Below are 134,326 nucleotides of genomic sequence, written 5' to 3' on the forward strand. Positions count from 1 at the left end.
AATTTGAGGTGACTCTGGGAGCAGGAGAAACTGGCCCATGTTTTTATGGGCAGTTCATTTATAAGATACTTCAGTGACCCCAGTGCTCCAATCAAAGCAAAATTTAGCCAGTTCAGATCTTGCCTTTAATCCTCTTTTATTTTCTGCAAAATAAAGTTCCCTTAGGAGAACAAACTCTGTGAGTTTTCAGGGCTGTTTTATCAGAGCTCCCTGCCACAGGCTGACACTTCTGGAATTTCCCTTCCCCATGGGGAAAATTAGGATAAAAAGGACTTTGGTTGTGGTCTGGTGCAGCATCACTGGTTGGAGACAACCAACTTGTGAGACAACTGGGGTCACACCAGTTTCTCACCAGCCCCAAAAATGGGCTTGAGTGCTTCACTGCCCTTCCCCTAAGAAAAAGTGCTCCTGATGTTTAATCCAAACTCCCTGGCTGCTGTTTAAAGCCTTCATTGCTTTTCATGTCCCTGATGAGAAATAACAGAGAAACATTATCACATAATATAAAATATTAAACACCTGTTGTAAATATTAAATTATATACAAATACAACCTGGCACAGATAACACTCGATGCATTGTTTACATTGCTGCTGATTAATATTGGAGATTAAAATTAATACTCGCATAACATAAACATCAACATGCTTTTAGCATGCAATTAAGCTGAACAATTTCATCAGCACAAAATGTTCTCGTCCTTTCAAAATGAGACACAATAAAAACAAAGCAGCCCTGAAAATATCACTGAAATCAAACTCCAAATGCAAAACATTTAGATCATTAAAGATTATTTTTTTTTCCACTTCGGAACTGCTGTTTTCCAGACTAGAAGGCCATGGTTGCAAGCAGACAGAAATTAAGGAGAGTGGGTTTAGATTAGATATCAGGAAGAAATTCTTCCCTGTGAGGGTGGTGAGGCCCTGCCACAGGTTGCCCAGAGAAGCTGTGGCTGCCCCAGCCCTGGGAGTGTTCAAGGCCAGATTGGACAGGGCTTGGAGCAACCTGGGATAGTGGAAGGTGTCCCTGCCCATGGCAGGGGGGTGGACTAGATGATCTTTAAGGTCCCTTCCAACTCAAACCACTCTGTGATTCTATGATGAGGTGGATCCTCTTGTCTTCTCCACCACAGTCAGAGTCTGTCCCCCTCTTCACTGCTACGACGGGGTCATGAGAGCCACTGATATTTTGTTTCCTGAAAAAGCCATTAAAAATGAGATGAATTAACGCAACTGTTGAATTTAAGGCATATGGAGTCCTCCTTTGGCATGGCTTACCACTGGGGAGGTCTCAGGTGGGAGACCATCACAAGAGGATGCAAACAAACTGGGCAAACAGAGGAGTGAGACAAAGGAGATCAGGGGCCAAGAGGACTCAAAGCCTGAAGGAAATAGGGAAAAAAGACTGAGGGAAGAGCTCCCAACAGTCCTCAGAGTTACAAAAGTCCTTCTGAGACTGTTCTCCATGTCCACTGCAGGCAGGACAAGAAGGGGTGAATTAAAGTGCAGCACATTCTGGGAAGATTCAAGGAAATCTTTCCGATTACAAGGTTAATTAAGCAGAGGTATAGATTAGCTGGGGGAGCACAGGAGCCCACATCACTGGAAATCTTTAGGAACAAGTTAGACAGGCATGTAGGAATGATGTGGAACGGAGTGTCACCTTGGAACCGGCGACGTGTCAAACAGACATCCATTTCCCCTGATTGCTCTTATCCTCTGAGTTTTATCTCCCCAGGAGTCTGTCCAGCTGGATTTTAGCCACATGGGAGCTAAGAGGTGCATTAGCTCTTCAGCAAGCTCTCAGACATCCACCAGAACGAGCGGAGACTAAACCCAGGAGATGCCTGCAGGGAAACCTCTCCCCGCTGTCCTCGCCCGGGACGTCCCGCCGCTCAGTGCTCCATCTGAAAATCCCAGGGCTGCAGGGAACAAGGCAGGCTGTAAAGCAGAGGAGACAAAATGTGGGTGTGCAATTAGGTGACAGCACATGTCCTGGCAGATGATTGCAGTGATAAAGCATTCCATATGCTCCGGCTCCTATGTAAATCCTCCTCGGCTGACATCATTCTGGAGCATTTGAGAACATACGCCGGCCCCTTATGTTTTCCCTGTCCTTCATAAGTGTTGCCAAGCACGAAATACCTAAACACAATTAACCTCTGACATCGTGCTGAGAGGCTCTGCTACATCCTCAGGGAGCTTCTCCCAAATATCCTTGGAGGCAGGGACATTGCCCTTCAGGGTTGGAGCAAATCCGTAGGGGCTGCAGCAGCCTGCACGGGGAGCAGACAACTCTTGTCCCATCCACCAAAGAACTGGTGAACCAAAGGTGCCCAACTGGGGCCAGTCTGGGATTAGAAATGCAAGGCTCAAACGAGGTGGTGCATCCTGGCAGTGCCCAGGGCATCCCAGCCCAGATCCACGACCCGGATCTCGGCATCCGGAAATCCACCGGTACGAATTGCTAAGCAATTTAGCAGTATTAGATCAGAGGGAAAGCAGGCGAAGAGAAATTGCCAACAGGGACTTCTCCAGAGCAAATTCCTGTCAATCTTTCCCACTCTTTGACAAGAAAACCAGCCCGGCTGAAGGAGGGAAGACGGAGCTGTGACAGATCCTCACCCCGGGGAGGCTCCTGGTGCCCTCTCTGCCGACAGTTTTGCAAACAAACAAGGGGAACCTGATCCAGGTGAGGTTACAAAGGGGGGGCACAACACAGGGGAGGAAACCTGCACTCAGCAAGCTGTTATCAGGCACTCGAGGCACCCAGTCCCCATATATTCCAAATTTCCATGAGGAACCCGGATGATAAACTCAGGAAGGTGTTGGAAAGAAAGTGTGTGGATAACTCTGGGCTGTGAGGGCTACCAGGTTTCTGGAAGGCAGATAATTAGAAACAATCTTAATAAATTCATGGCATTTATTTCAAGGGAGTTGCGCACAGAATTCAGTGGGAAGGGAGAAGCAAAGGGCTGTGTTTCAAATGGATAACTAACATCCAAATCCAGGTTGGGGAATAGCATCTGGAGAGGTCTAAAACACGACAAAATCAGCTGAGGAGGTGGTGATGGGATCCAGCTTGGGATGATACTCAGGAGGGAAAGGGCAGGCACAAGGGCCACCCTTGGGTGCATCGATGGGAGGTGACACCTCTCCCTGGGCACAACGTGGTGCTCCACAGCTTAAGGATAATGCAGATGAGCTGGAGCTGGTCCAGGAAAGAGCAACCTGACACGGTCTGGAAACAACAGCCAACGCAGAAAGGATTAAAGAATTGGGGGCTGCAGACTTTTTCACCATCTGCTGTTAAAAAAAAAAAAAAAGAAAAAAGAAAAAAAAAAAAAGAAAACAAGCTCAGGTTTTGTCTGCTTTACCCAGAGACAGAGTGATAATTGGATACATTCAGCTGCATGTTTCACAATAAGCAGCTTCACATCAGTGGTTGGATCCCCAAAGCAGGTTCTCTGCCCTGCAACGGCTCCTGGGATGAGGTTTGCCAGGCAGCACCTTCCCTTTGCAGCAGTGCAACACAGCACACAAAGCTTGGGCATGATTTTCCTCTGCTGTGCTGGTCACCCTTGGCTGCTTCTCAACTCCTGCAGCTCACAGTGATGAGATGCTTTCATTCCTATTAATTTTATGGGAGTTGCACTATGGATACCTGTGTGTGTTTTACTGGACCTGTCCTGGAACAGCCACAGACATTGCTCTTTAAATTTCTGCTTTCCACCATTTTTTTTTTTTTTTGCAAAGCTGGTCTCCAAACCACTCCTTTGGAGTATCACTGATTTTTTTGTTCCCCTCAAGTGGATTGTCTGAATTTTTTCATTCCCAGAGGAGGCCTGGGCATCCTAAGGAAGCAGGATAACAGTCCCTGTGGGTCCCACGGGGTGGGCAGAGCAGGCAGGGTACCTATTGTTCTCTGCATCCGCTGCGGCTACAGGAGGAGGAAATCAGCTTTATCTGAAGCAAAGAAAGACACCAATTAGGAAAATTATAAGGAAAAACTTCCTGGCAATAGCGTAGCAGTGCATGGGAACAGACACCTCAGGCAACTGTGGAAAGATAAATAAAAAATAAATATTTTTAAGAAACTGCCCTATGGGAGATGCTTTTCCATACACAGAGAGAGGATGTTGTCACCTCATCCTCTGTGGTCGACACCTGATCCTCTCCCACACTAATTTACAGGGTTCCCCTCTCTCCCTATCCCATCACATCACTCTTCCAGGTCCCTGGATCACTCTTCCACTGACAGCAGCACGCTCCAGGGCCCCACCCTCACCCTGGACACCCACCACACTGAGCATCTCTTTAAAGGTTAAGAAGATTCCATACCTTTCCAAAGGACTGGGAGAAGGGAAAAGGTTTTTACAAGGCACCGAGGTGGATGGAGGATGAGGGTGGGTGTTTTACCTCTCCTCACAAGCATCTGACAGGGTATCCACTGCAAAGCCCCTGCCACTGGCACTGTAGAGGAATGTGCTGCAGGGTCTGCTCTGGAGCCCACCAAGCATCATCCACATGCAGGGGGTCCCATCTAATGGGAAAGCCACCTGTTATTCCCTTAAAAGGGCAAAAATAAATAAATAAAAAAATCTATTTATCTTCTGCTAACCATAGCAAAGCAACCAAAACCCCCAAAAATCTCTAAGCTCCCTTTTCACTAAGTTATTCCCTATGAACAATATTCTAGGGAAGAAAATAAAGCAGAGCCAGCCCAAATATCCAAAGGCAACTCCCAACAAGGGGATTGCAGAAGGGCCACCGTGGCTTGGCACGTAGCAGCAGCCAACAAGAAGAGCAGGGCAAGCTGCTGGCACATGGGTGGCTCATAAATCCCACGTCTAGTGGTCTTTGTTTGCCTTTTTATCTGTTGGGGGAGAGCAGAAAGATCACACAACGAAATACTTTGTTCCCTTGGCACTTCTCAGGTGTCTCTCTGCCTCGTGTTGCCCCTAACCAGGGACAAAACCGTGGTGCTGAGCTGCAAGGACACATCTGGGCGTGGAAATGCACATTGGGATGGGCGTCTCAGGAGGTTCTGCCTCTCACCATCCTGCCTGCGATGGACACGAATTTCCTAAAAAGCCGGAGAACAGCAAAAAAAAAAAAAAACCCACAAAAAAAGCCCTTCCCTTCCACCTGTGTCCTTGCTAATCATCTCAGCGGATCTCTGAGCCCATCAGGCAGGAGGGAGGGAACCCCTCCTCGTCCCAGCAGGTCACCAAGCCTCGTGCCGTGCGGCAAAGCCATCCGGATGCCCATGGCATGGCACGGAGCCGGAGGGATCCGAGCCAGAGACCAGCCTGGCAGACCTGCAGGCAGGAGGGGGCCACCAGACTCTGCCAACAAGCTGCTCCTGGCGTCCCTGCCCTCCCCTTTCTCCCTCAATATATCCAACTATTTGGTAGCAAACACGTAGCTGCGCTTTGCTATCACAAATGCAATGTTTAGGTTCGGATCTCTCCCTTGAGTTAATCCCTGTTGGTGCCTGATATTCCCAACTTTCCCTCCGCCTCTCTCCGTTTCCAGATAACAAAATTACAACTGCTCGATTGCAACCGGCAAAAAGACATTCCAGCCCCGGGCTGAGGCTCCCTGGGGTCTGGCAGGGCTGGAGCTGCTCGTGTCAGGGAGAAGTCACGACCCACAGGGGGAAGGAAGCTCCAGTTCAGACGTGTATTTTTTTGTGGCTGTGCTTGAAGTTTCTATAGCTACCAAAAATGAGTTGTCAGGAAATGCTGCTGCACCCTTCTCCACGGGCTGCTTTGGAGTGGGAAAGCAGGAAATGGGGCCCTTTGGAAGTGGGTTTAACTTCCCATATTTTAGTGTCTCTCCTCCCCTTGTCTCCATACCCCCTTTCAGGGATGGAAGAGCACATTTGGCCCTGTGCTGGCAATGCTTCACCAAGCTCAGTGGTCAGATTGCAAGGCCAGATGCAGCACAGTTTTCCTGCAGAGCTGGAAGTGACAGTGGCCAAGGACCCCAAAATCAGCTGGGAAGCAGCATGCCAGGACGAGCAGGGGCTGCTGCAGGAGGGGTTGGTTCCCAGCCCTGGGGTCTCCAGGTCCTGGGCACTGATGTTTGTGCTGCTGAGCCCTGCAAGGATCCTGCAGAAATGCAAACCCATCTCCATTTTCCCTCCCTTTCCCTGTTTCCATCAATCCTTTGTCTTCTGCATACGCATATAAATGCACACAGCATGCAACAGATAACCTTTAAATAATCTGTAATGCTGCTTTCTGATTTCTTTAGGGAGTCACAACCTCTCAAAAGCCAGAATCAACCCTTGGAGACCACGCTGAACCCCGAGGCCACCTTTTCATTCCGGTGCTTGCATCCACTGCTACAGTGATAAAATCCACCTTCCCTCTTCAGTGAGCCAGACTTCCACATGCTTTTGGGAATAATGCACATGCTGTTACACACAGTGCCTAGATTGCTCCAGGGGGACACAGGGGTACTCAGACACAGGACAATAAATAGGGTGTAAAGACCATTTCCTCAAAGGGGTTGAGGTATTTGAGTCCTAGAAGTAACAAACCTCACTTTGTTCGGGGATGAAGATGTTTCTGGAGGCATTATCTAGATCCAAGGTGTTTCTCCTCCTTCTGCCAAGTGTTGGGACACAACAGTGCAGGGAAATGCACTCACATCTCTGATAGTTTATGTTCTCCAGCAATTTGAGTGTCTTTCCACAACACACACATACATAGATGGGGTGGTCCCTCTGGACTTATGAATTAGTAAGATGTGAGGCTTGGGAGGTCAGAGGTTGGGTTCACACAAACATCCTGAAACTCAAATGTTTTCCCAAAGCTTGTCTCAACTTTAGGTGACCTTCTTCAGTCTGGAAACGTGAGGCAGCCGGTGCTCCCCGTGAGGTTACCAACACATCATGAATCCAGCAAAGTCTGCAGCATCAACAGCAAAAAAAACCACTTTTCCTGGAGTATTCATTTGATTCTTGCCTTAAACTGCTGGCCAGGGCCAGGAGGGCTCTTGCTCATAATGATGACCTTGGTCAAACACGATATAATGCTTTGGACAGCATCCAGGTGCTCTCCAATGGTGTGGACGTGGCCTTCAGGTGTTCCTCCCTCTATCCTTCGTGAAACCCTCTAGACCCAACACCCAGAAATTGGTCAAAGAGATTTCCTTATTAAGCAAAAGCTTAATGAGCTCTGATTCCCCAACATCAGGGCAGGGGTGGCCATCACCCAGACACTGCAGGGAGGCCCGAAGATGACAGATGCACACCATTACCTGTAACACTGTTATTCCTCAATCCCTGTGATGTCCTGCCCTGATTTAGGGCCCAACTTGCTAAATGCTGGGCACACATCTAGCAAAGGACAGCAGCACATCCTTATCCTCACTCTAAAATCTGCCTCCTTCCCACGCAGGGAGGTGACTTGGATGCTGAGCCTGGACACAGTATCCTGTAGATACTCGCAGAGTAACAAACTACCCAGAAGTGTTAATAAACCCCAGGATGCTGGTGGACATTTTGCTGCCTGCTCATCGAGACTACAAGACCTTTCACAACATTAAAATCACTGCTCTTTAGCAGAACTCACAAACAAAACAAAGCCACCCCAGGTCAGTGCTTTAGTTATGAGCTGCTTAACAACGAGCAATATTTCTGCCGTTTTTTCTAACACGGATTCTGCTACATTTTGCTGTTGTCTGAATTGCCAGGAGATGAACAACCTCTCTCCTGGGTCTGAAAAATCTCCTTTTACCACTGAAACTAATTATGCTGTTAACCACTAATGCTGCCCAAGAAGAGCTAATGAGTTTCTAGACAGTGGGTGTTTTATCTCCCATGCACAGAGAGCTACAGCCATACAAGATCCAGCACCAACACAAAACTTCTGTGGCAGCCACAGTCTGCCTGGTTAAGGGGAGAACCTTGGACACAACTGCTCCAAAACACCTGTCCCTGTCTCCACCACCTGCAATGCTCGGGAAACCAGTGGTGCAGATGTAAATGAAAGGATGCCCCCTTGCTTTTGCACCCCCAGGACGTTGTCAGCCTTAATGAGTTAATATTGTTAAACCCTCCTGTGCTCATCAGCTGGGAAACAGTGTAGGAAAGGCACTTTCCAAGGTGGCCCCTCCAAGACAGTGTTTGTACACTCCCATCTCCTCCCAAGACAATGTTTTTTATATTCCCATCTCCTCCAGCCATCTGCTGCCTTTCCATGTCCCCCCGGGAGACATGCCCTGTTGTTGTTGCAAGGTTTTATTGTTATCATCATCATTAGTTCTTAAGATTAATATCATAGAAGCAGCTTGGAGCACTAATCAGTCCCTTTTATGTTTCAAGAGGGTCTGTAAGAATAGGACAGGGGGCAAAAGTTTTAAAATAAAAAAGGTAAATTTGGGCCAGATATAAAGAAGACATTTTCCATGATGAGGGTGGTGGAACACTGGCACAGGTTGACCAAAGGGGTGGTGGATGCCCCATCTCTGAGAACATTCAAGGCCAGGTCAGATGGAACTCTGAGCAACCTGATGTGTTCGACAATGTCCCTGCTCATTGCAGAGGGTTGGACTAGGTGACCTTTAAAGGTCCCTTCAAGACCAAACCATTCTATGATTCATGTTGTACAAACACTGTTGGAGATATCCCACACTTGTCCTAGTCACCTTCCAGTGCAAACTAAGTAGATTAAGGGTTCCACTGGGCATTATCTTACCTAAAAAAACCTCTACATCCATCTCCAGCAGGCTCATGGGCTGCACAGCCACAGTCACAGCAGACCAGACCACAGGAAGAGTCTGGAAGGAGGTGAGTCACCTCCTCTGTGAAGCTGAGACAGTGGATGTCCAGGGAAAACACCTATGATTTGGTTCTTGAATGGGTACCCTTAGTAGGAGAGGTTATTTCCCCCCATCACATCATTAGACACCTCTGGTGGGATGGGAAGACTCCTACGTGGGCTGGAGTAGAACTGAGCAGCTCCCCAGAGCTTGTTTTTCCTGAATTGTGACATCTGATCCTTGATGTTACCTGGTGGGATGTGACCCAAAACTCCCAGCTTGCTTTCCTTCCCCCAGCACTAACCCACTGCTCAATAGCCTTATTCACCAGTTTGTCCATAGGGTTACCAATGCTTTCCATTGTCCCCAGGATACCACAGGAATTAAAGCAACACTGTACAGAGCTCGGAGGTGAGAAATGACCACAGATACTGCTGATACTACAAATTTTACCTTTGACCTTCCTCCTGAAGCAACCAGGCCAAATTCTTCCTTTTCCCCACAGCACAACATTTGGACTCAATGACCTTGGAGGTCCTTTCCAGCCTTAGTGATTCCTTGATTGTATGACCAGCACTTGTGAGGAGGCACTCTTGGGAGCAGACCCAGAGCTGGGGTGCCTCTCCAAGGCACCCAGCCCAAATACTGGCAGTGGTGGACACCCAAAACTCTGCAACCCACTCTGTGTTCCCTGCAGACATCGATGCCTATTGCTGGTCATGCCATGGATCCTGTTTGAATCCAATAAAAACAAATTCTCCTTGACCTCAGCGAAGGTCCTGGGAGCAGAAGGAGACACACTACTTGCTGACCTCATGGTGGGCAGCCCCCAGGCTAGGAGTGGGAGACTGGGATGCCCAAATGTGCCTGCAAGATTTCCAGCTCTCTTTCCAGCTCTCTTTCCATCCTCAACCTTGCTAAATCTGCATCCACAACTAACACTTCATCGAGCATCTCACCTCTCCACACAGCAGGTGATTTCCCTGCATGTCACCAGTGTTTGACCTGCGTATTCATGGTGTTAATTATGCTCAGCAGAAGCAGCAGCATCGCTGTCTCCACGTTTCTCTGCCTTCCTTCCCGACTCACAGAGCTCCTCCGAGTCCTCCGTGACCAACTTTCTATGCTGTGCAGCCTTTCCCAGCTCCCCCGGTTTTAAGCATAAGAGTATTTTTATATTGCATTCTTTGATGGATCATTCAAAGGCTTCAATAACCACATCTCAGGTTTTGTAGCCTTCCCTGAGCGCTGCCTACTGCTGTTGTTTACATCTGGGACTTCCAACTGCACAACGGTTCCTTCATGAAAACCTCACTTCCTCGCACTTGGGTTGAACTTGTGGCTTGAAATTGTCTCTTTCTGTGTGTTTGTGTACATTTTCTGCGTCTGCTATGGCCAGACAGCAGCTGTCTGCTTCCTGAGAAGAAATTGCTGCTGCAAAAACATCCCCTGCATAGATAGGATGAGTTCTGAAGGAAGAGAATAAAGTATACGGTGCCATCAAGGTAGGAAAAGGGAGGTCAAAGAGCCTCAGGGACTCTGGCAAGCCTGGGAAACTTCTGGAAGTGGAGCTGAGAGTGAGGAGAACTTGCAAGGAGGGGGAAAGCTGCTTTCTCTTATTTTTGCCTTTTCCATTGCCTTCCCTGTGCTCACCATGGAACTACAGGGTGTTTCTACCCAGGAAAGGGGACTGGTCCCATCACAGGGAGTTGAAGGTCAGGGAATGCAGAGCCCTGGAGGGCTGGAGCCCAGAGGTGAACTCGAGTTACACATTTGGGAGCCACTTTCATGCACAAGGCAAATCCATCATTTTGGGGAGTTCAGGAATAAGGAGCATTACCAGTGTAGACCAACCCACCCACAGACACATCCTTGCGGTTTCACACCAGCAAGCTGGGGCTCTGGCTTGTGTCCTCTACCACTGCAAGGGCCTCTTGGGGATCCTCAGCTTTCAAGGTGCTTCATCCCATCCAGGGCAGCCATCCCATAGGAGGTGATCTGGAATCTCTGGAGTTTCTTCTTCTCCACAGCGTGGGTGGACAGTGAGGGACTTTCCCTCACTCGGGGCTCAACATCTGGTGGAATCACCATCCCTTCAAAAAGCTTGTGGATGTGGCACTTGGGAATATGGTTTGGTGGTGAGCACACTGGTGCTGGGTTAGTGGTTGGACTCATGATGTTTTGACTCTTGGACTGGGTTCCTCCTTCCTTTCAGGGAGCTCCTCTCTGTTGAGTTTCCCATCATGTGTCTCCTTCAGTATATTCTCCTTCAGTATATTCATCCCAACTCCAGTGGCAGCCTCGCCTGCAAGATGTTGTATTTTTCATATTTCAGCCATTACAGTGAACACTGAGTGGCCACACAACTCCTCTGACCCGGCCAAAGAGCACCAAGTTCCCTGGGTCTGGATAAATCATGGGGGAGGGAGTTGTGTTTTATTTTCCTTGGAATTTATTTAACCAAACAAAACCCGCCCTGGGGTCGGCAGGGACCCGAGTGCCTCCCCGGGAGAGCCCCCCTGCAGCTGAATGAGGCCTCTGTTGCAGCTCACACTGGCATCTCTGTGTGAGAGGCCCCAGGGTCTCTATTGTACAGGCATTCCTGGCCCGGGGTGGCACGGCCATCCCACCCTGTCCTTCTGAATCCCCTTTGGATGCACAGAGCCCCCGGAGCAGACGTGCACTGCTGTGTGCAAGCCAGCAGGGTTGAAGCTCCCGTGGGGTTGGGAGGGCAGTAATGCCTGATTTCTGCAAAGTCTGGGGTCAAAACAGTGAACCAGGGAAGTCATGGACACTGAAACTGCCTATTTAAGAAATAATTCAGGTCATCAGTCGCTGGTCCTGCCTGGTTCTTCTCCCAAATCAACACCACAGGGCTTGTAGCTGGATATTGATGAGTAGCTCAGCTGATTTAGCATGGTGCTTATAACACCAAGGTTGTGAGTTTGATCTCTGTGTGGGCCATTCATTTAAGAGTCGGACTCAATGATCCTTGTGGGGCCCTTCCAACTCAGGGTATCCTGTGAAAATTCTGTGAAAAGTGGCTCTGCCTGTTAAGAAGACTGCCCTTTCTAATCCACATCCTAAAGCAGCAAAATATCCAATTTTCCCAGAACCCACCAATCTTTTTCCAGTCAATCAGTCAGTCTGGTTTTCAGGGGCACAGCACAGGGCACCCACAGTGCTGAGGAGAGGTGCAGGGCCCTGGGCAGGAGCACAGCACAGGGAAGCCCCACACTGGTGGGGGGCTTGAAATGGGCAATGAGATGTTTGGCCACCACCATCACAAGATCTCAGACTCCTCTGGAAACTCGTCCTGGAGCCACAGAGGAAGGCATTAGGGATGCTCCCCTGGATGGAGAGGCTCGTGGTGTCCTGGGCTATCAGACACAGGTGGACACGTCCTGATGGACAAAGAAATCAAACCCAGCACTGCAAGTGATGCAATCCCATGGCTTCTGCTGTGGACATTTTTAAACCAGCTGGTTTGTCGATGTGCTGGATAAACAAAGTGGGGAAAAGGCAATTACAGAGGAGACCAGCATCGTATTAGCAATCACTGCTGCTGCTGCCATTAGTGTTATTGCCCTCTTCCCTCCAAGCCTTATTAGGTTCTTATACAAGAGATGGACTTTCCTGAAATGTCAGTGAGCACCAAACACTCGAAACTCCAGCTCTGCAGTGCTCTGGAAAACTTTTTGATTACTTCAGATATTGTATGAACATGGGAAAACACAGCAAGCCTGCCCCCAGGTGAGTCCCAGCCACGTACATCAGTGAGAAACAGGGAGCAGAGGCAGGCAGGGTGGAGGGAAGACACTCTTTTCAGACCTCTCCCACTGAACCAGCCATGCTGGGAACATTGCACAGCAATCCTTGGTTTGCCAGTGGACAAATCCTGCCACTCACATTCATAGAATCAGAGAAAGGCTTGGATTGGAAGGGACTTTAAGGATTACCTAGGTTCAACCCCCTTCCATGGGCAGAGACACCTTCCACTATCCCAGGTTGCTCCAAGCACCATCCAACCTGGCCTTGAACACTTCCAGGGATGGGGCAGCCACAGCTTCTCTGGGCAACCTGTGCCAGGGCCTCACCACCCTCACAGACAAGAATTTCTTCCTAATATCTAATCTGTTCTCCATTGCAAGTGGGGGAAAGGGCCTCCATGCATCCTCACCCATATCCAGAGTTCTCCATCAACCTCATTAAAAATGAAAAAAGCGATGACCTGATTCCAAAGAAAACACAGATTTTACTCACTTTTCTACAAATGCCAAGTGGCTGCAACTGTTTATGGTTAATGATTCTTTTGAGCTTTCCCTCCTTGGTCATGGGTAGTTGTTGACTCCTCCCCTCGGCAGGACATCGGTGGGTTGAGTTTTACAGACATCCACGGCACAAGTCCTCGCTGAGGCAGGCACAGTGGGCTTGCTGTGTCCTGGGCAGTTATATTTGCTCTGCCTTTCCTTGCTGTTTTCTTTAACCTAAAATAAGATGTCCCAGACTGAAAGAGAAAAAAAAAAAAAAGTGAGAATGTTTTGCTCACAGTGTCTGGATAAACATATCACTTCCCAACCCTCAAACAGAGTTCATGGGATGAGCCATGGGGAGCCCACTGAGATGCAGCAGCTTCAGAGGCTGGAGAGAATTGTAGAGGTGATGGGGTCCTGTTCCCTTTCTTTATCTGCTGACAAGAGAGGTCTGCTTGGTCATACCCCACACAACAAGGCTTGAGAAATCAAACCCCTCCCTCCTTGAACTTGCTCTCCTGTGGTGCTTCTCATTAGGAGGACGTGTCTCTAATTAGCACAGCCCATGCCCTCCCAGAGCTACTCCTCAGGGACAGCTGCTGGCTGGAACCATCTATTTTTTCCCACCACAAAACAGCACTTGTGTGTGAACATGTTGTTTGCTGGGAGTTGAGCTCCATCACGACGAGAGGGCTCCGTGCTCCTCCTCCCCGGGAGCTGGAAAGGCATCCAGGAAGGCTGGGTTTGCCTCAGAGGAAAAGCAATGATCTTTTTCAGCCCTTTAACAGTGGAGGAGTGAGTATTTCTGTGCTTGGATGGGCTTTTTTGTACCTCAGACCACCTCTCCCTGAATTAAACGAAATGTTTAAATGTTATCAAGTGCAGATAGGGCTGAAATTACATCCTCCATCAGCTGCAGACAGGGCTGGCTGATTGGCCGTTCACATTTTGTATCAGTTTAAGAGCTAAAGGTAGTGAGACCAGGCTTGGTATCTGTCACAGACTCTTTCAGAAACACCCAGAGGATGAGCTCGGAGGAGATGAACTTCCCTCAGCTCTCAGAGGTGTGTCAGGCAGAGGAGCAGTCTCAGTATCCCAAAGAAGACCAAGAAGTACCTCAAGATGAGCCAACTGCACCATCCTCTGCTGGACACTCCTGGGGTGCAGGCAAACACCACACCCTGGATCCTCCTGTGCATCACCAGCCCTTTTCCCTGGTTTTGGGGAATACTAGGAAAAGCACATTTTTCTCTGTCAGGAGAACCTGGCACATAAAGAGTCTGCTGAAGTTTTGGCACGAGTCTTTCCTCAGCAGTGGGCATCTCTCAAGGTATCCGAGCATCAAGGGGGCCTGTGCTCATAACACTTGTTCTCATCTGAGGAGGGCAGGAAAGATGCCCTCTGTGGGTCATAGCCATGGCAGAAGATGGACCACCTGGTTTCTGTGTAAACCTGAGTCCAGGTTTGACACTCCTTTCTTCTCTCACCAACAAAAATGATCATGAAATAATTTAGGTTGGAAAAGACCTCTAAGATCATAGAGTCCAATCACTAACCCAGCACTGCCAAGCCCACCACTGACCCATGTCCCAAGTGCCACATCCACACGTCTTTTAAATCCCTCCAGGAATGGGGACTCCACCACTGCTCTTGTTCCAACGCCTGACCACCCTTTCTGTGAAGAATTCTTTCCTAATATCCAACTTAAAACTCCCCTGGTGCAACTTGAGGCCGTTTCCTCTCATCCTGTCACTTGTTACGTGGGAAATGACTCCTTGTCCTCCACTGCAATAGTCTGGATGTAGGGACTTGGCTTTACAATCTTGCTTCTGCCATTAAAGATTCCTATTAAGGAATCACAGATCCATCACCACAAGTGACACAGGGGCAGAGCAAAAGGAAACTCTCTTCTGAGCATCAGCATTCGGCCATTAAACCAGCCCTGCAACGTCTCTCTGCTCATTCTGGGTGACTTTATTTTGGTTGCCTTCTTACGTTTTTCTTGACTAATCACCTTCAAAACTGGCTCTGACAAAAATAACCTTGCCTCTGGAAAAAGAGCCCATCATCTTCTGCCCCTGTGAGCCTGACTTGCACCCTGCCTGGGAGGTCATCCCAGGCAGCTCCACGTCCAGGCTTCCCGCTGACCCTGAGCCAAATTCCTGGAGATGTTGCAGAGAAAAGCACGTTCAGCCCTTTGAAGCTCTCAGAAACCAGATGTCACCAGAGGCTGCCAGCCCAAAACACCTCGATTGACAACCAAAAGATGTTTATGCTGCTGATGGGAAACGACCCAGTGAGTGAAGGGAGCTTGGCAAGGGGAGGAGTTCAGCAAACACAACGTGAGTTCAGCGGCCAAAACGGGAAGTGACGGGAGAGGATGGTGGGCAGGGAGAGAGCTGGTGCATGGGGAGGCACGAACAGCTGATCAAGAACACCTCCAGACCAGAGAGCAGCTTCAGGGATGCAGGAGCCACTCCCAGAGCTGCTGCCCTGCTGTGCTCTGTCTGGCTGGAGAGGAGAGGATTTTCTCTCCAACACAATGATGGTAAAAAAAAAAAATGGTGTGGATGGAACGGGGCATGGGTTAAGCAGCCTACCACAGTGCTTCTGATTTACCATTTATTTACCACTGGGATTTAAATAACCTGCTCAGGGCTGAATGTAAAATATGACTGAATCAGACAGACTCAGCTCAGCGGGTGAAAGCCTGAGAAGAACAAGCATCATTTCCTACAGCTCCAGGGTAAGAGTTATTTAAGGACAAGGACTTATCCAAGGAGAGCCCCACAGTGATCTCCAAACTGTCCTCGCAGCCAGCTGGCTGGAAAAGAAACCATCTCATGCATTACTGAGGACTGGGAGCCTTTGGTCCCTGGTCTACTCTGTTTTTCAAGGCAGAAGCCCCAGTGTTATCTACCTCCATTCCCTCCCCTCCCTCCCATACATTTTTCTGCTGGTAGAGCTGAGAAAATTTGTGAAATTCAAAGCCCTCACTACATCCATTGCAAAAACATCTGCAGCACAACATCTGCAACATCTGCACTAGGTGCTAAACCAGGTATCTGAGCTGTTCCTTGCATGTTTTCACACCACACAAAAGTATCTGGAGGCCCAGAAATTGGTGTCCAGCCATGCTGGACAAGACTGGCCCCTGCACTGAAGACCTTGCTGCAGGCAAGGAGGAAAGAAGGGCTATAACCTTCAATTCCCAGAGGGAAATCAGAGGGACCACAAAAGATAGGTGACCTCAGTCACTTTATAGCAGAGCCCTCTTCATTTGGTAAAGTTTCATGATGTTGTCTTAAAATAAAGTGGTCTTTTATTAGACATTTTGTTAGTGCAGCAGCAGGCTGAAACTCCTGTCATTGCACAGTTTAAAAGCCAGGCTGTAAAAGCAAAATGATACAACCCTGATCATTAATGCATTTCCAAAAGGGGTTCTCACTTCTTTGCTTTGCCTTTCACAGCCCGGACGAGAAAAAGGCTTATGTGAGCAAATCTAAAATTAATCACCTGAATGTCTTACACATTCCCAGCTAACAAGGGCAATGGTGAATCATTGTCTTTGCAAGATGCACAGACCTGAAAGGCAGCACATCTCCTCTCTCCTTCTGCTTTTCCCCTGGATTTGTTGCTCCAGGAACTGAGCAAACCTCTCATCCTTACATGCAGGCGTTAGAGGTAGAAATTGGGCAGCCTCACGTGGGTGGGCAGAGACTTGCAAATAAATAGGATTCTACCTCTGAAGCAGGTTGTAGATGGCAGATCCCTTCCCATCACTCTGCCCCATCCTCATCCCTCCTTGTCTGCTGCATTTTCAGGAAGTAATGATCCTTCCTGAGCAGGCAGGATGCTACAGAAATGTTTCCAGACAAACAGGATCTGACAGCTTAGATTACCACCAGCACTACTAATATCATTTCTGCAGCCAAGTCAGATATTTAGACAAGGCAGGCCTTGGTTTTAAGTCAACAATTTCACCTATGGAAAAGCAACATCCCCGGTGAGATGTTTCCATGGTGGAAAATATTCTCGGTGAGAGAGACCTGCCTTAGATCCAGCTGAAAAAGAATTACCATCTACATACACTTCACCACTGATCACTTTGGGAATCAGTGAGGGATAAAAGGGTGTTTATTGTCTAAGCATGAGCATTGGGGGGGCTTGATCCACACCCATTGGAGTCCAGAGGATTTTCCATTTACTTCAAGTAGAACCCAGGCCAGCTACAGTCCTCAAAAATCCTTAGGGCTGTGGGGCAATCTCTGAGCTGAGAGTAAAGGCTTTCCAAGCAGGGATTAATTTGCAAGGAGAACTGAGAGCTGCAGTTGTCCCACAGGGCCCTGGCCCAGCGTGGCAGGTTTGTTTTGTTCAATATTTATTTGAGCAATGGCTGAGTTACACCCAGACATTGCCTTGAAAACCAGGGGAGAACTTGATCTACAGCTTGGCAAAGGGTGAGCCTGCTGCCTACCTGCACAAAGGCAGCCTCTGCCTGCCAAGAGCACAGCCTGCATTCCCTGGGATTCAGGCTGGAATTCACAATATCCTGCCTGCCAACCTGCCGAGCACATATCCAGCTTTTATCAAAGGGAGGGAGGAGATCCCTTAACCACATCCAATGTCTTTTGTTGCCCTGAGAACACCCTTTCTGGAGGGCTTGTCTCCCATTTTGTTCAGTCTCTTCATCTTGCTGCTGTCATTTTCCACCCCTCTGGTTTTCCCAGAGGTGTAAGCCTGTGCAGGGGGGGGGAGCAGATCTCCCAGATCCACTTTCTCCCTGGAAGTTCATCCTTTGCAGTCCATTCAAAGGAATCTTTGGAGGGTAAGGGTAACCACCTCACCACACCTGGAGCTTTTTCCACCCATCCTGGAGGCACTGCAGGGCGTTCAGCCCACTTTGCAAACTTTCCCTTGCCTTTCTTGTTCCCTTACCACAAAACAGGAAAGTCAGTGTTGCTCCAACCTCTCATAGCAACTCAACTTCAGGTTGAGAAAAACATCAGTCAAATCTGAGCCCAGAAATGAAGAGGCTGGTGGAGTTTTAAGCAAAAGGGGAGTATTTCTCCAAGGTTGGAGGTGTGCATTAGACCACACTCTGCATGGTGTGTGTGGTGCACAGGGGATTGGCTGCACCACAGCCATGAAGGAAGGCAGGAATAAAGATAATCCAAGTGGATGGGGAGAAGAAAGCCTGATTTCCTGAAAAGAGACTTTGTGGGCAACAAGGAGACAGGTTGGGAACAGCTTATCCTACAACAATTTGCAGCCTCTCTGGCCCTGGGACCACTCAGTGGATATCTCTGCTCTCCATCCACCAGCCTCTGGGAGTGGTGATGCTGGGTTTTAACACAAAATCCAGGGCTTCCTTGCACACAGAGTGCTGCAAACAGCATGGATTCAGGGCCAGAACGGGCAGCTATTCCTTGCATTTGGTGCATTTGCTGTTCCCCTTTTTGCAGAGCTGAACAGAGATCAACTTTCAATCAGTGCCTTGAGCATCTTCATTAGAGGCTACTTGAAGGCCCCAGGCTGGCACTGCACAGCCTGGCCAACTCCACGGGAGAGGTTTGCCAGGAAGAGCCCTCCAGGCTCCCTTTGTTTTGTCTGAACTGGTAAGTTTGGGAAGTCAGCTTAAAGCATTCCAGTTTGGAGACCCATTTCTCACAGACTCCTAAAGCCCCTTTTCTTCCAGCCCAACCCAATCCGACACATTTGTTTCTAGGCTAAGATCCAGCAAAGAGTTTTCTTTGCTGCCAACAGCAGGTTTTTACGACCACAAAATAAACCTTGAAATACAATATGTTTAGATAAGCGGTGGGAATGCTGAGAGGCTCTCAGTGATTTGAATCCAGAGGTGTGAACTGCTCTGCTTTAAAGGACACTCAAAAATAATGGCACTGGGGCTGTGCTGTTAACTTCCAGGAGGAATCGTGCTGGAGGCAACGCTCAGCAGATCATACTAATGCTGGTTTGAATTATGGCTCTGCAAAGACAAGCTGCACAGGAGCAAGAGAAGGCACATTATGATCAGCCCTGAAGCAACAGCGAGGACCCAGGAAGTTCAGACCCTGAAGACATGCCCCAAACCTGCCTCCCTAGAGCTTCTTTCACAGCTCCAGAGCAGCACAACTGGTTGCATCGTGCTCCTGTCAAGCAGGAAGAGAAATCTTCTCCCCCCACACACCCATGTCTAAGTGGTTTTACATGTCCCGGTGCATTTTTTCCCGAGCATTGTGCTGAAGGGATTCCCATGCTTCCAGAAATGCTCAACCTCCTCCAGTGCTTGCCCTGCTCACATCGCCACCACCAGGGCACCCAGTTTGGACAAGACCATCTCCTGTGTAAAGAACATTTGTCTGAAAGTGAAACTGAGGAGCAGAGATCGTTTCTACCACTCCCTGAAAGGAGGTTTTAGTCCAGTGGGGGTCAACTTGTTTTGCCAGGGGACAAGTGACAGGATGAGAGGAAATGGCCTCGAGCTGTGCCAGGGGAGGTTTAGATTGGATATTAGGCAAGATTTCTTAACTGAGAGGGTGGTCAGGCACTGGAACAGGCTGCCCAGGGCAGTGGTGGAATCTCCATGCCTTGAAGTGTTCAGAAGATGTGTGGATGTGGCGCGTGGGGACATGGTTTAGTGGTGAACATGGCAGTGCTGGGTTAAGGGTTTCAGAGCTAATGCAAAACTCCACAAACACTAAAGATTGTGGCTGAATATTAGAAATGCTCAGGATCTGCCCAGAAGGAAAGTCCTGGTGGAAATGGAAAACATTTGCACCCTGTAGCCCTAGATGGAGCAATTCCTGGGGATGAAGAGCCTGCAGCCTTTTGCACAGTCAGGATATCACGGGCTCCTGATTTCCCATCCACGATGAACTCAGCCACCCTGGCAGCACCCCGTGATGGTTCCCATCATCCCCATGAGCAACCACCCTGCCCAGGCAGCCAGACATTGTCAGACAATTCAGCTCAGGGCAGAACTGCAGCTGTGGCACAGAGCCAAGCCCAAGCCATCACCACTTTGGAAACCTCAGGGAGCCAGGGATGTTTGAACTCATGTCCTCAGTCCTGTCCTGTCCTCCCCTGGGGATAACTCTTTGAAGCACCCCGTGGTCGGGCTCCAGACCAGCTGAGCAAACCAGTAACAAACTAAATGGTGTTGCTGGGAGAAGGGCAGTGGTCAGCTGTGCATTAGTGGTGCTTTCCCAGGGGAATCGTAGGCGGCGCGGGTGAGCTCCCGCAGGAGCCATCACACGCCTCCCCATCGCGTGCAAAGAGCGTTTTGCTTAACTCAGCAAGGCACAACAACACAGCCTCAAATTAGCAGAGACAAAACAACACAAGTGGCTGCTCATCCCGCTCCCAGAGGAGGGGATAACACGACAAGCACTCAGCAGATGTCAGCCACCTGGCCCCGGGCGCCGCGCGGAGACACACCAGCCTGAGAAACAAAACCAACAAAACCTGGGCTCTGACAGCCCAGAGCTGGCCCTGAACGCTACCAGAGGTGGCGTGGGAACAAAACTCAGTGTTGCCCACCCTCAAACCGAGGTGCAAGTCTCGTCATAGTTAACGTTTTAATAAAAGGCCCATGTTCTGAGGTTGATGTGGTGGTGGAGGTGGCTCCACTCTTTATATTTCAGCCAAGTTTAGCCCCTTGATGTCTGCACTGGAGCTGGAGACACGGCTTCTTAAATATTTTAACAAATCCATATTTTGAAGACAGGCCCAAGGGCAAGCTGAAAGCCACCCTAATGAGCTGTACTTAATCACCCAGGCCCCATGGACACCTCCAAGACCTATCAGGTATCCTGCTCTGGCACTGAGACCCTGCCTGGGTTTCCTGAGCCTTTTGCTGTGAATTTTTCAGAAGAATGAACCCAAGTCCCGAAGTCCTCTCTATTTTTATCACGTTCCATCATTCCCTGCAAGAACCAGACAAACAACTCCAAGAAATGCCTTGGAAAGTCTAGAGGACAAAAATAAATGCCCAGACTGTGGTTAGAGGGGCTGAGCTTGGCTGAGCCAGCTTGGGCTGGAAAACAAGAAAGCTGTTTTCTTTTAAAATAACACTGGTGCCCAAAGAGCCAGAAATGCCATCCCACAAGGCCAGGACAACATGGGTCCACAAGGTGGGAAAGACGGACAGGTTTGGACAACCCTGGCCTCAACATGCCCAGAGAAGTGTAATCCCAGTGTTACATTAAACAGCTTCTTTCTCTCCCTTTCTGCCGCCTCCTTTCTCTCTGCCTCTCAGCCAACTCTACATCTGGATGCACCAAAAATAATCTTGGAAATCCTGTTTTCACCCAACTCCAGCCACCCACAGGCAGGGCTGGGGAGCAGATGTGGGGCACGGTGGCTTTACAGTAACGTAACCCAGAGAAGAACATGGGTTTAGTCTCCTGCAACCCTGGACAGGTGAGTGTGACACATCACCCCTTGGAGCATCTTTTCCCTCTCACAGAGATGGCAGCACCATCTCTTTGTTCCCCTTGTCACACCAGTTCCTGAAAATTTGGAGGTTGAAATAAATAAAATGGATACTCTGCTCCAGTGAGACCCCACCTGCAAGTGCTGCATCCAGCTCTGGGACTCCAAGCATCAGAAGGATATGGAGGTGCTGGAGTGAGTCCAGAGGAAGCCACAAAGATGCTCCGAGGGCTGGAGCCCCTCTGCTCTGGAGCCAGGCTGGGAGAGCTGGGGGTGTTCACCTGGAGAAGAGAAGGCTCCAGGGAGACCTCAGAGCCCCTTCCAGTGCCTAAAGGGGCTCCAAGAGAATGGGAGAGGGACTTTGGACAAGGGGCTGGAGTGACAGGACAAGGGGGAATGGCTTTAAACCATCAAAGAGCAGGGTTAGATGAAATATTGGGAAGAAATTCTTCCCTGTCAGGGTAGTGAGACACTGGCACAGGTTTCCCAGAGAAGCTGTGGCTGCCCCTGGATCCCTGGAAGTATCCAAGGCCAGGTTGGGCTCTGGGAAGGAGCAACACCTGTCAGGGCATTGGGAGCTTTCTGGAAATAGCTTGATCCTTTCAGGGTGAGAAACCCAGGTGTGTGGGTGTAATCCAACCCAGGAGCAAGTTTTCTGGAAACTGAGATCAAGAAACAGAGGAGAGAGGAGGCACCAATGTCTCTTTAGCAAGGAAAATAAGGCTGTCTAAGTTAATAGGTAGGATAAATTCCCTGCTAACTCCTCTGCTGAACACAGGTTTGATCTAGAGCTGTTCTTGTGAGCATGGAAAGTGTCTCGAGCAGGGATGGGGATGGATCTCCCAATTTTTTACCTATCCCTAAATATTATGTCCTCTAGAACTCTGCATCTTAGTGAAGAATCCAGGATGCTGCCTCTGGATCCAGGCTAAGCCTCTGGCTGGCCTTTCTGGCAGAGCAAAACCCTCCTCTTTATCTACTGTAAATAAAGATGAAGCATATCTCAGGTCTTCCATATTCTTGGTGACTCTTAAGAAATTCATGCAACCCTTAGTAGTCAAAATAATGAGATTGCCTCCTAATGTGAGATTTCCTTTGCAGGGTAAAGTACACCTAAGGGCTGCTGATGTAATTCTCTCATAGTAAGCTGATTAAATGCTGAGGAGTTAGAGCCTTTTATAATTTTATTACATTAGATTCCAGAGATGAAATGAATAGAAATGACCAGGCACTGAAGGAGGCAGAAATCTGTGCCCACAGATTTTAGAGACTATAAATTACATTCAGCCAATCTAGAGAGGTGTCTGCAAGAACAAATCTAATAATAGAGTGTTCGTCTGTTCGACAATATGGATAAACTTGGGCTACAGGGGTTGTACAACATTAAAAGGAGAATTACAAGCAGGATCATAGAGAACAAGGAAAGGTCGTCCCATCCCAAGGATCCACGCCATCCCTTTGAGGAAGAGCAGCAGCCATTAGCACTGCTCAGCAACTGACAGCAGGATGTTATTACCGCCACTAATTACTTGTAGTGAGACATGAAGGTTTGCTGGGCTGGACAGAGGACACGACAAATCCATTATCCCTACCCAAAAGGTCTGAGCTGGACCACATCTCTCTGTGGAACCTCGTAAAGCCGTAGACTCGGCTGAGAAATAAGGATTGAAGGCTCTCCTGAAGAAGCCTGGATAACTCTGAAAGTCCAGGCAGAAACAGCAAAAAGCTTCAAGGTGCAAATGTAAACGTGCCGTTGACTTTTGGTCAATTGGCTCTTTTCAGCCATCCTGGCCCAAAATTCTTAGATTCACCCTGGCTTAGACAAGTCAGCTGGGACAGAGATTACCAGCGAGGCATCTGCTTGCCGAGCTCCCTCCCGTTTTCCCTCACGAGGAAAAGCTGGATTTACAAGTAGCTTCCAGCCGGGGCCTTCGTGCAGGATCTTGGGGTCGTCTTGGCCACCCCGACCACGGGGCCTGGTGTTTGCAGTTGTCTGGCCGGGTGATTTATGCTGCTCATCAACAAAGCAGGCAGTGTGAGCCGGACGACCCCGGGCACGCCGTGAAATCCGAGGGATGTTCATGCACCGATGCTTTACATTTTTCCCCGGGGCGACGCCGTCAGCGAAACGCTCCCGTATTCAGATGAGGGTCCCGCGAAAGGTCAGACTGAAATTTGCTTGCATATCTGAGCAAATATTTGTGAACAGTTTTCCCCATTATTCTCCAGGCTTTTTACATATGGCCCGTTCAGCCCAGGAACGTGGTCCTTGTTAAAATATTTCTGGGGGACTGCAGTGATTCAAAAAAAAGCTGCCTGAAAGCGATTCCTAGGCTGACTGTTCAAATGTATTTTCTGCAAACAAAAGTTTATTTGCTATGTATAGATAAATGCTGTCTGTGGGCTAATTTGGAAGCACTGTTGATTACCCATTGTAATGAGGCCTATTACATAATTAAAAGTGTTTTCTCCTGACTGCATTTTGCTGCTAATTAACATTTTATGCCATCTACAATGGACACTTTGGGCTGCATCAAAGACATTATTATGCAATTTTATCCTAAGAGCGGACTATGAATTATTAATTAATATCAAATCTGTTGATTAAAGGGTAATTTGTAAGTAAGCCAGTCATAGCTGGGAACATGCTTTACCCATAAATATTCCCCTGAAACACGGTCCAAAATAATATGGAGTAAGGAAAAGGTAGAAGACTGGGAGTGTGAGACATGGGAAACTGGGATCCTTTATGAGAACCTCTGATGTTTTTCCAGAAATTCCTGTTGTTAGGGTATTAATTAAATAGCATCTTCTAAAACATGTCATGTCCCAGCAGGATTCACAAGGTGAAAAAGGTAGAACCCTTGTTCTTTGAGCAAGTCAAAAAACTACAGGAACTTACCGTACAAAGTCACCTCAACCTGGAAGTTCAGATCAAAATTTACCCAGGTTGGGGGTGGAAGCAGCAGATGTTGGCAGAGGTTGGAGAACATCTGCCAACATCTATGTTTTGCTGCAGCATCACATTAAAAAATGAGTTGTGGGCCAGAGCAAAGCTGCAGTGTGAACGTGGGGAGGGTTGCCTGCATGGTGGTCATTTATACAAGTGTATTTGTCCAAATATGAGCTAAATTGGTCAAACCAAGATGGATATGGAAAAAATTCTGACTTATTGGGGTCAGCAGTGGACTCCCTTCAACATGAGCCAATGCATCACCCGAATTGCCCACCATGGGTGATAACTGATGCACATCAGGCCCTGTAACATCCAGCCCAGCTGCACCTCCTGACCCTCACCTGGGAGGGTGAACTGGGAGCTCTGGAGGGCAGCATTACCTGCTGGGCTTGCCAAGCCACCAGCTGGGAGCCAGAGTCACCCTAAAAAGCCAACCTTGGGGTTTCATCAAAGACCAGGCACCCCCCAGGAGCAGACTGGGGGGTTGTGGAGGGTCCATCCCTCTCTGCTGTGTTGCCATGAAGTGAGGGCTCATTAATCACAAGCACCAGGACACAGCATCATCCTGCCTTTCAGAAATGAAGGTGCAGCCTGATGTGCCTTTCCCCAGCCCTGGTATCTGCTCCCCACTGAAGCAGCCTGTTTCTGTTCTGGGCTCAGCCTTGAACTGGCTGCTGCTCATCCTGAGGTCAGGAATGGTGGTATAATAATAGTAATAGTAATAATAGTTACTATTATTATTATCATTTAAATAATTCTAATAATTTCCAAAAGCCTAATATTTATTGTTGTTGCTAGCATAATTGCTATTATTATTATTATTATTATTATTATTATTATTATTATTATTATTAAACAGCCTGGTGATGTGCATGTTGTAGCATAGCTGGAGACACCTGAAATGCCCTCCACATGCTGCACAGATTGTGTCTGGGCAGGGAAAGGCAACCAGACTGCTTTTATCCAGCAGATGCCTGTTGGGAAAAACTACTTGTAGCAGCCTTGTTTACCAACACGAGCAGGCTGCAGGAGAGCTGTGTGTGTGTGTCAGCACCATGGGCACACTGCAATCAGGCTTTATGCTTAATTATGGCAAGGGAAAGGGAGAGGGAGGCACTGGGAGTGATGGTGGTGTCTGCAGTGTGGCGCAGTCCCTGCTGGGCCCACGCTGTTTCTCACACCCAGTGTGATCAGAATGGCACTGACCCAAGTGAGAAAAATAGCAAAATAGGTCATAAATAGAAAAATAGGTCAAGCAAATAACCACCACCTTCAGGTCTTGGATGTCCGCAGATGTCCTGGATGGAAAGGGCTTTTCTGAAGGCTAAGGGGGGATCCATGACATCTTTCCCTCAAAATCAGCTCCAGACTATTCCCCACCTGCAAAACAGTGAAAATCTCCCAGATTCCCAAGCACAAGCCCAGCCCCAAGAGGTGAAGTTTCTCTCCCTTCTCATCACAACAGCTGCCTGTGTGGACTCACCCTCTGCACATCTGTGCCCTCACACAGCCTGGCCATGGGCACCTCGTTAAGTCCAGGAGCACTAATGAAGCCCAGGACCAATTAGTCGTCGTCCTCCTCACAAGGAAAATACACAGAGAAAATAATTGTTGGAATTCATAAGGCCTTGGATACAGGACAATTAACGAGAGCAGCCAGCTACAGAGACCTGCAGGAAGGCACAGCTATGTTTGCACCAGCCCTTTCCATCATGTTTTTCTCGCTTTGACTTCTCCCATTATTTTTGGAGGGCGTAACGAAGAGCTCCTTCAGCCATGCAAAAGTGAGGCCAGACAGTAAGTAGGGAAGAACTGGAAGGTTTTTCTTCACAGGGCTGGGTGATTCTGACGGGCAGACTAAAGGAAAAGGGTGATCACAGCATTTGTTTTACCCTTTGTGTTGTCACCTCACCTTTAGCAAGGAGTTTTGCACTTTGGGTAAGCTGACAGGTCCTGTTTCAAGTGAAAACCCCAGCGCAGGAGATATCACTGGTAGCAGGTCTCCCAGTTGGGGCACCACAAAAACAAGGAGGTGCTCCCCAAAACTGAGGGGATGTTTGTCTGTACTCGCCAGCAGTTGTGGGTCTATGAGAAGAAGGGATCTTCTTCTCTAACGCATTTCTGGCCATCAGGACTGCAGGGGAAAGTATGAAAGCATTGAGTGGATGCAAAAAAAAAATGCTCAAACTGTAGAAAAGGATCCCCTTATTGCTATTTTTTTCAGGTTTTAAAAGCAGTGCCTCACCTGGCTAATTTCTGCTCTTCAGAGAAAGGTGGAGAGTACTGGGGGTCCCCCATTCACCACCCAGGACAACTCCAGCTTCAGCATTTTCCCCTCCTCGCTGATGGTTCTCACAGTGAAACCAACCCATTCATTTTTAGAGCCATGAAAACACAGACCACATCCACGTCTTCCACCCTGGAAAGCTCTCCAGGCACTTGAAGCCATGACATATTTGCTGCTCCTGCCACGCAAGGCTGTGGACTTTTTGACCCTGGCCGCTGGCAGAAAGCCAAACAATCCTATGGACTGCAATATATATATATTTTTTTTTTTTTAAATAAACATTTCACGTATGAGAGCCTATAAATATCCAAGCAATTTATGGCAGATTTACCACTCTCCATTTTTCTGATCTCAGCGCTGGGGCTCAAAGTTCAGCCCCAATCCAAATTAATACACAGCAGTAGCTTTGCATGTCAATTAGAGGGAGAAGGTTATTTTCTGGCTCGACCTCTGAGATCAAGTGCTAATGCACTGCAGAAAAACGCAGTGATCTATCATCCAAACTCCAGCCAGGACCACTTTTTCCTCCGAGCAGGGCTGGCAATAACTTACACCACACCATCAGTCATTTCTTGGACGTCCTCTCAGGGGCATTCCCAGCGTTACTCCAGGACCAGGAGTCTTCATCCTCAGACACTGATTGAACACAACACCTTATTATTCATTTTATGGCAGCAGCTTGGTACCCAGGTCATGGAGCAAGACCCAGCCATGGAGAACAGCAGCCCTCATGCCCAGAGACTTTGTGGTTTGAGGACACGCCGTGTCCTTGATGGTGATGCAATAAATGCTCCTCCCTGCGGAGGGGTTGCTGAAAAGGGCAGAGGTAAAGGAAGGAAAAGTGAACTGAGAGTGAATTATGTCTGAGAGCAGTCAAAAAGCAGTGCTTTTAAGCCATTACACTGCCCTGTGTCGTGGGGATCAGAAATCAGAGTCTAAGCTGTTCTCCCGCACAGACCAAGCGGGGAGGCAGCATGGAACCATCGCTGGGACCAGAGATGAAGCTGTGACCCCAAAGAATGAGCTACCCATAGGGATAGAAGAAGAAAGAAGGGGGTATCCATCACTGCCATGTCCTCCTCTTCCTCCCTAACCCCAAACCCTGCACTGGCCCCACAGCTCTCCTGCATCACTGCAGCCCCTTGTCTCGTTGGTGAGCCCAGGAGAGGCTGGGACAGGCAGCAGCCACCCAGATGCTGCCGTGAGCTTCCCCTGAGACAAAAAAGAATCCCAGTCCTCATCCCACACCAAGCTACCTGCACGTCCTGAGCTGCAAACCGGCAGGGATTTGTCCCTGCCTTCGTGGGTCAGGAGCTGGCTGCTGGAGAGCTGCTGGGGCTGGGATCACCAGAGGGCAGGACAAGCATCACTGGGCTGATGTCCTGTTGCTGCAAAGAAGGAGCTTCCAAAAGACATCCTGGGGCATGGTGCAGCTCAGGATATTCTTTCAAAGGGGATATTCCAGGGCTATAAGGAAATAAAAAACTAATAATTTTCGCCCAAAATGACCTTTGCTTTCCCACTCTTTTCCTCCCTCCTCCTTTTTCAGGGGCAATAATTTAGGCTGGGAAGAGGTGAAGAGCTATAAATCCTTCCCCCCAGCACGGAGAACTGATGGCAGCCTATCCCTCTGGGTAACACGAGCTGGGAAGGATGCCAAAAGCCAGGGAAGTATTTCCGAATACCTGCCACACAGTGTGGGCTGTGCATCCTCAGAGAAAAACAAATCTGCTCCCCACAGATGCTCCTGAGAAAGCAGAGGTGGGAGATGGTTTATGGGGGAGGAAGGACCTCTCTGGACAGAGAGGAAGGACAGCACATGCCTCTGCTTCCAGGAGCAAAGCGCCGTCCCAGGTGCCCTTCAGGGTGGCTCAGAGCCTGGTTTGCCTTTTTCCCCCAGTTGCATATTCATCTGCTTAATTTGTAAATCCCTGGAGCCTCGTTTGTCCAATTAGTGCTCTCTGAGTCTCTTGCTACTGGCAAATAATAGGCTCTTCCATGCACTATTGCATTACCCAAAAGGAAATTACTTGGCAGCTGAGAGCCAAGGCGTCTTAGTGCCATGAGGAATTGAAGGGAGGAGAGGCAGCTCCTGCACCTTAACTGGCCCTGACATAAGCCCTGGGTGCACAGGAGGGCTCAGCCCCATCCTTTGCAGGGATGTGAGGTTATTTCGGTGCTGTTTTGGTGTTCTGGGAGCTGGGATTTGAGAAAAACTTGCCTGATCCATCTGTACCCAACAGCTTTGCAAAAAAACCAGTTACCTTCACTCCTCTTAGCCTCCAGATTACAGGTGCTGTAGCATCCCAGATCTCCTTCACGGTATTCCTTGCTTTGCTCCACGTTTATTTGCCATTGGTGGAAGTTAGTCCAGAAACCTCCCCTCCAGTCAGACCTTTTGCAGAAGAGTAAATCACGTGAGTGGGTTAAAAAAGATTCCCAAGCACTTGAAGAATGAGAACGTATTTTTAGCAACCACAACAACAACAACAACAAAAAAAAAGCTCCTTTTTTTCCCTTTCCCTCCTCTCAGCTGGTGCAGCTGATCCCTCAGTGAGAGGGATGTTGACACCACCAACACCCAGACCCCTCCAGCCCACTGAACAGGTGGCTGCTGCCTCTCTGCTGAGTGTAATCTTAGCGTGAGACCACTGGAAATCAAATTAAACCCTAACAGATTTCCCTGTCTCACCTGCAGCAGATCATCCTACTTTACTTACTTAAATCTCTCCAAATCTGGTCCATGCATTTCTGGGTATCCTTTGGAGGCAGAACTGAAGGTACTGGCATGGATGCTGGAAAGGGGTGAAAATTAAGCAGCAGACCTTGATAATTTGGGGCACCTGACATAGAATCATAATATAGAATCAGAGAAAGGCTTGGGTTGGAGGGGACCTTAAAGATCATCTTATTCTACCCCCTGCCATGGGCAGGGACACCTTCCACTATCCCAGGTTGCTCCAAGCCCCATCCAACCTGGCCTGGAACACTTCCAGGAATGGGGCAGCCACAGCTTCTCTGGGCAACCTGTGCCAGGGCCTCACCACCCCCACAGCCAAGAATTTCCTCCTAAACTCTAATCTAAATCTCCCTTCTTCTAATTTAAATCCATTCCCCCTTGTCCTATCACTAGGACAGCAGAGCACCTTGCTGGAGACTCTTCACTTGGTTTATTTGGGTGGAAAAAGAAGGGGCAAACACCCAGCATCCAGACACAAGAGCAAAGAGGGATAACAACTAATGGAATCACCAATGTTGGGATGTAGCAGCACCACAGAGCCCAGGTTTTCCTTCCACCAGCCCGACAGTTAGGTTAGACATATATATTCCTTGACAGAGGTTTGTGGGCAATTTGACCTGTGCTAATTCTTCACCCCCAGCTGGGACAGAGCCACACACCAGAAATCAATCTGCCTTGCCTCCATTTCTTGTCTGGCTGCCTGCAGTTCCTTAGGAAGAGGCAAATGTGTCCTTCTCTGATTTATCATACATCTTTAATAAGTGCATTTTATAGTCTAGGTCATATCCTTTCCAGAGTGTCGTTATTTCAGGCTGGCCTTATACAACAAAAATGTGCTGTTAAAGTGTCTTCCTCCAGAGGATTCAACCAGCCCTTTGTTTGCAGCCTCCCTCGTGACTTGGAAAGCAGGAATTTCGTTTGTCACTGTTGAATAAGACACCAAGATGACAGTACAAGTGTCTAAAAAGGTGTGTAAAGTGATTGTGGCTGCAGCTGGAGTCTATGGAGTGTGGCTGGAACATCTTTTACTCTCTCCGGGGGGGGTTTGGATGTGTTGCCCATTTACAGCTTGCCAAATCCTGCCCCTAGAGAAGGCTCTTTGCCCACAGGAATGTTCTTCCCTTGGCTCAATTTTGGTTTTACAGTGGGATAAAGGAGAACAGAATTGAGTTTGGATCTGCTGTAAAACCCTCCATCCACAGGCCCGGCTGGTACTGAGTGAATTTAAAGTTCCATCAGATTTCAGTGGGCGTTGGGTCAGACCTTTAGTTGTTATCCAACTAAAACCAACACTAGACCTGGAAACAAGCCAAACCCAGAAGTATTTGACCAAATTTTAGAATAAGCTTAGCCTGAACCCAGTTACTAAAACCTGAAGTTAATTAAAGCAGGGATTGATCTGAGCATAAACTCTGGATCAAACCCACCAGGATTTTAGGGACAGCTTGGAACATAAGCCACTCCCACCATGTAGCCTCCTTGCCAGATAAAAACAAGACTGAGAGTCAAACCATCCTTTCTTGTCTTTTACTGAGGGCCAATGACTTCCTTTTCCCCACGTTGTTCCCTCAGCCATCCCTCTCCAAACAGACCAAGTACTTCAGATTAAAACCAAGACCACACTGAAATTCACTCCCTCACAGACCCAGGGGAGGAACCAGCACATCCTTGGCTGGTGGTGTTTGACAAAATCTGGATATTTGGACTCTGCCTTCCATCTTTGCTTACTTCTGCAAAAATCTGTGCATCCCCAGTCCTTCCCTACCTTTTGGCCATGCTTTGTGCTTTCCAGGCTCCACTGCTTCGCTTTAAATGAAGTTTAGGTCTGGACTTGCAAATCTGGGGGTTCTCATTAAAAGAGGGGGTTGATTTGGGACAGCAAAGTTTGGAAATGACAGAGGGATTCCCCACCAATTTTTCTTCTCCACTGAGGCAGGGGATGAGCCCTGACCACTGTTCAGCACCGATGAAAGAAGCACATCATTGCACATGAGATGTCTGACCCTAAGTCTCTCAAAATGGGAATAGAATGAAGGGAGGAAGGAAAAAAACACATACAACCTTAAATGGAGCTGGATTAGGAAGCTGCAGAGGGCTGGAGGACACAGAAAGGTGAGCCAAGGCCTCCAGAACAGCAAACCTGCAGGATGTGCATGGGTACAGCCCCCAGGCTTCTACCCCAGCACCAAGCCCCGTCCTCCTCCATCCAGGACACCACCACATCCCATCAGACATTTCAGGACACCTTCTGCCAATTAGTGAACCTGAACTGAGCCAGACTGAAGGATTAAATAAATTAAGACAAAGGCTGAGAGTGTCTGTTAACCTGCTCAGGGCAGAGTAAATATTTGCACGCTGGGTCTATTTTGCTCTTCCAGCACACATCCCCCTGTCAGCAGATAAGCCAGGAGATTTCTCCACTCAGACATGCTCAGGGGTCTGCCTTCACCAGGAGGATTTCACATGGATCCTGCTTCCCTCTTTTCTCTGCCTTACTCCAGAAAGGAACAGACACCCACGTGCAAAGGACACACTTCCACACGGAGGTGGGAACAGGATGAGCCACGGGCCATCCCAAGGGGAACTGTAGAGCAGAGGCTGGAGAGGAGTTAAGCAGGGATTTATGGACTGAATTTGCCTATTGAAGAGGCAGCTGGAGGAGTATCTGGCATTAATGCATTTTTCAATGCACGAGATGTTTTTATTTGGGAGTCTGCTCTGTTTTCTGGGAGCACCACCAGGAGTGCCAGGGCTTGACTGAGCTGGCACTGGTCCCATGAGGGAGGTCTCATTTGGCCATGCAGTGGACAACCTGGAATGACACAGGGAATGCAGCAAACAGGAGCAATCCCTGGCCCTAGGGAATGAAAACATACAGCTGGGTCATGGCTACGGTGCCTGGAGCTGGTTCTGGAGCTGGTTTTGCAGGTTCTGGGTGAAACATCATCCTTGGTCTGGCACAAATAAAGCTGTCAGAGATGGCCACTCATCTCTATTTGAAAGATGCTGCCTGTGACAACTGGTGTTTAAGGGTCCTTGCTCCAGAGTAGGATGAAGAGAACCTTTCCCAGGCAGTGGGAAATGCCCCAGTATTGCTTTAGTAGACAGAAAGAGATACTATATTTATTCCTACAGTCACATCATAGAGAAAACAGGCAGAATAAAATTTCCACATGAACTAACAGGGTATATATATATATATATAGACTCACTCCCAAATACTCTCCCTTCAGCTAAAAACAAGACATCTGCTGTTGCACTGCACACTCAGCATCACACAGAAATTATTCCTGATGAGCCTAAAGAGGAACCGAGTGAGTCACGGCTCCACCGTGGAGTCGGTTTTTCTCTATTTTGAAAATATTTGCTCTTGAGCAACACTGTTACTGTTGTCATGCCTGCAGACCTGTGTCCCTCTGTGTGCAAGGGCAGAAGTGTTAAACTGGGGGATGCAAAGGATCTCCATGTGCACAGCTACGGAGAAGGGTCCAGGTCGTGCTGCCCCGGCCACTCTGTGCCCACAAGTCAGGCACTGGATCCTGGCACGAAGCACCAAGGAGCAAAGCTCCCAAGAGCTACCACTCTCCCCCTGGAGATCTTCTCCCAGCTCAAGCTTTTAATCAGGTGGGTTAAACGCTGTTGTCTCCACAGCCGTCGTTGCCAACAGCCTTTGTTTTGGTCGTGGAAAAGGAGAAGAGGCCGAGTCCACCTGCATTGGATCTGATTGTTGATTGATGTCATGAGCCCACAATATATTCTAGATATCTAGATCTGAGCTCCCAGGAATCCCAAGGTTCCCTGCCCATGGCTGGGGGGTTGCAACTAAGCCATCTTCAAGGTCCACTCCAACCCAAACCATTCTGTGATTCTATGTCTGACACTGGTTTAGGCACCAAAGCACTTGGGAAAATAACTGTTCCATGAAATCATGGGTTTTCAGTCAGTGCATAATGGTAATTTTAGCCCTGTGCTCTCTGAGCTTCCAGGAGGATGAGCTGAAGCTGTGATTCATGGCTAGATCAGCCCTTGGCCCCATGGGAAAGGCTATGCCTTGGATGCTGTGCTTTCATGCCATAATGCCATATTATCCCCTTCACACACAGCCATACTCCTCCACACCCCAAAAATAATAGCTCCCCTTCCCTTCCCAGGTACATTCAGACCTGCAAAGTGCCCCAATCCAAAATATGAATACCAAGAAGCTGGGGAAGGACCCCCATGGACCCTCTGGCAGGCTTGGCCCAGGTCCACTGCACACCACCACATCCCCCATTCATGGCAAATTGTTTTAAGGAACTAAAAAAATCACCCAGTTTGTGCTAAGAACGGGGAGAGCCTGTTCCTGACACTGCATAAAAAAGCTTAGCTTAGTGTTACAACAGGTTTTTCCAACATTTCTGCCTCTGGCAAAACATTTTAATAACCCTGATAATATTTATCATGTGTTTAGGGGTTGTTTGGGCCAGAACAAGCCTTAACTCCAGCTGGCAGAAACCCCAGGAGCCAAGTAAGTCCTCTCTCTCGATTATGAGCTGATATCCCTCACTCTCACATTCCCTGAACTGTCCCCAGTGATGGGAAGCAGCACTAAGGCCTTTGGGAAAAGCTTTTTTAATGTCCTGAATGGCTTAGGCACATAATGCCACATAAAGCCAAGGAGGCTTAGGGCCAGATGTTTTTACAGCAATTCCAGCATGTAAACATGTTCCCACGAGGGTTTCAACAGAGCCCCAGGGAATTACCTGGCAGAAAGAGGTACAGCAGCTCCCGGAGAAGGCGCTGAATGGGATGGAGTTAAAGGATTCAGTTCACTGGATGGGAGGGTGCTGGGTTCAGGGAAGCCATTGTGGCCACTGGATGCCACCACCCCACTTGCCAAGGGTGGGTACCCCTGTTCTAGGGGCTGCAGTAGAATTTCCTAAGCCTCTTATCCAGCCAGGAGCTTGCCAAAAAGCCTTATATTAATCATTTCCTTATTGAGATGACTGTTTCAGCTCCCTAGGAGGTGTCAGTCAAATGGTAGCGATGCCTGCTGGAACGTGCAGCTTGTCAGTGGGAAACAGGGGTTCAGATAAACAGGATATTCCCTGTGGGCAGCTCTTGCATCCCCCAGCAAGCAGGAAAGAGGTGGATTCCCAGAGCAGAGTGTTTTCCACTCACTGACAGAAGTAGGTGGACAGAGCCTCAGGCTGTGCTCTTCCTGTTACGTGAGCAAAGTTTTAGGTGGGTTACTCTTCTATTTTTTTTCCATTTTTCTCAGACATTTCAGATTTATTTAATTGGTTTAGTTGAACATCTGAGTGTGCCACACCTATTTATTGGGGTTTTCACCCTGGCTTCAGGATATGTGGTGTGTGTATGCCCGCTGGTGCACGTGCATCAGCCCAGGATGGTTTTTTGCACTGCTTGAAAAGCATAAAAAAGGTCGGAAAGGGCTCCCAGCAAAAACATCAGCAGAGTTCCACGTGGTGGAGGAAATAACAACGGGGAGAAAACCATCAGCTGAAGCCCCAGGTCACAAAAACAACTATGCACACGTCTCCTGTTTTTTTCTCTCCCATTAGTTAGGGATTCACTCCCAGGCCGTGATCAGCACCAGGTAGCTGTGTGACAATCCATGCACTTGCCTTCTTCACTTGTATTTCTAATTTGTAATTTCTAACTGTTGACGAGATCTTGAACCTAAAACAAGAAAGCCTGATACAAGCCCAGAGCATCATCCAGGCTCCAGATGGAACCACCCCACCCTCCCCATCACCAGCTCTCGGGGGCAATCAGGGCTGGGGGTGCTGCTCCTGATCCTCATGGGATTGCAGGAGAAAAGCCAAGGGGAGGGATCAGGGCTGTGATCAGGTCTCTGGCAAGGTGCTGGAGCACCTTAACCACATTGCACTACTCAGGAGACTGCATGGTACAATTAAGCTGGAGGGCAATGAGGAGAACATGCTCACTGGGAGATGTTCACACTCCCAGGATGTCAGCGGTTGTGGGCTTGCCCAGGGGGACACAAGTCCCTCGGGAAGGAGATTAGCAGCTGATAAACACCCCAGCAGTGATTTACCTTTCCACATGGTAGAATCATGAAATCATAAAATGGTTGGAAGTGAGCTCAAAGCTTATCTTGTTTCAACCCCTCCTGCCCTGGGCAGGGACACCTTCCCCTAGACCAGGGTGCTCCAGCCTGGCCTTGGACACTTCCAGGGATGGGGCTTCCACAGCTTCTCTGGGCAACCTGTGCCAGGGCCTCCCCACCCTCACAGCCAAGAATTTCTTCCTAATCCTTAATTTGAGCCTGCCCTGTGACAGTTTGAAGCCATTCCTCCTTGTCCTGTCACTCCAGGCCCTTGTCCAATGTCCCTCTCCAGCTCTCTTGGAGCCCCTTTAGGCACTGGAAGGGGCTCTGAGGTCTCCCTGGAGGCTTCTCTTCTTCAGGCTGAACAACCCAACTGGTAACTGAGCCAGAAGGGGATGCTGGGGGGAATTTAAGGGCTGAGGGCAGAAGGAAACAGTATTTGCTATCCCATTTAGCCACATGTGTGGTGCACTTGAAACATCATCTCTGGGAGCAGCACATGGTGAAGCCTGGGCTAAGCCACTGACTTTTTTTTCCTCCCTATAAAAACAGGCACATTCCACAATGGATTACAGGACTTTCACAAACTCCTACCCTGTGGAGGGGATAAATTCAGCAGGAGGGGGAGGGACAGGCTGAGTACCAGGAGTCAGAGCATCGACTGGTGTAAAATTGGCTCTAGTGGAGCTGTGCTGATTTATTGCAGCTAAAAATCAGAGCTGAGGTGGGAAAGAGCAGCCAGCAGAGAGTCATGGAAAAACTTCTCTGCTTGAGGGTGGTGCAGCTTTGGAACAGGGGCCCAGGGTGGCATCTCTCTCTCTCCAGGGGTTTTCAGGGCTCATCTAGGCAACAGGAACCAGCAAAATCCCATTTCCAGGAGCAGGTTGGATCACAGACCCCCAGACCTACCTCCCCATCAGCACTGGTGTGATCAGAGAACATTTTGGGTTGGAAGGGTCCTTAAAGACCATCTCATTCCAATCCCTTGCCACAGGCAGGGACACCTTCCACTAGACCAAGTTGCTCAAAGCCCCCTCCAGCCTGGCCCTGAACACCTCCATGGATGGGGCAAGGATCTGTGATTTTCTGTGTGTGGTTTGCTCTTGAAGGACACAACACAGTGTCCCTGTTGGCTTGTCCCCAACCATCCCAGGATAGTGGGGGGGAACACCCAGCATGTTGGCACACCCAGACCAGCAACACAATTGGTCAAACCCAGCCAGGCCAACTGTCCCCTTGTCAAGGCAGAGACCCCCACGGTCCTTCAGCAAACCCTGCTGTGACCACTGAGCCCTGAATCTGCTGCCACACCAATTACCATCAATAACAAACCCTACAACGAGCTGATGGGTGGCCAAAGCACACCAAGGGACTTTCATGGGTGCAAGAGTGGGGCTGGGGTCCAGCACAGCCAGGGTTTGCAGGCACTCAGCCTTTGCAGCTGGGAAATAGCTCCAGGAAGGTTCATGGCTCTGGCTTTGGAGCTTTTTGGAAGGCACAGCTCCTCAGCCAGTGCCTGAGGCTGCAGTATGGAAAGGAATGTGAAGCAGCATTGGATTTCACTGGGACCTGAGCCCCATTCCCCTCAGGTCCTTCTCCAAACCCCCAGCCAGCAGAAGTAAACACAGCTCTGGGAAAGCAGCATCACTTTGTCAGCAGCAACACGTCCTACAGATCAGTGCTGGCCCTCCAGCTCCATGTACCCCAAAATACTGCTCCCAGGGCAGCCAGCTCCACCAGGACACCTTTCCACCACATGTCCGTGCACCAGCAGACCTGCTGCTACTAATTACCCTTGATATTAAGGCTGTCAAGGGCTCCTAAGCCCGTAATTAGAAGCAAAAAGAGGAGATGAATAGGTGGCAGGGGGAAGACTGGGAAGTGTGAGCTGCTCCAGGTCAGCAGGCAGGCTGGAGAACATGTGTAACAAGAGACCTTCGTGAGCATCATTAATCTGGATCCTTTAACTGGGAGTTTGGAAGGAGCCTTTTCCATCTGTCTTCAAAGAAGGAGGGCCAGAGCTGCCCCGAGGAGGCTGGAGCAGGACAACTGCTGTCCTTGTCAGGATGGCTTATGGAATGAGTTCCACCTTCCCTCACTGTGAGCAGCCTCCTGGACAAGGGACACACGTCACAATATGTCCCTTGCCCTTTCCCTCTCCTGGCTCAGCCCATCAGCCCCAGGGGAGGATGAATTTCCATTGCTTCTTTCAAGCCTTGCTGCTGGTTATTGCTTACCACTGTATCAGCCATCAGAGTTCCCATGAAAACACTGAATAGGACACAAATTGCAAATTAGGCTTTAATTAGAAGCTGGCACCTGCTTTCTGACCAAGAAATACAATGAAGATGTCTATATGTTGCTATGGCAGTCCAGAAACATAGATTTCTGTTTCAGGACCCTTTGAAGGCAAATTTACCCAGCACTATAAACTTGTATGCCAAAGTGATTAACACTTTAATGCTAATATCAAGCTGGACCAGTTACACACATTTTATTCATTAGAAGGCATCATTTTTCAACTGTGTCTTATCAGTATGCAAATGAGATTTTGACTCAGTCATTGTCTGCTCCCAAAAGCGCAGCCAAAGTGAATTCAATTAATGCGATTTACATCCCAATGTGACACGGGAGGCTGTGCAGGGCTTGATAAGGCAGCCAGATGGGAGCTGTGCTCCCTGCACAGCCCTGCCATCACCCTCCTCCTCCCCCCCAGCTCTCTGTCTTTGCAGGGCACCCCCAAAACAAAAAAACACCCGGCCAACCCCAAGCCAAACATGTTTTCCCCCCCTTGATGCTCCTGCTGGCAGGGGACACCACTGGAGCCACTGAAATGGCACTGAAGCCAATCAGGATCCCTTCAGGACAACTGAGGACAAACTCCAGCCTTTCTTCTCTGCTCAGTCAAACCCTACAGATGTGCAAACCAACTGGTAAAGCAGCTTCCACTGCAAGGACAGACCCTCACAAGATCCTGGCTTAAAAATCCGTCTAGTTTTTCCCTGATTTGGGCCAAAATCCTGATCCTGCTTGTGCCAGACTGAAGGATGTCTGATTTCAGTGCTGGCACTGCACAAGGTACAGATTTCAGTGTAAACACTGATGTAGGGTTGATGGACTAAAGGAGAGAAGGACACTTATTCTCCCCCCTCACCCTATGAAGCATCTTGTGGTTGTTTAACCACAAACCTGAGTTTCACCTCATGGCTCAGGATTTTTCTATGGGTCCCACAGCTCCTGACACCTATTTGGCCAGAGCTGGCTCAGAAGCAGAGAAAGCACAGACAATTCCCTCCTGGGAATGACCTCATGGACATCTCACCAGGGCCTGGGATGTGGTTGGGTCTGAGAGTCACCCCCGAAACAAGGCTCTTGAACGCAGTAACTTGCCCAAAAGTGCTACTAATATATATGGTAGATGTAAGAACATGTACCCAAGAGCCTGGGAGTTAACAAAAAGAGCCTTTTCCTTAAGTGACTGAGCTTCATCTGGAGTTTCAATAGGTGCTTCTGCCCTTGCTGAGCCAGGACACTGCCCAGACATTGTGTGGGGGCACCTCCTTGGCTGGAGGTTTGGAGGGCTGGGTGTGAGGCTGAAAGCCACCATTGCCAGGCCAGTTTGTTCACAGAGTAATAAATTTTCTGCTGAAGGAATGAGCCCTTGTTAAGATTCCCAAAGCAGGCAGTATTTATTGCTTTGTTTATCTAATGCTTCTCACATCCAGGTAAATCACTGACATCTCTCCTGATCCCAAGGTTACCCCTGACCCCGACCTGTGCTTTGCCCACCCCATGTGGATGTCCCTGTTTGGGCACAGGGTGGGTCCACAACACAAATGCATCACAGGGTTCTGAGCTTCCCACCCCAAGCTGGCAGCCCTGGCACGGCTGGGAACACGTGGGTCAAGCAAAGCCCACAAATCCATGACAGCTAATTAATCCAGGGAACGTGCAGCCCTGCTGTTGGGCTGCATGGGAAGAGCCAGGAGAGCAAAGCGGTGCTTGGCTGATGCTGTAACCAAGAACCCTCTGTTTGCAGTTCTGCAGGGAGCTGGATTTGTCCCCAGTGTCCCTGAGCTCACCCTGCCCGTTGTGCCCTCTGTCCCTCGGGAATACCTGCCCTGCCCCTCCTCTCTCACTTCCCAAAATGACTCTCATTTTTTGTGGTTGCACAGCTCATTTTCATGACTGCATAACACAGTGTGGGAAAGCTTTTCCAGGTGCATCCCTGTCCCGTTTGCTCCCCTTCACCTCCCACCCAGGCATGGATGCTCATGCCCTGCCTCCTAATGCTCCCTGGCCCATTTCCACCTCCTGCATCCCTATCCCCACCACCACCCTGATCTGACCATCTTGCCCACAGCACCAGCAGGGATCCATCCCAGCTCAATTTGATTTCCAGGCATGGATTTTGTTGGGCAGACCCCTTGTGCTGAGCTCTGAGGCAGAGAACCACCAGTAATTCATGTCGTGCCACTCCACAGCCAGCCAGCACTTTGTTATCCGTGAGCAAAGTTAACCTTTTTCCACAAATGAAACATTCCACGACAATTATTCACTTTAACAGAGCGATTGTGGCGGAAAGCAAAGAGGAAAAGGCATTTCTGGAGAGGCAAGTTCTGCCTGGGAGATGGAGCAGCCCCCATGACCCCAGACACAAAGTCAATTGTTGCTCAAAACCTCCCTTTTTAGGGTTCAAAGGACAGGCAATAAGCGAGCTCAAATTACCGCTGGGCCTTAATGAAGTTGCATTCAGCCCGAGCAGAATTGCCTGTTTATTCATGCAAATTCACTGTAACCAGCTTAGGCACATTATCCAGCGCCGGGACCTGCGGGAGATCCTGGTTGCCTGGGGGAGATTAGGAGAGGAAACTCAGGAGCGGGAGCAGCTAAGGTGCTCCCAAATATCCCGGTTAATTCCCAGATTGGCCTCGCATTAAGATAATATAATGGGCCCTTATTGTCTGAGTGTATATGAGTGTTAATGATGGGCAAAGTCCCCGAGGGCCTGGGACGGGCTCCAGCTGAGCACGTCCAGCCAGGGAAAACAGCACCGCATTGATCAGCCCCTTCCCGGCCTTAATCAATACCTGCTTCGACTATGTGAAAATGCTCATTTATCTCTTACGTGCAGATAATAATGAGATTGCCGAGGTGGCCGGCTGGAATAAATCGTGGAGGACGCTAACAAACCCCCCTGGAGCCGGCATCAGAGGGAACTCTCATTTCTCCTTTCCACACGGCTGCAAATTTTAGATACAGAACCCTGGTGGGGAAGGCAGGAATTCCCTCGTGCTGCCTGGGGAAGGCAACCACAAGCAGTTGCTTGCCAGAGCACACAGGGGTAGGGGCCAGACTGGCTCCCAGGGTTTGCTTTAGAGAAATTTGGGCACCCAGTGCCAATGACCCTCACCCAAGTACCCTCTCAAGCATCCTGCCTCCCGGGCAGGACAGCACAAGGGGAAACGGCCTCAAGTTGAGCCAGGGCAGGTTTGGGTTGGATATTAGGAAAAATTAGGTTGGATATTAGGAAAAATTTCTTTACCTAAAGGGTCGTCCAGCACTGGAACAGGCTGCCAAGGGCAGTGGTGAAGTCACCATTCCTGGAGGGATTTAAAAGATGTATGGATGTGGCACTTTGGGATATGGTTTAGTGGTGGGCTGGGTTAATGGTTGGACTCAATGATCTTAAAGGTCTTTTCCAACCTTAATAATTCCATGACTCTGTGAATCTCAGCAATCTCCTATCCATGAATCCAGAGCCCTCCCTGCAGTCCCCCATGTGGGACTGACCTCATCCAAGGTGGATTTCTGCACCAGTGTTGGCCACCAAGGCCATGCCTGACCTGCAAGAAAAGGGTGCTGGCAGGACACAGCTCAGCTTGTCCTGAGATAAAGGTGCAAAATGGGTCAGTGAGCCCATCCAGGATTCATCTCTATCAATGGGTATGAGCCAAACATGGAGATTTAAATGCAGGTACCCAGGGGAGCTACTCCTCTGGTGATTGGTGGCCCCACAAGTCCAGAGGCACCTGCAAGAGTGTCTTGGAGAGAAACTATTTAGGAGAGCATGTAAATAGGACAGGAGAAGGGGGAAAGGCTTCAAACTGAAAGAGAGTAGGTTTAGATGAGATATCAGGAAAAAATTCTTCCCCATGAGGGCGGTGAGACCCTGGCACAGGTTGCCCAGAGAAGCTGTGGCTGCCCCATCCCTGGAAGTATTCCAGACCAGGTTGGATAGGGATTGGAGCAACCTGGGACAGTGGAAGGTGTCCCTGCCCATGGCAGGGGGGAGAGAACAAGATAGCCTTTAAGCTTCCTTGCAATCCAAACCATTCTATGACTCTAAGATTTTAAGAGCTTCTCCAGCTTCTCCAGCTACAAGGGCCACAGTTTAGTATCAATTTTCAGCCACTGTGGGGTAAATCCAGAGTGATCCAAGTTCACACCATCCCTCATGGGCATCTCCAGTCTTACACGTGATGGCAGAGTTTGGCCTCACTGATGAAAGAAGAAGTAGCTGGAGGAGCTGCCCAGGGCTCAGGGGATGGAGGGAAGAGCAAACAACATTGGGCTGGGAAACCCATGAGTCTCATTAATGTTTACATCTGGCACCAAAAAAAGCCAACAGAAAAAAAGCAGATTTAAGTGCATTTAGATCGAGGCCAAGGTTTGAAGAATGAGAAGAGGCAGAGCAAAGGAAACCATGGGCAGAGCACAAAAGGCAACAACCAGCACAGATCAGTTGGTCCCCATTAAATCCATCCCACTACCAATTTTTAGAGTGGATAGCACCAGTCTCTGAGTGGTGCCGGGGTGTTCCCAGAGCACATGGTGAGCCTGTTCACCAGGAAAAAGGCATATCCCTACAAATCAGACGAGCAAGCCTTGCTCTTACATGGCAGGAGAGGCAGCCCAAGTGGTTATTTTGTAGGTTCAGGAAAGAGGGGTACCTTTGGAAGTGTGTTATTTTTCCATTTGTTATTTTCCTATTTAACAGGGCTGTCCCGGGGACACAAATATCCACTTCCTTTTCCTTATCAGCTGCAGGAGGGGGAAAAATAACAGGCTGCTGACCCTGGTTAACTCCTTCCCTCAGTCACCAGCAGCAGGGTGCTTCATGGATGTTAGCTGCATCCCCTCCAGGTCACTGGGTTACAGCTCTTCCCAAGGATATTTGTTTCAACCCTAAAAAAAAAAACAATCCCACACTGCCACAAACCAACAGCTGAAGGAGAAAAAGGGGGTTTGTTTTCAACTGAGCCTGTTAAAACTATTGGGTGCCATGAAAGCAAGAGCTCTGTGTTTCCAGGAGCAGCTTTGTGGCCCTAAGAACTCAAAATTGGCTCAGATTGAGGAGGCTGAAGTCTTCCTACAGGTGGTCTCCCAACCAGCACAGAGAGCAGGATGGGCAAGGAAAAGTCTTGTTAGTGCCTTGGAGGAGAAAGCTAAGGAAATGTGATTAATCACCCTGAGACTTCCCACCAGTTTTATCCTGTTATGCTGCCACAGCCCACCCAAAATCCACTCCCTTCCACTAGACACCTTCAAACACCCTGAGAAGTACAAGGGTTGAGTATCTAAAGAATAGAAGGACTAAGGGTGAAGGAGGGCCAGACACAGACCTTCCTTCACTACAGCACTGGTCCAGGTTGTCCAGAGGGTGGTGGGATCACCATCACTGGTGGCTTATGGTTTTCAAGGCTCTAAAATACTCCACTCCCATTGCATTCACCTTCTCCCCATGGAACAGCTTCACTCACAGGGTTTGTGCCTCCCCAACCAGCCCAGATCCACCAGCCAAGCCGAACGGTGCCACGACCCAAGCAGGTCCCACAAGGAGTTTCTTGCAGCCGGGGCTAAACCAGCTAATCCAACAGAAAGATCTGGCTGCAGAACACACACGTGTGGGTGTAACCCTAGAAAGCCAGAGTTAATTAAGCCTCTCACTGGCAAAAGCCTTTAATTGCATCGCAGCCGCCTGGCCGGAGGCCGGGCTGCCGGAGGCCTCCCGTGCTCCCGCTGCCGTGGCACGCGAGCACATCCCTGCTGGAGAGCCCATCCGTGCTGGAGAGCCCAAGGCAGCAGAGGAGACACTTTCCACACGGAGGCAGACCCAGAGCCAAGGGTTTGGCCCCTCTGCCCTCCAAACCATCTCCACCCCCCAGTCCTGGAAGGATTTGCAACCCCGACTTCTCCCACTGGTCTTGAGCATCCTCCCTCCAGCCTCACACATCGCTCTGGGGAGGGTAGGAGACCACCTCTGACCCTTCTCACCCCAAAATGCTGCTCTGGGGAGCACGCCTGCATGGTTGGCAGCAAACCCATTGCTGTTACCTCCTTGGGTATTTAGGACTGGACCCACAGAAAGGTTGAAGTTCACCCAGGATGGAAGTGCTGGGTGAGACAAAAGGTCCGTGTGGGTACAGAATCAACCTCTGTCGGTGCAAAAGAACTCAGTCCCAAAGGAAAACTGTGGCAGCAGCATTCCTGACAGTGCCATAAATCGCTGCCCCACACTCTGCTGTGCCCAAATTCCCCATCTGCCCCCACCCCAGAGCCAGGAGCTGCTCTTGCTCCACTCCCCAGCCACCACAATATCCCATGTGCAGGTTTGCACAAGCAAGATGCACTGAATCCTCACACCCTTATGCTACCAGGAAACACACAGTCCCTGTTCCTTTGCCCTCTCATTTGCAAGTTCTGGCTTGAAAATTAAGCCATGCTAACCCCCAGCCTTATCCGTCTGCCATGGCTGCTCCAGCTCATTCCCACTGTTTCTTCCTAATTGCCTCATGGTGCCTGGACCCGTTCAGCTCAGCCCTCCTGAGGGTTGTGGCTGTGAATACCTCTGGCCCTTTTAAATCCCTGCAAGGCTGCAAGGATGGTTCCTACCCAAGGAGAGGAAAGGGGAGCAGCTCCCAGAGCTGCGTCCAGCAAACACGACCTTTGGGTGGCTTAACGAGGGTTATAAAGAAATGAGATTCCAGAGCTCATCAGCTGGGAAGAGGAAATGTTCCAGCGATGGAGTTGAGGGAGAAGCAAGATGCTTCTGGGTGAGGTGAGGCTCTCAGAGACACCAGTCAAGGGCTACAGGCTCAGGTACCAGTTGAACTTGTGCCAGAAACTGTCCTGTGGCTGCTGAGTGCTGGATCCACGCTGCTGCCCCCGGGACACCAATGCTCCTGAAACCCAGATAACAGAGCAAACTCTGCTTTGCAGAGCCCATGCAGAGGAAGAGGAGGAGTTGGCTCATCTGGGTGCTCTCCTCCCCATGAGGAGGGATGGAAAAGACAGAGACATGAAGATACATCTCCAGGAGAGTGGGAGCATTGGCTGCACGCAGGACCCCTCGCTGGGTACCAGCAGAGTCATCCCGGGACCATCCCTTTTTCCCAGCCAGGCAAGGGGCACGGAGACCCCAACCTGTTCATCCAAAAGTAGCCCACCAGCACCCCATCCCCACATCTTTTGCCACACGGTTTGGAGCCCCTTCCCCCAGCCCTGAGGTTGAAATTCAGTCCATGCCTTCCTCCGAGCTCCGGGAAGGTTTCCAAGCGGCTCAGTGTCACGCTGGGAGCCAGCTCTGATGTGCAGCTGCCTCTCCCCGAGATGCTGCTCACTGCCCAGCTCCTCCAGGATGACGGGAACAGCCTCCACCCCCGAAACAAATGCAGTTGCATCCAGTGCCTGCTGCCCTCTCCACCCTCTAATAACCAGTGGGGACAGGGCTGTTCCCCTCGGGATGTCACCACCTCCCTGCAACACCCAGCGACATCACACGTGGGCCAAAAAGGGGCAACACAAATTTAGCATCAGCCTGCAGTATTGAAACCTTCCCAGGGAAAGACTGGGAGAAGATTACATGTTGAGGAAGATCAGAGGTTGCCCAAAGAAGTTGTGGCTGCCCCATCCCTGGAAGTGTTCCAGGCCAAGTTGGACGGGGCTTGGAGTGACTTGGGATAGTGGAAGGTGTCCCTGCCCATGACAGGGGGGGCTTGGACTAACTGGCCTTTAAAGGTGCCTTCCAACCAAACTATTTCACAATTCTATGATTATTCAGGGAAATCTTGTGGCAGTTTCATGCAGGGACAGCTGGACAGAGCAGGATGCCCACCCCTAGTGACACACACCCCAGCACTGCCTCCACACAACCAGCTGAAAAATCATCAGGGTTTCCCCTCTAAAGGCAAAATAAGCCACAAATATTCCTTAATCAAACAATAACATTAACCAAAAACACTATTGGCATGGGATAATGCCACCCCTGACTCCCCATAAATGCGGGGAGGAGCAAGGTATTTATTTCCAAAGGCAGAAGAAATGAATCCTCCAACACTTCCATCACTGTGACATAATTTACATTATACCCTGGAACCAGTGGAGATGTAATCATGTCACTTGATGGATGGCTGTGCATGAGGGTGCAAATTGCATTATTGACCCGCTGAGCCCAGGCTGCTTCACTTGCCTTGGCCAAGGAGGGATGTGAATGGGGGTGTTTCATCCACCCAAGAATATTTTGAAGGTGTAGAGGCTCTTTCAAGACTGTCTCTTTTTGCCCTGCCGGCCAAGCCCCATCTATATTAACCCTTGCCACTGAAAGGACATGTGGCAGGCACGGAAATTGCAAATGAGGCCGTTGCCACCTGCTCCTGCACAATGCAAATCGTAATTATTCAGGACAAGGGGGCCCTCCATCCGGCCCGAGCTGCCTTTCCCGCCTGCGTGCACCGAGCAGAAAGCGCACGCTGGTGCTTCCCACCAAGACACTCACGGGCACGGCGGGTAAGAGCAGCTGTGCCCCATGCGACATCGTTAGGTTCATCTGCTGGTCCCTGTGCTATGACGGGAGTCTACCCGCAGGTGAGGTTCCACTGCCCTGGGACTTTGTACGTAGAGTTCCTCTCCTCTTTCCTGGATTGAAAAAACTCAAACATTTAACTGCGCGAAGTCAAAACAAAAACACAATACTAAACATAAACCCCCACCATAACACAAAAAAAGCAAAAAAAAACACCCACTGACAAAAAAGCCCCAATCCAAAAAAAAAACCAAACTCACACACATCGCACGACAAAGAAAGTTAATTTCTCGTTTTTCTCATTGCTCTTCCAGGCATTAAGTAGCACAGTCAGCACCCGGCTGTCCTCCACCAAGCCCTACAATCAGGCAGAATATCAGGATCCACTTCAAACCCCTCGTCTGTGGCTCCCGCGCGGGTCGAGGAAACGTGGCCGGGGAGGGGTTTGGGTGTTTCCAGGGGATGAAAAAGTCCCACCCATTCCACAGAGATCGCCTCCGAGCAGGGCTCAGCCTCTCCCCCTGCAAACCATCCATCCCTCGGCGCCTGGGGCCGCTGCCCAAATGTTTCGGGGCGGCCCAAAATCCGTCACCCACTTCCCTCATCCGCCTCCTACGGGAGGAGAAGGAGCCGCGTCCCGGGATTGCGCCGGTCACGTGCGGGGGCAGAAAAATGCAAGGCACAGTAATTATCTGTTGCAGAGCCCTGCTAATGATTAAGTTTGGGAGACGCCAACAATCAAGCCTATTGAAAAGACTACAAGGGTTTCAAAGTGTTTCCTCCGAGCCATGTGACGGCAAATTGTTCCGAGTAGACGGCTCTTAATTCAAATGCTCGTTGTCATGGGGACGGGATAACACCCCTCCTATTCAGGGATGCCACACAAGAAGCCTACTATTTGCCACAATAGGCTTTTTAGTTCGAGCTACACTTCATAAATAGCACCCCCCCCTCCAAAAAAAAAAATAATCTAGAGATTAATATCGGCACAGCAAAGCCAAAAGGCCAGAGGGTACTGGGGCTGGAGGAAGAGCTGCAAGCACATGGATGGATGGATGGATGGATGGATGGATGGGTGGATGGATGGATGGATGGATGGGTGGATGCAGGAAGATCACTGTGGCCCGTGCTCTCATGGTGTTGGTGGGGCTCCTCCACGTGTGGATGGGCTGGAGTTTCTCTTTAATCCCAAACCTCTGGCAAGGTCACGTCTTCCTGGAGCTAAAAAGCAGCCTGGATGCTGCCAAGGCATTGGCAGACACTGGCTCCTGTAGGCCTTGAGCCATTGGTGGCACTGGCCAGGAAACCCAGTTGTCATTGAGGACCCTGGATTTGGAGCAACTTTCCAGGAGGGTGTTGGTACCAGCACAGCCCATTCCACACATGGAAGTGGGATTGGTCCTGCTGATAAAACATCTACTCTCACCAGTGTCCTGCATGGGAGCAGGGGCCTGAAGGTGGGAGAAGGCAGCTCCACATTGCAGGAGGACAAGGAAGAGAAGGAAGGAGAGGAGGAGGAAGACTGGATGTGCCCAGCATCACCCACTTTGATGTACAAAAGCAGATCTCCGCTCCAGACATTGCTCCAGCCCCTCTGGGCACACCACACAGCAGCAGGACCAAGCCCCCCACGCCCAACACAATCCCCTGGCCCCACAAAACTGCCACAGACTCATCAGCTCCTGCCCATCACAAGCAGAGCCCCAGGAGGCCTCAGCAGCATCTGCAGGACCCCTCTGAAAACAAGGTGGGGAGGGCAAAGTGGGAGGCACCAGCTTGTGTCTTGAATTCTGGGGCTAAGCTGAAGGAGAGAGGCCATCACTGGGGGTAGAAATATTATATTCACGTGGAGCTGGGGTCACACCAAAGAAATTCCTGAGAAAATCAAAGGAAAGCAAAAGCCAAGAGCACCTCTCACAGTACCCTGAGCGAGAAGGTACTGGGCATCACTGGAGTTGAGCAGGGCTCAAGTTTCCATCAAGCCACCTTGTAGCCCCAGTCCCCCCACAGAGACCACCACACCCCTCCTGTCTCATCTGCCATGGGTCACAGCACAATGTGCTGCCAAATTCCAGGACGAGGACAAGGAAAACCACTGCTGGTCAGCATTTGAAGGAAAGACCCCCTTACTCCCCTTCCCTGAGTCCAAACCAGACAATTGCACCACCTGACACTGCCACAAGCCTCCCCTTCTAGCCCCTGCCCTCTCCCACACTCCTCCAAAATCAGAGACACTTCTTTACCCAAAACCCTCGTGGGAAAACCACCTGTCCTAAAGATGTGGAGGAACATGAAGAAACAGGCTCAGCTTCTCCCAAAGCCAAGCATCTCTGGACCAGCTGTGGCATCACCCATCCTGTTGCATCTCTTCCCACACGTGGACCTTTGGAAGGCTCTCAATAGCTTATGAAAAGCATCCAAAGCTGCTTCACCCAGCACCTGTAATCACTGGGACACTTCACTGGAGCAGCACACGTGAGCCCTGAGGAGATGCCGAGGATGATTTCCTGGTGTCTGCAAAAGACAACCTGCTTCCGACTCCTGGGACACATTCCGGTGCCTGAACCCAAGGAAAAATCAAACCCTGCTGCTGGGAGGGATGGTGCAGCTGAAACCTTTGGGCAGGCTCTGCTCATTCGCTTAGAGCTGCCAAATTTGGGGCTAAAATCAGCTGTGACACCAACAGCTGCTGCACGAGCCGCTCGCTCGCCTTCTGCTCACAGGGGCCGGGGGAACATTTGTACAAAATATGAAATCGGTTCCCAGGAGCTGCGGAAACACGCCAGGAATTCCTGGAACAAATCTTGCAGGCTTTAAGGGCTTTGCTCACGTTTGGGAGTTGCAAACACAAGGCCAGAAGGATTTGAAGATGGATCCCTGCGAGTGCGTGTGTTAAATCAGTGGATCTCTTTGCCTCGGGACACGCCACAGTTAAGTGAGCTCCAGGGGGGACTGGATAAGCCCATGGATGGTTATGAAATACATGGAAAGCACATATGGTTCAGGACATCCTGTGTTGCAGATCTCCAGCAGCTGGGAGAGCATCACTACACCCTGCCCAGCCCCTGGGCTGCTGGAGAGGGACAAGGGGGTTGCAGGGCACTGTTCCTCACCTTTCCCAAAAAACCCTTTTATTTTCCCTTAGGTGAAGCACAAAAGCACAAACCCCCCAGGGCTGGGAGTTGTGTGATGGCACTGAAAGGCCACAGTGCCCCCAGTGAAGGGTTCCAACCTGAAGGCTTCTCTGAAAACCAACAGGGCTTCCTGCTGCCAGAGGGAACAGGCCAGGACAGCCTTATTGTTTCCCCTGACTAGGGAGGGGGGAGGAGAACCACCACCTTCCCGCGTGGGAGCAGCGCTGAAGGGGAGAAGGGACCTGCTAGACAGATGAGTCATTTCCATTGCCACCTCCTCCTCCAGTGCTAAGCGTCCCCAGAAAAGAACAGGAGGCAATCCTTCCCCTGCAGGCTCCCTCCTTGACTGGGAGAGGAATGAAAAAAAAAAAAAAACACCAGAGAGCAGCCAAAATCCCACCCCTGCAGCCACAAAGGATTTGTGCTGCCCCCCCAGATGCAGCAGCGATGGAGTGAAAGCTCTCAGAGCATCACCAACACCCAGCAGCATCACCTTTGGGTGCACACACAGACCACATCAGCAGCCACCCCCAAACATGGTTTTCCAGCCCAAGGTTCCCCCCACAACAGCATCCCAAGCCGAGAGGATGAGGGGGACCACCCTACTCGTGAGTGGCAGCATGTCCCAGCCCCCCAAAATAAGCTCTGTGGAGGCAGGTGTTGTAGCATCCCCTGGGTACAATGTATCTCCAGCTGCTGATGAGGAAAGTCTCCACCCTCATCATTAAAACAACTGGAAAAGGCCAAAGAGAGCAACACCCACCTCTGGAGAGTGGTGAGGGACAACTCACACGTCCCCAGATTCCCTTCCAGGCTGCTGCAGATGACCAGGCTGATGTTTGTCTCACCTTGCAGCTCCAAGCCACTGAGAGCAGACCTGACCCTGCAGGCAGAAAACTCCTGCAAAGCCACAGCTGCCTTCACCACTTGCTCCCACATCTGGCAGCCAAGGAGCTTAAAGCTGGATAGGAAGAGATTGGAACCATCCAAACCTGCAGAGAACTGGTGGCACACACACCCCAGACCTGTACCATTGCTCTGTGCAATGTGTAAATATTTCAGGATATTAATTAAGATGCTCTTGGTTAAGTGTCCACACTCTGGCTGGGGGGAGACAGAGGTAAGAAATTGTGCAGTCGTGGTGCTGACGTGGGATTCATCCAGAGCCACCACAGAAAGGAAAACCACATGCACAGAGTCAGGAATGTTTTATTCCACCAAGTACCAACCTGATTTAAAAGTCTTCCTACCTCCAGGATGCCTCGTTCTCCCAAGTCAGCAGTAACAAGAAAAGACTCGGAGGTTTCACATGAAAGAAGAGGTGGTTTTTTTTTTCATGGGAGAAAAACGACGAAAATAGGAAAAACATTTAAGTGAGTGGAAAACATGGAGTAAAATCAGGATGCAGCGGTTCAAAGCCTGTGTGGTTGCTGGTCTATGTAAGCTTAGCTGCTTTAATCTCAGCCTTTCCTGAGATGCCCCTCGCTCACAGTGTACACAGAGCCTTTTTTATGCGGCCGCTGAGCAAATGGTAACGGAATATTTTAGTCGGATTTTAACAAAACTAAAGTCCATGCGACCCAGGTGGGAGAGAGCAAGGTAAACAGCAGACAGGAGGGTTTAATGTGCCTTTCCATCCCACTAATTCCAGGTTTGCTCCAGCTTAGGATGTGGCCCCATGTCCTCCCTGCTACACCCGCCCCGACACAGAGCGATGCCCTCGCTGGAAGGGTTTCTGCCAAGGACAAGTCTTTGCTGCCATCACCTCCCTCCCACTGCTGCAGCTTGCCCCCAACACTTAATCCCCATTTCTCTCCCTATTATTGCACCCTAATGAAAGATGGACAGGGATAAACACCAGTGGAGCCTCCCCTTTCCAGAGGGACTGATTAACGGAAGGTTTTCCTATTATCGGGTTATCGCTCCCCGTTTTCCTTAATTGAGGCGCTGCACCTCCATCCTCTAAACTTCAAGGATGACAATAATTAGCACAGCCAGCCTTTATTACCCTCATCATCTCTCCCCTTCAGGAAGTACAAGATCTAACGCAGCCAGAGATGAATGTGAAACCCAGCTTTGCCAGGCCGGCCTCGCGAGCCGCCCTGCAATCTTGTAATGAGAGGATTAGCCCAGAATACATGTGGCCCTTAAAAGGAGAGTGTTTATTAAAAATACATCAATATCTCACTGCTGGGGCGCACACGCAGCTTATTAACAAGAGACCCCCCTCCTGAGCGGGCTTTTGTCAGCAGCAAACAGGGCTGGGGAGATAAACAGCAGCTCCTGTAATTAAGAGTAGCCCTTGTGTTAATGCTGGTTGCTGTTACAGCAGAGTATTGCTGGCTACAGGGCCTGGAGAACCAAGAGGATGGCAAAGGCTCATGCTGAAATGTGGATTTAGTTAGTAAAAGATGAGCCTGTAACATGGATTTTGAGCAAAAGGCGAGGGAAAAAAAAAATTGTGCTTGGATTTTGGCATCATCGGGCAAGATTAACTGCAATTTAGGAACTAGCACTCATAGGATCGTGGAATGGTTTGGGTTGGAAGGGACCTTAAAGATCATCCAGTTCCAAACCCCTGCCATGGACAGGGACACCTTCCACCAGACCAGGCTGCCCTTCCAACCCAAACCATGTTGTGATTCTGTGATATTTAAAAGTTTCTGTTCTCCGAGAGTCCCGTTTTCAGGCTTTTTCCCTGCAAACACTTACTAAAGAAAGGAGATGGGTTCCCTCCCCCCAAACCAACAACAGGTTGCTCTTACTGGTTTTCCTCATCGAGTTTCTAAAGCACTTTGAAAGGAGAGAGGTATCAGTTTCTCCTTATTTCAGCTGGGGAAACATGATGCTGAAGGCAAGAAATGCCTCGCTGGACAGATCCTACTGCTGTCAGTGCAGCCAGCAGGTTGCAGAGCCTCCTTAATCCAAGACTGTCACCCCATCACAGGAGCCCAAAAGCTGGATATTTAGCACAGATATCCTAGAAAGGACAACTGACCGTTTGGGAATCAAACTCCTGCTGTACACAGCTTTATAAAAGCAGGGACTGAGGACACAGAATGAGACATTTGCAAAAGCAGCTATTTTTTGCCATATTTAACACCTGGGTGAAGCCTGGGCATCTCATTTGGACTTGCTGAGGATCCAGCAAAACATCTCAGCAATGTGGGGGCGGGGGGAAGCAGCACTTAAAATTTGGGCTGTTGTGCTTCCTCAGCCAATTCAAAACTGCATCCATTGAATTAATAATGACCAGCCAGGACCAGCATTGCTGATACAGACCCACTCCCCTCTGTTCCTGCAATATTTATTGATTTTAAAGAATTATATCCCAAACCTGATGCAGCTCAGGTTGTTTTCAATGGGGTTGGATTAGGAGGAGCCTATTTGCTTAAGCAAGAGATCAGGTCTTCAAGGAATGGCCCCAGGCAGCATTAATGTGCTGCAGAAACACGTTGGCTCTGAATATGAGCTCTGAAATGGGCTCTGGGTCTTTCTTTTCTGTGCTTTAAGGCTGGTTGAGGTGGTGATGGGTGTTTTTACCCAAAGGGGTCCTGTGAGAACACCACAAGGGTAAAAGCCCATGAATTTTCCTGGGCATCCATCCACCTCATGGCTTTCAGTCCCACAGCAACACAAACAGGACCCGTGGCCACATCTGACAGTGGTTTTGTTAATATGAAGAATTGCTGATGGCCAGGCTGGAGATCCAAACCCAGTGGGACCCCATTTGGCACATCTGAGTTGGATATTAACCCTAAATCTCTAGAAAGGAATAGGATGAAATTTATTTAGCCCAAGCTGTTTGCCCAGCCCCCATCCCTTGTCCATCGAGGGGGCTGTGGCCAGTGCTGCTCAGGGGGCCTTGCGATGGTCACAGTGGGGCTGAAGCTGAACTTTGGGGTTTGAGGGGGGACACAGCTGCACAAAAACAGGCATTAATGCCCAAACTCCTGGGATGTGAGCCTGCCCTTCCCTCAGAGAAAGGGTAAATGTCCAGTCCTTGCCCACGGGGTGCAAGAAGAACGTGGATCACTGCAAAAAGAAAGAAAAAAAAAACAACCTAAAAACCATTTTCAGTGACACGGAACAAGCCCTGCTCGAGGGCCTGCGTTTCCCCCAGTTTAATTAGCTCCTCAGTGATGCAGAGCCAGCTTTCCCAGGAGCCTGAAGATGTATTTTTAGGTGCAACCGCTCCAAAAATAGAAGCGTCCCCGCAGGAAGCCGCGAAGAGCCACCGAGGAGCCACGTGCAGGTTGTGCTGGGGATGCATGGGCCGAAAGCACAACCAGCCCCCATCCCAAACACAGGGGAGATCAAAGCAGGGTCACCTGCAGCAGCAGCCTCAGCAACCCTCCCAGACTTATGCTTGGAGAAACAGAAACCTGGAAATTTAAAACACGGAAACCGAACCGGTCTTTCGTACAGACCTGGGTCACACCACACTCGATCCACCCTGGGGGGACCATGGTTTCTCCTGGACACCTCCTGAAGCAGAGGTGAAGTGTCCCAGTGCTGCACACCAGCATGGACACACAGCAGCAGATCATCCCTCCTCTCCGTGAAGGGTGGAGATGGGCTCAGAGAGGAAAATGTTCAGGGCTGCTGAGGAGACAGAGGGTTTGGGGAAGGAAAAGAAAAAACAATAAACCAAACCACTCCATCAGGCTGGCATGATTCTTTTCCCAGCTGCCAAGACCAAGGATGCCTGTGGTACCAACCCCTCACCAAAGTTTTGTCACTGGTTTGGTGACAGGCACTTGGTTCAGGGAATGAATGAGGAGAGGTAGGTTTTGGAAGAGGCCACACCACAGGCAACCTCCCCCACTGATCACCCAAGCAAGTCTTGGCATTCCCATGGGTTGTCCCTGTACTCCTGGCCTCTCACATAAACTTGGGAAACTCCACAAGGCTTTTACTGACTGGTTTGCTTTGGCAGTCTCACAGAGGACAACATCCAGATGAAGGTCTGACCAGCTAAGTCCTCTTCTCTGACTCTAATCCTGCCCCTGTGACAGGCAAAGCTCTCAACAAAAACCAGCATCATTTGTGCCTTCAGGAGCTAGTCCAGCCTTACTTTCAGCAAGTTTGAGAGAGAAAATATCCCCCATAAAGACACTTGGTTAAACTTGTTCCCAAGGAGCAACCCTTGCCCATCGCTCCCCCACAGCCACTGCCCAGGCAGAGCTGACAGGGGATCCACAGGGATTTGTCAGAGCAAGCTATATCTCCCAAAAGGAGGTGAAAGAAAATTTGAATGCTGGAAAAGCAGTAGTCTTCTCCATTTCCCTTTAAAACTTTTGAAGACTTCTCATCCCATAGCATCACCAGAGACTTTCTTCCCAAGACCTTTGCTCTCCAGCCAGGGCACAAGCACAGACTGGCCCCACAGAGAAGAGTTTGCTTGAAGATGATGTTTAACCTTGAGGTCTGCCAGAAACATGGTGTCTCTCACCTTCTGGATGTTCCATAAGGAAATTCCAGCAGCTGTTCCCATTCACAGCTTCCACCAAGATCTGCAGAAGAGCCCCCCAAGTCTGAGGCAAAAGGCAGAGCCTTGCCAAAATCAGCCTGACAAGATCCTCAGTGACCACCAAGTGATTCAAGGAAACCCACAGCTGACTGCAAACATCGCTGAGAGTGCAAAAAGCCAGGATCACATGGAACAAAGGGGACATGGGGGGACACGGGGACCCCCAAGAGCCCTGGGGAGAACACACAGCTCTGTCCTTGCAAAGGGGTTTTTTTGGCAAAATCACTTGAATTATTTGGCCTTGAATTAAAGTTGCACGAGCTTTCTTTTTTTAATCACAATAATAAATAGCTGGGTGAGTCACTGCCTGAGAAACCCCAACGGCAGCCACTGGATAAACAACCTGCTGCTCCCGTCTGCTGGATACAGCCGGGAAAGGGTGGGAGGGCTGTGCTGGGGGACGCAGAAGAGGCAGCACAACTTCAGTGAGAGCAGCCAGACAGCTCAGAGCCTTCCCCTGCACTTCTCATTTCCATTTGGAAGGGGTTGCTAACGAACAGAAAGCCAGAGGAGCCAGTTTTGTACAGGAAAAAGGCTCGATCAGGAAGCGCCCAGCACCGCATCGCTCGGGTGACGGCGCAGATTCTCCTGGCGCAAGTCACCTCTAAAAAAACAAATAATAATAACAAAAATCCGTTGCCAGCAGCTGAACATCCCACTTTGGGCTTTTTCCAAGAAAAGCATCCCTGTATCCATTAGCTATTGTCTCCCTCTAGCGCGGGCAGAGACCAACCTGCCTCCTGCCACGGCTCCCGGCCTGGCTGGGAACCAAGGGCCGGAGCTCTGCGGAGAACCAGGAGCTCACAGCACTGGGAACACGCCAAGCACCAGCTCTACCTTTGCACTGATGAATCAGCTCCACACACGTTTTTGCTTTTTTTTTTTCTCCATTCCATTTTCTCTCAGCAGATGCTCAGAGCAGGAGGGATTTCTCAGTGACCAAACTGGTGCAGCAAAGCCTTCCAAATCTGAGAGGCGACTGCCAGCAGCCGCATTTCATCGAGGGCTGGAGAGGACACAGAGGTGAAACAGCATCCATCCCTCTTCCTGCTGCTCCTGGGGAACCAGCCTAACCCTTCCTCACCCTTCTGGGAGGGGATTAGGGTTTGCTCAGCTGGGCTTTTCAGGGGATCTTTTCACAGCTGCCTTTAACACCTCTGTACATCTCCCAAAGCAAAATAAAACCCTGCACTTAGATTTCAAAACGAAAGGTCTCCCGTCCTCTCCAGGGAGAATTCCTGCCAAGAGAGAAAGGGAATGACACTGCAAATCTCTCCCCTTTTTAAAGTGAGCACTGCAGCAGCACCTTCACCCCCTGCTCTGCAGCTTAATCCACAGAAAATCAAGAGCCTGGAGATACAGCCAGGTTTCCATCTCCACACTCACACTGTCTTTGCTCCTCCAAAGGCGGCACCCAGAGCATCTCCAGGCACTGCTGTCCCTTCCAGGAGCATTTCTTCCTTGAGCAAGGAATCACCAGCATATAAAAACCCACCTTTTCAAGGAAAAAAAGACATTGCTTTACAGGTAGATCCCAGTTCTCACTGGGACATTACCTGTGCCAAGCTCCTGGAGAGGGAGGCACAGGAATAACACAGCAGCTCCTCAACCTGCTCTGCCTTCACAGCACCACAGGGAGGACAGACACAGGTGAATCACAGAATGATTTGGGTTGGAAGGGATCTCATTCCAACCCCCTGCCATGGGCAGGGACACCTTCCACTAGACCAGGTTGCTCCAAGCCCTGTCCAACATGGCCTTGAACACTTCCAGGGATAAGGCATCCACAATCAACCTGCTCTGCTTGGTACCTGGACAATCTGTGTCTTACCACCAGCTTTCCCAGGGCCTTGGAGAGCAACTGCACACAGGGAAAGAGGCTCACAATGAAGGGGATTCCCTGGTGCCTATTTCTGCACGTTCTCCAAGTGGGAATGCCCAAGTCAGGAAGGCTCTGAGCACCCCTAGTTATCCAAATACACTGGGATAATTGTTAACTGGTGAGCCCAAGGAGGATGGGAAACAGCTCCTTGTGAAGATTCCCAGTGCCCTTATCCATAAGGGGAAGGGAGAGGAGCAAAACCCACAGCTGAGATCCAGACACACAGAGGAGCCAGAGGAGAGTGTCTGATCCAGAGGAAGGCTGAGTTTCCACCCAAGCACACACCAGGACACAGACACAGGAGCATAGACTCAGGTCTGCTTCCCCCAGCAAGACCCTGCCTCCATGGCCATGCATTTTACCAAGTGACAGCTTCAGAGGAGCTGGGACTCTCCAGAGGGGTAGGAATGCAACCAGAGTATCACCACAACACCCCCTGCCCAAACCACCATCACTGAAGCTCCTGGGTTACACTCCTAAATTGTTTTAAAACAGTCAGACCTGCAAGGATCCATCAAACTCTAATTACCCCCCCCAAAATAGGTGTCTGGACACCTGCCAAAGGACCAGCCTCTGTCCACAACCTGAGCAAGTGCAGAGACTCTCCAGGGTTCAGGTTTTCCTTTGGATCTAGTTGCAGAGGGTGCCCCTGGCACTAGAAATGCTTTCTGCATCAAGCCACCTGTAAAAGTTAGACTAATAGCATTTAATTCCATGAAATAACATCTCCATGACAGCTTAATGGCCACAGCTGGAACCCAAGGGTAGCTGCTTTTGTGAAGAAACCAGGTTTTTCAGTTTTCTCTCCCTTTTCTGAGCTACTTCACAGCTCTCAGCAGGACTTGCATCATCCAGGAAACCACTGGGTCCATGTAAGGAAGACATTTCTTCATCTCCTGTCTGGTCAAAGGGGGTGGGTGACAAAGGGCCAAAACAGTAACCAAAACAAAAAAAGGCACAGAGTGTGAACAGCTCAGGGTGAGCAGTTTGAATTGTTTTACCTCTACAATTAACTCATTTTGACCCCTATTTTATTGCCTTCTCACAGAAAATCATGTCCTCAAGTGTTCTCAAGAACCAAGCAACCACCTCTCACCTTGCCCATTGAAGTAAAAATCCCAAAGCAGGAGGGCCCCTGATCTCCCCACACTCCCAGGAGAATCCCTGTCCTATCAAACTCTCTCCCCAGATTTGTTCCCAACAAACAACAAGGCAACAAAGCACCCAATCCCCCCTCCCAAAACTCCTTCCACCACAGACTCCCATCCAGGAGGCAGATTCAGGGCAAATGGAGACACTCTGCACATGGATTTGCCACAAAATCCAGTGTTTCTGACTATTTCTCTCCCTTGTACTCCCTGATTTTTCCCAAAGATAACACAACAGAACCACACTTTGCATGATGTCTTGCTGGGGATTTCTTGCATTTTTCAAAACCTCAGTACCTTTTCTTTAAAGCAAAAACTTGCTCTGCAGTTGGCAAGCTCCCCAGTTTGCCTCTTCTCAAGCTGGTGGCTCCTCCTCTGCCCAAAAACAAAGTACATTGGGTGCAGCCTGATGCTCATTTCGGGGAGGGGAGAGGTGGAAACCTCACCTGAGTCATCCACATTCACTTAAAAGAAGAGAGCAGGAACACCTTGAATAATAGCATCCCTTTATTTGCTGACACCATTACAAAAACTGATTACATTAGCAACCAAAAAAAAAAAAAAAAAAAAAAAAGGAGTGTTTACTTGAGGTTGAAGTCAGAGGCAGCTAATCCCAAAAATGTAATTAAGTAAAACAGTGTACAACATCAGTATTAAAATGTCATATCCCACTGGTGACTTTACCACGTTGGAGTTTTCTGAACAAGTTTTATTGAGCAAAATAAGACAAAAGATTATGTGTTTACTGTCTCTCCAGGAATGTAAAGGTCTAATTATCCAAACAGGTTTGTTTTTATTATAAAACTAAACTCTGGAGGTGTCTACAGAGTTGGGTTTTTTTCTTTAAATCAGTAGTCTAACAAGGATTAGAAAAGACAAAACTCTGTTCAGTGTTTCTGACGAAGTAGAAAGGGTGAAAACATAAATAAGGCTTTAATTTGGCAAAATATAATACAATGCCTTCTGCTATCCTCAAATTAACGATTCCCCCGTGACTTCACTCTGCAAGAGAAACAAAAACACCACATCAGAGGAGCAGTTTCCAAACAAACCCACACCTTGACAGCATTTTGTTGGCGTTGGCCAACACGAATCTCAGAGGAACAAGCCAGGATGGTGGAGGCTGAGCAAGAACAGGCTCCCAGAGCAGAGTCAAGGTGCAGGAAGCCCCTTCCTCCCACCTGCACCAAGCCCATCCTATAAGGAGTCCTGTAAGACTAGGCTCATCCCACCCTGAACCCCATCACCCTCAAGACCAGCTCTGCTGTCAGTGCTGTGTCACAGCAGTAGGAGCATAAAAAAAACCTAAATCAGGAATAAAACAAGTCCCCATCCTCAGCAGGTGAGAGGGAGCTGTGACACTCCTTGTAGCAGCTCATTCAGCACCAAGGCCTTGCTCCCTCTCAACCCAAACACTTCACATTAAGACCTGGACCACAACCTGCATGAGCTGCCTGAGGAAGGTTAATGTAGAGTTTATCCAGACTTGACATTTAAGAAGTTTACCAGCATGATGCAGCCAACCACAAAGGCCTATGTTTCCAAACTGGCTGTATTTGAAAATAAAAGCCTTGTCCATGTGTCTGTCATTGGATGAAGAGTTCATGCCAGACTGATGCTCCAGGATACTCATATCCCCCTGACCACTGCGAGCCAGTGCTGGTAGCTCAGGGAAAGCCCAGTGGGTTACTTTAATATCCTCCATCCCAAAGCAATCAGAGCATGGAAGTGCAGACAGTTTGCTGGGATGAGGGAAAAAAGGCACAGACTCTGGGAGCACAAAACTTCAGGTGACTTGCTGCATGAAGCAGCAGGTAGCAAAAGGGAGGGGGATACAAGATTAGTCTCAGCTAACTGATGTGTGGATCCGTGGAGGAACAAATCCAGGGCCTACCAGAAGCTTTTTATGATTTGCACACAGAATTTAAATTAGATATGAGGAAAAAATTTTTCACTGAAAGCGTTGTCAGGGTCAGGCTTTGGAACAGCAAGGCAGTGCTGGAATCACCATTCCTGGAGGGATTTAAAAGATGTGTGGATGTGGCACTTGGTATGATATGGTTTAGTGGTGGCCTTGGCAGTGCTGGTTTAGAGGTTGGACTCGATGGTCTTACAGGGCTTTTCCAACCTCAATAATTCAACGATTCCGTGATATTATTCCGAAAAGCCTCATATTTTGACACCAGACTTGTTAAATTTGAACAAGGTCCCACCACCACAGACCAGTGGCCTTCCCAACAGCCACCCACCAGCTCAGCTGGCTGCACCCACCTGCTCTCTGGTAGTGTTCTCATCCCTTTGCCAGCATTTGGCTTATTGACACGAGCAGCTTCTTGAGATGACCTACATCCTGGTTAAGATTCACCGCCACATTTAGTCTTTTATCAGTCAATTCCTGGAAGAAGGGGAAAAAAAGAAATCATTAAAAACTCATTTACAATCTAATTACCACAAAAGCCTAGAATTAGATCCTCTGTATAAAATTACAAACTCGTTGTGCAGATGGGAACAATTCTTGTAAGTCAGAGGGTTATGGCCACGTTTAATGACAACATGGTTCAAAGTCAAGAAGCCCTTTCCTGTTCCAGGGAATTACCTGCATGCAGAGAATGCCAGTGAGAGCATTGCTGACCTCCAGCTCCCATCCCGCTGCTTCCAGGAATTGTGCTTGTATCCACAGCTGACCCAGCCTCAGAGGTTATTACCCCACATCCCCACAAGCCTGGCTGAATCCCCCCACAGATGGGAGCACATGGTTTGTAACACAGGCTGGGGTGCACCCAGGGGGAGGGATGATTTCTGACTCCACAGCTGGAACAACAAGGCTCCTGGACCACCAAGGAGGGGGTCTGATTGAGGATCTGTGGGATGGTGTCCTCAGCAGTATGTAATACCCAAGCACAGGGCAGCTCCAGCTGTGGAACACCATGTGGAGCAGCTGGAGACACACACCCTTCCCCACCCACACAGCTCCTGCTCAGGCTCAGGACATGGGCTGCTGCCCACCAGCTATCCCATGGATTCACCCCCTGCTCTGAGCCCCTGGGAAATGCCCACTTGCCAGTGACTTGGATGAAGGCTTAACAAAGCAGTCTAGGCACCAGTCAAAACAGAAAAGGAAAAAGGAAAGCTACCACGAGCCGAAAAGCTGGTTTCCTGTGCTGAAATGAAAGTGCTGAGCGTGCGTTTTTCAACAAAAATAAATCCCTTTTTTATTTTTCCAGGAGTTCAACAGTTTATTAATCAGGAAGTGTCACAACTCAAGATGGACTCTTCCCCTCCTGCCTCCCTGACTGTCAGCCTTGCTGGAGCCAACAGTGCTGTGTAATCCCTGTTTTATTGCCTTTATTGATTAACTCCTCCAGAGACGCACCGAGCACTCCACATCCAAAACACACCTTGCTTGCTCCTCACTCAGCTCAGAACACAGACATGCAGATAACCTGCAGGAGAGCTTTTCCTGGAAATTTAACAGCTCAAAATAAGCAGCTCTGCCTTGGTGTCAGCAATGCAGAGGTACCCAGTTCCCAACAGGAGCACGGAGGCGTTTCCAGGCGCTCAGCGTCGGCCAACCCCGCTCTGACTGAACCAGTGCTACCACCAGAATGAGACTGATGCATTATGTGGTTGCAAATCTCTCCCCAGAGTTCCAGGGAAATTAGAGGGAGTTCAGAGAGAGCCATTTTCCCTGCTCCCATTTGGCTGGAAATGCAGAGTGAGCAGTAAATCAAACTCAAGCACCTGCACTGTTACAGAAATGACTCCGGGCTCAGACACAGGAACAAAACAAAGCTCTTACTGAATACAACTGGTGAACATCTCCTACTGTAAAAAATCATTGGGATCTGTGTTAGGGTAGCCTTAGCCTGTTTTACCCCTGTTGAAGATCAGGTCTGCCGAGGCTGAGACTTGGCTTAGTGATCTCATCCAGACAGGAGCAGAAAGGCAAAGGCAATTAGCAGCCCAGCAGACAAATGAATCCAGCACTGACCAACATTGCCAGGGATGAGGGTGCCTGTGCATTAGCACTGGAACCACAGGCAACGAAGGAGCCTCTCAGTCCACTCTCAGCCCCATCTCTGGGAAGAGCTTTTCCCTCCCTTACTCCCTCTCGCTTCTTTTGTGATCTCACTAATCTCAGGCAGTGTTTACTCATAAATTATAGACACATCCCCAACCCTCCTGGGGCCAATCCTGAGTAGCTCCCAGTGGAGCAGCCACTGCTGTGCCCCAGGCCCCTGCTTGCCATGACTCAAGGGAAAGAGGAGAAATTTAGGTTAAATATATGGAAGAAATCATTCCCTGTGAGGGTAGCGAGACACTGGCACAGGTTGCCCAGAGAAGCGTGGATGTTCCTTCCCTGGAAGTGTTCAAGGTCAGTTTGGATGGGGCTTGAAACAACCTTGGATAGTGGAAGGTGTCCCTGCCTGTGACAGGGGGTTTGGAACTAGATGAGCTTTATGGTCCCTTCCAACCCAAACCATTCTGGGGTTCTATGATTCCATCTTTTTGGGATATGGAGATGAAGAGAGAAAAAGGATAGCAGTGGGGAAGGCCCTGTGATCACAGACTCAGTAGCCAAGACAAGTGCTGAACCGTCTGGACAGATTCCCCTCCACTGTTCCACACATATGGCATTTCCAGTTTCCAATGATGGAATGTTTTACACTGAGATTTGGGGAGGAGAAGCATGTTAGAATTCATATAAGCCTCAAAATAAGCTCAGTGCCTAAGCAAGCTGCTGAATTTAAATGACTTCCTTAAAGCACACTAAAAGGCCCCCTTTAGTCATCAGCTGGTCCCATAAGTGACAAAGCAGCTGATTAGAAAACCCAAATGGTCTATTTTTAAATTGAAAGAAAAGGAGTCTAAAGAAAACACTCTGAGTGTGTTTGAGGGTTTATGCAAGTATCATTTCTCAATTTTGTGGGCTGGTTCCAGTACCCAGAAGGAACAAATATGCTCATTTTCGAGCACGTGTTTTCAGGTCCTTCATAAAAAAAGAGGCACTGTTGCTAGGTGGAAGTGGCTGGAAGACTTTCTTTTTTGATCTCAGAGCTATTTTCAGCTGGGTTTTTAGGCTTCTGGGGAGACAGTTTCCTTTTCTCCCCCCCTCAAAAAAAAAAAAAATCAAAACCAAAAAGGCAGCATAAAAGGCTTGGAGAAAAGATAAAGTAAATGTTCTAATTCCAGCCTCTGCCAATGGCTACCTGTCAAGAGCGCTGCTTAGACAATTAATGTATTTTTACTAATGAAGGCTTAATTACAGGTTTGTTAGGACTGTTTTTCCACACTCCTCTTCAGAATAAAGCCATGGATATTCTGGCAGAAAACCTGCCAGAAAATCCACAACGTGCCCACAAGAGCTGAAGAGAAGGAAGAGAAGCAGTGCAAGAGCCAGAGGGGTTACGTGAGTTAAGGCTAAAGCAATTAAGTCAAACGAGCACATCTGGGGCACCACAGGGCACATGTAATGACACCTGGCCCAGGAGGGCTCACCAGAGTCACCAGCCACACGTGCCATGGCTGATGGCATCGCTGTTCCCATGTACCACACGGATAAGCCATAAAGGCACAGCAGAGCTGGGATTGGTTTGAGGGATTCTCTCCAGCCTGCTGGACACAGAGCACCTGATTGTCACCAAAATCCCCTCATCTTCTGCTGAAGGGCTCAGCAGACCTACTATCCTCCTGGGAATGAGCTCACAGGGTTGGGACATCCAAGGCCTCACAGCTGCAACCCTGGCTTGAACACAGTGAGCCGACACAAAAGTCCATCAGCATCAACTGATTACTCTGGAAAAGCCATTTCATTCCTGCTAATGACTACAAAGGCTTTCCCACAGTACTCCTCAGAGGACCCAGAGCTTCCTCCTGCAGCTGATGAAGCCACTTACTTTCAGCAGCTAAAAGGAGTCGATATAAATTATTTGTCCTATCAGCAAACGCTCCTCTCCCCCTCAGACGACAGCGTTTCCTTCCACTCTATCCATCAGAAGGAAACGGGTAATGAGTTCCACTGACACCACTTAGCTGTGTAAAACGTGCTGGGAGAGCATCTGCTTTAGCCTTCCCCTTCCCAAGTGCCTCCTGGAAAGCTGTTTCGAAGCTATTTTGAAGCTGGTGTAAAAGCTCTTGTTTTCAGAGATGGAGAACGCCAGTGAAAAAGCCACAGCTCCATCACCTCTACAGGTGGTGCCTTTTTAGGATCAATATACTAATCATCCAAGCATGAAAAAAGGCCACCCCAGAGAGAATCCACCAAATTCCACACCCTAAAACTGCACTGCCACTGCTGGAGGATATAGGAGCAACAGCAGTCTGGAGAGTCACCCACCCACAGCACAAGGCAGAGTTCAGGTCTGTTCCTTCCTGAAGCTCAGGAAAGTAAAATTTTACTGCTGGACCACATCAAGGCCAACACGAATTCCCAGGAGCCAGGACCAGCTGAAGTTGAATTCTGGTCAGAAGGAACCACGTTCTAGCAAGAGACAACCTCTGTCTTGGTGTTATGGGTCATGCAGAACTGCCTCTCTCTGGTGTTACAGATGTCAGCAAGGGCCAACCCAGCAGTGAGTATTTTAAGCCATCAGCAGATTTATTTTTAGCTTCCCCTTTCCCTTCTTGGAGGGACAAGTCTGGGGATCTTCCCACTGTTGCCCACACCAAATCAAGAACCCATCAAAAGCCCAGACTTTATGTAGAGAATCTCTCCTCTTCCTCCTCGCAGATTTGAGCCACAGGAAAGGGGTCACAATCCAGATGAGAGCAGAACTCCCAATGCATCCTTAGGATACAGCTCTAGGACACCACCCTGGCAAGGACTGGAAGCTTCATTAAGCCCTAATTTCCCCACCAGCAGCACACAACCTGTTCCTTTGCTGGACCTCACTTCCCAAAGTTCCCTCTTTGCATGGGATTTGTGTTGCCCCTGAGCTCAAAGAAACACTCACCGACTCTGTGCAAACGTCGCTGTTTTCAATAACATTGGCATCCCCAAAAACTTTTCCAATTTCTCTCTCAAGAGCTGCCAAAGACTCCTGGGCCTGTAAAGGAAAAAAAAAAAAAAAGGAAGTTAAAAAAGAAAAGAAGAAAGGAAAAAAACGGGGAAGGCACAACAATTAGCAAAGCCTGAAAAGCAACCCCCCCAGTCTCCCCGAGAGCACCAGAGACACAGGAAATCACTGTTCAGGAGGAAATCTGTTTTATGCCAGATTTGCTCAAGGGACCAACACATTTGCCAAGACTGACATGTCTCCTTACAATCAGCATGTTGCATGTCAGCCTGCCTGCATCTGAGAGCAATTCTACAGGGAAGCTTTAAGAGTCTCATGTCAAGTTATTAGGTAAAAATTGTGCAGCAACATTTTTTTTGCAAGAGTAGGAGTGCAGGCAGGTCTCAAAAATCCTAATCATAGATGTGTACTTATGTAGAATATACCATGAACACCAGCACAGCTCACTTCACATGTCAACACCCAACGTAATTTGTCCTGAGCAAAATTTTAAATTCCTTATTAGAGCAGGTTTCCTGTAGCTTCTCACCTCCTGGCACTGCTTTTGTGATCACCTATCCCTGCCCCAGGACAAGGCATGCCCCACCAACAGCATTCCCCACTCCAGTCTTGCAAGAACTCATCCCAATTTCCATACTATGCTGAAGGAAACAAGGTGTTCCAGAGTCTGGAGCCAGAGCCCAGCCACTCCACAGGCTGTTCTTGTCTCCATTTATCAACTTTCCATGAGAGCTTTGTTTCTGGGGTGACAGACAGCACTGAGACCTCTCATGCTTAAAGGTTGTCCACTCCAATCCATCTCCTAAGAGCAGTCATTGAGGAAGAGCAGAGGAAACCCACCTGCTTGTCTGATCACACTTGCACAGAACTAACTTCTAAGATTTGGAGTCTCCTGGGTTATAGTTGATGTGTAACCACATGTCAATGGGCTGATGGCTTGTAAACCAACTTGTAACCCTCTGCCACTTGAAACTGGATTTAAAAGCCTCAGGCTGTGCTGTGGGTGGAGGGCTGTGGGATGAGCTTTTTGTTAGGCTGGGTTTCTTTTAAATAAAGAATTATTTGTCAGCCCCAAATCACCGCTTGTTCCCACTGGCATAAAATTATCATGAACAAGGGAGTCTTTCAGGAAGGATAATTAAACAGAGCTGTTGGTTGCAGTTTTATCATTTCTACAGACATGCAGGTATCTTGCTCTTACACCCACAGTCACAGTAGAGCAAGACACCCCACCAGGAAGGCAGTTCCCTCAAGCTGCTCAAATCACCTTTTCCAGCATGGGAAAACTACAGATCTTGAGAGTTTTTGATAAAATTTCTATCTGCAACTGTTAAGGGTCTCTGCTTACCTTGGGCAAGTCACCAGCCACCTTCTGTCTCTCGTTTTGATCAACTTTGAGTTTTGATAGTGTTTCGTTTAGCTGCGTTTTCAGCTGCAAAACAGTAACAAAGAAAACTCAGTCTCCCCTCACACACACAGATTTCATCTGTCTGTCCCACGGATTAACCCAGTGCACATGGACTGCAAAGGGAGTAAGATTACTGACAATTACTGCACACACTGGATTAGTGGACATGTATGATGAGGTTTACAAGGACAGTCAAGGAAGAGAGACTCCATCTGTGAAGATAAACGGAAAGAACGGAAACTACAGAAGAAAAGACGCGGTCGGCATCGGCTTCGTTAGGAGTGGTTTCAACTTTTAAACTACATTGCCAGGAGGAGCATTAGCAACCCTGACAGTGCATAAGCCTCTCTAGCACCCTTATCACAGAAGTCAGCCCAGACTCCAACTTAATTCACAGCAAACATGCAAAAAATGCAGATTGTCATCTTCCTAGTTCAGGCTAAACAGTCTCTTTACTGCTGAATAAACTAAAAAGCTCTACTTGTCATCTTAATAAAGCACCACTTACTACAACTATGTTGACTTAACCAATCTGTTAACGTCACATCAAGGCATGAATCACTGACAGGGGGGATATTAAGTTGTCGATTGTGTTTAGATTCAATCCAAAAAAGTGAAACTATTTCAGTCAAGAAGGATGAATACTCCGCACTGGCTGCCCTTAAACCGCAGCCTTCCAAAGGATAAACATTTTTTAAAGGGTGTATTTTGATTGCACTACAACACAGCACACAGAACCAGCCACAGCACTTGAGGCTTGAGCCTCGAACAGGAGTGTTAACAAGGAGCTCGAGTGCCAATTTTGTTGGATTTGTGCCTCTGAAGTGAGCTGTGCTAATGTTCACTATTCCTGCTGTCAATCTTCTTGGGAGCCAGCAGGAGATTAAAGAAGGGAACAAAAGGCTACTCAGAGCCCTGAATTCTCACTAATTCCAAACCTGCACATTATATTTGTCTCACCCTTGGAAGGCTTCCCCCTTTGGAGCACCCTGGACTGGTGAATGCTGGCTTTCTACATTTTGGAGAAGCACTGTTGAGCTCCTCTGCAGTTTGAGCTTATCTCCTTGCTCACCCTATAAGCAGAGGGAAACCTATTCTGAAATCCCACCATTTCTATTCCTCAGCCTCCTGCAAAAACCACTCCCACCCACTGGACAGCATTCCTGAGCCATCTGCATGCAGGTAGTTGTTCACCACCTCCTCACAGCCCCATCAGATTGCACTCGAGCTGCCCTAGCAGGGAGCTCAGCTTTTTAAGCTTTTGTTGTGTACAGACATAATAAATTGTTGCCTCTTATATTCAAGAGGTTGGCGTTTACTGATTAACTCCAAGCTATGCATTCAATTCCCATTTCCCTTGCTTTCAAAAGGAGAGGCTCTGGTTGCTGAGGCAAGAAGACTGTTCACTTAAGCAGATTGTTGCTGTGGTGGTGGTTTTTTTCTAAATAAACCCTGTTTTAACCCAGTCACATCAGTGGCAGCACCCTGGTGGGATCAGCTCCACCTGTGGTGACAGGTTCTCCCACCACCCACTCTAAAACCCACAGACATGGCGACAGCAACAACCCTCCCCAATTCTGGCTCAAAAAGCAAGAAAAAACTGTTCAAACACAAGGAAAGGAAGGATCTGACTGCTCCTGCAGCCTTAAAAACCACATCAGTGAAACAAGGGAGAAGGGGAAGGGTTCAGATTGGAAAACCATGCATCCTTGGGTCTATCCTCGGTTAATCCAAGTCCTTCTTGAGAAAGCTGGTATAGGAGCATTATTGGCTGGAAGCATTTCTAGCCAAACACGCTGTTTCACATGCAAGCACCAAGCCAGCACAGCTATTCAGCCACAGCAGGATGTCAGCAGCTGAATGGCTGGGTACTCTGAATTAATCTAACATTGGTTTTGGCCAATTTCTGTACATACAGAGCAGGATGGAAAAGGCTCTGTGCAGCCAGAACACAGATACCACAGTTGCATCCTCAAAAAGCTTTGGGGGGAAAAAAAAAAGAAAATCAGAGAATAATCCTCAGGTTGAGAGCACCACTTTTGCTGCTCCAAGGCCATTACATTTGCTGTTGCATATGCCTACATTGCAAATCTTCTCAAGAAGTTTCAGGAACGAAAGTCTTACAGACTTTGGGGGAAAAAAGGTCTTAAGAACCAGACATGCTATTGTTAGGAGCAGAGAAGAGAGACAAATTGTAAAAAGTCAGACTACATAAATGATTTCAATGGACAAAAATACCAAGCTGAAGAGGTTAGCAGAACAGACAGGATTTGAAATAAGTCTCCGCTTCATACGTATGCTGGGAGCCTGGTTTGTGCCCAACGGAGAACAAGCTTCTTACCAAATTTAACTCTTCATTCTGTCTTACTGCTTCAGAATATGAATCATCAAGTTTTTTCTGCAATTCAGTCAAGAGATCTTTGAGCTGAAATGAAGTTTAGAGTTTTAGGATTTGTCTCCTTAGGATGCCCCCTTCTCTTCTGCTCAGTTGTTAGTGTGCCGCTCTACCCTAAGGTGTCACAAGCATACAAACTCCTCAGCCACAGGGGCTAAGCACTGGGTTAGTTTGCCAGCCAACTGGGAACCAAAAGAAATAAAAGCAAAAAAAAAAAAAAGAAAAGAACAGCTTGGACAATTAAGTTTACCTCTCTGACTTCTGAAACATAAGTAGATCGTTCTATTTCTGCCTTTTCTAGTTCACTTTCCAAATGTTCTCTCTCTTTTTTAAGCTGGAAACAGAAAAACAGAGTTAAAACACATGTTTCCAATGCTTTCTCGCAGTGTCATTTGCTTGATTTGTAATTAGCTGTAAATTTCTACCAAATATTCCATGACATTTAGAGAGCATTTCAAATGCAGTGATTGCACAGTGCAGATTTAAACTGCTACACTTTGGGGAAAAAAAAAAAGATAAAAAGAAAAAGAATCAAGCCCAAGATTGTCAACAAGCAGTAAACTGTTCAGCCTCACAAGAAAGGGCTCCAGTGGGTGAGTACAGAAGTAAAAAACAGCACAATTTCCAGTACTCAGCTTCTCTGCTCTTTAAAAACACTGCCCAAAAGACTCAGATTAAACTGCAGCACGGGCTGTGCTGCTTGCAGGAGAGAAGCCCAGAAAGTTCAGATTTACAGCACAAGCCTAAATCGTGTTTAAATAACATAAATCTTCAAAGACAAGGAAAGAAAACCAAAAAAACAAACACCTGCACGTACAGTTTCAACTTCTTTGATTTCTTCCTTTAACCTCTCCACCTCGTGCTCCAAAGAAGTGACTGAAGTTTTCATCTGCAGTTTTCAGGAAAAATAAAGATATTTAGTAGGGCTGGTCTAAGACAAACTCTCCTTATACACACGAGATTGCTCCTACCTTCTAAAAATACTGAGGATTAAATCAGTGGTTGAATAAAATAAGATGGTCAAATAATACAATATATCTGAGTCTATGTTGGAACACCTCTTCTACCTTCTCCCAACCTAAGAAGTTCTTTGACATATTTAGAGCCTAAATGACTGAAATATTTGGAATATAAAGACTAATCCAGTTGGCCATTAGCCATAGTAAAGGAAATATCCTTCCTAGGCAGGGAATAGAGTCCATCATATACCCAAACCCAGTATTTTTAGCCTTATTAGGGGCTGTGTAAGTGCAGCAGATGGTAGCACATCTCTAGTTCAAGATCTGACAGCCTCTGTGAGCCCCTCAAACGAGATGTTTACAAATCATCTGTTTGCTCCAGGCTCACACTCTGGCACTCAAATTTACTAAGCAGAAATACTTTAGAAATTATTTTTCAAAAAAAAAGCAGTTTGACCTACTTTAATTGTAAACTGGGAAAGAGACATAAAAAAAGCTTTCTTCTTCCCACTTTTGCTAACAGAGCCTTCCTAAAAGGAAAGCTTTGCAGGCAATTTCAAGAGTAATTAGTTGACCATAATGGATTGAGCAGTATTTTAACAGCTTCCAAAAAACTGTTATGATCCTATGATACTTCAATTTTAGCTCAAAGAGTCCATATCTATTCACAAATAGACTTGGAAAAAGAATCCAGGTGCTCAACAGAAGCTGTCTGTCCAAGTTATCAGGATCAGAAAAACATATTCCTGGGCACACTAACAGGACACATGTACATTTCTTGACCTTTGGTTTCCCATCTCATCAGTACTGATTTTACTACTTGCCATTTAGCTGCCTCCTGCATCACCTGCAAATGACTCCCCATCCTGGAAGTGTTCAAGGCCAAGCTGGATGGGGTTTGGAGCAACCTGGTCTAGTGGAAGGTGTCTCTGCCCACAGAAGGAAGTTGGAATAAGATGGTCTTTAAAGGTCCCTTCCAACCCAAACCATTCTGTGATGACAGGACTGTGACACAGACTTGTCATAATGGCCACAGACCTTACACCTGTGCTGTTTATTTGTTCTTGCTTCTCTAAAGATGGCAGCAGAAACAGCCACACAAATCTGAATATATCGACAAATCCCCCATTTTGCAGGTCCATTTAACGGAAATACATTCCTTTAAAAACTAAAAATCAGTCTTAGCTTCATGCAAAGTATCAGAGCACCAAAATACTACTGATGTGAGGAATCACTCCTATTATACTTGTTGCAGGCTTCACCTTTTTCATTCCCTGGTCACGAGCACATCAAACCAGGCAGCCAGGGCTGTTCTACACCTGCCTTCACAGAGCTCAAACACCTTCTGTGACTTCAAGCAGAACCTGCCTGGCTGCTGTAAAAAAAAAAAAAAAGGGAAAAAAAAATCTTCAGAAATACCTGTTTAAGTTCCTTCTGTGATTCTTCAACTTTTATCTTCCATTTGCTTTCTTCCTCTTCCACGCTCCTCTGTAGCCTTTGTAAAATCCCCTCCTAAGAAGAGAGAGGGATTTGAAAGCTCAGAGCAGAAGAAAGGCAGCTTGAAGCACCACACAGGTGACCAGGCATCCAACTCACCGTCTCTGCCAGAACAGATTTGTATTTCTCACACTCCAGCTGCAGCAGGATGTGCATTTCCTCAGCCTCCTTCAACTTCTGCTCCATAGCCTGGGCAAAGGAAAAAAAGGGACCACAGGAGTCACATCTCAGTGGATGGATTTCAGTTCTATTCATCTTATTTCCACAAGCTGGTGTCATTCACGGGCAGGTCTGTCTTCCCAACCCATGCAAAGACAAGAGCAAGTGCAATGTTCATCTACAACTCTCAACATTCAAAGCACAAACTTCATGTGAGTTACTGAAAAAATGCCCATTACTAGAAAAATGGAAGAGAGATTTTGAATTTCATGAACCCCCAACTCCATGAGGCACTTTTCAAAGATGCAAATACATTTCTGATTTACAACTTGCAAACACCCACAGGTTGCCCAGGGAAGCTGTGGCTGCCCCATCTCTGGAAGTATTCAAGGACAGGTTAGATGGGACTTGGAGCAACCTGGTCTGGTGAGTGACATCCCTGTCCAAAGCAGGGGGGATGATCTTTAAGGTTCCTTCCAACCCAAATGATTCTAGGATTCTATAAAGCAATTTTCTTGTGACTTGTTTGAGAATTTGAGCTTGACAGTGTGTAAGATTTACACTGGAAAAATACATTATGCCACACACAATTTGTCCACCTTGTGCCTACCTTGACATCCTCAGATCCTGAAGCCTCTCTCAAGTATTCTTTAGCCATCTTTTCAAACCCACATATCCATTCGCTGTGGCTCTGTTGGGAAATCATTCAGTTAAAGCTGAGAATAACCTCAACAAAAGCTATCTTCAGGACATTTTGCCTCCCAACTGCAGGCTCAGGGAGCAGTGTTTCAGTCCTCTGAGTCCCCAGAGCTCACACACAGTTGTTGTTCAGCCAGTGCCACACACAGCTGAAAGGGGCTGGTGGGCAGCAATCCAGGAGCACGAGGTTATGACACACACACACACACACACACACACACACACAGTTCACAGGGGCTTGGATGTGCTGAAATACAGCTGGGTGACAGAGGACTCCCTGCAAGTGTCAGGGCTCCACAAGAAGTATTTGAAGATTGAAGGGAATCTTTTCCAAAATCCCTGAGCAATTAAAGCAGACGCTTGCTGCGTAATTCTAGGAAGGCTGTTTTATAACCTTACAGAAACAGTCTTTTTAAAGACTGGCTCATCAGGAGACTAAGTTTAGCACATTTGGGAACAATTTTAAATATGAATATTCAAAACCTCTAGACGTTATAAATGGAATGCAAACCCCATTTTCCCAGCCTCACTTCACATTACTCACCCCATCTGAACCACACGAACCCAGTGCACCTTCCCTGCAAACAACTGACAGCCACCAAGGATATAAAACTGGAAATCAGTGCTTGGGAACAAAATAAACCCTCCTAAACTGTGTTAGCTGTCACTGAGGCAGCACAACTCCTCCAGAAAGGTGTGGGGGGGGAAAAGATGGATCCCCATTGTGCCAGACAGTGAGCAAACACACAGCAGACCTTATTCACCCCTCAAAATTTACTGGCTCAGTTGCAAGATGACACAGACAGGTAAACTGGATACTGAGTCAATAAGAAAACACACAATAATGACAATTTCTTTTTTAACACTTGTCTTGAAATAAGAGGCAGCTTTGCCTCTCTGCTGGTGGGAAGCACAAGGCATCACCAGCAAGACACTCTTGTCCCACTGCAAAAACCTTGGGAGAGAGGGGACTGTGAGGAAACACTCCAGACTGCCCAGCACAGCAGGACCAGAGCTCCCTGGTTCCCAGCAGAAGGTTAAGAGGAGCCACTTCTCTTACCACATTAGAAGGTAGAGAGACTTTAGGGAACAGCTTCTGGAGGAGTTCGCGCGTCTCCATCTCGGCAGCTTCCAAATGCTGCTGCTTCTCCTAAACCAAGAGAAGGGTTCACATGAAATAAGGGAAAAAACACTCCACAGACCTGGCAATAGCCTTTTCTATGCCTACAGTAACTTACTTAACCCAGAAAGTCCTTTTGTAAGTGAGAAAGGCGCTATAGTCTCTAAAATTGCCAGTAAATTGGTTCAAAAATGGACACTAAATTGCTTCAGAATTTGGCCTTCACATTTGTTCTCGCTTAAGCTTTTATTTTCTTATGTTCGCCTCCAATCTAGCCTGGCTGTACAGAAATCACACCATCAGTCACTTGTTCACAACACAAGCTACACTGTGCTGAGTAACTGCATCCATAGATCACACCAACCCTGTCACTCAACCTGAGCGAGCTCAAAAACAAGCAGTTTGGTCAATCAACTATTTTTTTTTTTTTAAAATCCATGCTTTTTAAACAATTTTAGATGGGAAAAAAAAAGAAGTCACCTTAAGTTAATTAAAATCTAAAGGAAACTTTGTGTTAATGCACATTTGAACCAGGCCAAGAAAGTAAGACTTCTAAACATTAAGTACTCAAGAGGAAGACCCTTACATCCTCCTGTCCCAACCCTGGATGCAATGGGAAATAATTATTAGAGCTGTGTGACAATCTCCAGGTTTTCTTTGTTATTGCTCTGCCAGTATAAATACCCAGAGCCAAGGGCAACACAGATCCATCCTTCCATGTATTTAACATTTAAAGCAGAGCAGCCACAGGACATATGCTTGCTGTGCTTGTGGCAGATTGGGTTAATTTAGCCCCATGACGCTCAGGTTCCCATTTAAATTTAAATGTAGAAAGCCTGAAACCCTTCACAGAATGCAGCTTTCAGCCCAAATCCTTCACTGATACTTGTTTTTTTTTCCTTTGACATCACTGCCTTGCTGCTCTGAGTTCCCCTGCTGCAAGAGGTCGGTGGTGTGAGCAGGCTGAGATTCAGAGACAGAAACGAGACATTAGGTTGTGAAGTAGTGCTAAGTGTGTTAGTTGGCAGCAATTTAGGAACCACCAAGAAGTGGCAAGTGGCTGTTTGGTGAGGTCTTCCAACTGCAAGAGAAAGCAGGCAAGCATTAGCACACAGCAAAAGCAGGTACAAACCTCCCTGACCGCGGGGCCAGCGAAGAGCAGAGACACCTCCAAAACACAGGCACACAACCCCAAATCAGAGCTCCTCTGCTTCTAGCTACCTGACTTGTGTTCCTACAGTTAGTTTGATGCCTTTTTTTTTTTTTAAATTCTGCACAGTGGCAATTAACACTGAATCAGGCTCACAGCAAACACGAGCTCCTTTCAGAGCGAATCACACCCTGTATCGTTTTGAGCATCGGTCCCATGGTCCCTGTCGAGCTTCACATGCCTTCAAGGAGCAAATTCACAGCTGTGGTCACACCATTTTCCTGAGAAGCTCCCAGGTTTTTAAATAATAATAATAATTTAGTCCTGGTTCTTCACAGGTCCAATAGATTTGTTCAAGCACAGCCAAAGCCCAGTAGAAGAAAGCAGGTTGCTCACCAGCACAGCTTTTATTCTGGAGCTCCCCACAAAGCAAAAACAATTCACAACAGCTCTAACAATTATGCAAACGGAAATCAAAAGTCAGCATGCCCACAAACTAACAATTAAAAAAAAACAAACCAAAAACCTAAAGACAACAGGAAGAAGCAGAGGTGAGAGTATATGAATGATCGCTCAGAAGAGATTATACTTAAACTGCAGTAAAAGTTAAACGTCTCCATTTCACTTAAAAAACCAGCTGCAGATCTGCTTCTAGCTTAATGCATCATTTCTAGCAGTCAACATTACAACCTTGGCAGTCTTGTTCACTTTGTCCTGCAGCAATTTTTCAGTTGATGCCAATGCTTCCATTGCTTCCCAGTTTTTCTCCCGAAGGTCCTAATCATTTTTAGAAAGAATGATTTCAGTTCAGCCAATATTCAAACTGTTTTCCTTTTTACTTCAGAGATATATTTCGCATTACATTCCACCATTTGCATTTAAATGCTGGTTACTGCAAGATGATTTTGCTGGGGAATATGACATACACTAGCAAAAACCAAGTGTGATGTTCAAAGAGTCTGAATGAAAAGAGGGGGGGGGTAAAAATGCCAATTCTGCCCAACCTGCCCCCGTGTCCAAAACTGATCCAAGTGTTACTGCAGAGCTGTATCACTACAGCGACCCCACACTTTGACTGCACTTGTAAGAAGAAAGAGGGAAGTTTTCAAAAGTAGTGAGGAACACAGACACCAAACCACAGATTACACAACAGAGTGTTAGGCATGTCGCGGTGCAGAACCCAGCATGGACCCCAGGAGACATGGAGGTGTGTGCACATTTATGCCCCTGATCCTGCAACCCGACCTTGGGCCTCAGCCCAAACCTCCTGCGCCGGGGCCGGTTTTAGAAACGCGAAGCTCAGGGCCTCGTTTGGCAGAGTTTACCCCACACAGGTCTCTCCACTGCACCCCCAGAGAACTGGTTTGCTGCTCACCAGCCCTCCTGGGAGGTTTTTGGGATTTCAGCAGTGGCAAGCACATCCCAGATCCACATGGAGAGACCGCAGTGCCGCGCTCCTGAGTCTTTCTTGGCGAGGTCATCAAACGTGTACTCCACAAGGCGTCAACATGCAAGCTCAGCGAGGAGGCCCAGAGCTCTTCTAAGAGCAGCCTCACAGCTCATATCTAGGAAGGATGGTGGGCCTTGCAGGGAGGATTAAACTTTTTCCAACCCTCAGAGCAATCTCCTTCAGCAAAGGGCTGTTCTGTATTGGTTTTTAATTCACCGAAGTGGCATTCAAACCCTAGCACGTACCTACACCAGCTTCACTTCACCACTTCTGTTTGCCTGCTATCCTAAGGGCTGTTCTACAGGATATAAACACAATATTGGATAAAACTGGAGAAAAAGCTGGGACCTGCAGGCATGGTCTGCCCTTTAGCAGCAGTCAGATTTCTGCCTGCACCACGAAGGGTACTCAGACCTTGCGATTCCCCAGGAAACACACGTGCATATGTTCTACCTTTCCAGCTCATCTGTTTTCAGAGACTACTCAGCCACTTTCCCTCTATTTTATTTCAGCTCTTAGGCAGCAGTCCTTGCTCTACAGCTCAATATTTTCCTTGTGCATCTTCCTTATATTGTCCCTCTACTAAGCAATAAAGCTTATTGCATGGTATCCATCAGATTTTACAGGCAATCAAGGAGGGATAGGCAAGATAAATCAACTTTCTTCCAAGTAACTTAAAAGATAACACTCTTGCCCTGCACAGGTAATGTATTACAAGGAAGTAACTTCACAGCTCTCTGATGGCAGATACAAGCTTTAATTCCACCCACAAACAACCAGAACTGCACCATCAGCAGCTGCTGTGAAGGAAGGCTCATGGTCCTTCACCCACTCAGAAAGGTCAGGATTAGTCATTCAGGACTGGGAAGAGCCAGATCTGACCACCCTGAAGGTAATGCCTCCTCCCATGTCCATGCACAAGGACCATAACTCAGAGCACAGCACCTTTCATCCTCCCACCCTCCCCTCCCCAAACTCCCTCCTCTTCCCTTGGCAAAGGATGTGTTTCTCAACAGGGCTTTTAAGGCTTGAATCCAAATCTAAGAACCTGCTCTGGGATGTGTTCCCTAGCAGTTCTCCTTCCTCTCATCCAATAAGCAAATTGTCAAGGAGGTGACAAACTCTAAACCAGTAAAGTAAAGTATGCTCAGTCACTCCCAAGAGGAAAGGAGTGTCCAGGGGGCACAACACAGCAGACACTCCCTGCAGAATGCCCCAGGCATCAGGGAGTGCTGTGCACACAGGTTTGATTGGTTTGGGAGTTTGGGGGATTTTCTGGGGCAGTGGGGGAAGAATTTCCTTACGTTGTTCTTTTTCCTCTGCTGCTCAAAGGCGTTTCTCTGAGAGGCGAGCTCGTTTTGGAGACTGGCGATTTCCTTCTCTTTGCCTGCAACCCTGAATTGACAAAGAGAACCATAAACAAGTCAGGAGACACTGAAGAAATTTCCAGTGAAGCACTGACACCCTTTCCCATACACTGCCTTGCCTTCCCTTCCAGCAACACACTCTCTTTGAAAAGCTGCTCTCGCTGACTTGGCAGCATCGCTTGCTTCCCACTGCTCTGTGAACCACGGGCTGCCAGAGCAAAGCCCATTGTAAAGCTGTTGTTTGCCTACAAGAGGCATCTGCACACATTTATCAGGGCCACAGAAAGGCAGAGCATTAGCTGAGGATAAGTCAGCCAGCCCACACTAGTACAGCACCACAGAACAGGCCTGCTGGATAAGAGCATTCCCTTTCAAGCACCTAGTCCACAATTTATAAGTCATTTAACTTAAAAGACAAATAATTCTGCCAGCCAAAAATGCATGACAGTGGCAATTTGCTTAGCACAATGTAAGGCAGTATGGCATTAGCTTCCACATGGTTATTTAGTGTGCTTCAGCTCCACGTTATAACACACTTTTACCCCCGAGATCTTCCCTGGGAAGAGATTTCCAACGGATGACTTTATAATACAAAAACCCCTCTACTGAGCTGAGGTTCCAAGAAAAAAAAGCCTGTCACTTTTGCTTGAAACACCAACATTTAACTTTTCAGCCATACAGCTGAGCTGGCATGCATCCAAAATTAAATCAATCATGGCTCACTTCCGTGGTGGGCACAACACACTGACAGCACTGTCTGTCTGCAGGAGACTGCAGGATTGTCATCGTGAGCAGAATCTCCATGTTCAAGTTTTATTAGATAGCAAACTTCTTTGTTTTCTTACTGCCCACTTCTCACACTCTGATATTGTACATTTGGCATTTATTTCACCTTCTAAATTTCCTGAGCAGTAACTGAAATGAATCAGTTGCATTCAACTTCTGGCATTACTCACACTTGGAGAAGCTCCTCGCTCTGGACAGCCAGAGATGCCTACAAAGAGATCAGAAATGTGTTAGGAGCAGACCAGCAGCAGAGACCATGATCTGCCTTGTTAATCAGGCACTGCTGCAACACCACACAGCTGCACTCTGGGCCTTTCAGAGAATCCCATCCAGTTCCCCTTGGCCAGGAGCCTGGCTGGGATACAGCGTGGAAAGACCAGGTGGAAAGGTAGATTAGAATGCAGGAGTAAGAAAGAACACAAGGCTGCAAATCCACATGATAAAGGGAAACAGGAATAGATATCCACAGCCAGAAAAACTGGCTTAAGTGCAACCCAGCCCTGAAGCTGTCCCTGGCTTTCCATGGTCAAAACAACCTCTGCTTTTTCCATACCATCTTACAAGATACCATCACTCCCTTCAACTTCATTCAAACAGTGCAATTGGAAGCTGTACCTGTTTGCAGTTCTCCTGCTTTAATTCTTGTATTTGAGCTTTAAAAGATTCATTTTCTTTTTGCACCTCCTGTTGAAAGAAAAAAGGTAATATATACTCATGCATAAATACAGATACACACTCACAACACATACATTCCTCAAAGATGTTATCAAAACTTTACCTGCAACTGTTTTTCTTGATTTGCAATTTCTCTCTCTTTTTCTTCCACCACAGCTTTCAATTTCTTCATTTGTTCTTCTTCCCCTTTCAACCTGCAGAGATGGTTTAGAAAGTAAGAAAAAAAAAAAGATTAAAGTAAGGAAAAAAATTTATGCTAAAAAGGGACAGACACTAACTGGGACAGTTTTTGCAGCAGAAGATAAATATATTTTGTATGCTACATATAATAATCAGCCAAAAGGAGAGCACACACACATGGAGAAGAAACCATTGCACTACAGCTCCAACCCAAGGAACTGATCACCTGAGCAATCCCTGCAAGCCAGGTGGCTCTGAAGGTGCCAGGAACACTCTCCTAAAGGTGAGGCTGCCTCAGGTACCATGTCCTGGCTCTACCAGAGCTCTGCTGGGAGGGCAGCACATCACAAGAGCTGCATTAAAGACAGAGCCCTTTCTGGCACAGTCTCACACGACCTTCCTCTGACTTAGAGCAGCCAGACAAAGCAGAGTCAAAACAGAAAGCCTGGCAGCCTTTCTCCATAAAACAGGAGCTGGAGAATTGGCTATTGCATCTCAGCCTGGAAATGGCAGACTGGATCTGTTCACTGCTTCCACCAGCTGAGCCACAGGCACTTCAGTCCACACTCTTAAAAATGCTAAACAGAAGGAGAAATTATCACTAGACACAGGAAGTTTCACTGGTTAATAGAGCCCTGAGTGAACATTCCCAGAGAGTGTCAGCAGCACTACTCAGGCAGGATAGGCAGGGACACCAGACACTGAACAGCCATCAGCACTAAGAGCTTATTTTAGCAAAGCCCATGAAATTCCTGAAACCAATTCATACATTCTAATTTAAGATAAATGCCAGCATCAAATGCATATTCTCAGCAGACACTTGAGGAACTGCTACTATGCATACTCACATGCTCTGCAGGTCCTGGATTTGAGATGCAGTTGGTACCTGTAAAAAGTAATTCCCAATCTCATTTTGATGGCACAGTTTTCAAATTAACAGCAACTCTTTGCATGAGCAGAAGCAACACACAACTTGCAAGACACTTGCCAAAGAAATACCAGGAGTTTTGGATCAGACACTGATCCAAGAATAGCTAAACACATAATGGATTTCAGAAGTAGAGCTTACATCAAGCATCCCAAACTTCACACCAGCCAATTGCTCTCCATTCCATATTTCCCCTGGGAAATATTCCTGTCTAGACTTCCACCCAAAATAAAAGTGCAACTCAGTTTCTCCCCTTTTACTATCAACAAAAATCCAAACTGAGTTAGAATACCACCTTACTGGGAAAATTCTTCCATCAAGGATGTCCAGTTACCTGTTCTCAAGTCCAGTGCAGGAAATCAAAAGCCAAGATATTCCAGCCCCAGATAAAGGCAGGAAGGGATCACAGCAAAGCCTGACCACTTTAAGAGGAGCTGCTATATTCAGTCACAGCAAGAGTTCTTCCATGACTAGAGGCCTCCAGACCTGCTTCAGTCTGGCAAGGAGGTGCCCAGGACACAGCTCTGATTCTGTCTGGGAGCTTCAAAGCTTTCAGACCACCAAAGCTCCTCATTACATGCAGTATCAGCCCAGCTAAAGAAAAGCTCTCAGAACTTGTTATCCATGTAAAACCTGTTTTGGATGAACACAGCTGAACTAGTGGGATCTCTGCACAGCAGACTACCAGCTTAGTCAAGTAGGATTTAAAACAGCTCTGTAGGTTGAAGGCAATGCAAACCCTTTTTGAGAGGTAGAGGAGAGAAACGTTTTCCTGTTCAACCAAGGAGCATTCCCAAACCACATCCACACTGCAGGCTGTACCTGTTGGAGCTGTTGCAGGTTCTGCTGTTCTAACTCCTGAATTTTTACAGTTAATTGTGCAATTGTATCCTTCTGACCCTTTAGACAAAAAAAAAAAAAGGCAAGTTTAGAAATGTAAATTTATCTTTTTCACAGCCAGAAATGCTGCAACAGAACTTATTTCCCTCCAGAATACCAAAGAAGGCTTACCTGCAGACATTCTCCTTTCTTAGCAATCTCTTTCTCCTTCTCTTCCAATAAGGCCTCCATGGTTTTCACCTGTTTTTCCTTCCCCTTCAGCCTGTACCATTAAACACACAGAGACACACAGCATAAACCCTTCCCTTTTATCCACCTGAAAATAAACCATCCTATGCTTTGCAGCACACAAACAAAAGTAGCATCTCTGATCAAAGGCACAAACACAATTCACCTGCTAAAAATCAATGTGTGAACACCTCCACTTCAGAGCCTGGGTTAGCAGGAGATGCCCTTGATCAGTGGTACTGCTCATTTAAGTGAGAGCTGACACATATTTGCAGGGATATCACACACGTGTGCTCTCCTCATCTAAAAATACTTCCTTCCCCCTCCCCAGCTGGGGACACGAGGGACTGACTGATCCCTTACCCACCCAGCTACAGCACAGATATTACCAAAGTCAGTTTTCCTCTATGCCTTGCCTACATCCCTCCATCCTGACTTGAATTTAATCCCTTGCAACTAAACTGGGGCTCACAAAGCCAGGCAGCACTTCCTGTTTGCTGTCTCAGGCAGGACCAGGTATTTCTAACAAGGACACACATCTAAGACCAGTGTTAACAGCCTGGATCACTCCACGTGGAGCACAGACAGCAGGAAAGAACATTTTAACTTAAAATAGAGCAGAGAAGTAAGGGGTGCACAGGGCAGATCAGCCATTAACAACTGTACTTACAGAGTCTGGAGTTCTTTGACTTGTGATGTAATGGACACCTAAAGAAAATAATCAGTGCTTCAGTTCAAGGCAGGTGGAAAAAACAAAATAAATGCTAAAAACTGCTCTAGGGAGAAACATGGGGGAAAAATACAGACATTCATAAAATAGGCACTATTTGTTGCAGTTATATAAGCATAAACACTCCTCTGTCTTTTTTTTTTAATTGTGAGAAGCCAAGTGTCTTCACCATTTACTTTCTCCACATCTAAAATGTGGCTTCCAGAGCAGCAAAGGAAATGGTGCAAATGGGAACACAAGCAGGCCCATGTTTCCACCACGGGACACACAGGAAGAAGCAGACACTGATGATGACAACCATCTCACTGGCAACTGCAGCTCAAACCAGAGGGACCATCCCTGATCACTGAGGTCTTTGCACAAGGAATTGATTTTTTGGATGCTCTCTGCAATGTCAGCACTCCTTTAAATTCCCATTTAAAGCAGAACATGGGTTGAAGATACAAGATTTAGTGGGAATGTTTCTTTTGAATTCTGCATGAAAGACTGACAGTAGTTATCTGTGTAGATGCTGTTATCTGTGGCAGATCCTCTACCACAACATGGCAGGAGTTTTAGACATTCCCAAAAATCTCTATTCTGCTTGCAGGAGGGGCACAAATGTATCACCTTTGGAGCTTTCCAGAGACACCAACTACAAACTGCCCTTTTTTTCTGAGCTCTGTGTCAGTTCCAGGGAAGGAAACACACAAAAATAACTCCCTCAGTTCCTGGAAATTTGCTTTGGAGGAAAAGCCCAAGACGGAAACACATTCTGTGAAGCTTTGCCTAAAAAGGACAAAACTTTAACACTAAGGGAAGAAGAAAAGGGGGGTGACATGTTGGAATGTAGCTAGAAAGACTGGGGGGAAAAAAAAAAAAAGTGCAGACCAAAACCACAACCCACACAAACAAGCAAACTTCCTGACAGCACGATGGATTGAGCTGCCTGCAGAATGGGCTCCCTAAGGAAACGTGGGCTTCCTTTGTTCTGGATGCTAGACAGCAATCATGCCAAAAAAGCCAAGACTCCTCCATTCCTGCATTCCTGAGAGCTGGAGTAAAACTTACTGTGCCAAGACCGACTCTCTTTGGGCACTGGGAAGAAAACAGTCTTGGGTTTACCTGGAAACCAGATACTATTTTGGGCCTGTAGTTTTTGTTCCAGCAATACAGAAAGGCCAACAACAGGAGATGCAACTTCAGAAGTTAAAATTTCCAAGTTGTCAGCCCCCAAAAATGTCCCAGGTTTCCATGTTTACTACAGGGACATTATGCACTGTGCCCAGCCAGAGTAAATGTTGCAGTGCCTGAAGCTATAGCAATTCCTGCCAAATTCCATACTAACAGTCCAGAAAGCTCAGGCATCCAAAGGTACGTGGTTTCTGAAGGACAGCACTAGTTACACTACACATTTATGGCTTTATATCCAAGAACAGTGTAGCTCTACCACTAAAACATTCCCCTACCCAGTGACATTGAGCAGTGAAACAAAACACACCAGAACAGAAATGAGTGAGCAGCGCATCCAAGGCAAGGCTGGTTCACACTGCTGCCACTAAGGTGTTTTACCTGTTTCTCCATCTCAAGCTGGGAATTTCCTACTTCTTCTTTCAGAGCCTCTATTTCCTGTGTCAAAGCCTTTTCAATGACAAAACAGACAGGGTTGGACAATGGAAACACAAAAACGCCACAAGAATGGATGCTACAAGTTCATTGCTCTACAGTGCCATGCAGTAACAAAGGGATGGTAGTCAGTGGCATCCACACAAGAGCCAAGGCAGGGATTGCAGAGAGATACCTGAACAGTCTTCTCCTTGCTTGCTACTTTTAGGACTTCAGCTTGGAGGAGTTCTTCCACTGATTTTATCTTTCCATCCTTCTCATGGATCCTTAAAGAGAGTAGAGGGACAACATGAGCTGAAAAAAACGTGCTACTCCAGCAAACAAACAAGCTTTGGTTGTTATCCCATCACATCACCAGGCTCTGGGATCCACAGCGGGACCAGGCAGGAAGAACAAATAGGAAGAATAAGACCAGGAATAATCAGAACAAGCTGGCTTTATATAACCAGTAATTCACATGCTAAGTAGATACTATTACAGTCTAAAAATGCAAGTTAAGGTATCAATGGTCCCTGGAACGATACACACTTAAAATCAGCCTTCACTGGACTTTCCAGCAAAGTATTTATCAACTTACAGTACACACAGAGCAAACAAGCTTACTCCTTTTAAAATGCCTACTGAACAAAAATGAGTATCTGACAAATCAGTGCAATTCCTCACCTAGTCCAAGCCAGGCTTATGAAATTAATTGCTTAGCAGAGAAGCAACTGGATTTGCAGAAGGTATTGATCTGACATGATGTGCCTCTAAAGTAAAAATGCTTCCTGCCACACACAAACACTTCACCCAGTTAAAAGCAAATAATTTCAGGGAAGTGATTTACTTGTAGTCATGGGATAAAGACAGAGAGAAGTAACAATCAGAAATTAAATCTGTGCAGCAACTTACACTTTCTGGAGTTCCTCCACCAGTGACTGGAAGGAAACCTGTTCAAAACAGAGCTTCAACTTAGAAAAAACCAGAAGATAGCAAAACAATCTGCAAGTGTTGAGGGGTGAGGAGTAGAGAGCTGGAGCACCCTGGCACTGAGTAAACTATGTAGCAGCATAATGATTTTATTTATCTCCTAAGAAAATTAGCTGTCAGTCTCCAGTTTCTGGCAAACCAGTAATACCAAGTCTGCTGCAAGTTCCAGGAAAACAAAAGCAAACCCACCCCATCTTTACCAGGGGAGGGTGAGGTTCAAGACCAGCATTTGATCAGTTAACCTTTAATACTGGCACTACTGTACATCTCTTCATGGTCACTGTGCTTCCCCTTTTCCATAAGTGATTCTTCTAGAAACTAAGTGCCCTCCTGAGCTGTCCAAGCAGAGCTGGATGTCAAGGAAAGGCACCTTCTGATCAGAACATCAAAAATGACAGTGTCACTGATTAGAGACATAAAGAGAAGGGGGTAAGTCACACCTGCAGAGTGGGGATTAATGTTGGAAAGCTCCAACACACACCAGGAAGCTGGGGCAGTACAAGCTGCCTCCCAGCCATGCCTGCTGCTCTGGGCTTCTGGAAAAACCAATCCACAGACACTTCAGTGTGTGGCCAACTCTGGATCCTTTACATCAGCCCTGCTTCTTACACTTCTGCACAGGAAATATCTGACAGAAGTGTGAGCTTCCAGACCAGGGCTGGAAGAAAACAGGATGCTTTGCCAACAGGCTTCAAAGGCATCTCCACCTTTTTCCCTTGACTTTTGCAACCACAGCAAGATTCTTTCAGATTTAGTTTAGGTGTAATAAAAGTTTTAGATGAAAAGTACTACCTGCTCCGATTGCTGAATTTGCAGACTTTGAAGTTCTTTTCTCAAGGATGAATTTTCCGTTCTCAGTGCCTTTGAAAGCAGACACACAGATAATGAAAGACTCATTTGGTGGGGAAAAAGTGTTAAGCTTGACAGAAAAGTAATTTCTTTTAGAATAAGTGAAAGACTTTGAAATTCTGAAAGAGACACACACACACACTCCCCTCAGCAGCTGTTGGAGCCAAAGTATTCAATGGACTAATTATTCATCATGGATAACTTGGAGTGGATTTCAATGTATAGGAAATTAGAGCCCAGGTACAGTAAATGTAAGACATCATGTTATAGGCCATTGCCATTCCTCACATCTTTGGGACAGCCTTTTACTTTCAATGTATTTATATGATATCAGGATTCAAATCATGAAAACTATAAGACCATGGGCTTTAACAGTCTAGATCCTACTCTGGAGTCAGTAATAATGTCCAAAATACACAAGGAGTCAAAGGTGTCCCTGTACAGAAACACATTACAAGCTTAAAAATTCACATACCCCTAACACTGCCATTAGCATTGTTAAAAAAACTATAGAATATTATTTCAAACAAATAATTAAGACATCTTAGATGAATTTGTAAAATACCATTATCCCTGGAGGGATTTAAAAGCCCTGTGGATGTGGCACCTGGGGACATGGGTTAGTGGTGGGCTTGGCAGTGCTGGGGGAATGGGTTGGACTTGATCTTAAAAGGTCTTTTCCAACTCAAACTATCCTGTGACATGCTCACATCTTTGGCTGTTCAGTAACCTGACAGTTCTGCAACCTCTCCCCAGCACAGGGGTGTCAGCAATGCACCTGGAATTTAGGGACATTAAGAAAGGGAACATTGGCTTTGTCCAGGTAGACAAGACACAACTTTCCAGCAAAAGCCAGCTGAAAACACACAGGGATTTTTATTCTGGCTTTCCAGGCTTCTCATCACTACTTTCTTTATAAACAAACAGGAAGGAAATAACTTTATCCTCACCCAAAAAGCGTCACTACTTTATAATCCATTTAACCCTCCAGATAATCAATTAAGAAAAAAGATGCAAGAATCTCTTAATGTCAAATTTTTACAAAACATCCTTTCCTAAAGGCAGATTTGTTGGAGGTTAAGCCAAATTGTACAGCTCTGGAGATGTATTCCCATTATTCCAAAGGACACCAGGATTGCATTTTAGCAAAATCTGCTCTAGATTAAGCAGAGAGAAGCACTTAGTCTAGGCCAGCAATGCTAATGCTTAGTCTATCTTACAAAAGACATTTTAACCTTGTCTCCACAAGATGCTTTTCCTATTCAAAAGGAATTATCTCAGGCTGCACTATGAGCACTCCAACACACACTTTCCACAAGAGCACTTAATCTCTACTTCCCCATCAAGAGATAATACAAGAGATTTTACCTTCAGCTCCTCCTCTTTATTAGCCACCTGTATGAGTCCTGCCTCAAGCAGCTCTTCAACTGTCTTGATTTTATCATCCCTCTCTCTCATGCTGAGAAAGCAAGAGTGAGTATTAGGAGAAAGAGTTAACCTCTGAAGGCAGTTTAGCTACCAACAGTAACCTTACTGCCAAACAAAATCTTTATTTTAGCCTCTGATTCAAAAGAAAAAAGTTTCTTACCTTTTTTCCATCTGCTCTATCAAGTCTTTGTTTGTCTAAAAGAAATACAACACAATGGGGTCATCATTAACTGGATAAATAATGGTTTGGTATTTAAAAAAACAAATAACCAGAAGCTTGGTTACGACCCTAATACAGAAAGCAAAATAAAGTAGAGGGAGGATGTCCTCATGGTACCTGTGTCTCTAATACTGAGGCTGGAAAGTTATCAATATATCAGAAAAGGGACAGATCCAGCCCAAATGCCTGGATGATTTTATGAACTTGCAGCATCTAATCCACAGCAGCCAGCTCAGTACCTCCCTTTTTTGAGCTTTTATTGGAATCACGAGCTCTACCTGAGGCTCACTCAGCAGAACATTTATGATTTCTCAACACCACCACATTGTGAGAGACCAGATGGGAAATATAAATCGGCTTCCAGGAAAAAAATCAGCCCCAGTCTTCCAGACAGGACACGAGATCAGCCAGACCCAGGGGAACACGGCTGCAAATCTGGTTCTCCACCAGAAAAAAGGGAGCTGCTCCAGACAGGGAGCTCCTGGCCAGCAGACACCAACCCAGAAAAGGAAATAAAAGTTTCCTGCCCTGCAAGTCTTTTTCCAGTGTTTCAGGAAGTTTTCTCAATGGTACAAAGTCAGAGGTGCTCACAAGGTGTTCCCAGGCAATGCTGCCAAAGGAGATGGAGCTCAGCAACTCCACAGTTTTGACCTGCAGCATCCTGTGAGCACCAGACTGGCTGCAGCCATGGGCAAAAATACAGAACAGGAGGCCAAAGACATCACAATGTAAAGAGTTTTCCCATTCCAGGGGTCTGTTCTTTGCTATTACTGGTTTGAGAATTCAGTCCAGGATGGAAGAAAACAAGCAGGGTAAAAATCTGGCTCTGGTCTCTTTGGACACCCTTGACTAGGTCTAGAAGACAGTCACAACTGTCTTACTTGAACCCTCCATGGAAGAGAAAATGCCTAAAAAGCATCAGTTTTGACACCAACCAGTCCAGCCTACAACCAGGTTAAGAAAAAAGTACTGAAGAAATTAAAAGACTGGAAGATATTTGATATAACCTCAGCAAACACTGGCTATACCTGCTCAGATAGGAGAGTCTGCAGCTTCTGAACCTCAGCTTGCAGAGCTGTGTTTTGATCCTTGAGAACCTAGAAGAAAATTCAGACATTTTATCACTTCAGAACTGCAAAGCCTAACTACAGCATTTCCATAAGGGCAGTGAGGTAATTAAACAGCACAGAAGTCATTACAGAGAGCTCTTTGGAAGCTACAAGACTACAAAGAGTCCTTTCCTCTTCTTTCTTGCTTTTCTGTATTAAGGAAAAAAGTATTGTCCTTATGTTCTCATGAGAAATTCAGCTGTTACCATCTTTATTCCCTGGCAGAGAATCAGACAGTAACAAGTGTGAGAAGCTCAGGGGAAAAAAATGCATTTTCCTCCTCAAGCAGCATCACCATCATGTCAAGATTTGATAGCTGCCTCTTCCAAAACACTCATCTGCTGAAGCAAATGGTCCAAGATTCCCTCTCTAGTTGCCTTAAAGCACAGCAAGGAGTTGTCAATCCAGCAGCAGAGGTTTGTACAGCTCCCACACTTGGGTCCTACTGCAGGCTGGGAAGAGGTGAATGGGGAACACAAACAGCCCTACCACAGTTGGCCTCTCCTCCAGCATTCCTGCTCCATGCAACAGGCACAGCAGCCCTTAACAGACAGGCTGTCTGTCTGGATTCCTCACAGGTATTTTAAAATCCTCCTCTATTATTGCTTTTTGCTTTACAAAGTCTTTTTTTAAAAAGACTTGCTTGGTGCTTTACGAAAGTAAAAAGCAGGGCACGTGCTCTGTGCTTCAGCCTTACTGAGAAAACATGAGAAGGAAGGGACAGCAACAGTGAGGATTAAAAGCATTGCTCTGGTTTTCCCACTTTCATGTGCATGGGAAACAGCAGCACTTCCTTAGGTGGAAGCATTTAGTACAGTACTGGTCTCATTTGTGTTTGGGAAGAAAGACAGGAGGAAGAAGAGACCAGCAGCGCACATAATAATCATGCTGAGAGCACACTGTAGCTTTCTGCACTATCATGATGATGATCTTCTGCATTCAGTTCTCTATTCACTTCCCCAAGAACTGCTAGAATTGCCTCCAGGTGATTTTTGCCACTACTTAGCACTGAATTGATTTCAGCACATATCCATTCACAACACCTCTAAGGCCTTTTTCCTGGGTAACAGTTACTACAGAAACCACCACACTAAAGGATGCTCATGTTATTCCTGCTCTTACACATTTTCACCACTTCACTTGCTATTTTATAGTGTTCCACCACACTGAAAGTCCTGAGAGTGTCACTAACTTGAGACATGCCCACTTACTCCAGCCTGCCATCTCTTCCCACTCCCCTTTCCACATTGTTTATGCACCAGTTACTCAGCACACACTTCCCTGAAGATCCAGTCAACAGCTTTATTCCAAAAATCAACTGAAATTGTACTTTGTTTCCTGTTCAATTAGCTGAGCAAACTTCTTCCTTCTTATTCTCTGACAGCTCAGAGAAACTACTGAGCCTTGCAAGGGACTCTCATCAAAACCTCTTTGAAAGTGCCACTTTAATACATGAATCAAGTTTACTACCTGCTTCAAAGAGCTCCAGGAGACTCCAGAGGCTTCTCCTACAAAAGCATCCTGCCTCTGCCACTACCCACCTGCTCTGTTCCTCACTAAAAACACCTTACTAACCCAACCTAGTGAGATTCAGAGTGACTGACCTCACACCAGAAACATCAGAAGAGCAGCAGCACCCATCCTGGGCTTTGAAGGACTTAAAAAGACAGAGTCATCACCCTTCTCAGGAAGCAGGGCTGTTTCTAACAGCCCAAGCTCAGAGGAAAAAGGCCAAGGTGGCAGAGGGCAAGGAGGGGTTAAACTGCTCTCTGCACACACCATCTAGAAACAAGCAGCAGCTTTGCTGTGCAGACCCCAGATGTCAGAACAAAAGCTTCAGCAGTTTAGCTGCAGCCTTGTGAGAAACAATCTGGAAAAAGGCAGAAGGAAAATAAGCAATTTTACACCCACCTTGACAGAAAACAGAGACTTGGCATGGTAATCTTAAGCAACAAAAGCTCACACCAAGGCCTTGAAAGTCATATTAGAAGGTGTAAAGCTGGAAAAATCACAATAGCTTTTACTGTACAACCTCCTCCTGCAGATTTCAAAGCCCTCACTCCTCACAACTGCAGACACTGCATTTAACATGTGCTACCCCACCTCTTGGTCTGCTGCACAGTCAGCTGCTACTACTGTGACATCCCACATTGCTCTTCTCTTGTAAACACAATACTGTAATTTACCTTAACACACAAAAGTCAGTTTTATTTCACTGTTCTGCAGTTGCTTCACAACCTCCAAAGTCTGGAAAATTTACTGTAAATAAGCACAACAGTAACTATTCTTTACCTTACCTTGAATTCTTCTTTTGTGTTTGAAATCTGGGCAAGTTCTTCTCGAAGCTGATCTTCAAGACTTCTTATTTTGTCATCTTTGATGTGAATGCTGAGACACAGCAGAACAGTTAAATACGTTTCCCAATCCAAGTCTTACAAAAAGCACCATTCAGAAGAACATAAAAAGACTGATAAACATTGTTTATCAAATCCCAGAGCTATTTACCTTTTCTGCATCCTTTCCAGCTCATGTGCAGCAGCAGCCTAGATATAAAGAGGATTAACACAGACTTAGGATACATCACATGATTCAATCAACCTTTCATTCCACAATATTAAAAAGCTAGAACAAGTCATTTGGCCTCTCAGCACATGACTGAAATCAAGAGTGAAAGGGGTAAGCTTGTCTTCATGCACTTTTACAACACCAATCTACACCAGGCAAGATGTAATTATGCAAAGGCAAGAAGATCTCGAAGAGATTCATTTGACGACTGGGATTATCTCTAATTAAACACTTCATTTCCACCTCTGTAATAAACAGGCCACGTAGCAATAACAGAGGGACAGCATTTTGTTTGGCTCTGATGAGATCTCTATGGTGAGGCAGGGGGGGTGTGTGCTTTTGGGGTTTTTTTGTGGGGGGAATGTTGATGGCCTTTGTATGCAAATGCCAGGACTGCACATTCACGGACAGTTGTGTTCATCACTCCTGTGGAGTGTCCTGCACTCTGTGAGCCTAAAAAATCTAAACCAACCAAGCAAATTGCTTCAGTAACTTGGATATCCAAATAAAAGATTTTGCTGGTAAGAATTAGGCCTCCCCCCAGCTGTAAGAACTCCAGGGAATCAGGTATTAGCCCGATCCGGAAGCCTCACACCATTAATGTGCTTAAGCACAGCTTGCTTAAAGCCAACAGATCTGCATTTGCATTTATGGAAGAAAAGGCAGTGGAAAGGGAGTAGAATTAAATATTTAATGAAAAAACTATTTCACCTGTTCATTTGTCAGAGCCTGTAACTTCTGGACCTCTGATTTCAGGGACAGGTTCATGTTCTGTAAGACCTGAAGGAAGGAGAAGAAGAAATATATTTGCAGTTCATATATAGACAGTATTTCAGGTAAGTTCATTCTCCAGGGCGAAGCATTTCAGGTTACTTTTTGAAGGAAAATCCTCAAGCTTCCATATCAACAGCTTTCTCAGTATCTAGCACTGGCCTAGAAGAGCCAAATGAGCAGACTTGTAGCTGAAGGGGCTGTTTCTAGAGCCAAAGGCAGCAGCCTTGGGGGCTTCCTTTTGTACAGGCAGCCAACACTCCCCCTGTATCAACTGGCATTTACACATGCTTTTATTATACCTTGAGCTCTTCCTCCTTGCTGGTCAGGTTGGCATGTTCATTGCCTAATGAGTCCTCCATCTGCTTGATCTGTTTGTCCTTCTCTGCAATCCTGCACAAATGAGAAATGATGACAGATCAGTACAAAAAGATCTGGACGAAAATGGTACAGGAAACATCAGGCTAAACACAAAATACATGCTGGCCCTTAAATCCAGCCCCTACTCTAAATCCTGCTGACTGTACATTTTGGGTCCAAAAACTTTTCCATTTTAAAATGTTGTCCGCTTGCCAAAAAAAAAAATTTATGAGACATTCTCTAGCTCTGAAACACAACAACTACCCCCTCTCCCAAAGGGACAAACCCTCCTGGCACAGCCCAAATAATAACAGTTCTCGTGGTCACGCACATTCCTGCACCCTGCACTGACCCTGCACACAGGCAGAGAGAAAACAAGAGAGATGTTGCACACAGAGCCACCTACAACAGCCTCCAAACCTGAGGCCAGACACGGAAGGGAAATCCGTAGGAAGTGGTTTTCCCAGCTCCCAAGTCAAACTCGTGGTGAGAAGTTAAAAGCACAGACAGCAACAATTCCTTCCCCGGTCCCTCCTGCACGTGGCGTGGAGGGAAGGTGGCAGGCACTGAAAGCCAGGAACACCTCCCAGATCCCAGAGGAAATGAATGCTCACACTTTGTGGAGTTCTTCTGCCAGGACTGAAGCTGAAGTCTGTAAAAGGGGAGAAAAAAAAAAAAAAGAAATAGCTGAAAGTAAAGCCAGTCAAAGAATCCTCATCTACAGTGAGCCAGGAATAGCATTTGTCTAGTTATTTTAAACTGGCACAGGATGCTTCCAGCTATTGCCTGGCTAAGGAACATTGAAGGAATACCAGCCCATACTAATGTCCATTCTTCCCCTTTGGCCTAAGGCAGCATGAAGGGAGAAAGGACCTGTGTTATTTCCCCTTCACCAGATTCAAACAAGGCATGGGGTTCACCAGCACCTGTCTCCCAGGAATTAAGCACTTTATGGGACATTCTGCTGACAAACCACTCAAATTTAAAAAAAGAAAACCCTGCACAGTGTATCAGGACTTGTGTTAGGAACAGCAACAGCAACATAAAATCAGTAAGTGGCATTTTTTTGCTCCCTGGAAAAACCCTATGCCTTCACTGTCACACACAACAGTGCAGGAGAGACTCATCACACTGCAGACTGTTTCACATCCAGTTTGGGAGCAGCTGTAGCAGAACTTCCATGGACAATTGTGTTTCAGATACATGGTTCTCCTTTCCAGTCTTTCCCTCCCCCAAAATCCTGGATCTCACAGAGCTTGTGCCCATGAGACCCTATAGCAATCCCTGTACTGCCTTATCCATATCATACCATGGAGAACAGCATCAGAGGAAAAAAATATCAAAGGGAACAAGTCCAGTCCCAGAAGTGTCTTTAATGACCAAAAGAGTTTCATCAACCCTGATATCCAGGGCGGGATCCAGTCCAACCTGGCCTCTCCATAGGGCTTTTTTTACACCCACTGTTCATGGTGGAAAAACACCCCTGAATTTTCATGGCCAGTGGGGCTGCACAGGGAAAGGACACACCTCCTTCCAACAGCTCTCCTTGTGCAACCCAGAGCTAAAAAGTAAGATTTCCCTAGGGATTAATTTCCAAAGCCTCTAAAGAACTAAGGATGAGAGGAGCAGGTCAGGAAGATGCTGTAAATCCAGAGTAGCTCTTCCTTCACTACTCTCTCCACACCCAAAGGGTTAAAACACTTCAAGCAAATCCAGATTTTCAGTCTGTCGTGGAATTTAATCAAATTCCATCAAGCACATCCATGATTAAAAGAAGGCAGCACCCAACTGCATAGGAACAGTCTCCACTTGTGCCCACAAAGCCTTTCTGAGCTGATTTCTGTGACCTACCCTCTACATGGAAGCAACACCACTGACCCTGAGGCTTTACACAGTGTATACAACAGAAATAATTTCTCAAATAAACTAATCAAACCAAAATTTTAAAGATTAAAATAACTGAGAGAGGGCATTGTGCAGGTTTGGTGGGGTTTTGGTGTGATTTTTTTTTTCTTCTGCACAGAAACGAACAAACAACTTTATACAGGAGCTACCATTAGACAATGTTTCTCACAAGGGAAAAAAGCACAATCAGGTGGTTCACAGGACTGCAAAAAGACCAGAAGAACCACAAGACAGAATTTTACACATGCAAAGCTACAGAAAACAAACATTGAAAAAGGTACTACACCCTTTGGTTATAAATGAAAGCCACTATGGGAGAAAATAACTGGATTTTCCCCAAAAAAGAAAGAAGTTTAAAGTTTTACACATTAGAAACATGCTAACTCCTTGCTTCAGCATTACATCTCAAGCTACAAAAAAAAAAAAAAATAAATCTTACTTTTAATGAAAGTTCACAATTCATGACTACAAAAGAAAGTCTGAGAACATGCTGTACCTGGGCTGCCATTTGTGAATGAAACTTCTGAAGCTGAGCATTCAAAGCATCATTCTGCTCTATCAGCTCCTTGTAAGAGAGCACAGAAAGAAAAGCAGGCTGAGATCTGCAGCTGGTCAACTTTTGCTAGGATTAGCTTTTAGCCTTGATTGTGTTAGTAGGAACAGTTCAGCATTTACATGTCAGACACTTTTACAAGACACTGTTTTTTCCTCCCCACTAAGATCAACCAGTTTGAGTGGAAGCACAAGGACCTGCTGTGTATCAAGAGAGGAATATTCCCTGCCCAACCATAATCCATTTGGTTTTCCTGAATCCCTCAAGAGTTATGTCCACACTGCCTCTCACCACCTGATGCCAGGGAGAAGGGAGATCACCCCAGAAGAGCTCACATGAACATCAAAGGTGCAGGGCTGCTCTCCCAGGGTGTTTCCCCACGCCATGGCACCATTTCACAGCTTGGAAAATTGGGTCAGCACATTTTCCTGACTTGCCCAGAGCACTTCTCAGGTGTGAAATAGCCCCAGACCTCCACACAGCACCACACACAAGGTCTCACTTCACAAGTGGACTGGCACAGTTTTCTCATCCTTTATTCAGTGGGAAAGCTTTACTAAAAGCAGCATTTCAAGGATATTTCTGTACTTCTATAGTCACAAAGTGAGAGGAAAAAAACCCAAACCCTTAAAATATTTGAGCAATACTACCTGCACCTGCATTTGCATGGAGTCCTCCTCAGAAGCTCTCTTTTGCTCAGCCTCCAATAACTGCAACATCCTCTGCTCCAGCTGCTGTTTTGACACCATTGTATCAGTAAGTTTACTGTGCAAGCTCTGGATTTCATTGTCTTTGGCCACAAGCTTATTCTGCACATCTGTAGCAGAAATGTCAGGATTTTAATTCAGAAGTCGATATTTAAACTTTGGGGGAAATCATTTTCACTGTAAACAGGGAGGCTGATTAGAAGCCTTGGTCCAGCAAGCCAAGGTTCAGCTCCCTCATCAGCGCTCCGACTAACTGGGATCACAACACACTATTTCCCCCGGGGTGCTGAAGCAGTACCAACTTCACCTGAGCTTTATTTAAGCCATTTACTCAATAATGCCCTCTTTTTTTTACAAATGGCAACAGCCAATTCACTGCAGCAAGCATTATTTAGGAATTTTGTGGTACGTGCCTTGTTGCGCTGCTTCGTGTTCTGCTGTTCTTTTCCTGAGATAAGCCTGGATTTCTTCCCATCTTCTCTCTGCTTCCTGCTGCTGGACCTTCATATTAAAAAGAGAGTCAATGTAAAGGAGTCTGACCTTTAATTTATTTTTGAAATGTTCAGAGTGCATCCCCTCAGTGCCATTCCCAAAGCATATGGCAATGAAGTGAAATTGTTTCTTGTTTCCATTAGGGCACATCAGAGAGACAGAGTGCTCTGTAATCCTCCTCCTAGACTAGTTTAGCCTATTAATTTGAAAGGCAAATTGTGAACAGGATTTCATTACAGGCTCTCAACAGAATGGCTTCTCTAATATGAAAATGCAGCATCTTTGCCCTGATAGTTCAGAATTAACACCAGAAGCCAGAGCAGCCATACAACACATAAATCTGCATCCAGTAATTAAAACACATCTCAACTTTTCATACCAACTCTCCCCTGCCAGGGCAAAAGGCAGGGAGAGCTTCTGGCATGTAAGACTTAATTACAAATATTAAAGAAGTTATGAGCTCTGGATTGGCACCGTCACCTGAACACACTAGTTTCTCTTCTGAAAAAAAAAACAAACAAAAGACCTTTGCTTCCAAAGAAAAGGAAAGAGATGCATCCAGAACCGAGTCCATTTACATTTTAAATCTTTAAGAAGTATATTTATTTAAAAATTTAAACATACACGTGGCTTCAAATAAAATCACACAAGGACAATGCCATCTGGATGAACGAGTCTGAAATATCAAATCTTGCTGGAATTGTACAAAGTTCAACATCTCCACTTTAGCTTTTTAAAGATATTTACCTGGAAGGTAAGTTTCACTTCACAGGGAGGTCTGTAATCACTCATAGCCTATTGTACTGAATAAAAACATTAAATAAACCCACAGGCTGGCTCAGCCCATCCGAAACGGGAACAGCTACAGCAATTCCCACAGGCTTCACATCTCACTGATTCAGAACTTGCTTAGTAGAGCCTTGAGCACAATCTGACAGGCAGAGAAAACCCCAGTCACCTTTAGCTGAGCCACTGCCTGCTCTGCATTCTTCTTCTGGAGCTCCTCTTGCTGCAACTTGCTGCTCTTCTCCCCCAGCTCGTTCATCAGCCTCGCGTAGTCCTGGCGCAGCTTGTTCAGCTCGGCTGACTGCCTGAAAACAAACATTTTCACAGGTTTTTGTTGGTTTTTTTGTTTCACAAGAAGCACTGGCCACAACAGCAGCTACTAAGATATCAACACCACGTCCCATATTTGCAGCCAAAGGGCTGTATTGGGTGAGTTTGGGGTTTTGTTTTTCCCCCCCCAACCTCGAACTGTTTTATTCTAGGGAAACGATGAGGGTCAGGTACTCTTGGCCATTGGCACAGCACAGTAGCTACAGGCCAGAGTCAGAAACAAAAGGTCAGCAATAAGCCAGAAGCATCAGTTCCCTCTGAAAGGTCTGCAAGCTGATTGGCATGATTTGGGCAGGCTGATGTAAACTAAAGGGGCTCAGCGTAAGGAAAGGTTGATCTCAGACTTGCTCGAGACTATTCCTCCTGGACCACTAACTGCACACATTCCTTCACACTGTTTGCTGCCTCCTGGCCTTGACCTGACTATTAACTGATGAAGGTGTCTGAGGCACTCGCTCACGTAGGGAGAGAAGATGCATTTGCACAGCCCAAGGGAAGGATTTTAAAAGGCTCCCCTTTATGTCTAGGCAAATAAAAAGCATGTTATTTTTATCTTAAATTTGCTTGATTAAGGCTTTTTCAATATAACTGTCTGAGAGATAGAGATGCTTCATTTAAATGAACAGGACACGTAAAATCAGGGTACCACACCCTTCTCTGAGCACTTGTGATATCGACCCGCTCAGAACACACCTCTGCTGAGCTGCTCCAGGCAGTGCAGGAGCTGTTAACAGAAAGGAACATACTGAAACAGCAGCACAGCCAGAAAAGGAAGATATGGAGCCCTTTACAAGTCCTGACAGTGGTTTTGACATTCTAGTCTCCAACAGTAACAAATCAAATACCTGAGAGCATATAATGTGTCGGTTTTGCTTTCTGTACACCTTGCCAGGGTGCTCAGCTTTTAGCACAATACACACAATCCTCTCTGCCAGCTCAGGGGCATTTTGAGTCATAACTCACAAAAGGCAAAACCTTGAGATGCCTTCTTGTTTCTCTAAAGATTTGCATCACCAGCAGATAAAATCCAAGTGCCACCCCAGTGGTATCATTAACTGCAGGGCATCAATACTGATTTACAAGTTCAGTGCTCCTGTTCTCCCAGAATCAGCACCTCTCCTAAAGCCTCAGGGGAAAGGACACACACCCCCTGCCAAAAACACCAGCTATGCCTCAGCACTGCTGCACTTCTTTCTATTAAAGCTGCATAAAAGCTCAGGCTTCAAGTTGATAAAATAAACTGTCTGTTGTGAAAGCCTTGGCTCAATGCAAACACAGCTAGCCCAGCCCAAAATACGCGTTCCCAGCTTAACCACTAATTCAGAGACAGGAGATGGAAGCAAAACAAAAGAAGCAGAAGCCAGAACAACTCTTCAGGGAAGGCTCAAACACACAGAGCTCTGAGTAGCTGCTCACATACTTGCTCTCCATTTGGTTGGTGGAAGTACTGACAGCATCTCTCAGGATCCCGTTTTCCTGCTTCAGGTGGCTTATTTCTGCCTCCATCTGCTCTCGCAGTTGCTGGAACTGATGGGGAGACAAAGATCAATTCCATAAAAGAATTAGACTGAGGAGCAATAAAAAAAACCACCCCAGCAGCTTGTAGCAGTAGATACCACGATAGTTTCAGTAAATAAAATTAAGGGGATTTGTTTGGGAGAAGGGCAGCTTTGTTGCTTTCTCACGCACCAACTCTTAAATTAAACTGTGCTACTCAGACCCTCCTGCTCAAATAAAAGCACAGGTTTCCTTTTATATCAGTGTAACAACCTATTTATCAAGGCAACCTTTTTATTGCTTAAAAAGACTACATAAGTGATACTTGGAATAATGACTGCTCAACTGCATAACTTCAGATATTTATACATAACTTTTCCAAAGGGAAATAAACATGCTGTGAATTATCATTAGAAGCTTAGAAAGCCTTTAAACAAAGCAGAAAAAGTATAAAATAACTAACAATACATGGGTTATAAAATGCAAATCACAAAAGGCTAGTCCTCATCTAATATCCTTAAGTCAAGATTATGAAATAGACCCTTTATTTAGGCAATAATATATGCTGATTGAATTTTCAGCATGGTTCCAAACCGAGGCAGAAAGAAGCCCTGGTAACCCAAGGTTCAGAACAGTGCCAAAAAAAATCAAAACACAGGATTCACAGGGAAAAAATGGACTCTGCATATGCAGAGAACAGCAGAGCTGGGCTCTGAAAATCCTCAAGCACATACAGCTACAACACTTTCTTCCTCTACCAGTGCCAGTTTGTACATGTGGCTGACACCATTCCAAGACCCAGTTTCATCAAATATCTGACTCATCAATGAGGGTTTTAGACATAAAAAAATCCAAATAAAAGTCTGTGTAACAGCCACAGCAGTCCCCTGCAGGGCATCCACCTCCAGCTTTGCACCAACAAATATAACAAGCTGGGCCTTGGATGTTCATTGAGGGGTTCTTTTCCCTCCCTATTTTTTTTTTTAAAGCCAACAAAATCCCAGCAGAATCAGGGGCACAAACCCTATGTAACTGGAAGCTCTGACTCTCTCCAGGTTCTCTGCCATGCTGCAGCACATCAGCAGAGGGAGCAGGACCAGAGCACTCTGCTCATCCTTTCTCCAGCTCTGACTGGGACAGCAGCATCTGCAAAGACCTCCCAGTTGTGCTGGGATGTCTCTCCCCCTCCCCAGCCGGCAGCAAGACCCTTTCATTATCCAGTTGTCTGTACAGTTTCCAAGGAAATCGTCTCTGCTCAGGAGAACACAGTTCTGCTCCAAAACTGCAGAGATGCTACTCCTTAAAGTGCTGAGACAGAAGATACAGCATTAAAGCTGGAAAGTTCATGTGCTGGGCTTCATGTTGTGACATTCACACAGGAAAAAAGTACTAGAATGAAATCTAAGCAGGCAAGTTGGTATAAAAAGGGCCATTCTTCTTTGAAAACTCTAAGTTAAACTTTTTAATCTGATGAAACAAACCCTTCATTATAAGGTCACTCCATTATAATGCAACTACAGTAGACAGTAACAAGGGTCTTTAAAAAATTACAAGTGTCTGCTCTTCAAATATTTTCAGCAAAGCACTCCCCCAGGCATTGGTATTTCATGTATATTATGCCATGTTGTCACTCCATAGTATAATTTTAAAGAGATTTATCCGCTGGTAAATGATCATCAGCATTATTGGCTCTCTTAAGCCGAGTATTTCAATTAGATTTTACACTTTAATTGAATAACATTTCAGCAGAGCACCACGAAGGAAAAGTAACTACATCAGAGACTGGCTGCCTGGACAGCATTTCACAGAGCACCAAAGTCACCCGTGAGAACACCTCGTCTTTGAGTCAGGAAACTCCCACAAAGTTTTGCACCCTGGCTAAGGCAGCAATTTCTCAGCATTGATCTGCTTGTGCTTCACCAACTCCAATGGCTTTGGTAAAGCACTCACCTTGATCTTCATCTGCTGAGATTCTTGGTAGCTCACATGTATTTTGCTCTGGAAAGTGTTGTGCTCCTTCTCCAGCGTGTTGATGCGCTCTCGCATTTTCGCCGTGAGCAAACCGTTCCTCTCCTTCTCTGCAACCAGCTCCTTGGGTGGGAAGGGACAGGGGAAAGGGAAAGAAGTCATCTACTGCTCCTTTCTGAAGTCTAATAATCACTGTTTCAAGATAACTAAAAATATAGCAAGCATGCATCAAGCCAAAGTCAGCATCACTCTTCGCTCAGAGAAATTACAGCATTAAACCCGACCAAATTTTCTGCATCTTTATGAATATTTAGGATCAGCATAATCTCACATTTATTAAGAAGTCTGCCAGTTTAAACACTGATCTTCTGTTGTCTCAGAAAAGATAGAGTCCCATTTCCATCATTCTGCCCAATCACAGAGGTCTAACAACTAAACCCATGGATTACACAGAGGCCAGAGCTTAGATCTTCATCCCAAATTTAGCAAAATGGAAGAACACAGGTAAAGTATCATGGCCAAACAGAGCAATTCAGAGCACAATAATTGCTTTGTAGCAGGTTGCAAAGCCAACAGCTTTATGAGAGATGGGCTATTAGTGCTCTACAAAAGCCAGAGAAGCCCTGAATCCCACCAGCATGACACCATATTATAGCTTTGAAATGAAAATACACATTGCTATTTAATCATTTATTAGTCAGTAACTTAACCCAGACACCTGAGAAATCCATAGAGCTGCTCCTCTGCAGCATAAATGCACTTGCTTTAGTAAGCAAAAACATTAAGTGCAGCTTTCAGCAGCTCCCACCACACAACAAGGAATTTGTACCATCTGAGCTTCAGGTGTCTCCAGCCCCACAGCCCAGCTCCTTACACAGCTCCTCACTGTGCCAGGGAGCCTTGACACATAATTTAAGTGCTCTAAATTATTAGCCTGAATACCCTCCACCTCTTCAGAGTAATTGCAGCTTTTCCCACATTTTAAATTAAAATAAAGGCTATTCTCTCTCTTAGATCCAACTCACTAACTGTGCCCCCTGAATGAAATAAGCGACACGAGTTCCTAAGCCCGTGTTCACGGAGGCATTTAGGAATTTAAATCACATTTAAAAAGTCTTAAGTCACTTATGACAAATCTTTTTTTCCATGTTATCTCTTCCTGTGCTACGATGCAACTAAAAGAAGGGCACCAGGGCAGCTTCCCCTGTCCCTCCACCAATCCCACCATCCAGCTGCAGCCCTCACTGACCCAGCTACATGTCAGGGCAGCACCAGAGATCCTGGGAAGATTAACTTTCACCTACTTTTTGTTTTGCCAAATACCTCCAAGGTCAGGCACCTCTTGCTCCCATTTATCCTCTCCAGTTATCATCTTTATCAACACCCCTGCAGGAACATCCCTGCACCTTAAAGTCTCCCCTTAGCTTTCGACAGCGTTTTCAGAGAAACACATGAATTTAGAAGATAAGAGCTTTCATCAGTCAAGCTGAGCTTTATCCCTTTTTTATCCTGATACTTCAGCACTGCAGCAACTTTGCTTTCACCCATTTTCTCCCAGCTTCTTCCTTCCTCAGTCCAGATGGGAAAACGTCCTGATGACCCCTGCTTCTCTGCAGCTCCCACCTTACCTTCACAAGCATCACGTTGCAGATGGTTTTTTCCCCAACCACATCAGCTTTTCCCACACCCAGGTTCCTTCATCCATTCCCTCTGCTTCTTCAACAGCAGATACCTCTCCTCTTTGATTCTGCAGTCCTGAACCAGTTTTTTTTTTTTGCCTCCAAACACATCACAAGCTCTCCCTCCCTATGATTACACACTGACTATCCCAAACCACTTGATCCCACCGACAAATCCACCCCCTCCTTGCCAGGAGCTAACACAATACCCACTCCCTTCTTCCCCTCCCATCTCCCAAAGCTCCCAACTCCCACATCCTGTGGCCACTCTGCTCCCACCTTTAGCCACCCAGTCTTCTGTGCCCAAGTTTTGTCCCAAAACACGACTTTCCCGAGCCTAATACCTGCATGCTTCCAAACCAGCCAGAACATCAGAATCCTCATCCCAAAACTCTCCAATTCAGTCCATATCTGCCTAATAATTTGTTCTACTGCAACTGCTTTCCTCTGAAACCTTCATAAAAAGGTTACTTTTCATAAACTGGTCTTGACAGCAATGCATCAGCATCCCTGTAAGTCCAAAGCAATCAGAGCTACATCTCCAGGGGCTAAAGCAGGCAGTCTACACTTTCTGTACCTTCCTTCTTGAAGAAAACTCGTGATTGTTGTGCCTAGGAGCACACAAGCATGTGAATGCTAGAGTATGGCCCAAATTAAAACAGCAGTGCAGGAAAGACATTTAATATTTGCATCCACAAAACGGTCTCATACTCGTGAAGGAAGTGTTTTTAAAGGATCCATTTGAAAAGAAAAATAGGCTCAGCTTAAAGGTCTCAGTAAATGAACTCCCTGGAAAAACTACTGGGAATCAATTCAGCATAAGTGCATTATAACATCATAAAACCAAACGTAGCATCTTGGCAGCTTTCTCAGCATAAAAATTCCACCTTTCAACTTAGGCTAAGCTCAGTAAGCCAGCATTTGCTGGCTGCTCGTCCTACAAGGCCCTGCTCCTCTCTGCACACATGAAACTCTTTATATTTACCTGGGAGAGCTGCTTGCACTGCTCCTTTGCAACAGCTGCCTCCTCCTTCATGGCATTGAGCATCTTCTCTTTGTCCTGGAGCTGATGGAGAGCTGCAGCCGACTCAGCCTTGCTGGCCTGCAGCAGGAGGACATAAAAATGACCACACATGCCACAAGTACTGGCAGCAGAGCAAACTTGAGAGGAGGAAACACACCCTCCTGCTCCCAAATCCTCCATCTGCACAGAGTAGGTGGTACCACCAGTACCCAATGGTGCCGCTAATGGATCCTGGGATCCTGCAGCACCCACTCCATCAGACAGGGAAATGCATTTTCAAGCACACAGAAACCAATTAAGAGAATAAATGGGCTCTTAAGGCCATTGGAAGAGAGCTGCTGTGTGGTAGTGGGGAAAACAAAGAACAGCCATTAAGAGAAATAATGGGAAAAGACACAGAGATGCTCAATCATTCAATAATTGAGGTTGTAAGGGACTTCCAAGACCATCTGGTCCAGCCCACACTCAAAGCAGGTATAATCCAACAAGTCTAATCTCTCGAAATATCTCACCACAAAGGAAAAAGGAAACACTGATCTGGTGTCTCCTTCCACTTCCCAGGAGAGGCTCCAGCTAATTACACTTCTGCTGGCACACTGACACAGATACAACAGGGAATGGACCCAGAGTAACAATTCCCATGATCCCACCGCTGGTGTACTGGTTCTAAAAACTGAAATAGCTGCAGTGGTGGGCACAATTTCTACATGATTGTGCTCAGACTTCACTCAGTGAAGCCTGATGGTTGCCCAGAGGGAGTTGTGCAGTCTCAGTCCTTGAAGGTTTCAAGACTGGACAAATCCCTGAGGAGCCTGGGCTGACCTCAGAGCAGGTCATACTTCAAGGAGGAAGTTGAACTACTCAGACTTCACTCAGTGAAGTCTAAGCACTGAAGAAGCAAAGAAGTGTCAGTCCCATAAATGCACTCTGAATTTGGAAGGTCTCCTTTAGTGGTATTGTGTATGTATGCAGTATAAAACACCCTGTCTGTGACTTGCATGAGCTACAGAGAGAAAACTATTTACATTTCCATCAACAGGGACCCACATTTTTTGGTTGTACACAAACCCAGGAACTCATTTTGATCCTAAAGGTTTAGCTTTAACACCAAACCTTTCTTTAAGAGAAAAAACCACAGCAAACAGATTGGCTGCTAGAACAGGCAACACCATTCCAAGTGTACCTCTATTGGGCTTTGTCCTTGGAGGTTTTTAAGACCCAGCTGGACAAATCCCTGAGCAACTTGTTCCAAATTCAATGTTGGACCTGTTCTGAGCAGGCAGACTGCATGACCTCTTGAAGTCCCTCCCAACCTGAATTGCTTTAACTTAATTGACACATATCTAGTTCTGCATTTCTCTTTTGGTACATCTGCAGAAAAATTGAGGATTGCAAGATTTCAAGTGTGACAATCAGGATGTTACGAGCACAGAGTCATGCTGAGTCATGGGAAGGAGGAGCAGGTATTTGTAAGATACTGGTGGTCACCATTCTCTTCTGTCTGGAAAACAAGAATTAAAAATAACTACTGAGCTGGCACAGAGGGATTTTGCAGTCTCAGCCTCTGAAGGCTTCAACCAGACTGGATCAAGCCCTGAGCAGGCTGACCTCAGAGCTGGTCCTCCTTTGAGAAGGAGGTCAGAGTACAAACCCCTCAGGTCCCTTCCAAACCTGAATTGCCCTACAATCCTATGAAAAACATCCAAAGAAGTCACACTACAATGTGTAAACTTGAGATGAAGAGACCTGCAAAACACAGAATCAGCTGATCAGCCACACCAGCTTTCTCCTAGTTTCTGCTGTAGCTTATCCTACTTACACAGTTGGGAAAGATCAGCTCCTGAAAGCCACTAGATAGCCTTTCCCTGCGTCAGCAGCAGCAGCAGCATTCCTGCTGTATTCCTTATTCTCCATGGCCATGTCTGCTCTTTACAAGGGTCAGAGCCCTCAGCCTGCCTTGCCAGCCCCTGGGATGGCAGATGGCAGCACACAGGCATCTGACAACTCCTTTCTGCATGCAAAGCAAGCACAGACCAGCTGGAAAGAGTCTTCCAAAGGCAGAACGCACAAATCACGACAGAACATGGACAACAGCTAATCTGACAGCACCTCTTCCAATTTCTGTCTTTAGTAAAGTTTTGTTTCCCCCTCCCATCCCACTCATTCACCTTTTGCAAGAAGTCATGGATTGCACCAGATTTTTCCTTCAGCACCTCCACCACACAACGGGCCTCGTCCTCGGTGAAGATCATGTTCTTCATGGACGTTACAAAGTCTTTAAATTTTACCTCAGCATTCTCTGCAACACAGAAGGGAGGGTTTATTTACTTTGGACTCCACACAGAATTATTTATTTTGCCTCGAAACAGCATGTGATGGGGTATCATTATGCATTACATTTAATTCCAGCCTGAAATGCCAAGAAGCAAGAGGTCACGAGCATTCAGCAAAAACAACATCTCTCCCATTTAAATCTGATAGCAATCTGCCAGCTGATAGTTTTGGGAAAAAAGAAAATCCCACCACTTTGTTTGGACAGTTGGTAACATTTATAGTGTTGCTAGCATGAAGACAAAGCAAAACACAGATTTTTGGAGGAAAAAAATAGCATGAATGTGAAAAATTGAAGAGTCCCTTCCAGGGTATTTTGACAGTAATTCAAGCTGAGCTCTCAATTTAAAGGACAGCCTGGCTGAACGAGCACACAACAAGTTAATTAATTTAAAAGCTGGCCCTTTTTTTGATTACATTATATGGAAGACAAAAATATTAACTTCCAAACTTAGACTGAGGGAACTGCTGCAGAAGCAATTCAGCAGTAGGAAGATAAATCAGTAAGATCCCTCTTAATGGCTAAGTGTTTAAAAGAGACAAAGAACAAATAAACTGAACTATGCTCTAACAAACAAAAAACACCACTCAAAAAACAGGCTGCATGTAGGTAGGTCATTAGGTGGCCCCCTGACTCCAGGAAATGGAAGAACAAGACCAAGGCATCCCATATCCCTGTGACATATTCACCAGTGCACAAAAGTATGTGAAAGAATGGGAGGAACAAAAACAACACAAGCTTAGAAATGATGCTTGGCTCAGAAACTGTCCCAAGGATCATGGAGAAGGGTCCAGGTTTCTCACCACAGGTGCTAAACATGCCACTGAAACCGAGCCACACATCAAACCTAAACACCTCTAGAGTCTGAAATATAAATGAAGAACAAAAAAGCAGTAGTGATACTAAGAAATCAAGTATAAAACCAAATCACTGAATAACAGAGCATGGAGAGGGAAACACTGAGAAATTTTAGCACACTCTCCTCTAGTCCTAAATCCAACTTAGTCTTGGCCATAGACTGCAGCTCCCATCCCTGCTGCATTGACATCAGCAGTGATGCTGTTACCAGGAATATGCCAAGATCCTGAGACCACAGCCCAGCTAGCTGGGAGTCTGCAGCAGCCTGCAGGACCAGCCTGAGCCCTGTGCTCCCTGAAGACAGGAAGACCTTGCCCTTGCATCCAAGGAGCTTACAATTAGAACAGGGGAAGATTTCTATATCGGGATGGCAAATCCCAGCTGACACAGGAGAATTAGGAGTTCACAGAGAAGGTTACAGCCTGCAAAGGAAATGAGAAGGGACGGGTGCACATGAGAGGCTTTGATGCTGTAGGACAATAACATGCAGACATCGAGGCAGAAGCACAAGAGGAGCCTCAGGCATGTTGGAATCCAACCTAGATATCACAAAGGGTCACCAGGAAGCTTTCAAGGGAGCATTTTGGAAGATAAGTCTAAAAAGAGAGGTTTCAAAGAGTGTGGTGAGTGACCAGACAGGAACATAGGGGAACCAGCCTCCTACACAAACATTAGCAGGGAATCACTGCTCAGCCACTTGGCTTCTCTCTGGCTGCCCACAAATTTGAGAGTCTCACCTCATGGCTCAGTAAGTTTGGCAGGCTTTGAGCAGGTCAGTGGCCTGTTTAAAGTTTCAGGGTGGGACACAATGCTCATTAATCACTCCAAGCATCTGTGGGAGAATGAGGGAAGTTCCCCTGTTCCAACCGATTCCAACTGCACTGAAGGGAAAATTCTGAGTCTTGTTGGGAACTGCCAGACTATCTCCACTGGCAATCTGCTTCAGATAACTGTGTTGCACTGGGTCAGTTCCAGTGAACATCCCCAGAGAACACAGGCTGCACTGCCAGCCTCACACAGACTCCAACAACCTGTGCTGAAAGCTCTGGGTTAGAGTCCATCCCTGTCAGCAATGCCTGAACTATCCACTGTAAAACTCTCTCCCGTGCATCTGTGTGGTCTGTGATCACCCATTTGCTCACTGTGGGGACACAAAAGCCCAGTCAGAGCTCAAAGGATTCAGATGGCACAAAGCCCTTTCCACAGTGCCAAAGACAAGGCAGAAACGAGCACACACAAGAAGAGCATCCTGCAGCCACAAAGGTTTTCCTCAAATCCCTTCTTCCCAGCACATAAGACAGGATCCCCCTCCCCACACATTTTCCCTGTTCAGGTTTGCAAGCAGGCTATGCCTGAATTATCAGTTTCTTACCTTTATCTGTTTCATTCTTCAGTTTCTTGCCACTGCTCTTCTGGATCCCCTCATTCACGTTGTGTTTTACCACTTCGACCGCTTCTCGCTTTTCCAAAGTGCCAGAGTCGGAATTATCCATCAAAGGAATATAAGTAGTTGGTTGAATAAGAGGTTCATCCACCAAAACTGTAATCAAAAGTCCACAGGGTGGGTTAAAGCTTTGTAATAATTAACATCAACATTTTTAGAAAAGGTGCATAACATGTTAGGATTGGATTAAAGCATCTCTAACCTCAATAGTTATACTCTCCATTTCTGTTATCCTTCACAGCTTAACTCATTAAATCTCTTCAGGTAAGTCCATTAAATAGAGGTCTCTAATGCATAGTAATTTAATAGCTTAATTTCTACTTCCAAAGCTGCCTTTTAGCATTTTTACAAGTAACAGAGAAGAATCTTTACATTTTGACTTTCATTTCACTTTAATGAGAAAGTTGCACAAAGCCTCGATGAGACTGGTTTACTTGTGGCTGTGTATGAAATCATTCAGCATCCCTAAAGTATGAGTAAAGTCTTTTGTCCCTATTCTGTTAAAAGCTGGTACTTCACTGCCAGCATTTTCACATGGATTACATCACCTGTGAACTCAGCCACTTAGGCAGGACATAGAGTAGGGACAGCAACCAGGCTTATTTTGCATGCAGACTCAACTGCTCCTAATGAAGATATCTCAGCTGTCAGAGCAGGCTTCAGGCATCATTAACATGCAGAGAGGTTCCCAGAGGTACTGCCTGACCCTGGGTCTCCATTCACACAGCACTGGATAAGGAGCAGCCTCTGTCCAAAGAACTCAAAAAGGAGAGGAAGAGCGACAGACCAGGGACAACAGACACAGCCAGAGCTGGATCTGCTGTTTGCCCAGTCCTGAGCTACACTGCCTGGAGTATCCAAGAGGTTGTGAACAGAGCCATATCCCAGCAGGAAAGCTCACTGACCCAGGCAGCCCAGGCTGCAGGGCTGATGGACAACAGATGCCACACAGCAGCGCAGGGAGAGGAGGAACTGGGTGGGACGCAGGGCTTGGGGCATCAGTGCAAAACAAATATGCATTCCTGGCTGCTAGAGAGCCAGTTATAAAACACTTCTGAACCCTGGCTGCTGTTAAGGAGCAGAATAGGCCAGATGGACCTGTTTGTGCCACCTGCTAGTCTTTGCACTTAAGCAGCCAGTAAACACCTGCAGGTACACTGCAAGCTCAGAAGTGAGGAGAGCTCTCCTCTAGCAGAAATATCCACCATCTAATCTGGTTACCACCCTCACATTTTCCCTTCCTCTCCTTACTAACATCCCCTCCTTTCAAAACCTCTTTAATGAGACATCTTGCAGTGTCAGTAACACCTGAAATCCTCACAGTGCTGCCTTGGCCGATCCTGATGCCCACCACAGCTCGTTTTTGCTCTGTCATTTTGGAGAGGTGGCTTTAAAAGGAAACAGCTTGTGTTCAAATAATGCATGAGCTGTTCCCCTGTAGCACTGACAGCTCAGCTTTGCTGCCTGAGCTGGTACTGACACTTCTTTGCCATGTACAGACAAGTTTGTGGCCCCTCAAAAAAAAGTGCACCCATTTCCATTGCGAAAAGCACAAGAACATCCATAAAAGACAGTCACATCCTAGGTTCCCCATCAGTAGGCTTCTTCCAGGAATCATTTGGAAGTTTTTCAGTTATGAAGGAACCCTACACTGCTTGGAACCCCACCCTGGTCTGACCAGGGCCCAAAACTGATCTGGACCCCTGATGACCTGATCAAAGTATGAAGGGAACAGGGAGCAACAGTGTCTATTCCAGGAGCAACCCATCAGCCTCCAGTTTCATAGCTGTCCCAGCAGAGAAGAGTTTTGAAGCTAACAAGGTGGCCTCACAGATCTTCATAGTCACACTCTGTCCAAAAGCCACAGACACAACAGCACTCATTGTAAAAACTTAAAAAAGAAAAAAAAAAAAAACAGAAACACAAACACAGAGACACACTGAGCCAAGAGGAGACAAGAAACAGCATCTTGGCAGAGGACGAGGGATGACGAACACTGAAGGCCTTGACAGCAAAGACGAACAGTTTGTGTTGGAGCACCAGGCAGCCAACAAAAGGACAATAAGAGAGGAATGTGGTCAAAGCAACCAGCTAAAAAAACTGCAATCTTGTTCAGGGCAGATGATTGCAGCAGTTCCAGACATGCCTTGCTTAGAGCAACTTAAGAGCCTGCTCAGCTTGTACTCTAAGTCTCCACATTAGTCCTCATTCAAGCGTGGATGTTCGGATCCAAGAGAGCTCAGAGGGGTTCACAGCATTATCCAATGCTCAGTGATACCAGATGTTGATAAAATTAAATAGTATCTCAGGCTCAGCAACCTTTCCTACCTGGAATTCCTGCTTTTTCAAATTAAAAGAGTTATTATTCTATGAAATTATTTTCCAGAGGAAGAGAAACTAAAGTATGGATGGCAAAAAGGTTTAACAGATAAGTTTATCTGAACTAAACCACAGTCAGAATTCTCACCATTATCAACTTTCTGCTTCTTGGCAGAGACTTTCTTCTTTCCTGATACATTTTCTTGCTTTATCTCCTGGTGGAGTAGCACAGGTTCTTGCTTTTTGGCAGGAGACACAACAGAATCAGCCTTACTATCCTGATCATCTGTAAGAGACAATTAAGACAATACACTCTTCTGTATATTCCTGGCATTATTTTTAAATCAGTAAATCTGTAATAACCAAAGTCCACTCCCAGGAAAAGAAACTCACATATTTTAAATCAGAACACAAAGTTATCCACGCATCCACACACACAGACAATTCCCACATGGGGAGAGAACCCCAAAGGCATAGGAAGGTTTAGCAGAGTGAGGAGCCACAGCACCTACTGATTTTACAGACAGGAATCTCATCTGCAAGCAGAACACACGGCAATGCAAGGAACAGTTTAACAAATCCAATCCAGATTTCACTGTGACAGAGCAGATAGCACGTGTTACCCACATTAGTTTCTCATTTACAAGTGTACTTTTCCCCTCCACGAACCCACTTGGGCACTTTAAACACACACCCCCAATAGCTACTGGGACTGTGAGAAGCAGAAAATAAAGAGTTTCCCATTAGGGAACTGTTCTTTTGAAAAGCAGTTTCTAGTGAGAATTTTTTTTTATCATTTTGGACAGCCTGGGCTATATTAAGATTCTTGTCAGAGCTGACACGCACAGTGCAGGGCTCTGGTGTCAGCTCCTGTAATCAAGGATAAGACTTAGTTGTGGCTGCCCTCAGAACTGTGCCTGCAGACCACAATTTTAACTGTGCCACAGAGATTTTTGGAGAACACCCACAAACGAGATTTGATACTTCTTCTGTTGGTGGTGGGTGGGACTTTTTCTCTCCATTTTTTCAGAAAAAGAATAATAAAAAAAAAGAAAAATCTACCACATCAAGCAGCAATGTCGCTCTTTTTCCTCACTCCCTGTGCAAACCTGCTGTGCCTGCACCTCAAAAGGGGATCTGCAAACACCTCAGGTTTCGCTTATTTCTGGAACTGGGTATTTTTATTCTTTTTTTCACTTCTATTCATAGTCAGACAACCACACTGAGACCTGGCAGCTGCTGAGGATATGGTCAAGACAGAAACGATTCTGAGTAGTTTTTGGTCTGTTCTATGTTGGGTATTTCAGTTACAACAGCCAGACCAGTTTTAGCATCAGTTCCATTCAATTATAGAGGTGTAGCAGGTGGGAAGCAGCTATAAGTGCTTCTTTCCATGAATCAGCCACCACACACCTCTCTGTACATTAAGCCTGCACTTAAACAATGATTTATTTTGCAGTCTGCTATGATGCCCTCCCTTATCAGAGCAACCACTCTTAGGACTCCTTTTTTTTTTTTTTCCAGAGCTTGGCCTCAGAATGCACACAGCAAACAACTAGTAGGTTCTTTCAGGTAATCAAAGTTTTGACAGCTTGAGAGCAAAGCAGCCAAACCACAGAGCAAAGCAGAGATACGAGCTACTCTGTTTCACTTCATCTTTAGTAGAGGAAAGCAAGGACGGGAGGAGGAAAACCAGAGCATTGCTGCCAGATGAAAAACGGAGGGGGGGGAAAAAAAGCAATAGCTTGTAAAAAAGGAAAAGGTTAGAAGAGGGCTTTGCCCCGGAGAGATCAGGCAGAACAGTTGTGAGAGACACTCTGTGGCCTTGCAAAAAGCAGAACACGGCTTTGGCGTTCTGTGCAAGAAGCATATGCAACATCAGATACCCATTCCATTTTTCTGCTTCTTCTGCCCAGGCTTCTTCTTAGCTGCTGTTGGTTCAGATGGTGGAGTGGGCTGTTTTGTAACAGGGACTGGATCTACTTTCTTGCCTGAAGACTTGGATCCTTCCGAGTCCTTAGTTACGTGATCATCCTGACCGGCCTTGTGCTTCTTCTCCTTCTTCTTCCGTTCCCTGACGCCGGTCGGCGCCTCGGCGGCGCCCGAGGGAACGGGGGTGACAGCGACGTGCTCCTCGTCCGTGCTCAGGGCATCAGAGAGCTTAAAGTCCCGAGGGGCGCTCTCAGAGTCGGACTCGTGGATGTTCCCGTTCTGAGCTTCTTTCTTCTTGTTCTTCTTCTTCTCGGTTTTCTTTTTGTCGGCCTTGGTGGGTTGGAACTTCAGGTCCCTCTTCTGTTTCGCCAGGACCTCATCGTACAAAGTCTCTCTCATGAAAAGGTAGAAGAAGAGGAAGATGACTGTAATAACCACACTAGGAATGAGGATGATAAAGTAGGTAGACTCGTAAAACTCCATTGTGCTTTTTCTTAGCTATAATTCCTTAAAAAAAAAACCTAGAGGGGGAAAAAAAGAAAAAAAAAAATTAGGTTTTGAGCAGGTTTTTCCCTTGATATAATTTCCTCCAGTGATTATAATAATAAAAGATTTCTCATTGTTATAGAGTAGCCTTAAAGTGACTTTAATAAAATTACCAAACTACATCAACCACGGGACAACTTCTGGAATCATTTACCATTCCCTTCAAAGTTGTTAACCTGGATAGGAAGAACTGCAATTTGCCAGACTGCTGATCTGGGAAGAGAGCAGTCCTCCTCTTCCCTCGCTTTTCCTCACTCTTCCTTCCCTATGTGAACTTCATAAAGCTTTTGATTTTGGAAATACATGAGACAGCACTTTCAGAGGCTGTGAAATAAGGAGTAGTACATGCAGAACACCGTTTTGTTGGGTTTTTTTTATAAGTCAAACATAATGAATTAAGATCTTTATCTTGGCAAGTGGGAGTTAAGTTTCAGCTTCCTTTTGTTCCCAGACTTATGACAGCTTCAGAAGTGGAATGAGGGGAAGAAAGGAGAGAGTCCTGAATTTTAGTCAATCATAAAGAATCAGGTATTTTCAAAAACCCAACTTCAAACTCATGAAAATTCCATACATTTATAGGAAAACAGGAAGATCTGTTACTTATTTTGCATATGTAACAGTGTATAACTTCTAGGACACTTACAGACCAGATGACTATAGGATAATTTGCTGAAAACATTATGTCCCAAACATTAGGGGTTTTTTGATTCTTTTTTTTAAAGCAGGAACCACAGAGTTAAAATCTGGCTTGTCTTGACCCCACAGGGATTTTTAGCTTCATTCTGACTTTCCCCTCCCCCCTTTCAAAACTAATTGCTACGAACAGACCTGGATTTTTGCAGGTAGAATCCAAATCCTCCTCAGACTGTTTGTTCCAAGGAAAAAGAAAAAAAAAAAAAAGCACCAGACATTGAATAAAAAACGAAACAAACATAATCCAAACTCTAATTAAGCAAATACAATTCCTGATTCACCACCTCAGTTTAAAAACCACCACGGGAAGCACGTGCTTCAACTGCATTTTCCTCTACACAAGAAAAGACGACTCTTCAACTCAAGTGTCCCTTGGGAATGAAAGGCAAGGGATTTAACCCAGGTTGCTCAGAGTATTCCCTGTGCTGCCTAGGAAAAGAAAATAATTGTGCCTACCAAGGGCACAGGGACTAAAGTCCATGGAGAAGTTGTGTGGTGCAGGGAGAGGACAGGCTCTCCCTGCTTCTGGGCTGACAGGGGATCAGTCTATACATATTTAAGGCTGTTTTACCTCAATTCCCAACTTTTTTTGGAAGCTGCTACCACAAACTGGCTTTGCCACCCTGCCACCCTGGAGAGAGCTCCATGTGGAACCTGGCTCTGGCTCCAGAGGGAATTGCTGATATACATAAGAAATTCTAGACAGAGAGGAGTTACTGTGATAATATATTTGTACAGTGCATTGAGCAGTAGAAAAAGCAAGGATTGGGAACTCTAATTTGGCTATTAGGTTATACAAATAAAAGAATAACGTTTCAATACACTAATTATTCATCAGTTGTCTTAACATTAAGTCTCCTCCCAGTTTTGTATTTATTTTCTGCTCACCGAAAAGACTCGGGGTCTAAAATTACATCCAGCACAGAAAGTTTCAGAAGGGCTCAGAGGGATGGGAGGAAAAGCTTGTCTTTTGGGGAGAAAAAGCACAGATGCTCAAAACTAAGCTCGGGCTTTCAAAATGATTAATTACAGCTACTTGATAAACCCAGCTCCCTGCACCAAGTGATCTAATATTAGTCATCTCTTGAAGGAAGCAGATCTTGAAAACTTGTCTCAGCCAAAGTCAATATTGAATGCTTAAGGGAAAGGCTAATCCCCAAAGTAAATATGTAATTAAGCAGATTTTTCACAAGTGTAATTAAGTTGATCATTACAATACATTACTGCAACAGTTACAATACCCAACCACACCGAGCCCGGCACAGCCCATCTCTGCCTTGCTGGGAACACCAGCACACAGCTGGCCATAAACTCCTCCCATGGCTTTGCCAAGCCAGGACTATCCCACCCTGCAGCTGTCAGTCCCTACACTTTTCCCAGCATCTGACAGGAGATGCTCAGGTCAAATCACACGCTCAGCATAAGACATGTTGGGAAGGGGTTTGAGACTCAAGGGTCAGGAGGCACAGTGGGCATAGAGGAAGGACTTTCGCAGAAAGTGGTTGTTGCTCTGAGACTAGAGAGGAGAGGACACATTTAAAAGCTTCAGCTGCTTCAAGAGGAGCCATAAATACATAATTACAGCAGCTAGTCTGGGTGGGGAACACATGTCAGACTAGCTGAGGTCTGATCTCAGAGCTGGATGAGCGGCGTGAGCTCTGCTGAGTCTCCGTCCACCACCCTGCTCTCCCCTCCCTGCACTTCCCTCCACTGGAGCAACGGGATCATCTGCTGGATCTGGAGCAAGACACTGCAATGATGAGGTTCAGAACCTCACCAGTTACTGCTCCTGCCCTCCTCCTGCTCATCAGGGTGAAGCAAAGCATGAGCCACATGGACCTTCCCACCCCAAACACTGATCAGAGGCAGGCAGATTCGTCTCTGAAGTCCATACACAAATCCAATTCCTCACACAGAAGTACAGTTAAAAAAAAAAAAAAAAAAAACAAAACAACCTGAACCCAAATAAAAGTCTCAGGATGTAATTAGAATTGATTAAGCACACCCAGGAATGGCAAAGGAGTTCTCACTGTGATGGTCACACACTTATTTGCCATCTCAGCCCAGCAAAGGTATTTAAATCTCACTCTAGGAGGATACCACTGCTGCTGGCTCATATTCAGAACAAGACAACATCCTTCACCATCCACACCTTGCCAAAATGTCTTTATAAAGTGGCATCCTTGCCATGGGGTAAATCAGCAGTGTTTTGGCTCACACACAATTTCCAGTTGTCCCCCGACAATCTGCAATTACTAAAAATGTTTTGTCATTCCCATTTATACTCCTGTGTTACATTAAAAAGCCATCTAGGAAAAAAACAGAAGCAAACTATAGAGGGAAAGAAGTATTCTATGCCATGCAAAAAGAAACAGGATGAAGAAGCTCATTCTAATAAACCAGAAAAAGCAAATGCTACATTAACTTTAACATACCTTCACATACCAGCTGAACTGCTCCTCAGAATTTAGTTTTACCATCCCTCCCATTCCTGTGAGGAGACACCCTCATGCAAAAAATGCATTTTTCTCCCTGCAAGTGCTGCAGTGGGACTTTAATCACTCACAGCTCCCTCAGAGAGTCCCCAGGGCAGCTGCTCCAGCTCCCACTCAAACCCACAATCCCAGGCAAGGCACACCCGGCAGGAATTGCACTGCACACCCCCTCACTGCTGCCTACAAGAGGCACAGCCACTTCAGCTACGTCTGAATTTCAAGGCATTTGGTTAAATACTCACCTTTCACTCGTTTTTGATTCTTAACCTGCTGCTGGTCACGTTCCTCAGAGCCCAGGGCCCAGGGCCCGTGCCAGGCTCCCCCCTTGCAGACACGCTCTCATCTCACCCATAAATTCAAGAACTCACAACATCTCTTTAGTCATTCTGAAAAAGGGGAACAAGCCTCATCTGTCCCAGGCCGTGCACAGACTCTGCTACTGTTCCCATCCTGCCTTTAACAAAAGAATTGCACTTTTGTTCCCTAAACAGAGCCCGTGCCACAGAAAAACAGCTATTTCTGAACTCCAGCGCAGCACTGCTGCTTGCACCTGACTTCCCCTGCCTGTTAATGTTGCCCTGGATTTTCTAACACACCTTTTTGCATTTAAATCTCAAGTTTCACCCTGTGCAGATACCACATTTCACGGGATATTCATTCAGTTTAGGTCCAGGGGATTAGCTTACTTGAGAAGACAGAAATAAATTATAGCTCCATCTGGCTAATGAGTCACTCGTAGCTCAGTCCCAGCACATGAAAAGCACGGCTTCTATAAATGCCTGGGTCCCAAAATGCACATAATCTTCAGAGATTTGTGCCTCTTTGAAAAACTAACATTAAAAGGGGGGAATATAGGTACCAAGGTGATTTTTTTTTTAAATATTAAGCAGTTTAAGAGATACCACATACGATTTAGCTAAGGCAACAGCTCCTTTAATTGGGATATTTTCCCTGGGATTTTCTCAAGCTGGCAAGCAGACTGAAAGCCCTCGCATCCAACAGTCACTAGGAACACAGCAAGAAGTCCCAGAGCAGTATCTGTATTTAATAAATTCCTCAAATAGATAACACTATTTTTGTTCTCCCTAATCTGCACACAGTTGGGAACACACTCCGTATCAGGCAGCTGCAAAGAGGATCCTCTTGAAAACAGCTTCACTCCCGAGCTCATCCTCCCCCAGAGCTCTTTGGGAGAGGATGCCCAGCAACTTGGGATAGGTAAGGCAACTAAACTCAGCTCTGCCACAGGAAAAATACAAAAATTAAGCAAGATGTTTAGCCATTCCATGCCTATTCCTCATCCATACAGCAGGAGCAACCAGCTCTCTGTGACTTGTTCAGGAGTATTAAGTAACTAAAGCCCTGCTGGGCTCAAGCTCTAGGGCTGTCAAAAAAACCTAAGGGCACTTCATTTATCATCAGGACTGGTATAGTATATAAAAAACTGCAGAGTTAGAGCTTAGGTTACTTTAGTTTGATTTTTCAAGCAGCACTAATGTTACTGGAAAAACAAGATGGGTTCTTCACACCCCAAGACAAGACACAAAAAACAGCAGAGCTGCTGCAATGTGACACAAAGAGGCAGAATTAAACTGGAGCTGTTGGAGCAGGCAGGGATTTCAGACCATCAAATTTGCTCAGCTTGTTATCACTGGGGTAACTTCAGCAGGTGAGACAGCTGGGAATGAAGGAGCCCTTGCAACAACTCGGTGTCCTCAGCCTTCCCAAAAACATGATGCCCAGAGAACACCAGCAAGGAGCTGACTGCACCTGAGCAGTTTTTAATGCAGGAAAATAGGATATCACACATAAAGCTCACCTGACAACTTCATAAGGAAAATATACAACTTCCAGTAAGATCACACACAATCTTCTCACAGGTCACTTTTAAAATTGCACAGTTTAAAGTCGTGCTTGAAGCAACCACCATAAAGCTCAAGGACTAAATGGCCCTGCTAGTTTTGATCCCAATGGCAAAACCAGAGAGAATTATAGAATGGAGTCATGGAAAACCCTGAGTTGGAAAGGACACATAAGGATCAGAGTCCAACTCCTGGCCCTGCACAGGACACCCCAGCAATCCTACCATGTGCCTGAGAGTGTTGTCCAAATACTCCTTGAGCTCTGGCAGCCTTGGGGCCTCCCCATGACCACTGCCCTGAGGACCCTGTTCAGTGCCCGACCACCCTCTGGGGGAAAAACCTTTTCCTAATATCCAACCTAAACCTCCCCTGTCACAGCTCCAGCTGTTCCCTTGAGTCCTGTCTCTGGTCACCAGAGAGGAGGAAGCTGCAGACTGGGATGAAATCTCCCTTCAGTCTTCTGCAGCCTCTCCTCATATGGCTTCCCCTCCAGAACCTTCACCACCACTTCCACGGCTCTTTGGTCACTCTTTCATACCTTTATAACCTTAGATTATGGCACACAAAACTGCACACATTACTCAAGGTAAAATTTAAGCTACCTGTTTGTATGCTTTTTGAACTCTACTTCCCTACACAGAGCATAGAAATATAGATATAAAAGCCCTCTCAAACCTAAGACTGGGGGGAGAGGGAAGCACAACAAACAGTAGTTCAAGCTCAGAGTTTTTCATTTCAATACTTGCCCTGACAGTTTGATTTGTGCAGCCACAGGAGAAAGCTGCAGACACTCAAACACAGCCTGAGCCACTCAGGTATTAAATCTACTTTTCCCAGGAAAGAGACCTGTTCAAGGGAAGCTCAACAGCGCCTGACACCCCCTCCAAACCGCTGACAGCGAGACTTGTCAATAAATCTTGCTCTTCACTTTGTTCCACTGATACAATTAAGCCATTTGCAGAGCACAAGCTCAGTGCTTCGAATACCCTCTAGGTAAATATTTTCCATTCCAAACATGCCGCTGTTTGTACCATCTGTTGGGCTCTGTCTGCTCTCAGTTGCTTGATGTTAGTTAACACAGACAAGCTATTTATTAAATTCCAGAAAGAGTAGCTTTGCTTCAACAAAAGCCTTTACTTTCAGGGTTTTGTGTTGGTTTTTTTGTTGGTTTTTTTTTTTTTTTAACACAGCTTTAGAGCCAACACCTGATAAAATAGAGCAGCAGTGCTGAGAGCAAGCCGGGAGTGCAATATGGCTACACCACCCTGCCACCACTCTCTGACAGATGCCCCTGGTCCTGTCCAGGCACCAGCAGTGGTGAGAGCCCAGGTACCTGCTGCTGTTCCCACCACAGCCCAGCTGTTCAGGCAAGTTCATACATGGCAAGGCAGGGCAGGGATTCACCGAGCAGCAGCTGACACCCTGAAACCACCTGGGCTGCAGGATAGAGCCCAGAACTGGAATTAGCATCAGTGAAAGTGGAACAAGCAACCTCTGAGTTTATCCAGGGATAAAAGCGCACACACCTGCTGCTGGCACAGAGCGAGGAGAACCGTGCTCTGCACTCCTGCCCAGCAGCTCACCCAAATACCCTGAAAATGCACAGACCCAGTTTTTCCTCACACCAGCAACCCACAGGGTTCACCAGAGCATGGGCACAAATACACTGATAGCAGCAACAGTGTGGAAGTGGGACCAGGGCAGTGATTGTCCCCCTGTGCCAGGCACTGCTGAGGCACCTCAAAACCTGGGGTCAGTTTTGGGTCCCTCACGACAAGAAAGACATTGAGGGGCTGGAGTGTGTCCAGAGAAGGGGAAGGGTCTGGAGCAGCAGGAGCAGCTGAGGGGGCTCAGCCTGGAGAAAAGGATGCTCAGGGGGGACCTTCTGGCTCTGCAACTCCCTGACAAGAGGGGGGAGCCAGGTGGGGTTCAGACTCTGCTCCCAGGGAACAAGGGGCAGGACAAGAGGAAACTACCTCAAGTTGCACCAGAGGAGGTTTAGTTTGGATATTAGGAAAAATCTCTTCATTGAAAAGGCGGTCAGGCATTGGAACTGGCTGCCCAGGGCAGTGGTGGAGTCACCATCTCTGAAGGGATTTAAAAGACACACAGATGTGGCATTTGGGGACATGTTATGACAGTGCTGGGGGAACGGTTGGACTCGATCATAAAGATCTTTTCCAACCTAAATGATTCTGTGATTGTTCAGCACTGGAAAGTCTTAGGAAACCAAAACATTTCCTGCAGTATTTGTGAGGGAATACTATTTGGGATAAAAGCTGGCATGTGTCAGGGACAGCAGAAAATGTCCTTGGCTCCACCACACTCCAAAACCTGCAAGTTTTTCCCTTAAAACCACCAGCTTCTAACACACACCCCCATTATCTCCGAAGTCAGAAGATAAAAAATCTTTACTTTCTTCCAAAGTGCCTGGAAAGGATCAAAGGTTTCTTTCTTCCAGCAGGAGAAGGCTGGGGCAGGACTCTCAGCATTACTCAGCAAGTCTGCACCTTCCCATCCCTATTTCCAAGGAGTCCCTGAGGCTTCCCCGGCTCCTTCCTTCACCTGCTCGTGTACAGACGTGCCCTGCCCACACCACCACGAATTATTTGAGAGGCATTTAAACACCAGAGCAGCGAGCTCAGGCTTTTGGGTCAAGCATTTCCCCTTTCCCTGCCCTCCACGCAAGCAGAGACCAGATCTGACATTTGCTCTTCAACCACCACTCGCTTTTGTGCACAGGGAACTGTGCAGTGATACTTCTCAAAACAGGGAGGTTAAAAAAAAAATAAAAATCACAGAACCTTCTCAAAATAATACTACAAACAAGAGATAAACCTAGCAGATTTGTGGCCAAAGCTGAGTTGAGGTTACCAGTCTGAGCAGCAGCTCCACATGTGTAGTTTTCGAGCATCAAGGGGGTCTCCTGCAACATGAACCCATCCAGCAGCACGAGCCAGGTGCAGATCCAAGCCAGGACTCTTGGAGCACTAAACACACACAACCACACCTCAAGTCTGCTTGTGCCCAGCACCTGGATGTGAGGGAGGAACTGGGCCATGCCTGTTTTGTTATCCCAATCGGCTGTCTGGGCAGTTAACAGAGGTTTGTACAAGCCAAGTTGCTGTGACACCCCATGGCAGCTCGGGGTTTATCACACACAAAAGCCATTTACACAAGTTTAAAGCCACTGTGCACCTTAACAAAGGCCTTGGGACAGCTGCTGTGGTCTATTGTATAAACACACATTCACAGTTCAACCTTCACCTCAGATCCACAGAAAGCCTCAGAGAGAGCAGGTACCATTCCCTGAAGCCAGGGGCAGGTATGATACAACAGCTCTCATGCTGAGCCTGGCTGGGTTTGCTCCAGGGTTTGCCACGGCTCTTTCAGCTCACACAGCACCCTTTCCTAGGATCTGGGGATTTTGGCATTACCATCAGAGGTGTTTTCATGTCCTCCACTGGGGTCACAAAGGTGCTCCTCACCCACCTCATCCCCTGCTCCATTTGCTGACATAACCACACGCAGCATCATTCCCAAAGTCAGCTGTGCCAAAACAAGGCCAGGTGAGGGGTTTCAGCTGTGAGGGTTTCAGGGTATCTCACTCTAACATGACTTAATCCTCTTCTGACGCAGGAGTAAGTTGCATTACCATAAGTATATTCATTCTGAGACTTCTGCACCTACCCCTGCTGTGCTCTATTACTTTAACCCAATTAAAACAAGCCCTACAGCACCCACAGCAGTTATGCATTTGACCACTCTGGTCACAAATGAGGCAGAGCCCCAAATTCCAAGTAAAAAAAAAAGAAATACTGAGGATCATCTCTTGAGAAAAATCAGGGCTGTTACAGCCCTTTCATCTCCTAACATCCAACTCCAAGCATGGAAGGAAATCCTTCCCTGTGAGGGTGGGGAGGCCCTGCCACAGGTTGCCCAGAGAAGCTGTGGCTGCCCCATCCCTGGAAGTGTTCAAGGCCAGGTTGGACAGGGCTTGGAGCAACCTGGGATAGTAGAAGGTGCCCCTGCCCATGGCAGGGATTGGAAAGAGAAGGTCTTTAAGGTCCCCTCCAACCCAAACCATTCTATGATTCTGTGACTGAGGAAAGCAGGTATGAGCAGTAGCTTCTCAGTGCTCAAATTCCTCTCATACTTCCAAAGCAATGTGCAAAGAGAAAACAGCTGGAATTAAACCTTTTCCTTTCCCAGTGCAGACAGTAAATATAACTACATAAATATACATTCCTGTATTATGCATTTGTGTTTATCTTTTAAAACAATAAATTTAAAATAAGAGGAGACAGAAACAAAAGAAGAAAAGGTCTCTGGTCCAGCCTTTTTTTTTTTTTTGCCTTAGCAGATTCTGTGAAAGTATGAATGGCATCCCAGCACTGGGAGGCTAATGCCATTTCAAACAAAACAACCCAGGTTTTTATATGCAAGAGCTGCAAATAGCCAAGGAAAAGACCCGTGTGTATTATTACATGCCTATGCATCCCTGGAGAGGAAAAATCACCTCCCTGTGCCCCTCCCACAGCCCCACCAATGCTGATTTTTCTCAGGCTGCCTGGCAGGAGCAGCAGCACCACTGCCCATCCTCACCTCCCTGGGCAGGCACTAGCTGTCCTGGGCTCTGAATCCAGGGCAAAGCAGATACCCTCGGTGCCAGAAGGACAGGAAAACCGTGACAGACTGCTAAAGAGGATGGCATGTTGTTTATGGGCTGTGCTTCTGAAGTTTGGACATATCCAAGAAGAAACCCTTCTTAATTTATTGCTTGATTCTCCAGATTTGTACTCAACTTTGCCCTCAGCCACACTGGTCAGACAACATTCTAGCCTGTTCACTTGAATTTCTCCAGACACACAAGAAAGTTTTAAACCTACCACTTTATTCTGTGGGTCTCCAGACCGCCTGGGGCTAAAGCTTTCCTCCAAATCTCTCACCAAAGCAGCAGCAACCAAGAAGCAAAAAACACCCAGCCTTGCAGAGTGAGCAAGTCACTCAGAGAGACTTAAGCAGGTCTGTAGAGCTGAATTTATTAACCTTTGTACCCCCACACCCCGAGGGTGCAGAGGCTGCCAAAGCTGTCCCACAGCTGAGCCAGGAACAGCCCAACAGTGTCACACTGGTGCTTTCACCAAGTTTCCACCCACGCTGAACGAGGTCTCACAGGAACTCAGGGAAGGGGGAGCACGTGTGCACGGAGGTGATGGCACAGGAGGAGGACAAGAAACCTCAAAATAAATGAGTTTGGAAAATTTCCCACAGCAACGTATCTCCAAAGTCCTCCTGCAGGAATATCTTAAATTCATGGTAAGAATATTAACCCCAGTTCATATTAGAATTTCTTTCCACTGTAAAAAATAAATCAGGCAAAGATATTCTTAGTATGAACGCCATAAAAATTACTTTATCCGGACTTATTTTTAAATGTGTATTTAAGGGATGGGAATGGAATTCTTCTGCCAACAAAGACAGGTATTAACCCAAGAGAATCTATTTAGCTTCAGACTCCTTAACCAGACAAGATTTGACTGAAGTATGTGCCCCTGTCCTTTACCCTGTTGCAAAAGGAACAAAAGAAGAGGAAATGACTAACCAAGGCAGCAGCACATTAATATATTTTGGTATGAGGAAAAGGAAAATTGTAGCTGGTATTTTTAACATTCCCACCAGGAGAACGAACTGCCATACGCACACCAGTCGCCACAGAGGCTCAGCAGCTCCTGGGAGGGGAAAATAAAAAGGAAAAAAAAAAAAAAGTGGAATTCTGTCCCAAAGAGGAATTCTGTGTTTTCCATTTCCCAGCATGAGCTCTGCTGGAATGACAGCCTGGAAAGGAGGCATGGTTGGGGCCAACAGCGATATCTAAGTGATAACAGGTGCACTTTGACTGAACTGTAGGGAAAATCCAGCCTGGAGAGGTGTGATGGAGGGAAAAGGTGAGAGTTTCTTGGCGCTCTGCCACCGGCAGACGACCCTGCAAGTCCCATCCCAGCTCTGCTGGGTGCCCTCATCCACAGGCTGATAAGAGACAGGGGAAGAGAAGTGTCTGAATCCAGGGTGGCATCTGACAAGGCACAGCTCACCCGCCTGCCACAGAGTACAACTCCAACCATCCCACACCGTCCCAAGCTTAATTCCCCCAAACTCCTCAAATTCCCTGCACGTGCAAAGGGGCCCAGCTGCCAACAAACCAGTGCACCTTCACGTCTTTCCCTGCAGATACTTTGCCACTGCACCCACACGAGCCAAGCCACTGGTGTCCCAGTACAACTGGAGCTAACAGCTGGGTTTTAATCCCCATGGGAAGCTCTTTGGGGCAGCCACAGCAACAGGCTTGCTCAGAGCAACAGGGCAGAAGCTTGAAGGACCGGTGTGATAAACCTGAAATTACAGCTTCCAAACCCCTTCCTAAAAGGGATCAAACCCCATCAATCTGGCACCAGCTTGCCAGTCATTTGTGCAGCAGGATGGCACAGCACAAAAGCACTGCTCGCTCAGGAAGAGGAGCTGGATCACTGCCTGCCTGTCCAGCTCCAATTGTTCCCACACTTCATAATTAAGGGCTACAATTCGCCCTTCTTCCAATGCCAAACCCCAAAAGACACGTAACAAAACCAACTGTAATCGCTCAGATCCCTCCCGAGCTCCAACACTGTTGCATGCAGAGAGATACAGAGAAACTGATATTTAATGTTCTTGCAGAGGGATTTGTGCTCAGCCACCCCGTAACACAGCCAGAAGCCTGAAGCTTAAGCAGGTCTTTACCCTGATATCACAAAATGACAACCCTGGTCATTCCACCAACAAGATTTTCCCATTATTTCTGTTCAGTGTGCTGTTTGACACAGTTATACAAAGAGATTGGACCACTGACAAAAAAAAAAAAAAAAAAAGCTTCGTTAACCTCTGGGTGACTAGACAATCCTATTGTTAAACAGCAATGGACAAAAGGAAAGCCGACAGCAGACGGATGCTCTCATCTATCTGAATTCCTAGAGGAAAATGAGATTGACCTGCGCTGGGAACAAGTTAAAGGAGAGTTGTTAACTCACAGAGGGAAATCAAAAATCTTCAGTGACTGTGAATCATATCAAATCTAGGTGCTTTCATGTGGTTTCTTCTCACTACCTGGAGTTTTAAGATATTATTTACTGCACACATTACGTCCAAGCAGTTGAGTGATTTCAGTTGTCTCTAAAGGGAAAACGTGCAATTGCTTCATCAAAATTACTGTAGAAGTGGCAGAGACGTAGCTAAATGAGAGCATCAGGAAGCAGCAAGTGAAACAAGATTGCTGTACCCCATCATCAGGCTGAGTCTCAGTAATTCTTCAGCTGGAAACGGAGAGAAATAAGCAGGGGAGATTTTTCTCCCTTCTCACCACATATAGTATGATAAAAGAATGGGGGTAAAAAAGCATCCACTAGTTAAACAACCCAAGTTCACAGAGCGATGAAAAATCTTCAAATACACCAAGGGTTTAAAAACTCAGGGGTATGCAGTTAGTTCTCAACCCCAAGACTTTAAAAGGGCAGGTTCAGTTTAGGCAGGATGACAGGAGGAATGAGGACCCAACATACAGAAGTCAGAGTTCCTGTAAGTTGACAAAGGCATCATAAATAGAGTCAGCATCAACACGCACAGCACAACTACCAAACTAGGATTTAGGGAGTGCTATGAGCCTCCCAGGGTGGAATTGCAGGCTCCTCCTCAGCCTACACAGCTGGGGAAGCACTGCACCAGCACGCCTGGTTTTGCTTTTAATACTCTATACCACAGTGGTGGGTCAGAAAGACATAAAAACCTTGGAAAATCCAGCCAGGCTTGAGCAGGCATTACTTGCCACCCTCCCTTCCCCTGTGCACGTACAGCTCCAGTGCTCTGAGCTACACCCAAGGAACAGGGGCCGTGCCCAGCAGAGCAGCTTCCTCTGCTCCCACCTTGCAGGGTGGGGCTGAAGCCAGAGGACAATGCTGGCATGGGAACAAATGGGCAGCCACGGGCCATGACTGCATTTTGGCTGCACGTCAGGAAAACGCTCTCAATCCTCGATCCAAGGAGGTGCTCGGTGCTGTAATGGTGAATCTGCAGCCTCCTCACAGAGCAGGGGCACCGTGTTTTATTGCACCTGGCCACGCTCAGCACTGCACTGAGCTGGAGATGAACCAGAGCCCAGGGCTGGAGGGAACACGTTCTAACTGATACAAGAGGCACCCACCGCTCTTTTGCTAGTAGCAATCAATGAGTTTTAATCCATAGTCACATTAGGAACGACACCTCCAAAGAGGGCTGAGTTTTATTTCAACTGTGCATTAAATTTAAAATCATTTGCCAGATTTAAGCATTGTTCACGCTCTATTTATAAACCCTTCAAACTCAGGGGATGTTTAGAGGTGTGCTCAGAACCGAATTTGGAGCTTCTGCTGCTGATGGGCTTCCTACAACACTGATATTTTGACTTTCTGCTCCAGCACAAATTTGTAGCAGCTGAAGGATGATCATTCTCCCATCACCAAGACTTCCACAGTAGATATGAGATAGGTTTGACTGCTCCATAGCAAAGCTGTCCTTCAACATTTATCCTAAAGCATGTTATCATACAGGCACAAAGACAGCACCTCTATATCCAAGCCAGATCCCTCACACTGGAGAACATGGTGCTGTTAATACTATTAAAAATAAAGTTTCAGAATGGTTCAGGAACAAAAGAGGCTTTAGAAGCAATCCCTACAACACAAGTTACCCCAGTTCATTTCAAAGCATAAATTGCATCACGAGCTGGAACTTTTAACTCAATTTAAAAAGCACAACATGAAGTTTAAGGAATTGCTGCTGAACTGTGGTCCTTTGCCTCCTGAGACAGGTGAAGTGTTAGGGTCTCTCTCCACTCTGCTTTGAGACATTGCACGTAGCCCATTTATCAAGGGCAGCACTAAGAGCTCACCTCATGATCCATCCAAAACACCTCCTGCACCAAAACAGGGACCTCACTGGCTACAGCTCCACAGAGATACCATCCCTTCATCCTCCACACCAAGGATATGTGCTCCTGAACAGCAGCACCATGCATTCCTCTCCATAAGTTTTCTTTTCACCTTGTTAACCTCTCTGTGCTTCATTGAACAGTCTGCTGAAGCTACTCACAGCTAAAGAAATGATACACAGTTGGAGTCATCTCAAGGTGTCATCACACAGCTCCTTTAGGATTTGGGCAGGCAGCTTAAGAAGGTCACACATATTCAGGAACTAGTGCAGACCTCAAGGCAATATTTTCATTTTGTCTTGAACAGTCAGAGTAGGAGACCAGGTTCCCCTCCAGCACCAGGGAAAAGGCTCCAGCTCCTCCACAAACTTGCTTAATACTTGAACTACACCTGGGCCACGTGGTGAAGGGTTTTTCTTTTACCACCTTCCTCCTGTGGCTGTTGATTTCCCAGGTGAGTGATACTGAGGGTTGCTGCTTCTCTGAGCAGCAACAGCCCAGAAGACACTGCAACACTCCTTACTAGTCCCAGTTCCACAATCCAATTCAGTCCAGTACAATCCATGCTGTAACCTCAGATACTGCACAATATTGGGAGTTAGATGACATCACACAAGAACCCCCCCAAAAGATGTGTTCAAAGTGCATCTCTAAGGGTTTCCTGGTCCTTTCCAGTTGTGACCACAAGGACCAGGCTTACAGCAGCTTCCTAAAGGGACTGAAAATACATATTTGAAGAGTTTTGAGTCAAGTCAATAACCCATCATCCCAGAGTTCTCCCCCAAAAACGGCCTCCTAACACACGTACGCACCCCTGCCCCAACACACTGAGCTTTACAGATCAGCACAGTGCTGATCTGAGCTTGAGAACATGCCAGGTTGTTAAAAGGCCTAAAAATGCTCAGCAACAGAAACCCAAAGTAATTGAGGTCATTTCCCTCACACTTCTCTGGGTTCTCACTCCCTTTGCTTTGCTGTCCCACAATCTGCTACTCTTTGGCATGCAAGGATTGAACAAACACTTCATTGCAACCACCCAGATCTAAACTTTCCTGCCTCCAGCTTAAGTTACAACTCAAACTACTACTCCAGTAGCCTGTAATGGGGAGCAGGGATTAAGAAATCCACTTAGAAATAGGTACACCAGACCTGAAGCCAAGAAGTTCTTCTTTTGGCACATAAACAGCCTGGAAAAAAAGGCAGAAACTTGGGAGATAGAGGGTGGGGGTCTGAAAAGACAGGCTTGTAATGGAAACATCCCACCAAGAATTTTCACAAGCCTTTAAAACTTCTGAAACCCAACCCCTTTGCTGGCACTTCTTACATGCCTCGGACTGCAGACCATGTTATGCAAGCTGTAATTGTGCCTCCACAGCCCTCCCTCCCACCCACGGCGCTCCACACCTCGCCAGATCCATGGGCTTGAAGCACACCAGGGAGGAGAAGGAGTGTACCTGTTCCTCCCACACCTGGCCTGCTGTACTGCCTCCTGTGCAGAGAAAGCCTGGCTTTGTTGTACACCTTGAGCCAGGCTCTAACCCCTTAAAAGCTGCTTGAAAAAAAAAAAAAATCTGGTTTTACATACACACACTAAGCTGTAAAAAGGTTCACTAAATTTAGCACGCAACCCAATCCTGGTGGTAAGTGTAGCACAGGCTGTAGATATGGAAGTGACCTTAGGTGAAGGTAACAAGGGAGAACTGTCAGTATTCCCATTGAGCTGCCGTGGGAAAGCCCAGGGAACCCAATAAAACCCTTTAACACAACCTCCATAAATCCTTCCTGCAGCTTGGTGATTTCCAAGGCTTTGAGGTGCCACCTCTGCCTCTCTTCTGAACAGTGCTACTCATTGTCCATGCTGGGACACACTTGGGAGGAACCTTCTCAGCATACACAGTCCTTCTTAAACTTGGAGAAGTGAAGCTTGATCGACCTCCACCACCACTGCCTTAAATACAAAACCAGAAGCATGAAGAGAAAAAGCAGCACAGTCCTTTATCAGTCCATCACAGCTGGAGCCACACGTGCTGCCAACAGGTATTTAACAAGGCAAAGGTCAGCAGGTGTGACACAGGATAAAGCATTTACCCATAAACTCCATTTTCTGCCAGTTCCCAGCACCACACCCCTGAGAACCACAGACACTGCCCAGTCCAAGAGGAGGGTGCACCAAATCTCCCAGGAGAACAGGCCCTGGATTAGCTCAGTTGGTTAGAGCATGGTACTAATAACAGCAACATCGTGGAGTTGGTGCCCACACAGGTTTAAGAGCTGGACTCGATGATCCTTGTGGGTCCCTTCCAACTCAGAATATTCTGTGATTCTGTGAAGTTAAAGGAGGCACAAAGAGTTCCCTCCTAGCCCTGAGGGAAAGGCTGCTTCCCTAAACTCTGATCACTTCCCAGATCTGAAAATGCCCTGCGAAATATTCCAAATATCCGTTGGGTATGAGCTGCTGTAGCCATGGTGATGCTCTCAGGTACACCTGGAGCTGAAGCAGAGACTGGCAGAAGAGATGCTGCAACTGGTTTCATGTACCTGTTTCGGGTCCACACACAGCATGGCATTAAGGAAAAGGCAATGCCCACATGAAAGCCAAGCTGGGATGTCCCCATGGAACATAAGCAATGACTGAGGGGACAAAGCAGCATGAAACATCACAGCAGCCTTTTGAATCAGTTTGGGAGGTGGGAAGTAATATCACTTGCTGGGGCCAGGCTTGGCCTCCAACCCACACTGCAGCAGAGACCCTGAAAGGAAGATGCACATGGGAACAGTCTTGGTTGCCTCGGGAAAGTGGTTTCATATCATATCACAGAATGGTTTGGGTTGGAAGGGACCTTCAAGACCATCCAGTTCCAACCCCCTGACATGGGCAGGGACACCTTCCACTATCCCAGGTTGCTCCAAGCCCCATCCAAACTGGCCTTGGGCACTTTCAGGGATGGGGCAGCCAGAGCTTCTCTGGGCAACCTGTGCCAGGGCCTCACCGCCCTCACAGCCAAGAATTTCCTTCTAACATCTAATCTAAATCTCTCCTCTTTCAGTTTAAATCCATTCTCCCTTATCCTATCACTATCACATAGCTCACCCACCCACTGCCAGGGGGACAGGTCACAGATGGGACCAAGAAAGGGGCACCAGCAGCAGGTCTGCTGGTAACCTCTTGGCATCTTCACCTGCAGGTGCTTGGCTTTCCCTTCTGTGCAATGGGAAGGTAAGTTCCATGCAAGAGCCTGGCAATGGCATAGGGCCTGGTGGAGAAAGATTCCCTGTGAGCCAAATGCAAGTCACCAGCTTTAAACACTCCTGCTGCCCAGCACTCCCCACCCGAGGCGTGGGAGCCATTCACTTCCTCCAATAAACTGGACTTTTTTCTTTGTACTTCTCTGAAAAGTATAGACTTTTCAACTTAAAACCTCACAGCAAACAAGCTGAGAAGGAAAAAAAAAAAAGTAGTTGTGGCCAGTGGTCGGATCAAACCAGTAACAGTAAAATTAGGAGCTGACTGATATTACAGGCTCTCTTACCAGTCAGTCACAGTCCGGTCCAATCCTGGCGAGCTCCCTGAAGAGCTGCACCTTGTGCAATAGCTTAGTCATCATCTTCCTTGACAGCCACACACTTGCAAACAGATTACGAGTCCACTCACATTTTCCCATGAAAATTTTCCCCTCCACCCTGCCACAAGCAGGACTGGACTGGAGCAGAGTGGTGCCAGCCCAGAGCAGGGAGCTTGTCCCTTGCAGGGAAGGAGATAATGCTTTTATCTCCCAGACTCAACAACTTCCTTCCTGCGGTAGCAGGCAGACAAAAGACACCTCTTCACACCACAGACAGGAATGAGATGTACTAAAATTTGTCACAACCCTGAAATAAAACACCCTGCTTACCGTTTTCAGCCCATACGGGAGGGTGTAAAGCAGAGTTAGGTCAGCATTTCTTCTACAAGAAACTCTTGCAGGGTGGGATTTGGAAGCGAAAGAATAAGGAGCCCAAAATAACTCGGTTTGAGTTTATATTGCTCTGGCAGCTAAACAAAAGTTGATAATGCTGGACCGAGGTACTTCCCCCCGGCAGGATGAGAGCTGGATTGTTTTTGGAAGGACTGTGAATCACGGGCACGAATATACCAGGCTTTAAGAGCCTTCAGCACCCACGTAATTCTGAACTCCAGCTTTATTTTCCCCTGGGTCACCCGACACATGCTCAGCAGGCAGGCTGAGAAGGTCAGCTGTTCAATTAATAGGTGCAATCCCCAAACCAGAACTCGTGTTTTGCTGCACAACATCAACACACCTCTTCCCAGAAAGAGCCCTCCCTGATGCTCCATTAGTCATTCAACTACAACTCGAAGGAAACCAGGATTTTTGCTTTATTTCCTCAACTTTACAGCATAAAAGGGCTTAAAGATGTTTCCTGCAGCAGGGGAGCTGTTAGAGATGCAGCGGCTGCTCTCCAGCAGAGCAGTGATTTGCAGGATTGCCTGGCTGCAGGCAGATCCAGACAGGGAAGCCAGGAGGGAGGGTGTCCAATGGGAAAGAGAAAAAAAAACCTGCAAGAAGTGCTGCTTTCTGTGCTTTACCACCACTGAAATCCCTGCACACCTGACAGCAACCACAGCTGTTAACGCCAGAGAGCAACACTATTTATAATAGGGATTATTAGTGCAAGAAAATGAGTAGCTTGCCCACATGACTAATTTACAGACACTTTCTCCAAGTTATAATGCAGCCTAAGTGATGTGTAAGCTAAGATGAGCTTGCATTTGAAAAAGAAAAAAAATGCTATTCCTCTTAATAACTCTTCTTGGGAAGAAAAGGGGAAGGAATTACTTCTCTTCAAGTTACCCCACAAACCTTACAGCTCCTTCCCCTCTCCTCTCCCTCCCACCCCACACACACTGCACAGCAAAACTCAAGGCCTGAAGCACCTAAACTACTTCTTTGCAGGGTATAGTTGTGAGGAGACGATGTTCTTTCTTTGTGTTTGAGTCAGAGAAGAAGCTTTCCAGAGTTTTCATGTGCAATAGACATGGTTCCTCTTTTTCCCTGTTTTCTACAGTATCTGAGAGGCTTCAAAAAAAAAAAAAAAAAAACAACCAACCACCTTTAGTTAAATTGGAAGCATTAGAAAGGATCATGAGATTTGCATTCTTTAGCACCTCAGATTATTACAGTTTCCACTGCTGTGGCTTCCCCACCAAGCTTCAATTAAAGAATCCTCATATATGAGTGGACTTGGGCATTTCTTGTACCGAGACACTGGAGCATCCAGGCCAACAAGATGCCAAGGCAGCAGAATTGATGCACTCCCAGGAGATCCCAGTTTAATTTTGCTGTATGGAGAGAGGCTGCACCAAGTCTGCCCTCTGCCCAGGACCTATATTTAGGGACTGAGTTGACCCGACAGTGCCCCCGTAAGCTCATTTATCGAGATTCACTTATTCATTCTAATATAATCTAATTAGACTGCAGCAGTCCTGTACACAGGCATGGCAGTGACCACCAGAGGACAAGTTCAAACCCAAGGAACACGGCCCAGGTGCTACTTAGTTCTCACACAGAGGAGGAAAAAAACCCTGCAGAGGAATGACAGGAATTGCAGATGGCTGTGTAATGTCTTCCAGCTTGGAGCAGCACCTGGATCCACTCTGCTTCTCCCCTCCACCAGCTAAAAACCAATTCCTTAACTGGAAGAAGCAGCAGCAGAGTCCAGATCAATGCACTTATCGATGTGAGAGCTGCTGCTCCCGCTCTGAAATCACTGCAAATGGGGGCAAAAAAAAGCAGGAATTTGAGTCTCTCAGGCAGTGCCCACGCCAGCAGGCACAGATGTGTTCCCAAACTACAGACCACAGGCATCAGCCTGGAAAAAGCGCCAACAAGTCCACATTGTAAGAAAATACTTTAAAGGCTCCACTCTGGCAAGAAATAGGAAGTTCTCAGAGCTCCCAAGTGCCCCCTCTCCTGCAACCAGCTGCAGTTCAGGCATGCGAACAGGAAGAAGCTTTTACATTTCTAAAAACACAAATAAATACTAGGTTTTTTTTAAAAAAAGCCTTCATGTGTTTAATTTGCTTGGACATCTTGTATAACGATGAGAGGAGAAACAGATTCCTAGGAGTCATGGGCTGGTAACTCTCCAATCTATCATCTCCATAGTTTATGCACAGTCATTAACAAGAAGTGATTTGTCTGGGACAGATTTAGTCCAGCAACTCCCTGTCTCGTTAACCTGAAACAATCACCCAAGCAATGTCAAAAAGTTTGAGAGCTTGGTGCAGTGAGCAGCCCCCTCCAAAATATTCATGTTTTTAAAAATAGTCCAATCCTGCTGCTTTGCCAACACAGAGCAGGAAGCTTAAGAGCCAAACACAGATGCATAAAATTCCCTTTATGTTAAAAAGGTTTTGATGAGCAAAGGCAAAAGGTTGTCACTGACAAGGAAATCCTGAGAATATCGATAAGAGAACAACAGGAGGAGACTTAAAGACTTTGACTAGTTTAACCTGTCAAAACAAGGGGTCAAGAGGGGATCTGATTGCTCCCTCTAATTACACCAGGGAGGGAGGGAAAACAATCATTTAAACCAAATGGAAACACTAGAACCAAAAACAAATTGCACAAACAGGCCACTGAGAGGATGGAAATTCAGTGAGACTTTGAGGAGGCTCTCTGACTGCTCTCCCGTGGGATGGGGGCAAAGAATAAACCCATAGAGTTTCACCTTAGAAATGGTTGTGTTATGAAAGGCACCCACAGCACACATGGGTGCTGTAAATGGGGAAACTAAACTCGATTAGGGCTCTCTTCTGCTCTCCAGTGCTGCCACAACTTTCAGAGCAGAGGGCAGGAATGAAGAATTACCTCCTCCTGCCACTGCCTCCTGCTTCCTCCCCATCCCTCCGGGACAGCACAGAGGGTATTCACACTATTTACTCCAGCACGTAACTGGGGGATGACCAGGGAACTAAACTTGGGAGCTGAAGCCTCGTAGAGTCAATGGTGAGAGGTGGGTGTCTTGGCAGCAGCAGGGGAAGGGATTAGGAGCAACCAAGTTTGATGCTTAAAATAAAACACATGTCCTCTCCCCCATGTCCTCATGCTTAAGGGTCTCGGGTGTAGATTAAATACAGTTCTGGCCATCACCTCTGAAATTTATAGGGAATTCCCATCCCGAGGAGTTTTGTTAGCCCTGGGGTTACAGTGCCAACATCAAACAATGATTTGACATTTTTGAGCCATAACCACTTAATCTCCAACAGCAAGAGCGGATGATGCAAACAAAAGCTGCTACACAGTTAATCAAGTAACACCACAGTTTTACACCAGCTTGAGAAAGTCTTTCCCTTTCCTTCAAGGGGTTCAAAAACAAAGTAGTCATCAGGTCTCTAACAGGAGTTTTGTGACAGCAGTGGATAAAGGATCAAATCAAAACCTAATTGTGTTCTTCATATCCTTACTGCTGCTACTTCAGAGAGCAGAAATCATCTTCTTGAGACCGGCTAAAAAAGGGAAAAGGGGCGGGGGGGGTAGAAAAAAAAAAGATATTTGGTAATAACTCTACCAGAGAATGAGTGTTTCTATCCAAACCCCAACCTTTCGCTGCTGCAGTTACACACAAAAGTTATTTTAATCACACTATGCAGAAAGCAGCATCAGCATATGAGGCAAGAGAAAAAATATGTGGTAAAGCGAGTTGCATGGCCTGTTCGCGGGCAGAAATTACAGCGCAGTTATAGGGAAGAGGTCCACGAGGCAGAGAAACAATTCCAGCCCGAGCCAAACTGCAGGACCACAGCAATCCACTGGGATAACAGCAAGGAAGATATCTGAGGGGAGGTGGAACCTGGAAACTGGGTCCCTTCTTAACTTCTGCAGCAATCAGTTCAGACTTCCCAGAGAGGGATTTTTTGCCTTGTCATAGGTAAAGAGGCATCAAACAAAACTTTTCAGTTTTGTCTACTAAATACCAGTCGTGTTATTGGACAGGGGCAGCAATGCAAAGAGTAAAAAAGGGGGAGAAGAAAAAGATAATTTTAAACAGAAGAGAGCCCCAACAGGATACCAGCTCTGCTCCTCTTGCACGAAGCAAGAAATGATCTTTGAGGTTTTCGAACAATGACCTCAAAATACACAGCAGAGCCTTTGGTGGGGGTGTGGAAAGAAAGGTTATAAAATGACAAACCTAAGGCACACGGGTGGATGCACATCACTTGGCACTGCCTAATGCAGAAAAGATGCTACATTCTTCTTAATAACCACCTACTTAAAACGCTTCATCCACTGAAATTAGCCGGGTACAAAAGACGTAGCTTTGCCACCTTAACTTTTCTCCCCTTCTCAAGTAACCTGCACACCGGAGGAAGGCAGTAAGCGGTGAGCAAGGGAGAAGAGGTGAGGGGGGAATCAACACCTCCAGGGT

General features: G+C 46.8%; 1 protein-coding gene across 8 annotated transcripts; it reads right to left on the reverse strand.

Annotated features, from left to right (window-relative positions):
• Positions 1-58,603: 58,603 nt before the first annotated feature.
• KTN1 (kinectin 1) lies at positions 58,604-111,825 on the reverse strand. Of its 8 annotated transcripts, none has more exons than XM_029964166.1 (43): positions 111,368-111,825; positions 109,525-109,662; positions 106,986-107,153; positions 104,592-104,722; positions 102,385-102,501; positions 99,703-99,843; positions 97,676-97,782; positions 96,098-96,230; positions 95,061-95,148; positions 94,591-94,757; positions 93,884-93,952; positions 92,097-92,134; positions 91,425-91,515; positions 91,063-91,131; positions 90,292-90,329; positions 90,084-90,174; positions 87,706-87,774; positions 86,618-86,652; positions 86,398-86,488; positions 84,973-85,041; positions 84,103-84,140; positions 83,387-83,477; positions 83,158-83,226; positions 81,547-81,584; positions 80,820-80,910; positions 80,631-80,708; positions 79,729-79,766; positions 78,804-78,894; positions 78,641-78,709; positions 78,196-78,233; positions 77,177-77,267; positions 75,113-75,199; positions 73,213-73,302; positions 72,064-72,144; positions 71,394-71,483; positions 71,217-71,309; positions 69,656-69,727; positions 69,089-69,172; positions 68,785-68,868; positions 66,384-66,467; positions 64,973-65,065; positions 60,291-60,414; positions 58,604-59,021 (listed from the first exon to the last, which is right to left on the reverse strand). In XM_029964166.1, the coding sequence occupies exons 1-42, from the start codon at positions 111,789-111,791 to the stop codon at positions 60,310-60,312; spliced, it is 3,969 nt and encodes a 1,322-aa protein (XP_029820026.1). In that variant the 5' UTR covers positions 111,792-111,825; the 3' UTR covers positions 58,604-59,021; positions 60,291-60,309. The 8 variants fall into 8 exon arrangements, with proteins under 8 accessions (XP_029820026.1, XP_017938199.1, XP_017938200.1 ...); XM_018082710.1 differs by having other exon boundaries at positions 111,263-111,825; XM_018082711.1 differs by lacking the exon at positions 93,884-93,952 and having other exon boundaries at positions 111,263-111,791.
• Between the last annotated feature and the right edge of the window lie 22,501 nt (positions 111,826-134,326).

The sequence above is a fragment of the Manacus vitellinus genome, unplaced genomic scaffold, assembly GCF_001715985.3.
Source record: "Manacus vitellinus isolate BGI_N305 unplaced genomic scaffold, ASM171598v3 scaffold_6_pilon, whole genome shotgun sequence".
NCBI classification, from domain to species: Eukaryota; Metazoa; Chordata; class Aves; order Passeriformes; family Pipridae; genus Manacus; species Manacus vitellinus.

Bases quoted from the DNA above. Each gene is read 5' to 3' on its own strand.
- KTN1 (XM_018082710.1), bottom strand. From the start codon at position 111,791: ATGGAGTTTTACGAGTCTACCTACTTTATCATCCTCATTCCTAGTGTG. The intron at 107,154-109,524 runs GTGAGAATTCTG...TTTTGATTACAG, and splicing joins GAAGCAGAAAGTTGATAATG to TTTTGGTGGATGAACCTCTT. The intron at 65,066-66,383 runs GTAAGCAGAGAC...TTTCCTTTACAG, and splicing joins TGGCTGGTGACTTGCCCAAG to GCCCAGGAGTCTTTGGCAGC.